Source organism: Caretta caretta, chromosome 10, assembly GCF_965140235.1.
Source record: "Caretta caretta isolate rCarCar2 chromosome 10, rCarCar1.hap1, whole genome shotgun sequence".
NCBI classification, from domain to species: domain Eukaryota; kingdom Metazoa; phylum Chordata; order Testudines; family Cheloniidae; genus Caretta; species Caretta caretta.
Genome location: NC_134215.1, coordinates 11,670,498 through 11,813,898, shown reverse-complemented (window position 1 = coordinate 11,813,898; position 143,401 = coordinate 11,670,498). Strand labels below are relative to the sequence as shown.

Genomic DNA, 143,401 nt, shown 5'->3' with positions numbered 1-143,401 from the left:
TCCCTTTCAACTACAGCCCCTCTCTTTTACCCAGCAGATACAAGACCTTGTGCACTTGGGCTACTGGTATTAAGACTGCAATTATGCACCATAAAGAAAAATACCTTGGCCCGGGGGGCTAGTTGGCAAGTCATGAACTCATCTCCCACACCTTGTACCAACTCCCTCAGCTTGTTCTGCACATCCTAGAAAAGCAAAAGAAACCACCAACCAACCAATTAAACCCATCTGGCAATTCACACAGTGACAATGAATGGCAAATTCAATCCTGTTAAAACCTGGGCCTCCTCATGCAATAAAGCAACAATCCACAGTTGATGGTTGCTTTTATTACACATGGAAAGGGGCCACCTTTTCATAACATTTAACCCTTCCACCTTGAGGGAAAAAAATCAACCCCTCATGCGAATGAGGCATGGAAAAAAGTGATTCCACATACTGAGTCCATTTGTAGGCCCTGACCCATCTCTCTCTATGAATTTCCAACTCCTGTATCACCCTCTTCTCCTAAAATTTAAACACATATAAATGTTAACCCTCCACTTTAAATGCTGCATTCGTCTGAGGAGAAAGTTCTTCCTGTGCTAAAAGTCTGCATTAGGAGACTGAGAAGTCCTAGAACAATGTTTCTTAGCACTCCCTTGGTCAAATACCTTTCTGGGGAGTATCAGAGATAAGGAGTGGTGTGACATATATTGCCACAGGAAAAAGAATTATTTTTAAGGTATCGTGCCTACAGCATTGCAGAGATAACACATCCCACTGTCCAGTAGCAGAGTTACCTAGTGTGGACGATATGCTCCACTAGCCCCTGGTAGCCAGGATCACAATTGTGAGGATGACAAATGTGCAGGCAACAGGCAGCTCTAAACTCGGTAACTGTTTCCCAGTGCAAACACGTGGCATCACCAACAAGTACTCACCGAGCCACTAAAGGAGAGAAAGAGCTTCAGGAGCACGTCTTCCGAGAAAGGGGGATGTCGAGCCACCAGATTAATGAAACGCTTCAGAGCCCGCCGCCTAGACTCTATGAATTCTCGGTCAGCTACAGGAGGGAACACTACATTAGTGTTAATGCATCAGGCATTGCAACTGGCTCAGAACGAGGGTAAGGCAGCATCATGTCCCACTGCTCCCTTGCATTTACATCTGCAGCAAAACCCAAGAACAGTACTATCGGTGCCTTCCATCAGCTCCATGCAACAGATCTGCTGGGTTCACTGGTCTAGCCATTACTTATCAGAACACTGCAAACCCCCACACCCTCAAATGGTCTGTTACAGCTTGTCTTAAGTTCTGCAAACCCTTCTGCACCTATTTACCTCAACAGGACTACTCAGGTGAGTCAAGTTAAGCAGTGTGAACTTGCAGGATTGGACCCTTAGATTGCAAGCTCCTATGTCTACACTAGCATTTTTGTCAGTCAGGGGTGTGAAAAAAAAACACACTCCTGACCAACGTAAGTTTTGCCAACAGACGCGCCGATGCGGACAGCGCTATGTCGGTGAGAGTGTGTCGCTCACCGACATAGCTACCGCCGTTCGTTGGGGGTAGTTTAATTATGCTGACAAGAGAGCTCTCTCCCCTTGGGATAGAGTGACGACACGGGAGACCTGACAGCAGCGCAGCTCCAGCCACTGTAAGGTCTATAGTGTAGACGTAGCCGGAGTTTCTCTTCCTTTATGTTTATGCTGCATCTGGCACAATGGGACTCTTATCCTGTGTGGAGCATCTGGGAACTACTGCAATACAGATAATTTTTAAAAGCACCAGCTACAAATTCTGGTCCAACTACAAAGTGAATCACCTCATATCTTTAATAGATGACATGCAAAGCAAAATTAACATTTGTACCCTTTTTTGCTCCTTTATGTTGTGGAAAGGTGGCTTCAAAATATTTTCCCCAGAAGTTCCCTTGCCCCATACATTGTTTGGGCTGGGATTTGTTTGTTTGTTTTGGTTTGGTGTGTTGTGTTTTGTTGTTCATTTGTTTTTTGTTTTGTTAAAACTGGTTTTCTTCTTTTCTGTGGAAGACTTTGCTGAGACCTTTGGAGGACGTGGGAGGCAATTCACAATAAACTAAACCCTAAAGGTACAGCTCTCCTAGGTCCTAATTGTCAGGCTACAAGAAGTTCAGCAACTCATCCTCCTGGAAATGGGAGGGGTTCAGATTTCAGACTACTGTCATGTCCTTATGCAAGTAATTCAAACATCACGCTAAAGTCTTCCAGGAAGAAGTGAAGTCCAGAGCTGATAGTTGTAAAGTTGAACAAAAAAAAACAAAAAAGGGTAGCAGCTCTTTTTTTTTTTTTTTAAGGGAGAAGAAAGGATTGCAAAGAAAATGATGCAGCCTTCTAAGTACACAAATAGCTTAGTGACCCCCGACACAGCTTATTAGAATGGTCTCTGGCAACATTTTCACATCGTAAAGGGACAGTGAAGGGCATCACAGCCTTTTGCTTCCTCGTTCACCTTTAACTTGAGTTTGTTGGCCACCAGCGGTCCCATAATGATCCTTACCCACAAAGTGATTTTCAGTTGCTCAAGTCACAAGTCCACTCAGACTCCCTAAAATCTTGTGCTCTGCAATTCTGCTTCCCTGTTTTATTAATCTAACTAGACATAGCCACCCACTGATAGCATGCAGTGAAACAGCAATTGCCAGGAAAACTTTGAACAGTAGTTCTGTTTCTTGTAAGGTTTTCTAGGTCATCAGTACTTACTACCATGCATGGAAAGACAAACTCAAGTCCAAGTGCATGGAAGGGAAGGAGAGAATGGTGAAACTCTGATCCATTCCAATTGCTACACACTCGTCATCTAGTGGCTACTGCCACCCCCTTTCTTTATGGCTCATACACAACCCTGGACAGAACTAGCAACAAGGAGATTTTTTTTTTTAAAAGGAAAAATTAAGATGGGGAAAAAAATCAGAAGGCAAATAACTTCCTAAATGTGAGATCTGTTGGACTACAGAATAGTCTCCCATGGGAAGCCAACATTTGGATAATTTAGAAACAAACAGAATAAAGGAGTGGAAGATATACAGTAGAGAATAATCCAGTACTAATATGGGGCTGGAAAAAGATAACCTAATAGATGTTTTGCCTCTCTAACTTCTATGATATCTGTACTCACTGGTAAATCCTCTTAAATAAAATGATCAGCAGTGAAATAGTGTTGACATTCAATATTGTTGCCATTAGTTATTGTTCGGTTTAAGCGTCAACTCTCCACTAATATTAACAGGAGCAGGTCACTCTTCTCACAGGTATTGTTTCAGGCTGTAGGTCTTCAAATTCTCACAGACTGCACTGCATTAGATCATATTCAAGAATTACCTTTGAAACCTCAAGAGTTATATTTAAAAAAAAAAAAAACCCACATCCCTGACATCTTACATTCTGCAGAAATTGACAACACTACCAGAGTAGCTCCAGAATCATCATTCTGGCCTGTTCTGGTTCACTTTAAACCCTGCGCCAGAACCTTTCACTAATTTCTGATTCTTCTTTTTCTATGGCATAATGTGGACTCCTTAAATTAAATGAATAATTTATTGTGAAATGTTAAGCTTGGCAATATGGGCAGAAGACAAGACAGTGAAAGGCTTGTTCTTTAGCAGATAAAGCAGAAACAAAACAGAACTGTATAAAAGACTTATGTAATGTATTAAATAATAAAGATAAAACTTAAAAACGTGTCAAGATTTCAGACTAGAGAAAGATGTATCCAAAGTAGCTTTGATGTGTAGTCAAGCTTGGAGTATTTCACTATCCACAAGTACATTGTAACCATTAGAATATGGAGGAAATGACAGTCTGATTCCAAACCCATCATTCATCTTTTTAGTTTCTATTTTGACTCTACATAACTAGACACTCTGGTTTTAAAGAGGAAGAAGAAGAAAAAAGCTACTCCTGAGATAGGTGATTTTTGTCAGAGAAGAACAAGGATCTCTCTGATAGGAAGTTACCTTTTATATACGGACAGTTACTTAATTCATGTGACCAATATTGGTCCAGAAAGGTTTCCGGGGGAGATGACACAGCCTACAGAAGCGATTTACTTAGAGTCTCCATGCTTGTAAATAAAGGCCATAAGCTTGAACAAAGAAAACTTGGAGTAAGACACGCTCTCACTGAGGGGTGTGAACATTTTTTATACACTCATTTCTCCTGGAGCATTTAAACCTTTTCATATGCAAATGATTTCCCCCACTTTCCATCTCTATGGTTCTCCCGCCACCGAAGAGAGAAGGGGTGTCTAAAGCACCTTTCATACTCAGAGCACTTCACAAAGCGATGTGCTACAGCACATACTGCAATGATACAGTAGCCATTCTGCACTCGCCAATGTGCGTCAGCACCATCGACATTATAACCTACTTTACTGGGAAAGAAATAGCTGAAACTCTTCCCTATTCTAGGTCTATCCCTCACTCTAGGGCTAGCCTTACTCTTTTCATGAATGCCATCGGATTTTCAACTTACACCTGGAGAGTCGCCAGTGGAACTTTACATTCATGTCTTATCTGAAAATGACTTCCAGCAATGCAGTGCAGTGCCTCCCCACGGTATGCACTACACTGTCAGCGCTGCTTTTTGAACCAGAGAACAACAAATGCTATGGATTCTTCGAGACATGTGCATTCTTGACTGTATTCTCATGAGCACATGCATACCAAAGCCCATCCAGTCACTAGGAAGACCCAGGTTTACCTCCCAGCATTCTCTTTGGAGGAAGTGCCGGCACCATACGGTATGGGAACTTCTGAAGCAGCATCTCATGGAATACCACAAAGTCATTGTATCGCCTGTACACAGAGCACTTGAAGCGCTGCAATAGAGAGAGAAACCTCACAACACTCAGACAGGACAATAACAGCATTTCAGTAATTTCCTTGCAGCCAGGAGGAGTTAAAGCCACATGTGGGACTTGAAGAGAGTGGCTGGTACATTTCTTGGATTTGCAGACCACTTGCTTTAAGCGAACAGTAAAAAATAAAGTCACACAGAACCCTCCAGCCACCTCTCAATTATGCACTTGGATAGCTTAATATAAATTGGATAGCTTGCTGGTGGGTTAGGTCCCTTTGGGAACAAGAGTTTCAGCAAAGAGCACATTTCAAATTCCATACACGCAAAACATGGGGCAAAGACATTTTATAAAGGAAAGGGGAAATGTTTTCTGTGGGTTACTGGAAGGAGGTGGTAGATGTCCCTAAACTTGCTGTCAGTCCACATAATTTCTCCACAAAAAGACATAAAGGAACAATACAATTTTCAATGAGCACCCTATCATCATTAAGGAGCATTTCAATGCTGGTGTTCCTGGTAACATCCACCAAACAAGGTCTAATGCCATGGGAAGCAAAACAGCTTTGAGCAAACGTAGTTCTCAACCCTCTAAAACCCAGCTGTTTGACCTTTTTAGTGAGTCATGCAGCAGAATGAGGAGAAAGTAGGAACTGTTGTGGGATTCCTAAAACAGCGTTAAAGTTTCTTATAACCTTAGTTTCAAGATTTTTGCATTTCTGATGTCAGGTTGCAGGAATGAACAGTGAGAACACCCAGGTTTTGGAGATTAATTTGGGTCCAAAATGAGTGATGTAGCACACAAAGAGAGACACTCAAAAGGCACGTTGGCAAGTCATTTAAAAACCACATTTGGCTGATGGAATAGCATGTTGAAAAGACTAAATGTCATCACATCCATCCACGTCACATGTGCATCGTACACTGCTAGTTCTTATTGCAGAGCTGTGCCATTTCAGAAATAACCCAACGAGATTAATAACTGGAGCACAATGGATACAGCTCTTAGGGCTCTCATGTCTGCTCGGCAATCAGCAGTCTGATTTGCTCTTGCAGATTTAAGCTGGTGCCCAAGGCATAGCTACTGCCTCTTTATGAAGAATCTCATTACACAGAAAGAGAACTGTCGGAAGAACGATGGCTCAGGGAATTGGTAATGGGATAAGAAGTCTCTCAAACCTGTGATCCGAAGGTGACTCTAGCTGAGGACAGTAGTGACTGAAAACTGCTACAACACTGTAAGACAGTTGCTTCTTTGGTGACCTGTGTGGAGTGAGCTGGTGCTCTTGGGCCAGTTCTTATGGGACAGATAGCCTCATCAGAAAAAGAAAAAAAAAACCCATCACAGAAGACACTAGTGAGCAGTCTCACAAAGGGGACAAAAATTGAATGGGACATAGAAACTGAACTCCCCTCCTGCTCCAAAGGTGGTCCCTACAGTCAGGATTGGGGAAGTGAACTGGGAGAGGTATGGGAGAACCTGCATTGCTGCTGGCTGTGCCATATGTGCATTCATATACAGTCTAGTCTTCAAGTGAGTTTGGTCGTTACGCTCTAGTCCTCAGAGGGTGTCCATTCACCTTACAAAACGACAACAGTACTTGTCAGTCCCTGCTTTGGAGAGGCCCAGTATCAGAAAAGCAGAGGTTAGGATTAAGCTGCAGTGGCAAAACTGTAAAAGATACCTCCATGAATGCCCGACTCAAACCAGCATCACCAATACATTGAACAGATTAAAAAAAAAAATGATCTGGCTTTTGAATCCAGGTTAAACCATTGCATGGAAACTCCTGAGGAAACACACATTCTCCCACAGACACCGGTGTTCTCCCGCATTACCTTGCTGGAAACTTCATATTCCACATGTTTCAGAAAGAGGCCCTTCTTCTCAGGTATAAGCTCCACCTGCACTGTGTCCTTGCTCAACAGCTCTTGTAGGGTGTGGGAGAGCAGCAGTGGGTTTCTCTGGGGCGTCTGCATTAGCAGCTGTTCCGGATCCTTTGGCTCAATTACTGGAGGCTTTGCCAAGTCTAAAAGAAAGAAGAGAAAATTGCCATTTTTGAAAGAAAAACTGAGTGAAAGAAGAAGCCTGTTCCTCTGCTACGTCCTCTCACAGCACCTCAACACAAGTCAGAAGAGCAACCAAGCCACTCCTTCCACAAGAGGCTCTGCCCATTTAACTACCTCCCCTACTCCTAGCATACTCGGTACCTCCCTCTGCACAACGCCCTGAGCATCACCTATTATACCTAGTCATGAAGCCAGCTCCGCGTCTCTGTTACAGGCCAGATTTGTTCTGTGAATCAGCTAGGAGGCCTGCATTTCCTGTCTGTGCAGCTCCCACCACAACAGAATCTGCCAAGCTAAGTGAATACCTAGCTCAGCACTCTTGGATCCTGTCTAGAACAAATTGTGAAAGGAAAGAAACTGTTATTTTACACTGCGGAGTAGGAATTAAAATATTACTTTCATATGTCACTAGAAAGAAAGGAGGCACTTCACTTGACAGAACGTAATTATTCTCTATGATAGTATAGTGGGGTATGTGGAAATTAATTAGTCCCATTAATAGCTTTAGCACCTCCGTGCACTGAAGCTCCAGACAAGAGGCTTCTTGAATAGGGCAGCCAACTGGGCAAATTTTTACTCAGAGCAAGCTCTGGATAATATTCCAACTTCCCGCACCAAGGGTCATGCGTCCTAGGTGGTGCAGCTTCTTACAGTGAAATCAAGCACCCAGCTGTGCAGCTTAGACAGACAGGTTCCCCAATAATTCTAAGTAATACATTATCAGTGAACTAAGAATGGCTCTGAAATACAGACCACCTCCCTTGGGAACAACCTAATACAGAAAGGGGATATTAATCTGGGGTACTCCCTTACTAAACAACATATTGCAGCTCAGCTAAACAGCTTGACTTTACTGTATAATTACACATACTGTGCAACAGGTAAATTCATATAAATGCTTCCCGGGTCACGGGAAATAGAGATTCCTTTCCTGTTTCCAATCCCACTGTAAAGGGAAGCTATAACCATGCTATCCTTCCAAGCAGACAGGACCTGGACCACCTGGCTGAACTGGCTAAACGTTTGTGAGCAGAAAAGATCTGGCTGCTTTAGGATCAATAGACATTAACATCCTCCAGTGACTTAACAGAGGGGCTTTGAACAATAGCTCAACAGAAGGTAACTGTATAACACCAGGGTATGGAAAAGGAAATTAATTCACAGAAGGCAGAATCAAAGGCTCCTTATCTTAATTTGAAAGCCCTGTCTTTATGATAAGGTTTTACATTCTGTTTGCTAAAAGAAAAGGAGTACTTGTGGCACCTTAGCGACTAACCAATTTATTTGAGCATGAGCTTTCGTGAGCTACAGCTCACTTCATCGGATGCATGCCGTGGAAACTGCAGCAGACTTTATTTATACACAGAGAATATGAAAAAATACCTCCTCCCACCCCACTGTCCTGCTGGTAATAGCTTATCTAAAGTGATCATCAGGTGGGCCATTTCCAGCACAAATCCAGGTTTTCTCACCCTCCACCCCCCCACACAAATTCACTCTCCTGCTGGTGATAGCCCATCCAAAGTGACAACTCTTTACAGAATGTGCATGATAATAAAGTTGGGCCATTTCCTGCACAAATCCAGGTTCTCTCACATCCCCCCCACCCCCATACACACACAAACTCACTCTCCTGCTGGTAATAGCTCATCAAAACTGACCACTCTCCAAGTTTAAATCCAAGTTAAACGAGAACATCTGGGGGGGGGGGGTAGGAAAAAACAAGAGGAAATAGGCTACCTTGCATAATGACTTAGCCACTCCCAGTCTCTATTTAAGCCTAAATTAATAGTATCCAATTTGCAAATGAATTCCAATTCAGCAGTTTCTCGCTGGAGTCTGGATTTGAAGTTTTTTTGTTTTAAGATAGCGACCTTCATGTCTGTGATTGCGTGACCAGAGAGATTGAAGTGTTCTCCGACTGGTTTATGAATGTTATAATTCTTGACATCTGATTTGTGTCCATTTATTCTTTTACGTTTGCTCTGTTTGCTGTAAGCCCAGATAAAGCAGAAAACTAGTCCATCTGCAATTCCACCAACACACTGCTTCAAGACATAGAGATCAGGCAGTTTGTTCAGTTTTCCTCAGATATTGGACTTTTTTAAATAAAGCAAATCAAATCCAGGACAAGTGACCATACCCCACAAGTCTAGTTAGTCTTCAGATTCCTGCTAATGTGACTCAAAGAAGCGAGCCTTGAAACCTCAGCATTGCTCAGGATAACAAATCACCTGGCAACTGCCTATATAATAGCGTCTAGAAGATTTACGTGCCAGAACTTGGAAGAAATCAGTGCAATCTGATTGAATGTTAATAGTGTTTACTCATGGATGACATTGCAACATATCTGTTCTTCCAGCCAAGAGACAGATGCTACAAAGGCTTCTACTGGACTAGGAAAGGGGGAAGGAGAGGTAGAAGACAGTGAGGTCAGGACAAAGGTATTGAGGTAAAAGGCAGGTTCTCTAATGCAGTAGAAGAATCCTCCCCCATTTCATCTTTGATAGGGCAGCACTTTGATAAGTAAATCTTTTATCAAAGGCAGTACCACTTCAGCTTGGCAATGATATTAAATGCCTTCAGTCAACAGTACCCAACAGACACAAATCAACCCACAGAATTAATTCACAGTCCTACAACCAGAAAAGCACCTGAAAGAGATGATTTCTCCTTTCCTAATCCAACACCAAGAGGAATTTTAAGCCTATAATTTTTTAAACAAAAGCAGACCAGGCTTTAGATATTTGCTATATCTACTATTGTTTTACAGGAAGTAAAACTATAACTTGTCAATTTTCTGTATTTCAGAGTTAAATAGCATAACAGTCGTTCTGAAAATCAGAATTTCATGTTCTTCCATTTTTTACTGGATACTTTAACAAATATTTATTGTGCTGCAGTTTGGGATCCATTTTCATTCTGTTTTGATTTTTTTTTTTAATGTAAAGAATCAAAGACCTGAAATAAAATGTTACCTTAGTTCTTTCCTTGGTTCAGTAGTTAGGTTTCTAATAAAGTGAGTGACATCAGGATTGTTGTATAGTGTAAAATTTTATCCAAGGCATAAAGATAGGGAAGAATACATTTGGCCTAAAGTATTCTGAGTGGGAAAGGTATTAAGAAATTCCCAGAGTCCTCTCTGTTCCCTGTCAGGACTTTAAAGGACCCAATAATGAAAGTCCAAGAAAACTATTGTACTAAAATTCTGCATGAAATTTATTGTACTTATTAGGACTGATAACTGCTTTTAAGGAGAATAAACTCTGTTCAAACTGACAATATACAGCTTTTTAAATTAAGGATTTTTGGTGACAATATAAATCACTAAAGCACAAAACAGATCTAGACTGTTCTCAGTGGTAGCTGATGACAGAACAAGGACTAATGGTCTCAAGTTGCAGTGGGGTAGGTTTAGGTTGGATATTAGGAAAAACTTTTTCACTAGGAGGGTGGTGAAACACTGGAATGCGTTACCTAGGAAGGTGGTAGAATCTCCTTCCTTCAAAGTTTTTAAGGTCAGGCTTGACAAAGCCCTGGCTGGGATGATTTAGTTGGAGATTGGTCCTGCTTTGAGCAGGGGGTTGGACGAGATGACCTCCTGAGGTCCCTTCCAACCCTAATATTCTATGATTCTATGATTTTAAATTACTTGGTTGACTCCTTAGGAGGTGTACAATTTGGGGCCACAGCTTCTTTCACAGAGATGCTGTCTCATCAAGGAGACTAATCACTAGTTAGATCAGCTTCAGAAGCTCTTCCCCACCTTGTAACCCTCTATTTCCTCTCCTTCCACACCCCACAGGCCCTCTGAGCCATCCAAGCTTTTCTCCTAACCGCTCTTCAGCACCTTCACCCACTTCTGACTTCAGGCCTTCTTCCATGCTGCCTCAGACATCTGGAGCAGCCTTCTGAAGCACACCAAACTCACCACCAGGCTTCTGACTATCCACCTATTCCCATGAAGCATTCTAGCAATTGTGACCTTACTGGGATAGTTGAGTTTGCTCTCTTGATTTGTACCCTCTCAAGCATTTAGCTTGGAAACTCCTCGGGACAGGGACTGGTTTTCTATTTGGCACAGTTCTCCCAGTGCAGTGTACACAGACAGCACGATCTACATGATAAATACCCCAGTGCTTGTTCCAAATTACAGATTAAAGAAGCCTGGCGCAAGGGCATGCTTTCAAGTAACTGTCTCCAGATGCAGAATATACCCCAGGACAAGGGCTGAAATGTTAAGTGAATTCTCCATCTCTTGATGGAGACTGGATGCCTTTCTGGAAGATATTCTTTAGCCAAACACAAGCGAATACATGGATAACTGGGTGAAATTTAGTGGCCTGTGATACACAGGGAGATGAGACTAGATGATCTAATGGTCCTTTCTGGCCATAAAAATCTGTGAATCTATAAAAACATGCAATTAAACATCCCATTGTAGAGAGGGCTTATCTTATCCCTGCTCCATACCTAAACCCAATTCGCTGAGAGTACCCTTTTCCACCTTCAGGTTATTTAATAACTTATTTCATGTGTAGACTCAAGGCTATCTGAGCACCTCACACAGAACTCCATGCTTCTCTGTGCTGTCATGTGAGTAACTCACTTCAGAGGAAGAATGACAGGAAAACAATCTTCTAAACAGAGACTGGTTAAAATGTGACCAACCCATTTCCTGAGAGGACAGGGTCAACCAACACTAATGTAGAACCCCCTCCTCCATATGCCAGTATTCACTCCCCATCATCCAGCTTGCTGACATATAAAATAAAGTAAAAATTCCACAATAAGACACTTGCACTCCTCCAAACCAGAGGTTCAGCAAGAAATGGCAATCCTTAGAAACAGACAGGAGGGGAAAGATGGGCATTCAAAATTTGAGAAAAAGAACCTGTAGGAGGAATCCTGAATCCTCCAACATTTAGCTGTAACCCTCAGAACACTGGCATAAATCCACCCAAATTAATGTTCAGAGCAACCCTATGAAAAGTATTCAGCCTCCAAAGGGTTAATAATGTGAATGGCCCTTAAGATTCCTCATGGGGTTTAGAGCTTACACTGCACAATAGGGGGAAAAAATGCAGAATGAAACCCCACCTTGAGGATCTCTGCAAGACATGTGTTGCCCATCATAATTTTAGGCAATTTTAGGCATTTTACTCCTAAACCTTGCATTACTCTTCCTGTCTTCATCTATTATCAAGCACCCCCTTATTCTCCTAGTCCCCTACCTAACACCCACTTCTTCAATAAATCCTTTCTCCTCATCAATAATCCCAGACCCAATCTCTCCTGAAATGTTTTGTAGCTTATTTAAATTGCAAGATTGTCTATGCATCCATGTCTATGCATGTGTAAATTATGATACCACACACATAAATGTGTATTAACTAGGGCTGTTGATTAATCACAGTTAACTCACACGATTAACTCAAAAAAAATTAATAATCATTAAAAAATTGTATCGCGATTAATCGCAGTGTTAATCGGACTGTTAAACAATAGCATACCAATTGAAATGTATTAAATATTTTGGATGTTTTTCTACATTTTCGTATATATTGTATTCTGTGTTGTAATTGAAATCAGTGTATATTATTTTTTATTACAAATATTTGCCCTGTAAAAACACTAAACAAAAGAAATAGTATTTTTCAGTGCACCTCATACAAGTACTGCACTGCGATCTCTGTCGTGAAAGTGCAAATTACAAATGTAGAATTTTTTGTTACATAACTGCACTCAAAAACAAAACAATGTAAAACTTCAGAGCCTACAATTCCAGTCAGTCCTACTTCTTGTTCAGCCAATCGCTAAGACAAACAAGTTTGTTTACATTTATAGGAAATAATGCTGCCCTCTTATTTACAATGTCACCAGAAAGTGAGAACAGGCATTTGGCATGGCACTTTTGTAGCCAGCACTGCAAGGTATTTATGTGCCAGATATGCTAAACATTCATATGCCCCTTCATGCTTCGGCCACCATTCCAGAAGACATGCTTCCATGCTGAGGACGCTTGTTAAAAAAAAATGTGTTAATTAAATTTGTGACTGAACTCCTTGGGGGAGAATTTTATGTCCCTCGCTCTGTTTTACCCACATTCTGCCATATATTTCATGTTATAGCAGTCTCGGATGATGACCCAGCACATGTTGTTCATTTTAAGAACACTTTCACTGCAGATTTCACAAAACGCAAAGAAGGTACCAACGTGAGATCTCTAAAGATAGCTACAGCACTGGACCCAAGGTTTAGGAATCTGAAGTGCCTTCCAAAAATCAGACAGGGGCGAGGTGTGGAGTGTGCTTTCAGAAGTCTTAAAAGAGCAACATTCCGATGAGGAAACTATAGAACCCGAACCACCAAAGAAGAAAATCAACCTTCTGCTGGTGGCAGCTGACTGAGATAATGAAAATGAACATGCGTCGGTCCGCTCTGCTTTGGATTGTTATCAAGCAGAACCCGTCATCAGCATGGACACATGTCCCCTGGAATGGTAGTTGAAGCATGAAGGGATATATGAACCTTTAGCGCATCTGGCACGTACATATCTTGTGACGCCGACTACAACAATGCCATGAGAACACCTGTTCTTACTTTCAGGTGACACTGTAAACAAGAAGCGGGCAGCATTATCTCCTGCAAATGTAAACAAACTTTTTGTCTGAGCAATTGACTGAACAAGAAGTAGGACTGAGTGGACTTGCAGGCTCTAAAATTTTACATTGTTTTATTTTTTAATGTAGTTATTTTTGTACATAATTCTACATTTGTAAGTTCAACTTTCATGATAAAGAGATTGCACTACAGTACTTGTATTAGGTGAACTGAAAAATACTATTTCTTTTGTTTTTTCTTTTGTTTTATTACAAATAATTTTAATAAAAAATATAAAGTGAGTATTGTACACTTTGTATTCTGTGTTGTAACTAAAATCAATATATTTGAAAATGTAGAAAACATCCAAAAATATTTAAATAAATGGTATTCTATTACTGTTTAACAGTGCGATTAATCGCTTGACAGCCCTAGTATTAACAATAAATTGTTCAAAAACATCAGCATGTGTAATACAACCTAGGTGACCAAGCAGGTTAAACTTGCACTTGTACTGGTTGTGTTCTCAGACCAGCAGTCAGAGAACACAAAAGGATAACTTCAGAACAGCTGCCAGTATTTTGGGAAAAACACTACCATGGAATTAATATTAACCCTACAGAACAACACACTCTAAAACTGCTCAACATTTTTCACTCTACTGTCAAAGAAACCAGTTTAAGAACAGACCCAAGATTCTTGGCCAGGACTAGTGGATAATGGTGTGAATTCATTGGTATGAGTAGCTGCATTCAGCCAACTGATAGAAGAAGTTAAATGCACCCCCTTGGAAATAATAAAATATTTAACCCTTCTTGTTATGTATGCCCTGTGTAGGGCTGTACAGCTACACCTGTGAAAACATTCCCTTTGATTTCAGCAGACCACCACATAGTAATGTTTACATATAGCACAGTATATATGCCAGAGACATCAGGTATGAAGTGCTCCATGAAAGCATAAGGGAGTGTTAGTAACAAACAGAAGGAATTTAGCTACCTTCTGCAATCCATCCCTTTACATAGAGAATAACGCAAAGGAAGCTGCTTTTTTTGCACTCTTATGTCAGCATACACAAATTTGGGTAAAAATAGTCACGGATACCATCCATCCCTTGCAGTAATGGCAGTTCATTGATAAATTCCCTGTGTGCATACACCTAGTCCAAGAAGACAGGAAGATTCCCAATTTGCACTCTCTATAATTGGTCATCTATAGGATCACAAGACCTGCAAGTCTTTATTGTGCAAATTCCACCTGCAAGTACAGGTCGCTTTGCTACACTATATCAATTTTGTATGCATGCGTGCATACACATTTACTTTAAAAAGAGGAAGGTTTGTCTAGTGCAGGGATTGGCAACCTTTGGCAAGTGGCCCATCAGGGAAATCTGCTGGTGGTCTGGGACGGTTTGTTTACCTGCAGCGTCTGCAGGTTCGGCCCATCACAGCTTCCACTGGCCGCGGTTTGCCGTTCCAGGCCAATGGGGGCTGCGGGAAGCAGCATGGGCCAAGGGATGTGCTGGCCGTCGCCTCCCACAGCCTCCATTGGCCTGGAACGGTGACCATGGCCAGTGGGAGCTGCAATCGGCCAAACCTGCAGACGCTGCAGGTAAACAAACCATCCCGGGCCACCAGCGGATTTCCCTGATGGGCCACTTGCCAAAGGTTGCCAATCCCTGGTCTAGTGGTTAAAGCACAGGACATAGAATCAAGGGGTAGGAGTTTTATTCCTGGGCAAATTCTGTCAAGTCAAACTCTCCAAACTTTGTTATCCCCATTTTACAGACGGGGAAAACTAACAACTCCCTACCTCACTAGGGTGTTTTGAGACTAAGTTAATTCATGGTTTTAAAGTGCTCAGGCATCCTCAAATGTAAGGTGCCATAGAAATATTTATTATGTTAGCAACAGCAGCTTTCCTATAAGAAGACAAAAAATGTTCTGGAAGCAACAAAGCTAACCCCTCAGGAAGGGAAGCTGAAATTTCCTCATCATTATCACAGGTCAAAGCCTCAGGGAGAAGAGGTGGCTTCACATCTCAAAAGAGGGAAGCCAGAGCTGTACATTTATGCATGGGGAGACCTCAGATTTCCCCTTGGCAAAAACAGATGTTTCACTCACACTTCTGAGCCAGGAGCATTGAAACAATAATATAAGTATCATTCATCAGCATGTCCCTTCCCCTTCCACAAAAGCCTCAGGAGTTACAGATTAAACCTATCATCTATTTACTATATCAGTTAACCCCTCTGTCTCCCCTCACCTCTTAATTCCCCCTTTCCTGTCCATACCAACCTTCCTTGAACATCTGGCTTGTCCCCCAACTGAAAATTCAATTTGTTTTCCCTCCCTCATCTTATGTTGAAAGGTCTTGCATAGTTTGAAATGTCAAAGAGAAAACACGTTTCAGAGTAGCAGCCGTGTTAGTCTGTATTCGCAAAAAGAAAAGGAGTACTTGTGGCACCTTAGAGACTAACCAATTTATTTGAGCATAAGCTTTTGTGCATCTGATGAAGCGAGCTGTAGCTCACAAAAGCTCATGCTCAAATAAATTGGTTAGTCTCTAAGGTGCCACAAGTACTTTCTTTTTTCTTAAAGAGAAAACAGTAACTCTAAAAGTGTGTTGCAAGGAAGCCCTTCCTTCCCCCATCAAGGGGCCTAGCATGCTTTTGATATTCAAGTGTTTGGATTCAGAGGAACAGCCGTGTTAGTCTGTATTCGCAAAAAGAAAAAGAGTACTTGTGGCACCTTAGAGACTAACCAATTTATTTGAGCATGAGCTTTCGTGAGCTACAGTGTTTGGAGTTTTTCTTGTTTTTACATCTCCTGTAAATTCATCTGATCTACCAGGACGAGACCCAGGAGAATCCAGTCCACTTTGTCCAGTAGAATTTTCTATTTACTATGCAGGTCTGTGTTCAACATGAAAGAGAAGGCATTCTTCTGACCAGGTTCAAAGTAAGCTATCCATTACGTTTCCCTTCAGCTGTAACTTCTGTTTGCTGAGGGCTTGTGAATTATACTGTCTTTGCTCCTCCCTTCTCTCCAACATACAGCTGCCTGCAACCTCCATCCCATGCCGACCTGCCACACACACCCAAAAAGGACACCTATTCAATTCCATAATAGATCATTACAAAGCATTTATGATGTGGGGACTAGCAAGATCTTGCTCTTCACTTTTCATTTCTCTCCAGCCCAAACATTCCTGGTGAAGATCTTTTAGTCTCAAGCCTGTGTCTTGGAGCTTCAGCACTTGCACGGGCTGCTCCAGCCTTCACTTCTGATTCTGTGAATCAGGCAGGGAGTTAATGGCACCACTCTAAACATTTGGGTACTGTGTTACCTGAAGACTGTTTAATAAAATAATGACACTTCACATTTCTACAGCACCTTTCAGTCACAGACTTCAAAATGCTTCACAAAGAAGGATAAGTATCATTCTCCCCATTTTACAGAAGGGAAACCTGCAGCTAAATTAAATCATTTGTCCAATGTCACACAGTGATTGTGTGAGAGAACAAGGAATTGATCCCAAGCCTCCTGAGCCCCAGCCTTGTGCCCTGTCCACTCAACTATGCTGCTTGTTCTCCAAGTGATTACGTGATTTTCCAAGTCTCGGTAATACAAGGAGTCCTTATACTGTACACAGAGCACATTCCATCCACAAGCAAGGCAGAAGATCATAGTCCCAATGTGCAGCTACAATAATAAAAATCATAATAATTAACTGAGATACAGCTACAAATTGGAGAAATAACAGGATTATAGGAAAGACTCCATTGAGGAATATTTCCATGGACTACAGAGAAAGCAAAGTCATGGCCAGTGCAGACTTGAGTCCTCAATTCAATATCAATAAACTGTTGCTCTTAAGGTATGGATGTGACAGAAGATAAAAAGCAAGCAAACAGTAACAAACAAAGCTTAGCCCTCTAAACTCAAAAGATAACCTGAGCTTAATGACTAGGCATGTAACTGCTGCCCAAAACACTTTCCTGTGTGAAGATGGTTTTCAGGAAGTCACCAGCCACCGCAGCCTTGCTAGAATCTCCCAGCAAGAAGAAACTGCATTAGGTACATTCCACGAGTAGTTCTAAAGTTAGAAACTGTCAAGCTTCTGCAGTCCCCACCGCCCCATTTACTCAGGCCTGGAGAACCCCATCCAAAGGGAACAACTATCCTGCTCTACTATCATTTCTTTCCTCCCTTGCACATGAAGCGGCTATCTAAGAAGAAAACTAGGGACAAAGTATTTTAACTATAGATTTATCATGCAGTAAAATAAGTGCATTGGCAAAAGACCAGTTTGGAGACAACACCAATTAAACCAATCTCTCACCCCAATTCCAAATATTATTGAAGAGTAGAATTCCCAGCCAGTGCGTTTACAAACCTTATTTTCAAAACTGAAAGCTTCAGGGGGAGGAAGTGGGGACTGCAAATTCCACTTGCCTGCAACCGGTACAATTCTCTCCTCTCTGGTGCACAAGGTCTGCACACACAGTTAAAGATTTACCACTAGAGAAAAATAAACATCTGGATTTAGCAGTGCACTTGGCTTTCAGGACTAGCCATAATAATCATCGGTTCCAAACAAGCTGCAATACAGGCATAAACAACCAAAAAATTAACTTACCAGTGCCAGCTATTTTCTGAGAGAGTGACTTGCACCAATAATAAAAAAGTTACTTTTTAACCTTTTATAACCAGATTCTGTTTAAAAGTACCTTTCATTCTAGGGACAAGGAAAGGCAAATAGATTGTCCACCTGTCCCTCTACAGAAAATCCATCAACAGCCTGTCTGAAGCCTCACTACTGTAGAGAAGAGAAGTCTTTGGCCTTCCTAGAGCAAACACAGCCAAACTGTGGTGGTTCACAGAAGAGGAGCTCAACCATCTCAAACTAAACAGGGACCATCAAACCCACACCACGATGCTAGAGATAAAAGTAATGGTTCAAGTTCTTCCAGTCTACCCTGCCTTCCACAGCCAAGGCTTCCTTCACTAAAACCCAATTCACTCCCACAGTTTACAATATTTGTCAGAGGAAGACAAATGAAGATGAGCAGGTCAGTCAGTTACAGAAGTACTAGACAGAAACAGCCTATGCCAAAACACCATCACTGTTTCATCATTATAAGCCTCCTAAAACAGCCAGATCAGAACTTTCCACAACAGACACGCCTAACCAAGCTTGTTCTCTGGCACTATAAAACACCATCTCACAAAGACACTTGTTCTAATCTCTTACATTGGTCCTTGGCAGCAACAGCCCAGATTTATTTTACAAACATGACCATGGGGGGGAGAAATGCAGTAACCCCATATCTGTAGGGTTAACAAAAGGACGCACATACCTGATGCTGGAAGCAATCCTACCAAACTTCTTATTTCTTTCATGCATAAAACCTACTTACTTTTTGTTAACTCTACCTTTGTGTGTTTTCAAGTGGACACAAAACACTACCCACAGAATAATAATTAGTGATCAGCTGTCTGAAGCTGCTCTAATTAACTGTATCCCTCTCTCCTCCCTCAAAGAGAAAACTGGCAGAGAAGTGTCCTTCTGCAATTGATATCTGATTAATATCCAATAGATCAGCTTTCAGGGGGCTGTACTCTGCCTTTCAGAGAGATGGAGATGATCATACAACTGTCCCTCCCATCTTTAATTACCAGGAGTCTAGTGAATTAAAAAACATATATTAAAAACAAGTGAATAAGACACATCAGAAGCTCCCTCCCGTTCTCATTACATAACTAACACTAGCAGAATGTGCTGCAAGTTTCACACAACGTCATGATCTTAAGAGCAGCTCCCAATGCTGAAGTTTTAAGAAAATGCAGCTGAATGTCTTTTTCAAGTTAGGATTTATTTTTGGCTTGCCTCAATTGGGAAAGGAGAAGTGGTCCACATCCTGGAGAGTCTGCCCAGACTGGCTATGACGACAGTACCTAGCAGACTGCATCATAAATTTCACCAAGTGTTTAAAGTGTCACTGAATCCACTTACATAGCCACAGTAAAACAAAACACACTAAAAAAAATTAATTTTAGCAGCTATGAAAGTGTCCAGCTATATAACTCCCAGTGAGAGTGTTTTACAGTTTGCTAGACTATTCGGTTTTTAGATTAAATTATGGAGAAGGGAACCATTAAAAATGTATCCACATCTTTAACAAATGCAAACAGTGCCCTGAATGTACTGTGGTCTTGTTCACGATTCATTCAGTATAAAAACCACTCGACTTTGCAATCCATTAGCCCTCTCTACCCTCCAGTGGTAACAGCTTCCCTTACAGGCAGGCCCCAACCTCAGCCACGATACATGAGTTCACTACCAGCTCTCTCCCTACACAAGGAGGCAAGCTAAGCACAAGATGAGAATGGACCCAACTCATGCCTGAGGTCAAAACCTTGGAAAGACTAGTCCAGTAAGCCAGGTCCTAACAGACCCCATGATCCACAGAGTCACTGGGCAAGTCAGTTTGCCTCTTTGTGGCTTGGTCATCGCCAAGATATGGGGAGGGCACATCAATACATCTCGTCCCTGGGAAATGGGACTGGCCAAGGCATCTCTGCAGACCAACACTGTGAGTGTGAAGTCTTCTTTGGAAATGGGTGGAGTGGGGCAGCCCTGGTACACGCCACCACATGGCCCCAGCCCAGCTGTCCAGAGGGGGGAGGCAGCTCTGACATGCCTCCTTCTCAGCATTTTTTCAGGGGTGAGGGCAAGGGAGAAGGCAGCCCTGACAAACACCTTCCCCTGCCTAACTTATTTGGGGAGGCCAAGAGGAGCAAGGAATCCCTGACACCCCCAGTTCAACTGAAAGAGAAAGAGACAGCCCTGAATCCTGCCACCTCCTATGTCCATCTCCCAGTTGGTGGAGAGAAGGAAGAGACAGCACCGACACCCCCGCCTCCTGCACCCAGCTCCCTTGGGTTGGGGGGGGGGGGAGACAGACCCCGACCCCCCCCGCCCGGCTTCCTTAGGTGGGGGAGGGGAGCAGATACAGCCCTGACACCCCCTCCTCCTGCGCCTGGCCCCTGGGGGGGGAGGGGGGAAGACACAGCCCTGACACCCCCTCCTCCTGCGCCCGGCCCCTGGGGGGGGGAGGGGGGAAGACACAGCCCTGACACCCCCTCCTCCTGCGCCCGGCCCCGGGGAGGGGGAGGGGGGAAGACCCAGCCCTGACACATACCCCCCCTCCTGCGCCCGGCCCCGGGGGGGGAGGGGAGAAGACACAGCCCTGACACCCCCTCCTCCTGCGCCCGGCCCCTGGGGGGGGGGGGAGACACAGCCCTGACACATACCCCCCCCTCCTGCGCCCGGCCCCGGGGGGGGAGGGGAGAAGACACAGCCCTGACACCCCCTCCTCCTGCGCCCGGCCCCGGGGGGGAGGGGGGAAGACACAGCCCTGACACCCCCTCCTGCGCCCGGCCCCTGGGGGGGGAGGGGGGAAGACACAGCCCTGACACATACCCCCCTCCTGCGCCCGGCCCCGTGGTTACAGGGGAGGAAGAGAGAGACCCTGACACCCCGCCCGGCGCCCGGCTCCCTTGGGTGGTGGGGGAGACGGGCCCCGACACCCCGCCCGGCGCCCTTGCGGGGGAGGACACCGCCCCAGCTCCCGAGGCGAAGCAGCCCTCGCAGCCCCCCTACCCCCCGTTCCGTACCGCTGGCGGCTCCGCCCGAGCCTGCGGGCACCTCCCCGTCCATCTCGCCAGCGGTCATGTGAGCCCGGGATCCCCGCCGCCGCCCTCCCCTTCCTGCTCCGCGCCCGCCCCTCAGAGGGCGGAGCCGGGGGCTGGAGAGTCCGACTCGCCTGGCCTGCCCGGGGCCGGGCTGAGGGGAGGCTCCCGGGCCTCGTAGGCTGAGACGTGAAGGGGCGCAGAGGGGGGAGGTGAGGGGCCCAGAGGGGGAGATGGGGACACCCGGTGGGGAGGAGACACTGGGAGGGGCGGGTGGGAACCCCATGCCGGGAGGGAGCGGGGCCACATGAAGTGGAGCAGAGAGGGGAAGAAAGAGCGAGGAAGCGAGCGGGGACATGAGGGAGGCGGCGGAGTCACTTTCATGTTGTCGTGTCCGCCTGAAAGACCAACGTCTTTCTGTCTCCACGACAGTCACTTAATCGGCTTCAGAGTAACAGCCCTGTTAGTCTGTATTCGCAAAAAGAACAGGAGGACTTGTGGCACCTTAGAGACTAACCAATTTATTTGAGCATGAGCTTTCGTGAGCTACAGCTCACTTCATCAGATGCATACCGTGAAAACTGCAGAAAACATTATATACACACAGAGACCATGAAACAATACCTCCTCCCACCCCACTGTCCTGCTGGTAATAGCTTATCTAAAGTGATCACTCTCCTTACAATGTGTATGATGATCAAGTTGGGCCATTTCCAAAACCTGGATTTCCTTTATGCATCATAAAGCATTCAAAAATAAGAAAGTTTGTCCTACAGATGTATTTTCTAAAGGTACATCAGATGAGGATTTCAGACATGCATAACTCACATCTTATTTTACCAACAGATCTTTCTCAATCTGGAACTATATGGCTGATTCTAATATAAATAAATAAGACATATTGCATAATGTTTTTTTTGAAACACAGCCAAGAAAGCAGAGGGAATGTAAAATTTAAATGTTTACGAATTGTGAATCTTCTCATTACAATACTACCAGCCTACAATACAATAATACTTTTCACTTTCAATTTACAAACCACTGTACATACATTCACTAATTAATCTTCATTTTACTTCGGCAAGATAGGTAATTAGTATCCCCATTATTACATAGGGAAACTAAGACACAGAAAGAAAAGGAGTACTTGTGGCACCTTAGAGACTAACCAATTTATTTGAGCATGAGCTTTCGTGAGCTCATGCTCAAATAAATTGGTTAGTCGCTAAGGTGCCACAAGTACTCCTTTTCTTTTTGCGAATACAGACTAACACGGCTGTTCCTATAAGACACAGAAAGTTACTTTACAAAGTGAGACTTGTAGACCTCGGTAATCATGAGCATGCCACTCTCCCTTGAATTTTTTTCATGCTGCTTCCCCACCCAAAAGATGTGAATGACCCAAAGATTCTCCTTTTCCTTCTCCTTCTTGCCCTAGCACTTCTTATGTTGTGCTCCCCCAACAGATTAGGAAACAGAGTAAAACTGACTATGCAATTAAAACAATACAGCACAGATACTCCATCTTCTTAGCAAACCAGTAGGACTATCATGAAGCTGATCAGCCCTTTTCTTGAGGACATCAGAACCGCTGGGTCATTTGTACTTTTTGTAGACAGGAAGAGAGGAGGGAGTGGTGAATGTTCAGCACTTCTAAAAATCAGGCCCTATGCTCTTTTCTGTGTAGATATATAATTTGTAAACAAAATGCACAGCAGAATCTACTTGTTCTCATTTAGCCATACGTCTTGGATTGGATTGTACTTATCTTCAAAAACTATTATTATGCCCCAATATGAATATGACATTTTTCACTTAGAATTGCTTTTGCACACTATAGGTGGAGTCGTGCAGAAAAATATTGTGGAAAAATGTAACCCAACTGCAGAAATGGTATTTGAATAGGGTTTTAAAGGTCTTCTTTAGCATAAGCCATTGACACTTCACTTTTACGATAAACACAATAAGAGGCAACATGGACTGGTGGATAGGACACCTCTAGGCACTAGTGTAATATAAATAATAAAAATTACTAGAGAGAGGGGAAAAAAATTGGGTCATTTGCACCATGGAGATGGCAGGGGCCAATGGGCTCAGTGCTGCAAACATAGTGGGTATTTACTTATGTTTTCCTGTAGAGAGTTTACAGGGTCAGCCTTAACTGTCAGTACTTAAAACCTTGGGCATTAGAAACTGCCCCACTGTAACATACCAGTCTACAGTCCAGACTAATGAGTAGCTGTGTCATCCCTGCTCTCTAACCTGGGTGCCCTTTACAATGCTTTGCTGCTTTAGCCCAGTCTGGACTGCTCACAAACAGCTTCCAGCCGGCAAGTTACTCCCAGCTATGTCTCTGTGTGTGCTGCAGATAGCCAGCCATACTTTGGCTCATACCAATCTTAGTTATGCTGCAGGGTGACCCCAACTCACTCTTAGTCTTAGATTTCCCCCTTTCCTCCCCCAGAAATGAATGTCCTGTACTGCCCAGCCCTCTCCTGGACAATTAAAGTTTGTATATAGTCTGTTATTGCCTTTATAGAAATAATATGCACATACTTGACGCTCCAAACAGAGTTTCCAAAACACTTTGGTTTAAACACACTGCATTAGATAAAACAAGTTTATTAAGTACAAAGATATAGGCTTTAAAGGACTACAAATAATGAGGAATAAAAGTCAGAAATGGTTAAAAAAATAAAGATAAAATGCAACTGGTGCCCAACTTAACAAACTATGGTAAATTCAAAGCAAAGTTTTCTGACCACATGTTCTCAACAGTCTTATTGACTAAACTTCTTAGGTCAGGACCCCTTCTGCAGTTCAATGGCTGCTTTCTTTGTCCGTTCTGGTGCAGTGAATCAATGGACAGAAAGAGAGAGGGAGGGTGCATGGGGTGTTTGTTCCTTCTTTTTGTAGTGTCAGTCCCCATCTTGGAAAACATTTCCGGCAGAGATTCAAGACACAGACAGTCTATGGAGAAGGATGTTTCCTGCTGCTTTTCCTCACCTTTTTGAGGTTTCTTTGTCTACCCTTCCTGATTGATCATGCTGTTTACTACTTAAATGCAAATTAAGCAGAGCACAAGTTCCTTTGTTTGAGACAGACCTGTTTGCCAGGTTTGGAACACATTAATAACATTATACAAGGAAATCTTATGACTTCACATACAGTGTTGCCACACATATTTTAATAGGACAATATGGACCAGCAAATTATGAGTTTTCAGATGATACCTCTCAAGACATACTTTATACCAGAGGTGGGCAAACTACGACCCGCGGGACCCTCCTGCCCAGCCCCTGAGCTCCTGGCCTGGGAGGCTTGCCCCCAGCCCCTCCCCTGCTGTTCCCCCTCCCCCGCAGCCTCAGCATGCCACGCCGTGTTGCGCTCTGGGTGGCCGGGCAGTGCAGTTGCAGAGCCACGGCCTGACCCGGTGCTCTGGGCAGCGCAGCTGTAGAGCCGCCAGCCACCGGTGCTCCAGGCAGCGTGGTAAGGGGGGAGCGAGGGGGTGGGTAGAGGGCAGGGGAGTTCAGGGGTGCGGTTAGAGGTCGGGGGATCAGGGTGGGGAACAGGGGCGGTGGATGGGGCAGGAGTCCCGGGGGGGCTGTCAGGGGACAGGGAACGGGGGGGTTGGATGAGGCAGGAGTCCCAGGGGAGCCCTCAGGGGGTGAGAAGCAGGGGGGTCAGATAGGAGGCGGGGGCCAGACCACACCTGGCTGTTTGGGGAGACCCCGCCTCCCCTAACTGGCCCTCCATACAATTTTGGAAACCCGATGTGGCCCTCAGACCAAAAAGTTTGCCCGCCCCTGCTTTATACCAAGATTAGTACAACAGTGTGTAGGGTGTGGACACAGGTACATTCTGTCACACTCACCCAATCCTGAAACTGCTGATTAAGGATGGAAAGAGTCACACTGAAAAAGCAGTGAAAAACAGTTGGCATACGGGCAGAGAAGCAGTTTCTATAGAAAGGGAAAGAAATAAAAGAGAAGAGAAGCTGAAAGTTATTGCAAATGAAGGGGGACTGTAGAGGCAAAGAGAGGGGAGAAAGGTCATGTGTTTAATCTGAGTGGTAACAAAAGGAAAACTGGTTAGTCTGAAGGTAGCTCTGCTCCATCCCCAGCACCTTCACTTAATGTTGCTGCAAACTAAGTCAAGATCCTGATATGCAAATCAACAATAATTTACTGAAAAAAATCTATTATTCTATTATTCTATCTATTAAAAAATAGCCCATTCTAAATTTCCTTCTTTAAGAGCTTCAGGTCCTAGATTCTCAAAGTTATTTAGATGCCTAAATACCATTGAGGATCAGGGCCCAGGGGAGAATATGTAACAGCCAGATAAATACAGTACACTAAGTTAGCTAGATTTGAGAGGAGTTAGAGTGACATCCTGTGACTAGTTTGCAAAATAACAAATCTGGATTTCCTGACTTTTCCCCCTCAAGTTTCTTCTCCTAAATGTCACTTTAAAATTGAGAAGATATTCACAATCAACTCTAAGACCCAAACATCCTGCCTTATATATGCCACTCTGAATACATCACACTGTGTCACAAACTCAAAATGGTACTTCACACTTTTTTCCTTTGGTCTTAGGCCTGAAGTGTTCCTACCAGAATTTACATGGCTTTCTAGCAGGTAATGTACCCCTAAATTACAGGTGGGCTTGCTCAGAAAATCATTTGCTGATCACCTCTGTAGGAAATGTGGTAATTAAAGGGGCAATACACCAACATTTAAAACCCAGTATTGTTACAAGTGATACTTAAGGAGCATGGAAAGAGCTTAGAGAAAAAATATTTTTCTCTAGTTTTCCAGTTTTATTTTATGACTTTGACTGCACTTTACATAGAATTATGTTCAGTGTTCCTCCTGAATAGTCATTTTGTCAGTGTCCTTGCTTGTGGTAGGGGAGGCAGAAATATTTTTAAAAGGGGGGAAAATGTGATTGATTATAAAATCACAAAAATTGGCCAAGCACCTGATGTAGTCACCTGAAATGACTTTTGTAATATTAACAAAATTACTAGATTTCAAGTTGATGGTGTCCTTCTCAATAAACAGTTTTGAGGCAGTGGCTATCTCTCATTGCATCAGCAAATGGTACCTTTCAGCCACTCCTTATCCAGGCACCAGTAACAGAGAAAACCTTTCTGTGTCCCATTTCTATTGCTTCTGATGAGGCAATGACTCGCCCCGTCCCAGTACTCAGGGCCATCCATCTAGAGCTTCACTGCACATGGGGTCCCATGTGAATGGCTCATCATCTCATGGCTTATTTAGGCTGTTGCCAGATTGCAGATGGTGCCCTAAAGCTTAATTGTTCTGTATGCCATACCCTAGCCCCTTTCAGGTGTGGCATTGCAATGAGGGCTCCCTGGAGGTGAGCAGCTCCGTACCCCTTTTCCCAGGATCCCTGCCCCCGACAGAAAACAGGGTTTCATCATAACCCTGGTTTCAGAACAGCAGCCGTGTTAGTCTGTATCTGCAAAAAAAAAAAAAAAAGGAGTACTTGTGGCACCTTAGAGACGAACAAATTTATTTGAGCATGAGCTTTCGTGAGCTACAGCTCACTTCATCAGATGCATGCAGTAGAAAATACAGTGGGGAGATTTTATATACACAGAAAGAAAAGGAGTACTTGTGACACCTTAGAGACTAACCAATTTATTTGAGCATGAGCTTTCTGAGCTACAGCTGTATGCATCCGATGAAGTGAGCTGTAGCTCACGAAAGCTCATGCTCAAATAAATTGGTTAGTCTCTAAGGTGCCACAAGTCCTCCTTTTCTTTTTGCGAATACAGACTAACACGGCTGTTACTCTGAAACCTGTCTATGTACACAGAGAACATGAAGCAATGGGTGTTACCATACACACTGTAAGGAGAGTGATCAGGAGTACACTAGAGTCACTTCAGGCTCATACTTTGCCTCTAGTGTCATGGCGGTCACACGTCCCTATTCCCAGCGCCTAGAACCTCCCTAGGAAGTGCTCTTCCAACCACGTGAAGGGGGGAGAGAGAGAGCGCTGATGTGGCGACCTTTGTTGGACCGTACCATCCTAAATGTGACCCCTTCTTACTGGGGGTTTAAATAGTCTCCTAAAATGTTTGCTGTGTCTTCTCGTAGTACCGCCCATGATCATGTGCTACCCTCCCTTCGATTGGCGTTGGTAGCGTCCACGCGTTGGCTATGTCCATTATACAACATTTGTAGGGGTACCAGGGATATATTATCCTATTATTATACCGTTTTATCATTTTACCCCCTTATCTTAAATACATTACAATAGCAGATACCCTGGGTGCATTTTATTTTTAATCTATACAGGGAGGTGTATTCGGTATCTCTCCCTTTTCCACCTTCCAAGATGGTTCAGTCAGGCCTCACCTAGTGCTGCTGACGAGGGCTGCCATGTTGGACTAAACCAAACTGGTGTATGAAGAAGGGAGAATTGGTTTTGAGGGGAGGTAGGGATTGAAGTCGCCATCGGCGCTGTAGGGAGCGGGATGGAGAAGAAGGCCAGGTGATTATAGAGCGTGTGGCGAGAGGAAGGTACTGGGTGAAAAATTACACCCCACCCTCCCCCCACACACTAGGAGTTGGTGTGTTCTGCTTCGCCATGCCCGCCGGGTCTCGCGCACATGGCCTAGCCGTCGGAGACTCCCCTCCCCCCCGCCTTTCCCCGGAGAGCCTGAGTGAGCGCGGCGGGCCCAGCAGCGACCCCCTCCCCATGCAGGAGACGGAGGAGAGCCAGGCGCCCGCGGCGGCCGGAGCCGAGGGGTCCGGGGACGAGCCCGAGCAGCCGGACGGGCCCCCCCAGCGGGAGGAAGCGTCTTCGCCGGCGCCGCCATCGCCCGGCTCCCAGGAGGAGCAGCCGGCGCCGCCATCGCCCACTTCGCAGGAGACGCCGCCCGCCGCTGAGGAGGCCGTCGCCCGCCCGGAGGAGCCGCCCAGCCCGCAGACCCCCGAGGAGAAGGCGGAGGCCGCGGCCGAGGAGCGGGAGGAAGCCGAGCCCGCGGAGGAGCCCGAGGACGACGTCTCCTTCAGCGACCCCGAGGACTTCGTGGACGACATCAGCGAGGAAGGTGCGGAGGCCGGGGCTGTGTGGCTGGGCCGCCGGGGGCCGAGGCCTGGTCAGGCCGGGCCTCCAGGCGCGGGGCGTGGCGGGGGGGCCTCCAGAGGCGGCCGGAGCGGCGCAGAACTGGACAGGCGGGAAGGGGCGAGCTGCGGGGCCCACGGGTCTGTGGAGCCGTCAGAGACCGGGGCCTTGGGTGCCCGCCTGGGCATCACGGTGGGTGGGGGCGTAGCGTCCGCCAACTAGGCCGTGCTGCGCTGGGCTCCGGATTCCCGTCCGCCCTGTCCCCGGCGCCGTGTGAGGGAGGCGGGCGGCCTGACGGGCATCTCTAGGCCCGGCTCGCTGAGAAGAGCCGGGCTGGGACCCCGCTGAAGCGGCTCCATAGGGGTCCTGCATCCTGGTCCCCCTGGTGACTAGCTGGTGAGCCGCCAGCGGTGCAGGGGAGGCTCGTGGCCTCAAGACCCCCCAGGCTCCCGCCCCCCTTGCCAGGCGGTGCCACCCCGCGGCGCTGCCGCTGGTCCGCTTGCACCGTGGGGAGGGAGAGCCGCTCGAGCTGAGGCTCTCGCAAGCCCCTGTGATCTGCTGCGCGCTGTGTAGCGTTCCTTGGCATTTGCACCAGGGGTCCCAGAGCAGGCGTCTCTTCCATCCCGCACATGCCAGCCACGCTGTTCGTGTGTGGTGTTTCTATTCCAGCAGCTTATTCAGAATCCTTTTCAGAATGGGGTCCTCACTCTGTTATGCATACAAATGCACAGTGGGGATAGAGTCTCTGCCATGAAGGGCTCATAATGTTAGCAGATGGCGTCTGTGCACGTGAGAGCAGTAGAGAGTCTCTTCTATATTAGTACTGCTGTATTCCAAGTACACTTAACTTAAACGTTAAGTTTGTTAAAAGCAGTGTTTTTATTATAATATAAAACCTATTAAACCAAACCTCTTAAGTACCTTTCATATTAATGTACCATAAAGTACTTGGTAAACTTAATTGCTTTTCATTCTTAAACCCACTAACATTTGAAAGCATTTGCATATTTGCCAGCCCAGGACAATGATGTAATTCACTTGATTGTTCCCAGATCTCATCCTTTAGTTATTTTGGATTATCTAGCATATGGATTTTCAAACCAGCCCGTCAAACACCTCTCCTCAAGGTCTATGGAGTGAAAAGTTTTGAGAATGGTAGGGAGGGGTCATTCCATCAGTGAGTGGATAGGATTGCTCTTATGTGATCTTCAGAATGCAATAGCTGAAGAGCATTTTATTTACTACTAGTGAATCCAAGATGTGTAGCTACATGGAAAATATAGTTGAATGCTATCATGTGTAATTATCTAGAGATGCATATAATTTGTTGTGTTGTGGTTGTGGGGTGGGGTGGTGAAACTACTCCAAAACCATTTCTTTACTATAGTGAGACCTTGATAAACCAGCTAAACTTGCACACAATGGAATCTTATAAGCAATGTTGTGCTGTACCTGTATTTACTGTATTGAAACAGACAGTAATTATAGGCTCTCGTAATGTCTAAGTGCGGTGTCAGAACTGAAAAGATCCTCTGATTTTAAAATTTGATTTGCATATAAATTAAGTAAGAATCAGTTATTTCTACTAGTAAACAATGCATGTACAGTGTGTATATTGCGGGGTAGTGAGATGTTACTTTACTACATTAGAACAGTTAAACTCTAAAACTGTACAAAAATTGCTTTAGGCTAAGAAACTTATTTGTATGTTTTTTTCTAAACTTGTGCAGTGGCTAAAGCAGACATGGTAAAAACTGCTTGGTCAGGTTTTTTCCCCCATCTTGGGAGAGGCCCTTTAGGTATCTCTACACTGCTGTTAGATACCCTTGGCTGGTCCTTGCCTGCTGACTTGGGCTAAGGAGCTTTTTAATTGGGATATAGACATTCCTGCTGGAGCCTGGGCTCTAGGATCCTGTGAGGTGGTTGAACAGCTCCTTAGCCCAAGCCATGTGAGCCTGAGTAAACTGCTGTGAGTTTTTTAAATTGTGGAGTATATAGATACCCTGTGCTGAGTTTGGAATGACTGTGTTAATTTTTATCTTCATTCCATTCCAGAACCAGGTAGGCTCTCCCTTTCCACTTCATTGTTAAGGGCTAAACTCTTTCTGGTGTTTAGGGAATGTCATATAAGTAACCTGGTTACAAGATTTTAATCTAATTCTTGCTGGTTCACCAGCTAGCCTGACTTTTCCATCTTTGCTCACTGCTGCTTCAACTGTTCTCTCTTTCTCTTGAGAATCTGTTTTTGAAGGAAAAAGGAAGTAATATGTCCATCTCAGTCATTGCACTAAGAATAATCTTGTGCTTGTGGAAAGCCATTGGAAAGATTAGCTTTTTTTTTTTCTGTAATATCTTTAGTTCCTGCCCTCTCCACTCTGATCCACTGACCCTTCACTGGTTTCAGAGGAACAGCCGTGTTAGTCTGTATTCGCAAAAAGAAAAGGAGTACTTGTGGCACCTTAGAGACTAACCAATTTATTTGAGCATGAGCTTTCGTGAGCTACAGCTCACTTCATCAGATGTATACCGTGGAAACTGCAGCAGACTTTATATACACACAGAGAATATGAAACAATACCTCCTCCCACCCCACTGTCCTGCTGGTAATAGCTTATCTAAAGTGATCAACAGGTGGGCCATTTCCAGTTAAGTTAATTTCTTTTACTTTGCAGTGGACCAAATCCTCTGCTATGTCAAGTATCATGCTTGCCCTAGTTTAAATCAGTTGGTAATGGTCCCCAAGGGACCATCTGCCTCTTGAAGATACCAGGAGCACAACACCCCTCCGTTCCGACATGATTGTCTGCACTATAAGGTAGAGTATACATGCTGGCTATACTAGCTCTGTGCACTCTGAGCTATTGCTAGCTAGGAGCAGCGTGAGGGGAGCAGGCTAAGGAACCTGGTCTGGTAGGTCTTTCCTTCAGTACAACCCTAATTCAATCCAGATAAAGCTGTGTTTGTGTATATAGTACAGCAGGGAGAATCTACAGAAAACAAGTTTAAATATGCATTACTCAGTCTGTCTAGATGTCTGGAAACTTGATTATGCAAAAGACTTTAAGACATTAAGAAATCTTAACTGTGACATTTCCTTATACCATCAGTGGTTCTGTCTGATCATAAACATGTCTTGCATTTCTTCTCAGTGGAGTTTCTCTTCTTTGGCCTTTGGTTTGTCACTACTTGTTGGAAATGCTTCCATTTCTATCTGTTATATATGAAAATCTTTTTAATTCTTGATATGGCAAGGAAAAATACTTTAAATAACATATTGGTGTTTGATTAAAATTTATCCTCTCTGGTTAGCTGACATGTCCCTGCAGAGATTTCAAAATTCCTTCTTTCACTCTGGGGCCTAAAGTGTCTATTGCATTTACAAACTAAACTACCAACACCTAAATCCCAGAGAAGAGTGATTACACTTCTATGTCTTTCATGTATTTTGCTGTCTTGGCTACTAGGAGAATGGTGTTGCAAACTCTGGATGTGCATCTTGAGAGCCCTGTATGCACTACAAAATTAATTTCTTTCTGACACCAGTCATCTACATCAGTTTGTCCCGAACCAGTGGCAAAGAGGTAATGAAAATCGGTTCACCTAGTTTACAACACCACTGCGGAAAATGTGATTTGCGAGTCAGTGCATGGTGGTCTTGATTTCACTCAATAGCAGTTAAATCAGTTTTGGCACCTGTTGCTGATCGCCATTGTCAGCGTTACAGCAGTCACTTTCTTAATGTAGATCCTACCTTAAAAGCAAGTAGTATTCAAACTGGTGATGATGGTGTTTAGGAGCCCTAGTCGTGGACCAAGACCCCACTGTACTATGCATTGCAGAAGCACAACAAAAAGATGGTCACTGCCCCAGACCTCTATGTGAGGAGAAATTAATTGCTAAACATGCTTCTGTGTCAGCTGTGGGCTATCAGCAGAATAAGACCACATAAATAACTTACTGGGACAAGATGGAGCAAAATTTAAAGATCCTAAGGGCCTACCATGTAGTGACTTGAAAAGAGACTTGTGCCTTACTGTTTCTCTTCCTCTTCTTATTAGCATTGTGAACAGTGATATGTTCCCTTACATCAGGGGTGGGCAAACTATGGCCTGCAAGCCAGATCCGGCCTGTCGGAGCTTCGGATCTGGCCTGTGGGATTGCCACCCCCGTGGCGCCGCTGGCCACGCACCGCTCCTAGAAGCGGCCAGCACCTCGTCGCTGTGGCCCTTGGAAGAGAGGCGGAGGGCTCCATGCTCTGCTCTTGTCTGCAGGCATCCCCCACCCCCCGCTCCCATTGGCCGGGAACAAGGAACTGCAGCCAATGGGAGCTTTGAGGGAGGTACCCACAGGTGAGGGCAGTGTTGTCCGTTTCCCTTCTCCCCTCCCCCCCCTCCCCCCCCCATATGGTGCTGGCTGCTTCCTGGAGTGGCTTGGGGGCAGGGAGGCTGCCGTAGCCCAGCAGCACTGGGCTGGAGCCTGCACCCCAAACCCCCCACCGCATCCCTCCTACACCCCAACACCCTGCCGAGTCCCCTGCCACACCCCTCCCTGCACCCCAACCTCCTGTCCTGAGCCCCCTCATACACCCTGTACTCCTCCTGCACCCCAGCTCCTTGCCCTGAGCCCCTTCCTGCACACACACCCTCCCATACCCTGCACGCCCTCCTGCACTCCTGCCCCAGCCCTATATTCATGGCCCTGCATGCAATTTCCCCACCCAGATGTGGCCCTCGGGCCAAAAAGTTTGCCCACCCCGTCCTACATGCTGCCCCAGAAATTCATTCAGTCATAGGATTAAGATCTGGGAAATTTGCTATACAGTGCCGAGTGTGATGCCATCACCCGTGGTCACTCTAACTGACACAGTGCACAGCCTACTAAAGACTGTTGTCTCTGGGGTGGCACTACAGGCAATGCCAGGTAGGGTCAGCGTGTGCAGCCCTTCTCATGTCATTCAAAACTGGAGAGCGCGCAGTGTGCAGGGATGCTTTTGTTCATCCCAGTGACATGGCTGAAAAGCATGTAATGCCACTTTTGGATATAATGAGTGACTGAAGAAAGGCCAGGGCTTTGTGAGATTGTGACACTTTGCAGAAAGTCAAACCACTTTTTACTCACGATTTGGTACTGACAGCCTGTATAGAATGCCTCTAGCGGCTCTAAGTCTGCCTGTAGCAGGGTCCAGGTTTCTGACACGTATAGCAATATGGGTAGTACTCACATTTGAGAGATCCTGAAATTTGTTAAATGTATGGTCTGTCATTTTTAAATAGGTACTATCAACTTGATTGGAGTTGGTTTCAACAATTATTTAGAAATAGTTTTAATGTAGTTCACCTATGCTGTGATTCCTTCTGGCAGATTTTACGGTCATGTTTTATGGTTTTACTGTCATATTTGTATTTTGAATGTGTTGGCATTTTAAAAACAGAGGAAAGAAACAAACAGGAGAAACTGACTATTCAGCAGAAACAGTGACCTAGACTATGCATACTGCTGTCAAGTGTGCAAAGACAACAAAATGGAAGGGGGGAGGTGCGGTTGCTTTCTAACCTTTCCTCACTTATCCTACTTGTTACTTGTATAGTAGATCGTTTTTTTTAAAAAAAGGTTTTTTTTTTTTTTAAGGTTAACTATTTTAATGTTGTCTAATCTTCCCAGGTTCCACTGGAGGACCTCTGCAGAGTCTCAGGGTGGTTTTGTGACCTCTGTCTAATACCTGAATTGAAGGGGACATATGCGTCCAACCTTTTAACAAATGCATTCTTTATCCCAAATTAGTTTTGTTTTGTTTTTTAATTCAGCTGGAAATGAATTGCATTAATCTCTTATCTTCCACTGGTAGCTGTAATTGGGGCAACCCTGCGTTAACAAGGAATCAACTACATAATTTTTGTTCTGTTGGCTCTTATGATGTCCTCGTTTTTCTGGCTTTCAAATAGCCTAGTTTTTCATTTAAGACACTACCTGGATTTTTGATTGAGGGGAGAGGGAGAGACTGAAAAAACTGTGGGAAGGAAAAGGTATAAATTGGTTGGTAAAGGTAATAGTTTTGATGTAGCATACTTAAACTTCTTTAAGGGATTGATGTGTTCAAAAAAGAACTAGATAAATTCATGGAGGATAGCTCCATCAATGGCTGTTAGTCAGGGTGGGCAGGGATGAAAAACCATTCTCTGAAGTGTCCCTAGCCTCTCTTTGCCAGAAGCTGGGAATGGGTAACTGGATGGATCACTTGATCATTACAGGATACTGGGCTGGATGGACCATTGGTCTGACCCAGTATGGTTGTTTTTATGTTTTTGATACCAAGTGACATTTTGATTTTATTTATCAATGACATGGAAGAAAACATAAAATCATCACTGATGAAGTGTGCAGAAGACACCCAAGTTGGGGAGTGGTAAATAGTGAAGAGGACAGTGCTCTGAATCTGGTGACATCTGGATCGCTTGATAGACCGGGTGAAAGCAAACAATATGCATTTTAATACAGCTAAATGTAAATGGTGTACACCTAGGATCAAAGAATATAGGCCATACTTACAGGATGGGGGACTCTGTCCTGGGAAGAAATGACTCTGAAAAGGATTTGAGGTCCATGGGGCATAATCAACTGAACATGAGCTCCCAATGTGACACTTAGGCCAGAGGGAATTCTATGCCAACAAAATAAAATTTCTGTGCACAATATTTTAAAATTCTACAGATTTTGTCAATACATAAATGTGGAGTCTCTAGCATGGCAGTGGGGGAGCACAAGCCACTGGCTGCATGGAAGTGGGAGATGAACCTGCTGCACCTGACCCTAACGCAGCACAAGGGCCGAGCCTACCCCTCTACTCTAGGTGCACCACATGTGGGCCGGCAGGCTCAGCCCACCGGGATCCAGGTGTGGGGTGAGGGCAGTTCAGTATGGGATCTGGACACCAGCTCATTTGGGGGGGGGGGGGTTCAGGTGGTTGGGACTCATCGGGGGTGGGGGTCTATGTGTGGGAGGAGGGGGCTTGACTGGGGGGGGTTCAGGTGCTGGTAGGGTGGGGATTCAGATATAGCTGCTTGGGACTCAGTGGGGTGGGAGTCCAGATGCGGGAGGTTCATCAGGGTGGTCCAGGTACAGGGGGTGTGGGTGTTCGATGGGCCTGCTTAACAGGGGATCCTCAGCAGCTGCTGCCAAGAGGACGCTGCGTGCTGGGCTCCCACTTTCCCCATCCCCTTCTCTTCCATGTCCCATCCTCCTTCCCCCATTTTCCCCGCCCCCCACCCTTGTCCTGCCCCACTGCAGGCACTCACTTTTGTACAGAAAACAGGATGGCTCCCAGCACACAGAAGGGGAGCATGGACCCAGGAGGTGGCATCCAGCTGCAGAGTTAGCAGAGCTGTGCCACACACTCCTTCAGCTAGGCAGCTCTGCGCTCACAGAAATGGCCGGAGCAGTGGCACATGACCCCGCATGATATCTTTCTTCTCTCTCCCCCTTGCCATGCCTTGCCTCTATTTGGGGGGGCAATTTCCCCCCCAAAAAACTATGCACCCGGGCATCCCTAGACTTGCCCCCAACCCCATATGGCTTTCCTTTCACTTCCCCACAGAACGTGATGGGGAAGCAAGAAATTCTGCGGAGGGACATGAATTCTGCACATGTGCAGTAGTGCAGAATTCCTCCAGGACTGCACTGTGGTCAAAAAGAGTTAATGTGATCCTCAAGTAGGACTAGAGGGGTTATTTTATCTCTGTATTTGGCACTGGTGTGACTGCTTCAGGAATACTGTCTGGTTCAGGTGCCCACAGTTCAAGAAGGGTGTTGATAAATTGGTGAGCATTCTGAGAAAAGCCACAAAAATGATTAATGAATGAGGAAATATGCCTTTTAGTGATAAATTAAATAGATTCAAAGAACTCAGTCTAACAAAGGGAAGGTTAGGGGGTTACTTGGTTGGTCTATAAGTAGCTGCATGTGGAACAAATATTTAATAATGGGCTCTTCAATCTAACAGAAAAAGAAAGATATAATATAATCCAGTGGTGTAAATTGAAGCTAGACAGATTCAGATTGAAAACAGTGTATACATTTTTGACAGAGAGGGTACTTTACCATTGGAACAATTTACCAATCACTGGCGAATTTTGAATCCAGATTGGATGTTTTTCGAAAAGATATGCTCTAGGAATTATTTTGGGGGTAGTTCTGTGTCCTGTATTATACAGGAGGTCAGACTAGATGATCACAATGATCCCTTCTGGCCTTGGAATCTGAGTTTATAGACCGCTTGCATCATAAAGAAGCAAAAAAACAAAGCAAAAACCACTTTGCATTTATCTACCCTTCATTTATAATAATACTGTGGTGCTAACACATTTCGCCAAAATCTGTATAGTAACTGTCAATCCTGTGTAATCTTGGTAATGTTTTATGCATAAAACCAAACAGTTTGGAACAAACTATATAGCAGGCTTAACAGACAACGTAATTGTATATTCACTAAATTAAAAATAACACAAGGTCTAATTTTCTGTTTTCTGGTTGGTTGAAATTGAGTAAGCATTTATTGATGCCAGATATTTCCCAACACTGTCCTCTTTTCTTTCCCAGTTTCAGCCTCTGGGTAAAGAATTCAAAAATTCTGATCACGTCAGTTACTAGACAGCTGGCAAAAACTGGTGGTTAAAGCTTTAAGCACTTCCAACACCTTGTCATGTTTTCTGGTATTTAGGTGTTTTCATGATGCTTATTAAATCTTCCTGATTTCTGAATGCTGTCTACACAGTCTGACTCTCCAGACTGCATCTTTAAATTGCAGTTCAGAAGTGAAATGACACCTATCTCTCTTCTGTATTAGCTATATTTTTTAGTAGTGTTTTTGCAATGATTCATCTTTTTTGCAAAAAGAAAAGGAGTACTTGTGGCACCTTAGAGACTAACCAATTTATTTGAGCATGAGCTTTCGTGAGCTACAGCTCACTTCATCAGATGCATACCGTGGAAGTCTGCTGCAGTTTCCACGGTATGCATCTGATGAAGTGAGCTGTAGCTCACGAAAGCTCATGCTCAAATAAATTGGTTAGTCTCTAAGGTGCCACAAGTACTCCTTTTCTTTTTGCAAATACAGACTAACACGGCTGTTCCTCTGAAACCTGTCATCTTTTTTGGAAATTACAGGCATAAATTGATTGAATTCAGATAATTATTTGAGTATCTGAAGGAACCAGGATTGTCAGAATTATTTCTGCTCTGTTGTTGTCTCCAGATCTTTTTCCTGCCCCTATTTAGCCTTTTTGTCAGTAGACTTTGTTCCACTCAGTCAGATAGCATAACTAGAAGCCTTGGTAAAACTGAAGGAGATATTTTTTCAGTCTTATAGTATAACAAGGTAATGGGATGCACTGGTTATAAATCTTGGGCTTTGCTACATAAAGCAGATATAAAGTGGCACTTAGTCCTTGTTTCTATGTCATTTTGATTAATGGATCTGATGTCAGTGCATGTCTTAGTACTGGGGGATTTGTTTGGGGGGATTAGTTTGGAGTCTGTCAATTTCTCATCTTGGGCAGTGGCGGTGGGGGGTGGGGCTGTTACTAGACACTACCCAGAAATCTGACCTGTATTCTATGAAATGGAAAAACTACATGAATGCAATGTTGTTGTTGAGGTTCTGTGACTTATGTGCATGTGAAAGTTATGGTTCCCAGAGCAATTGTACCTTGGATACATTGCACATACATAATGTTTATGCCTTAATATAAGTGTGTGAAAACGGAGGATTAGAATAGAAGTTCAGTTACAGCTTGAACTACCACTGTCTTCCTAGTGAGAACTAAATTTGTTGTGTCCATGCCATGATTCTGTAGGAACTATACTTCTGAATTTCCTGAGTTCTGTATATGTAAAACCTCAACCATAATATTAGAGTAAGACTATTTTGGTTTTAACTTCCTTTTCCAAATAGAAACTTGAAACACAGGCTCACTGTACCACCCTACCAGCTAAACTTTTTCTCAGGCAATGTAAAGGGTGTTGTAGGAGATGGGCTAGGAGGGTTTGCAGGATACGGATGACCTGTCAGAATGTCAAGTGGGTTGAGAAGATACGTTCAGTTGCCTCGTGCTTAAAATGGCTTAACAAATTTTCCCCACTTCCATATAGGGTGACCAGGTGTCAGGTTTTCGACTGGAACACCCAGTTGAAAAGGGACCCTGGCAGCTCTGGTCAGCACCACTGACCGGGGCATTAAAAGTCCAGTCGGCGGTGTTGTGGGGCTAAGGCAGGCTAGTCCCTACCTGTCCTGGCACTGGGCTGCGCCCCAGAAGCAACCGCTCCTAGGCGGTGGGGGGGCTACGGGGATCTGCAGTCTGGCCAGTGGAAGCTGGGGTGTGGAGTGCCTCCTCCCCCCGCCTAGGCGCTGGACCTGCTGGTCACCTTCTGCGGTACAGTGCAGATGGCGCCAGGGCAGGCAAGCAGCCTGCCTTAGTCCCAGTACGCCGCTGACCAGGAGCTGCCTGAGGTAAGCCCATGTCCCAACCCCATGCCCCAGCCCTGTCCCCCCCCCAAACCCAGAGCTCCCTTCTGCATCCCAAACCCCTCATCCCTGGCCCCACCCCAGAGCCCTCACCCCCTTCTTCACCCCAAACCCCTGCCTCAACCCGCAGCTCCGTCCTGCACTCCGAATCCCTCAGCCCCACTCCCCAGCCTGGAGCCCCCTTCTGCACCCCAAGCCCCTCATCCCCAGCTCCAGTCCAGAGCCTGAGCCCAGAGCCCAACCTCCTCCAGAACTCCAAATCCCTCGGCCCCAGCCTGGAACCTCCTCAGGCACCCCAAACCCCTCATGCCCGGCCCCACTTCAGAGCCCTTACCCCCTCCAGCACCCCACCCTGTTGCCCCAACCCAGTGAAACTTAGTGAGAGTGGGGGAGAGCAAGCATTGAGGGAGGGGCAGTGTAGTGAGTGTGGGTGGGGCCTCAGGAAGGGCAGGGCTAAGGTGTTTGGTTTTGTGCGATTAGAAAGTTGGCAACCTTACTTCCATAGGCAACTTGTACCTGTCAATAATGGGGGGATAATTTAATGGTTGGGGTGGTCACGTGACCACCCCACATGTCACCTCTGTTGCCCACCCGTCTGCCCTTTACATGCTCCTCTCCTCGCTGTCCTCTCCCTGCTTTGCCCTTTTTCCCCCTACCAGCCCCTGGCGGGAATGTTTGGCACACCTGCAGCCTGCCTGGCAGGTTTCTTTGTCCCCCACTGCCTCTGACTGGGCCAGTGCCCAGGAGCTGCCCAAGAGGAGTCGAACCCTGCATGTACCAAAGCCGCCTGGAGCACCAGCACAGGGGAGCCTCTCTACCCCTCAGATAAGTGCTGAAGTAGGGAGGGTAAGCAATTTCCAGCCCAACCTGCAGTGGGGGGGGAGGGATGAGCTCTGCAAAGACATGGGCCAGTTCTTCCCTTTCCACACCCTCTCCCCCCCCCCCCCCCCCCCAAGCAGTTCCCATCCCTTCCTGTCACCACAGTGCTGAAAGGCTGCTGCTGGCCACGTTCTGTTGTGAACCCTCCTTGGCAGAAATCTGGGGAGAGGGAGGGATATGGACATACGATCTCTTGCCTCCAATGCATCATCTTCAAAGTTCTAATTAAAGGCTTAGAATGATCATGACTTCCCAACTATAATTACAGTGATGCTACAACATACAGGGCTTCCAATGGAGAATCATGCTAAGGCTTTTTTGATGTGGGAGGAAAGGTGATGTCAAAATTCTTTCTTGATGTCCGCATTTAGTTCAGTGTGGGTTTGTAGGTAACTGTTGTAGTGCTCTGATTCATAAGCAGTTTGGGGGACTTTTAGGACAAGATTTAACTCCTCTAGTTGTAGGCTGCTGAGGTTTCAAATGTCTTTAAATATAAAGTGTTGAGATCTTTCCTAGAGAAACAGACAATGGAAGGTGGTCTGTCATGTCAAGCTAGCATCTGTGATCTTCAGAAAATTGTGCCCTATATTAAGCATGTCCTAGTAGATTACACCTCTGTTAAAATGGTGTGGGAGGGAAGGGGGAACATTTTGGCCTCCTTTTAGTAAACTCAGTCAAGCTCAGTGTTCCATACAGCTTTCAGTTACTCCTGAACTTTTTAAAGGTGTTTGAGAAGGGTGTAGGTAAATAGCTATTGAATTCTCATCTCTTTCCTCCCTTCCCCATTCACTCCAGAGATTGGTGCTGAGTTTTTCTCCCTCTTTCTTTTTGCAGAATTACTTGGTGATGTGCTAAAAGACCAGCCACAGGAGGCAGATGGAATCGATTCAGTAATTCTAGTGGATAATGTTCCCCAAGTTGGACCAGACCGTCTTGAGAAACTGAAGAATGTTATTCACAAAATCTTTTCCAAGTTTGGGAAAATTACCAATGAATTTTACCCAGAAGCAGATGGGAAGACAAAGGGGTGAGTAATGAGAACTCCTGCTGGAAATGGGATTCAAACATTGCTGAGGTTAATCCTTTGAATGCTAATAGAATTTTAGCCCACAAATGTCTGACCCTGACATAACAGAATAGGATGATGTCCATAGAGGCACTTTGGCATGCTATCTCAGTGATATAGACACAAGATCCTCAGGCAACTGAAGGGCTTAACTGTTTCCTAGACTATAGCCGTACAGGAGAATAAATGTAGCCATGTTGAACAAATGGGTAACAAACGTCTTGGTCTTGGGGGGAAGGTATTTACAGATTTTGGGTGCTGGCATTTTCTCCTGATTATCACTGTCCCAGTTTTCAGCTGAATGAGATTGTTAAGGTGGTTGGAGAGTAGCATATTTCTCCTTGGGGTTTGGAGACCCAATATGGCAGATCCGAGAATGTAGAGACCAAGTAATCAGTTGTCAAATTATTCAGTATATGCTTCCTGGAGTTGTAGCACTGGAATAATTCCTGTGGGCTGGAGGGCCTTCAGCTCAGTCAGGATAAACTTTACAAAACAAATCCAGGTACCTTGAAAATCATTTTCTGTGGGACATTATTAGGTCCTAGGTCCAATGTACCATGAATTCTGGCTTCTGCTAAGTTACAGACTGGACTCCACTTGGAGAGGAAGAGTTTGATTATAATTTGGTTTAAGTGGAGAGCAAAATTCCCTGTAAACTGCGTGGCTGCACAGCAGACCGTCAAGGGCCGTGCAGCCACAGGGGCCTGGACTGGAGAGGAGAGAGACGTAGGAGGTGTGCATGGCCAGGGAGAGGCACCTCTCCCCTGGCCCTGTGGCAGCCTGCACCCCAAACTCCTCATTCCCGGTCCCACCCTGGAGCCCGCACCCCCAGCTGGAGCCTGCACCCCAACCCTCTGCCCTAGCCCTGAGCCCCCTCCCGCACTCTGAACCCCTCGGCACTATCTCCACCACACATCACCTCTGTATTGGTGCACATGACAAAATTAATTCCGCACATGGATATAAAAAAGTAGAGGGAACATTGGTGGAGTAGTAGTTGTGTTTTGAGGGCCCAGAACTTACGAATGAAAAGCTTTATGTAGCACGCTGAATTTGCTTGCTTCTCAAACATGTCCTTCCTTTCTGTTGGGAAGAGCTGCTTACCCATCCACCTGATGGTAGCACTTATTGCAATTCTGCTGTGTGTGAATTTGCCTTCATAATCTGTTCCACCCAGTTTCAAGAAGGCAGGGAAAAATGTGTTCCAAGTCATGTATGTATGATTAAGAAAAATACTTACATGAGCAAAGTGGAGATTAATTGCCTTCTCCTCTATGGATTCAGTGGTAGAAATTGCAACTTCTTCAATCTTGCCTTCTGGATTGAGTACCAGCTTTTCAGTTATTTCACCCACTGTATGGCTAATGCTGACTACAGGCAAGTTGCTACTGAGTAATCACATTTATCTCATTTAACTAAGGTATATTTTCCTGGAGTACATGTCCCCAGCACATGCACTGGATGCTGTGAAAAATGCAGATGGATACAAGTTGGACAAGCAGCACACTTTCAGAGTCAACCTTTTCACGGATTTTGACAAGTGAGTGTAGCCATCATGTTCTCTCTTTTTTTATTCCTAAAGACCATGTTGTAGCCTACTTCTGATCAAAGGTATCTGCAATATGTTTAACTGATCAAATCACTCTTCTAGATACATGACAATCAGTGAAGAATGGGACATCCCAGAGAAACAGCCATTTAAAGACTTGGTATGTTTGGTTTGTTTTGTTTGTAAGATGAAAGGGGTATGTTATATGAAGCTTTGAATAAAAATATTCCATATTCTAAAACTCCTTATTGCTGTGGCATTCATACAAAAAATACAGAACAAAGCTATGTTGCTTTCATAGTGACCGCTACTACTGTTTAGGAATTGTTATCTTCCCCCTCATGGAGAGCTGCAGCTCATCCAAAGAACTTGCCATAGTTCTTGGGCAAAGAGGGAGATGAGGTCCTGATATTTCAAATTGCTAATGTATTTTTCCAAAGTTTAAGCCAAAATAGCTAAAGAATTAAATTTCTGAAATCTGTAGTTAAATAACTTGTGGCTTGTAATTATCTTTGGTTTTTTATCATGTGTTCATAAAGTAGAATTTTCATCCTGGAGCATGAATATGGTATTTTTAGGAATTTGCTTCCTTAACTCCTGACTTCTTCTTTTAGGGGAATCTTCGCTACTGGTTGGAGGACCCAGACTGTAGGGATCAATACAGTGTGATCTTTGAGTCAGGAGACCGCACTTGCATCTATTGGAATGATGCAAAGGAACCAGTCGCAATTGAAGAAAGACCAGTGAGTGTCCCTGAAAGAACAGCTGCATATTCTAAATACAGTATGGTCATTAAGGCTCTAAAAAAGTGGTGAACTCGGGAAACTGGGGCAATAGTGAGATGACAGTCTTGTTCAATTTTTGTGTGCTGGGATGTGGTGGGGCAGAATAAAGTTGTAACATTCACTTTCTTTGATGAAAACAACTTCTCCATTTCCTACTGTTCAGAGTACATTTTTTTTATTTGTTTTTAACTTTCTAAAGGAGATAATGTCATTCATTTAGAGGCAGGGTTGCTTGTGTTTTGGAAAGGAAATAAAGTTGAATGTGAACTGAGATGGTCTATTGGCTCTGCTACCTTGCTGTGATTTAAATTAACCTCCCCATCTGTAAATTAGGGATAATAACCAGACTAAGATGTTTCGATCAAAAGACCTAGAAGTGCAAAATCAGAGTTTGAGAGATCTCTGCTCATCAGTGGTGAGCGGGAGATTACTGCTGTCAAGTGCATGCTACTCCCTAGCTCCTCTTTATTGTGTCTCTGCTGAGAGAAGGAGCACTGAAGATTTGTGGTAGGCTGAGTGCTGGAGGCAGTCCATCACCAGCAGCTCACATATCTGCTCTAGAGCCCAGGGAAGGAGACCTCAACAAGATTTTTCTGATGACAAGGAGCTCCTCTGTTATGATTAGGAGAAGGCAAGGAGTACGGAGAAATTGATTTGGTGAACAGCCTTCCAAATCAGCAGATGCTTATTAACCAAGGTTCATATAGAAGATGCCCTTTTCCCTCACCCTAGGTGAGGTTCAGGAGCTATATTTTGTTAGGAAGATTAGAACACACACTTCCCAGTAGTCCGAGAACAAGTGGCATGCTGAGCTTCTGGACACTGCTGAAGGCTTCCCACTACCATCCACCTCTGGCTCACTAGTTTTATTCGTCTGGTTAGTGAGTGTTTAAAGCTTGGAAGTTTCATTCAAAGGCATTTTCCAGGAAACATTCAGACTAAGGAAATAAGAACTGCACTCCAATCATGTTTAAGCTTGTGTAAATGTGGCTGCTGGATTACTTGTGGAACGGGGGGCGGTATGTGTGCGAAGCTACACACCACACATACTGAGAGCCGTCTTAATGTAATTCATCTCTGATGTATGCTGTATACTTTGCTTGCAGCGGTGGACAGAAACCTATGTACGCTGGTCCCCAAAAGGTACTTACCTGGCTACATTCCATCAGAGAGGCATTGCTCTGTGGGGAGGAGAGAAGTTCAAACAGATTCAGAGGTTCAGTCACCAGGGGGTACAGCTTATCGACTTCTCACCTTGTGAAAGGTATGGTATAAAAGCAGTTTGAGATCATGTCTTGGGGAATAGAAAACACAGCATGTTTATTCTGCCTTATCTACTTTTAGGTATCATGGGTTTTCAGTCTTAATTTCTCTGCTCTTTGGAATTGCCTTTTTTTCATTAAATATTTTTAGAATGTTTGTGTGTATCCATAATTCTGTTTGACATGACTTTCTACTTTTTAAATTGGAAAAGGTATTTAAAGAACACAATCCAGAGTAATGAACTAAAGTATTTAATAATCTTCCAGTTTACTTCAATTTATCAGGTATGAGCACCTTAATGCACACACAGACGGTATCTTTGAACTCAGTCTGTGATGCCTGTGAGTTGAGTTCTGGTCTTTCAGCAGAATGATCAGTTTATCAGCATCTTCAGAGGTTGTAATTTTCAGATGAATTAATTCTTTATGCTTTTTGTTTTATGGTGGTATCTGTGGAGATTGTCAGGCAAATGGTGAAGCTTTCATTAAACCTATTTTTATCTCTTGTGAAGCTTAAGCTTCTGTTTTTGTGTTTATGAATGGAAAGCCTGACTTAAAAGTATTTTGGTTTTAGATTTTTATTGTAGTTGAGGTTTGCTTGGGCTCTTAATAGGAAAACATGTTCCTGTCCTGAAAGCTCCCATCTGGTAAATTCTTGTCTCTAGGCCATCATGTTTTATACTATGTACTTCATTAGTCGTCATACATTGATGATGATGATTCCCCTTTACAACACCCAGGTGTGGTGGGTTTCTTGCTTGGATTGGGTGGCTTTTTGGCCAGAGGAATCCAGAGGCAATACCATAGTTTGGATGCCCAACACCACATCTGACACATCTAGGTACTGGAAAGAGTGCTGTGTCCTGCCTGGGAACACTGATGTAATCAGACAGTCTATCTAAATGCTGATAAAGCTTCATCCCCCCTCTAACTGTTGAAAGAGAAGGGACTCTGTCCCCCTAGAACATCCACAGTTACACTGTGGTACTGCTCCACATCTCCATAGTAACTGCTGGTTCATGAGGTGGGTGAATAAGGCTCTCCACTACTCTACTCCTAGAGAGCTCTCCCTCTATTAAAAAGGGGCATATGGGTGGCTATCTAATACTCAAGCCATCTCTCAACTCCTTCACTAGTTTGTGTAGGGGTGGACTGGAGAAAAGAGTTTATACTCTGCCCGTTCCCCAATTCTGTCTGTCCTCTTTCAGTGCATGCCTCTTGAACTTTGCTTAGCTGGTTCTTCTCACAATTAGATGAAAGCATATTTGTGCTGAAATGATAATTACACCATATGAAAAGTGAAGCTAGTCATTTTCCCTCTCCCCTTTTTGTAGGTATTTAGTGACCTTCAGCCCTTTAATGGACACACAAGATGACCCTCAGGCCATAATCATCTGGGATACCCTAACTGGACAGAAGAAGCGAGGGTTCCACTGTGAAAGCTCAGCCCATTGGCCCATTTTTAAGTAGGTTGGGTAACAGTAGTAGAGGACAGATCACACTAAATGACTGGCCTCTTCTTACTAGTGAGGTAACATGGTAGATCTGATGCTTCGTCGTCTTCTTATTTGTTCAGGTGGAGTCATGATGGTAAATTTTTTGCCCGAATGACATCAGACACCCTCAGCATCTATGAAACACCTGTAAGTGCTTTTTTACATATAACTTGCTTTATAATGTCAGCTGTACCTGAAGTGCTGCTTTTTTTTATTTTGAAGCAAGTTACTGCTAAAATTTGATTTTTTTAAAAAAAATCTGACTCTCCAGTAAATATTTATTAAAGGGTGAGAAACCCACCCTCTCTTGTTTTGCTCTTTCCTTGGGCTCCCAACATCCCCACTGTTCAGGATTTTGGTTGTTTTTTTTTCTTCTTAATTTTCCACTGGGGTAGTAAAGGTTGGAAGGAGCAGATAAGGAGAGCAACTTAATTTTTTAATGGAGCATAGAAAATATAGCCTTACAGTATCACATTTGTTTAATACTTTTGTCAGCAGATCACTACCAGAAAACCCCCCCTAAATCCATTCATGTAACACTGTTGCTTACAACCTGCTTTATTTTCCAGTATGCCTCATCATCCTAATGCATATTTTTAATTTGTAGGGTTATGGGGACTAGAATTAGGATGCAAGAATTAGGATTATGGGGATGCATGGCAAGTGTTTTTTGTACTATGTATCCAGGTAGTGATGAAATGGGGACATTTCCCTACCTCCTTAAGGGTGTTAATTTAAATAACCTACCTATGTAAGTATTTCTAACTTGCAAATTTATGATTTTTCTTTTTTGTAGTCTATGGGTTTGCTGGACAAGAAAAGTTTGAAAATCAATGGGATAAAGTGAGTTTATTCTCTTGTGGAGAGTTCTGCTCTTTTGTTTTGTTCTTGAGATATTATTGTGTGTTAAGATTCTAGTATTGTGGAGTTCAAGGCCAGAAGAGACCATTAGATCATGACCTATGTATTACAAGCCATTGCATTTCACCTAGTTATCCCTGTATTGAGGCCAACAACTTGGGTCTGACTAAAGCATATCTCACAGAAAGGCATGTTGTCTTGACTTGAAGACCTCAAAAGAAAGATAATCCACTTCCCTCGATGGTTTGTTCCAGGGGTAATCACCCTCACTGTTAAAATAAACCATATATGTGTACTTTATTTCTCATTTAAATTTTTTTACTTTAGCTTCTGGTTATTTGGTTCTTGTTAGTCCTCTCTCCACTAGATTAAAGAGCCTATTGGTACCCAGTATTTTTTCCCCATGAAGATACTTATACAGTGTAATCAACTTGCCTCTTAAAGACAAGCAGACTGAGCTCTTTCAGTCTTTCTCACTATAAGATGTAGTTCTGGGTGGAGAGTGTTTAAATGCTGTTTCCCAGAACATCCCCTTTTCTTAGCTCATGGATCAGCCTTTCAGCCTGATATCTATATGCACCGAAAACTTTGCATTTGTGTAGTGATTACACAATGAAGAATTAGTATCTAGTCCAGAACCATCTGCTTCTTATATTGGTGGTCAGCAGTGAGTTATTAGGCATCTTCCTCAGCAAAAGACAGGTTATGTCAGTGTTAGGTGGCTGTCAGTCAAGTGGAATAATGTTAACTCTTCAACTCTTACGCTTTTGGTGCAGTAATAGAATTAATACTTAGAATTTCAATATGATAGCAAGTTTCTTTTCAATGTTTATACTTTCCTTGCTGATGATCCTGGTCTGCAGCTGTGGAGAAACTACCTATAAGGGAAGAAGTAAAGACATCTGTTTTTGACTACTTCTCTCTTTCCATGCATTGGTGACAATTTTGTGAACTTTGCAATGATGCCTGAAATATATAAAAGCTTGATGATCTGAGGATCTAACATGATGTTTCTGTTGCATAAACCAAAATGCATTTAACTCCAAGTTAAGGTTATTACATCAATAAAGGGATATCTTGTCTGTTATTTGGCCTTCCATAGTCTTAAATAAGAGTGCACTATACTTTACCAGCTGGCACTGAGGTAGCTAGGCTCATTCTATAATTCTATATGACTCTCATCATGATTCCTAAAGAAACAACTAACTTTTTCACCTTTCCAGGGTTCCAAAAGGCTTCTTAGAGAATGGGGATCTCTCTGAAGTAGATTTCTAGCTTCCTTGTTAAGGAAGCTAAGTGTGACAGATTGTAGGAGAGAAGTGTACTTTTAACATAGTTTAATGGGTTGTCTTTTTGTAACTCATTTTATCAACCTATCTCCCAAATCACTTGGGATTCTGCAGTATGAGATGCGGTACTCTTTCTGCCTTTCCTAGATGTAAGTGTATTGTTTCTGCATCACTACTTGTCCACCTGTGAATGGCAAATCAAACCTGGGTTTTCTGCGGGGTCACCAAGCAGGTCCTGGTAAATTTATTTTTAGTCATTCTCATTGCACTTGAATTTAGAGTTAGAATTCCTGCTTGTAGCCTAGCTTTAGTATCAAGCTACCTGGAAACTGACTGATTCACCATAATGTACCAAATGTAATGCAGAATGCTGTTCTTTATGTTGCTTGCAACATATCTTTAACTGATTACTAAATTGGACTTTTTTTATGACATCTTGCCTCCTTCGTAGGGATTTCTCATGGTCTCCAGGGGGTAACATAATTGCGTTTTGGGTGCCTGAAGATAAAGATATCCCAGCAAGGGTGACACTGATGCAGCTCCCCTCCAGACAAGAAATCCGTGTGCGGAACCTGTTCAATGTGGTGGATTGCAAGCTGCATTGGCAAAAGAATGGAGATTATCTGTGTGTGAAGGTAGACAGGACTCCTAAAGGTACACAGGTATGTGCTTCCTAGGTGTGTTCATAAAACTGGTTCTGTCTCTGCTTTGCTTTGGTTTTTGCATTTCAATATGGATTGATAAAAATGTGTGAATCAATTACTTGGTGTCAAAACCCTCTCATTTTTTCAGTTAGGTTTTTAAGGGCTATGTGTAAGGTCCTATGGGCGCTTAATGGGCATTGGACTTGACATCACTATCCATCGGGGTTCTGCAAGATCAATGAAAGTATGTCTGTCTTATTTTTGAAGCACCTGGGGACAGACCCCCCTTCTTTCAGCATTTGTTGCATTCGTTTCAGCTGGTTTTGGTCCCACAGATGTGTGGGACCTACCATATGTTTCAGTCCTCTTGAAATAGTCTCAACTTCTGTACCGTAGAAAGCCTGTTTTTGTTAACTCATAACTTGCTGAAGAAATTCCTGTTTTAATAAAGGTCTTTAGAAATGATTCATGATCTTTCTGTGTTATCTTCCATCCTCTAGGAAAATAAGCCCCAAAATGTCTAGATTTATCCTCTTGAAGTACTAAACTAGGCCAGTTGCATAGTCATCCTCAGAGTCCTGTATTAAAATGAATTATACGAGATACTTGACCTATGTTGACTTTCACAGGGTGTGGTGACCAACTTTGAGATCTTCCGAATGAGAGAGAAGCAGGTCCCTGTGGATGTGGTAGAAATGAAAGGTAAATCCTAGAGACAAATGTGCTAGCTATTTTTCTGACGTTGTGTATTTATACATACAGTATTCATCAGTGAATAAACTGACAAAATATTGTAGTGTAAAATGTTACAACTAATGGGTTTTAACAGATGAAGGACAACTGGATGGCAAACTTGTCTCTCTGTCTTGGCCCAGCTATTTCTGAACCTAAAAAAATTGCCTGGCAAACTGTTTTCTGCTTCAGTTGCTGTACTTTGACAACAAAGGAGAAGCTTCCCTAGTGGGAGACTGATGACTTAGTTAGAGCTTTACCCTTCTGTCTGAGCATATTCTGTACCAGGCTGGAAAAAAGCTGGAGTAGGTGATTGTGAACACCCCATAAGTATTATCCTCTGCATTTGTCTGGTTGGCTCACTAGAAGCAAAGCAGCAGTAGAAATCTTAATACCAAATTGCTCATCATAATGAATGTTCTCTTTCATATCCAGGATTTCTTCAGTCCTGTATACAGTAACTGCTTGGAATTGAAGTTGTGTAGAGAATGACTGACTTAACTCAAGAATTTTGTCCCTTTGTTCAATGTTGGCTTTTGACACTTCTTTACATCTGTTGCAGAAAGTATCATAGCCTTTGCCTGGGAACCAAATGGAAGCAAGTTTGCTGTATTGCATGGAGAGCCTCCCCGAATTTCTATCTCCTTTTACCATGTCAAAAACAATGGGAAAATAGAGCTCATCAGTAAGTAGCGTTGACAGCAGGAGTACAGGTGAAGGAATCTAGGCATTAAGCACTTTATGTGGTGGTAGCAACCTGTTTACCCTGTAGACTTCTTACAGTTGCTTTTTCATAGACCGTTTGATACTTCTGGGCCCTGACAGAGGGCATGGGAGAGAACATGTCTTGAGCATGCTGCGCTCCAGCTGTCTTGGGCTGGGAGAACAGCCGTGAGAGCAGGGGTATCAATTTATTCTGTAGTGAGGGCCAAATTACCATTTTATTCAGAGTCTGGGGGTTGAAAATGAAAGGTCCACTGGTAAAATATTAATCTTGCGGCCTGTGCCCCTTTTGCTGGCAAAGTTAAATACCACCTTTCTGTGACAGAGCAAAAAAAGCATTTTTGAAACTTTCTTTCCTCTCTCCATTAATTCACCTTCTCTACACTTCCTCCCCAGTATTTTAAGGATTTCCGCCCTTTCTCAACTTGGACATTCTCTCCTTCTCCACGCCCTCCATTTTGGTTTGTGGGCCTTATACTGATTTAACTTAAATCCGCAAAGAATCAGCTTAAACTAAATTGTGAAAAAGCACTCTTATGCCAAAAGAAGTATCCACATAAGGGGTTGCACCAATTTAACTACATCCGTTTCTAAACAATTTTAGTTAAATTGGTACAACTTGTGTGCTAAGGCTTTGAGGATTCTTGATTCTCTCTGCCTGCAAATGCACCTTTTTGAATGTTTGATCATCCCATTGTTTTCAGTTTAATCAGTGAGAGCAGATCCATGTTGGGTTTCATTCTTCCGATTAAAATACAACTATAGTAGACATGTTGCTTGTTAATTGCAGAGCTCAGCGGTGCCTTTTTGAGGACTCTGTTGAGTGCCTGTCAATGTGATTGCTACCATTGGGTGGAGACTTCCATCCTTTCTATGTTGGCATAAATACAAATTTTGTTTCCTTTCAGAAATGTTTGACAAGCAGCAGGCAAATACGATATTCTGGAGTCCGCAAGGGCAGTTTTTAGTATTGGCTGGCTTGAGAAGGTGGGTATCGCTACTTGGCATTCTGAGAGAGCTCATTTTAAGTCAATGTAATGCTCTCAAAGAGCTAAAAAAAGATAGTCTTCACACTACTGTATAAAGACTATCTGTAAGACAAATAGCCAAAATCTTAACCATCTGTCAGGTAGAAAACCTGCTTGTATTAAGAGGATTATCTTTGTTTGGAAAAATCTAATTTTGACATACAGTAATCTGCCAGTTAGCCTTTCCAGGGTCTACATGGATTTTAATTTGTTTGCAAGTGATTGAATTTTTCTTGAAGATAAATTTACCTGGTTGTAACTTCTACGTATTTTCTTGCCCTCTTCTGCCTGAAATTTAATTTCCTGAAGTAGCTGGCCTCCTTACAGCAAAGGTAGTTAGTGCAGTAGATAAAATAACACCTCTTGTTCTGTGGCTAGCAGAAAATCCAATTTTATTTAGTCTATAAAAACAATTAATGAGATGCCTGTGTTTATATTGGCTACCTCTTCTGCCATCATATCAGATGAGGAATGAGGTTATTCTAATCTCGCCCACCATATTGTTCTCTTGGCTAAGTTTAGAATTCACGTCAGCTGTTTACTTCCTTAGTCTAAATAGAAAGATGTATTTATTCAGGGAGCCCCTCAGATTTCTCCCCCAGGCAGCAATACAAATGACTTATTCTATAAGAATTTTTACAATCTCAGATAAAATCATAACGGGGCTTTTTCTGATTTAAATATAACTTGGAGGCCCTGTCAATTTTGGTAAATCTGTCATAGCATTTTAAAAATCATCTTGAATTTCATGGTTACAGAAATTTAAATCTTACATATTCATGACTTTTGACAAATAATAGCATTTATTTAAAACATGTAAAGCCCTTAGGTCAGCATTTCTCAAACTGGGGATTTCACCCAGAATGGGGTGGCAAAGATGGGGGGAGAGGGGGTGGTCACAGTATTGCCACCCTTCTGTGCTGCCTTCACAGGCAACCGTGGAGAAATAAGGGTGGCAATACCATATGCCACCATCACTTCTGCGCTGCTGCTGGGGGCAGCACTGCCTGCAGCCCTGGGCTCACGGCCAGCCGCTGCCACTCTTCGGCCACCGTGCTCTGAAGGCAGGACAGAAGTAAGGGTGGCAATACCGTGACACCCCCTCCCCCCACACACACACACTAGTCAGATTTCACATTCTGTGAGGGTGTGTGTTTTGTTTTTTTACAGCCATGAATTTGTAAGGGGCCTAAGTGTAACTGATGCTGAAGGGAGCAGTCACTTTTTCCTCAAGTCTGTCTTTCTATCATATAAGATCTCAAAAAGTTAGGGATTGCATTCAGGTCATGGCTTCTTACGGTAAAGATGTCTTGTATGTCCTTATAAATGCCCTGTACATACCATTTTTCCTTTCATTAACCATACTAATGTTAGTGTAACTTTCTTAGACTATTCTCTTAGCCAGTTATTTAAAATCCTTGAATGTATAAACGGGACTCTCTGGTAGGAGTAAGGAGGTTTTATTACCTCTGTATTTGGCACTGGTGTGACTGATACTGGAATACAGTGTCCAGTTATGATATCCACAGTTCAAAAAGGATGTTGAAAAACTGGAGAGAGTTGAGAGAGTAGCCATGAGATCGGTTAGAAAATTTGCCTTCTAGGCATACAGCAGTTCTCAAAAAAGCTGGTTTTAGAGTTTAATGTACCCACCTTACATACACCCGCATCATATGTCATTTCAAAGCTTATGCTATGTATGTTTAGCTGAGATATGATATGGAGGTGTCAAGTGGTGCTGTAAGCCTTAGGCAGGGCGAAACAGTGGATCCCAAAGTGAGTGTCCACTTCTGCACAGTTCCAGAAACATTGCAACACGATTGTGACTACAGCTTTTAATGTTCGTTGAATTTAACACCTTAATGTAGTGTTTATTGGTCAGTTACCAAATGAAAATGTGTTGAGACGTTCATTGGATTTGCATTGGTACTATTTTTTTCTCCAGAAATGATGAAGCTTTTTAGCATGTGGCAAAAATGGTGAATATCAATGTTTTGCAATATACTAACGTGAAATGTTCTCAGTCACATATTCTTAATTGTCAAAATATCTCTCACGTGATTATAATAGTTTTCTATCTTTTCAGTTGAAATTTGCTGACCAAATCAATCTCTCACTGAGACACTGCATCAGCAACAGTAGATTGCATGCCCACAGTTTGTGCTGCATAGTGGGTAGATAGAAATGTATCTGAATTCATAATGTAATGCTTCTCCATCTGTAAGCTTTTGTGTGTACGGTATAGCATTGTCTGCCTGGTAGAAGATTTTAATTTGTAACTGCCTGTCCATGCAGTATTAACCTTTTGAAATAGTATAGAAACTAGCTTTTTAATTCAGTGACACTTAATGCACATATCAGTGTCAGAGATGACAGTATACAGCTTCATATTATGAATATGCAAAGCTGTGAGAGAAGTGATTTAGCAAAAAAAAAAATAGTGAAGACAAAGTCCTTGCCTCTGTATTGGAGATGGGTTACAGCTCTTACCAACAATATGACAAACCCTTTTGACCCTGAATCACATCTGGAGGTGCTTTTCAACATATCTACTGAACTGCATGTAACATCAGATATAAGAGTCTCTACTTAAAACAGCAGATGTTGCTGAAGAACAAATTGAAAGATTTGTGAGAGGTGCACTTGATTATGATGGGAGACACCGCTTCAGCCCAGTCAAGAAATCTGGCACTGAGACATTTACTGGCATGGCCAAGACCACCAAATTGAAATCTGGCAAAGGAGGGACCATCAGAGCAGCTATTAGTCCAAAAATTGTTTTCCACAGTGTACGTAAAAGATGCAGTGGCGGTCATACAAATGATGTCTGGAGACAAATTTCACTCATTCAGTGAGTTGGCTGCTGAGCACTTGAGGCAGGTCCTAAAAGGATTTGACAAAGCTAGTTCCATAGTCTGTCTTTGACAGATATAACTGTAACTGTGAAAAGTGCAGGAAGATCGCACTGGGCAGGTTCCGAAGTGGGATGCAAGAAATACCAAGTAATTGGATGTCCTGTGCTTCCATATGGAGAGATTCTAAAGTTGGTGTCCAAAAAGCAGTCGCTTGTAAAATTCCTCTGTGAATATATGGTTCAAAGTGCACCAGTGTAGGAGCACCCAGCGTACAAACATACCACCTTGCTGGAGGCTTTTCCAGTGGTGAAGTAGTAAAATACATCACCAGTAGAGGTGTTGAAAGAAGTTCAGACTAGCACAGTACGCGAGAGGAAGCAGAGACAAAGATGCTTCTGAATGCTGTATGTACCAGTATGGCTTTTGGGTCTCTGGATGTCAAAAGAACCATATTAATTAAGTCACTGATGCAGATGTTTTGGTCCTTTGCTGTTCATTACTTTCCAAAAATGGAACATGCAGATAAGATATGGATTGAAACTGGCACCATTATCAGCACCACTGACAAGCGTCACTTCATACCGGTGCATACAATTTGATGCACTCCCTCCTGACTTCTGCAACATATTTCCTATTTCCTGTCCATGCATTAATAGGATGTGACTGTCATCCCTAGTTCCGATTATTTCTGCAATCGGAATTTAATGTTGTAGAAACACAGGGAACTTACTCCCAGTTTGGCGAGATCTCTGAAGCGGTGACTGACAAGTGACAATTTCTGCAGCAAGGAATCTGGTAGCAGTGCTGTATTACAAGACAGAGAAAAGGAGACCCACAGAGACCTGAACTGCATGTATTTCAGTGTAGCCTTCAAAAAGGGCAAGTCACTGGCCAAACTCCCATTATGTAAGGACGGTTTTGAAGAGCATGTCAGCAGAGCATCTTGGCAAACAAAGATTTGGATGTCTTTGTGCAAAGGTAAACCAAATATTGGACCACCATTGCAACGTGGATGGAAAAATATGGATGAACTACTTCCATATTCTTCAAGGGCCCAATGGCATCTAAGCTTCTACAAGACCTTATTTGTGCCATTACTAGTAAAGGGCCACTGCAAAATCAGCTGTCTGTAGTCAGAACAATCTTCACTGCACAGAACTGTGAAGACTGGTAATCCATGTGCTCTCAACACTTCGTGCTGGGCAAGATAATAATGTTGACTAGAAATGTCACCAACACTGTTACATTTCAATGACACCTGTACAAATTGATTATTTTGTTGTGATGCTGTATACTGTTGCCTGTGATGCTGTGAGGCCTCAAAAAAATCCAATGTTATGCCTTGAAATAATACATAGGGTCATAACACACACTTTTTTCAAAGTGGTCATTTCAACATGTTGATGGTGTCATTGTTTATCCCGGTTTTTATGGTAATGGCACCACTTGAGAGTTCTCATACCTCATCTTAAAGTAGACATCATAAGCTTTCAAGTGATGCTCACATGTGTAGAGAGGGTACACTAAGTCGACCATATCGGTGGTGTCTGCCACTCAGCTATGATAGTGATAGACTTAGGGAGTGCAGTCTATTTAGCTTAACAAAGAAAAGGTGATGGGGTGACTTCATTAGTCTATAAGTACCTACATAGGGAACAAATATTTAACAATGGGATCTTCAGACTAACAGGTTTAACACAATCCAGTGTAAAGTTTTTTAACAGTGAAAGTAATTAACCATTGGAACAGTTTGTGGTGGATTCTCCATCTCTGACCATTTTTTAAATCAAGATTTAAGATTTTTCTAAAATATATGCTCTAGGAATTATTTTGGGGAAGTTCTATGGCCTGTATTATACAGGAGATCAGACTGGATGATCATAATGGCCTTCTGGCTTTGGAATGTATGAAAAGCAATGTGGTTATTCTGTGTATTACTGGGCTTTACACATGTTAATGGTAAAGCCCTGCTTCTCATTTAGAAATCTGTTTTATTTTTGACTGTCTTTGCTACAGAAATAACCACATTTACACCATGCTTGTGAGATTTTGGCTGTACCCCAAGTGCATTCATAATGTGGTTTCTTTATGACTTTGAAGGGGAAAAAAACATGTTAAGGAACTTTAAGCCTAGAAGGATACAAGGGTTAAAACTATTCCCCATTGTTCACAAAAATATAAAGAAACAGGTGTGATTTTAAAAACCCTTGGGCGAATCCATTTAAACACCAGCAATGGAAAAAATGTTAATATTGATGGGATTTTGTGGGGTGAGTTCATAAAGAATGTCACCTCCTAATATAGATTCCTCTTCCCACCCCACCTTTAAAAAGGTCAGAGGGAAGTGTCAGCGGGCCTGGATCACATTTCCATCTTGTTCCTCATTGTTTGCCTTTGCAGCATGAATGGTGCCTTAACATTTGTTGATACATCAGACTGCACCGTGATGAATATTGCTGAACACTATACAGCCTCGGATGTAGAGTGGGATCCTACAGGCCGATATGTTGTGACATCTGTGTCCTGGTGGAGCCACAAGGTACTAAAGTTTCTGCTGTGATGTCTCCCTGCATATTTAAGAGGGTCAATCTGGCTTTTCCTATGTTAACTACAAAATAAAGATATGTAGCGTTACTTGTATCTGTCAGTGGGTAATAGCTCCTGGTGTAATTCTTGCATGCCTATTTCACATACCAACTCATTGCTTTCCTGTGTCAATGAACTACTTCCTTATTATTCCAATCAGTGTACTGTATCTTTTTGATATGCAAGTATAAGGTTTTTAGTCTTTCGGATTAGTTCAGGAGCTTTCTTACTGCAGTTCAGATATCTTGGAAGGGCTGGTGGATACCTCTGCTTTGGATACTTCATAGGTGCTTCATTTTTGAAGTAGTATAACTTTTTTTTTTTCTTTTTTGAGGAACATTACTTCAACTTAAAGTTAAAATAAGAGGGAAAAAAACAAAAACCCACCCCCACCCCAAGCAGAGTGTTCACCCTAAAAAGATAGAAGTTCCAAAGACTGAGTCCCACTAGGGACTTTCCTGTTGCTGTTGATTTTTCCATGGAATGCATTCAGATATATGACAATGGGGTAGAGCAGTATAAAACCCTTAGACATGAGTGAGATTTCTCACTTGCTGTTTTCCAGGTGGACAATGCCTACTGGCTGTGGACCTTCCAGGGTCGTCTCCTCCAGAAAAACAATAAAGACCGGTTCTGCCAGCTACTGTGGAGACCCCGACCTCCAACCTTGCTCAGCCAGGATCAGATAAAGGTATTGTATCTCAGTTTAACTCTTCTGGTGTGGGCATTGGTGTAGAGAATTCAAGAGTGGTCTAGTCACAAAGGGTGTGGCTTAAACTGGGGAATGGAAGACAACTCTACAGCAGTTTGCCTTACCACTAAGCAGAGACAATGTGAGAGCTGTTCACAAATTCACTGGGGGAATCTGTATGTTGAAATGGTTCTGTGTACGTTAACACTACTCAATTTGAGTAGTCACTATTCCTATCACAAACTTATTTTTTGGTGTGTGTGGGGAGGCGGGAATGTTCTGAGGAAACTAGAAGGAAAGGTAATAGGAGCAGAGAGAACTGTTGAAAACTTGGATAAGGAGCAGACTTTGGCTATCCGAACTCCAGTGGTTGCTCAGGTACAGAAAAACTGAAGGTATCTATAGACCTAAGCAAGGAAGAGAAACTATAAATGACAGACGAGAGGGGATTTTTTTTATAGACATAAGCAAACTTGCAAAAATGCTGAGTATGCCTGGGCATATCTGAAGTTGCACCCTCTTATACATTAAGGTGGTCTCTAGTACTGGTTGACATAAGTTCTCTGTTGCAGCAAATTAAGAAGGACCTGAAGAGGTACTCCAAGATTTTTGAACAGAAGGATCGTCTAAGCCAAACGAAAGCCTCAAAGGTAAGAAGCTTCTGAGATCCAGTGAATCAATGAAAAGCAGCTGATGCACTTGTAACTCATATTAATCTTGTGTCTTTGTCTAATTTCACTGACTGGGCCATATACTTTTGGGTCTGCTGCTGCCTCCAAGCTAATCGATGTTGTCCCTTATCTTGAGTAGGAGAAGCCATTGTGTTTTATGTCCAGGTTTCCCAGATTGTCCCCACGTGATCCAGCCAGGAACATCATGAACTCAAGCACAAGCATATGTGCTTGTGGTAGGGAGGTGATAGAATCTCCTTCCTTAGAGGTTTTTAAGGTCAGGCTTGACAAAGCCCTGGCTGGGATGATTTAACTGGGAATTGGTCCTGCTTCGAGCAGGGGGTTGGACTAGATGACCTTCTGGGGTCCCTTCCAACCCTTATATTCTATGATTCTATGTGTAGGGAAGGCAGTAAGGCAGAATTTGCTGGTTCTTCACTTGAAGAAACTGAGGCATGGTGTTACTGATATATGTTGGAGGAGGAATCAGGAAGAGTTTCTGTTAAATAAAGATACTTGAATAATCTTGGCTGGCACTTGTGGGTTCCTGGTGACTGCCTGTTAGCCAGTTTTAGTATAAAAATTTCACAGAAACCATAAACCCATCTTGCCATGTTGGAGAAAGGTGTCTTAAACACCGATGATTATCTGTCAGAAGCTGCATTCATAAGCAGAAAACCCCTAGATCGCTTCCAAATGCATCCCACAAGGACACACTTTTTTGATGGGCTTATTAACCTCTTGTTTTGCTTCTGTAGGAGCTCGTAGAAAGAAGACGTACAATGATGGAGGAGTTCAAGAAATACCGCAAGATGGCACAAGAATTATATTTGGAACAGAAGAATGAGCGTCTAGAGCTGCGAGGAGGTAAACCAGCCACTGGCAGCATTGTAAAGATGTGGCTTTATCAGTTAAATTTTTTTTAAAGCACCAAATAAACATCACTCAGGCTATAGAAGCAGTCTTTGGTAGTGGATCAGTGTTTGGGAGTTGAAGACCACCTCTATGTGATGGGTTGGGGTCCCTTTTAACAATTATTCCCCCTCCTGCCAAAAATAATCCCTCGACCCATGCCCTAGCAGGTTTGCTCACTCCTCAGCTATTTTTTCCGTCTGCTATCTTGAGGTGGTGAGTAGTGAGAAGGCTACTGTTGTTGCCCATTGTGGTCAGTACTGATGGCTTTGCCTGTAACATGCTGGAGGCCAGTGATTATGTTAAAATACCTTTTATTTTAAAGGTGCTTCTCTGCTGTGTATTTTCCTTTTTAGCAAATGCATTAGGCATTTTTGCCTCCTTGGTGGAAGTATTCAGGACTAATGCCTCTTCTTTTCTTCCAGGCGTGGACACAGATGAGCTGGACAGCAATGTAGATGACTGGGAAGAGGAGACTGTTGAGTTTTTTATCAATGAAGAAATTATTACCATTGCAGAACCAGAGTAGTCCAATAAAACTGTGGTAAGACAGATTGCCTTTCAATTGAGAAATATCTTTCCTATCAGCTGTTGCAGCGTACCTCCAACCTGCGTAAAAGCACTTTCTGGGAAAGCTTAAGGCTTATAGAGTGCAAAAATGAATGTTTCTATTCCTTTGACGAGGCTTTTGTACTTTGCTCTCAGTTGAAAGGTTCTGAATGGCCAATTGTAGTGCCAGTGGCCAGAAATGATAAAGGCTTTCTTTCTTCAAAGTGAATGGTTAGGTCAGCTCATAAATCTACGGGCACTTTCCAGTGTGATCCTTTCAAAGACTGAGAATCTGAGCCAATTCTTAAACATGATGCATTACAGGCACCTGATGAAAGTGCCTATGCAGTATGACAAATGTTTATAATTATGCTAGTGGAGAGGTAAATTTTGTGTTCTGGTTATTGGAAGGACTAGAACCTTGAATTGGTGTAAACAATGTTCTGATGCACTATGTAAGAAGGTTTAATTACAGAACAAATTTGTTGCATACACTTAAGTCAGGTATTACTCTTGAATAGACCAAAAGTCCTCATGCACTCTGCTACCTCTTCCTAAAAATGCCACTGAGATTTCAACATTTAACAAACATTTGTATTTAGTGTTACTGAAAGCACTTATTCATTATAAGTGTTTATTTGAAGCCTGTTTTAATCCAGAAGGCTGCTTATCTTGCTGCATACTCCAACATATCCCCCAAATATTGGCAATAGGTATTGCAGATCTAGTGGAGCTTTCCTCCTTGGACACTTGCCAGACTGTTGTGAAGGAGATCCAAACCCTGAACCCCACTGTAGGCCTCTGGAGTCTGAACAGAGCACCGTGTCTGGCTTGGTGTGTCTAGGCACACTTTTAGGATGCAGTTCCTCTTTTAGCACCCCCTCCTGAGAGCCGAGCCTAGCCTCTGGGACCAGTGCTGACTGCTCAGGCTCCCTTGTAGCTTAAACACATCTCTCCCAGAATTCCAGTCATAGTGGATGCTCTAGTTTTGAGTTAACTCTTCAGGGGAACATGAGGTGTAGCACACAACACACAGACTTTGCATGCGATTTTAAAGACACCATGGCTTTTTACTTCAGCAAGAAAGCACTGATCACTTAAAGGATAACACCCTGAACGCACACAACACACAGACTCTAGAACACGCTTACCTTGAGGGACAATCTGTGTTCAGAATTTCTTCCTGCCGCATCTGGCTTCTGCAGCAGCTTCCCTCAGTTTGAGCTGGTGAAAATGGCTGAAGATCCCAAGTATAGCAGCTCCTGCCCTCTAACTTTCTAGTCTCCTCTGTCAAGTTGCCTCTGATCAGCCTCCTCAGGTGATTACAGACCCCTGCAGGTAACTTTGTTACCAGGCAACATCTCCCCTGACAGTTCTCCTGGGTAGGAGCCAGGCTTTTGTCTCAAGATGCTGTTTTTTCAATAGAGGATCATCAAGACTGTTAGCCCTATGCCATAACATCTTGGAATTTCAGTCCAACATGGAGGTAATAGAAAGATGGCAGAGAAATGAAAGGGCAACCCGTTCAGAATGACGTTTATGGCTTGATAAATAAAGTTGCATAGAATTCATACTCTGAGTTCCTAAATCGTACAGACACATTCCCCAAATCATCACAAGAGGATAGCCCTAGTTACTGGATCTGAGAAATGTGTACTTAGAAGGCTTAAATCATTTTTGTGTTGAAGAGGAAATATTGTTCAGTGGTTAGGACACTAGCCCAGGACTCAAGGGATCTGGATTCAATTTCCTGTACCATCTCAGACTTCTCTGTGACCATGGACAAGTCACTTAACTATGTAGTGACTGGAGTTAAGGCAGCAGCAGCCCCATCAGTGTTAGGGCTGAATACTAAAACCCCCTCACCCATCCAAAAATGCACAAATGTCACTTACATTCTCTAAATATGTTTTTAGTTCCAGTGGCCAGGGATGTCCTCTTGCCAATATTTGGGGGATGTGGAAGAGTGGAGGTAAGAAAGGGGGAGAAGCAGTCTTCTGGATTAAATAGGCTTCAGCTAATGAGTTACTTGGGAAGCACAACAGCAAAGGGTGAGTGAAGTGTAGTTGTAGAACTGCCTTTCCCTTGCTAGCAGCTGTGAGTTCGGAGTTTGTTTTGTGTGAGGCACAGTACTGACTTTGACTTTTCCTTTTTTTCCTTCTTTGCAGCACCGCCATATCTTGTACTGAAAAGGGGTTCATTTATTTTCAGAAAGCCTACACCATCTTCGGAATTTTTAATCCATATTCTCTCACTCTGGACGGTGAATGCACCAGGTTCTCTCCATTCTGACATATTGTAGTGCCTTTAAACCTCACTGTCAGCAGTGGGGATATTTGAAAGGCACTGCTTTTAAATTTTTATTCATTTGGGAGGCGTTGTCTTTCTTTTTAAATCCACCACCAGTATTTGCTGTCTGACTCCTGTGCATTGCTTACCAGTTGGCAATTTTGAACTGTTGCCAGTAGGTGAGCATTATCCGTGCACCTTCCAAAGTCTTGCATGCTCACAATGCTTCTCTTTGCAGAGGACTCTTTTTATGTCCCAGGTGCATGGACAGGTGTTTGTTTTGTATGGGGAAAGATCAGCAGGAAAACCATTTTTCATATGATGTATGTTAGTGTGCTGAAGCAGCACTACAGTGGGCTGTACCCTCCTCCATTCAGATTGTGACAGAATTCAACAGGTTGAACGTGGAAATAAAAGCAGACCTATACTAAAAACAGGCCGTCCGTGTGTTCTGTAGAAAACTTCCCTTGAATGACCAGAGTTGATCATTATCTGAATATTAATCTGTCAGGGTTCAGAATTTGCAGCTTCATTTGCATCCCAGTTCCTTCATGGCTGCACTGATTTTTACATGGCGTATTAGGTGGCAGACCAGCTTACATGTTTTTAATAATTATGGTGCAATGTTTTGAAGATCAGTGGATGAATTTCTGAGACCTACTTACAAGGTGTAGCTATTGGCAGCAGCAGGATTATGGGAGATTTCCTGGGTTTTATTTGCAAGCTTTGGTTGAAAATCTATTCAGAGGAACACACTCTTCATGTGTGCTTTTTGGATATACCAAGAAGCCTATATTCTGATGTCTGGAGCCCCATACCTTGTGGTGAAGAAAGTACAGAGTATTTAACTTCTGGTTCAACTCCTCTTGAACAAACTTCCATGCAGCAGCAGCAAAACCAAAAAACCTTAAGAATCTAGTTCTCAGCAGATAAGAGCTCTTAAATGAGCATATTTTATGGTGAAAATACAAGTCGATACTGTTTCTCGTATCATCAGCTTTTTCATCCTTCAGAAAAATTAATATTTATCATGGATGATGTAAGCAGAATTCCAAATACCCACACTGAATGTAGATAATTAAAATTTTCTAGATAATCCATAATCAAGTAATTATCCCTTAATCTTATTTTTTTAATCTTTCAGAAGTGATTCTGCAAGGTTATAACATGTTGAAGGAATACTGTAATTTATTAAAACTACTTCCCTTATTTAAAATCACTTCAGTAGTGAAAAACTGTCTTGTGGAAGTCCAAAGATCAGTTGCTAATAAGATTTTGTTCATGGTTGGCATACAGGATTTATTATGGGACTGAAGTAATTCATGTAGTGGGGGTGATCTGCTCCTCTACCCATCAACAGTCCCAGAACTCAGCTTGTGAAGTGCATTAATGTGAAATGTCAAACTGTCTGCCATTTTGACAGATAGATAAGTGTTAGTCAGTTATATGTTCTGACTATTTCTGAAGAGGGAAATATTCTCCCATAACATGTTGTTGTGATCTGAATTTCTGTTTAATCGTTGGGGTATGGAGAATAAGTTTTAGTCTTGTCCAGTATGCCTTGTAGTTTTTCAGTGACGCATCTATCTTTTGGGATAGGATACTCTATACCAGTAGCTTTCAAACTTTTTTTCTGGTGACCCAGTTGAAGAAAATTGTTGATGCCTGCAGAGTGTTGGGGTACAGGGGTGAGGGTTGTGGGGTGGGGCTGGGAATGAGGGCTTCAGGTTGGGGTCAGGGCTCTGGGCTGGGGCTGAGAGGCTTGGGGTGCGGGCTTACCTCAGGCGGCTCCTGGTCAGCAGCGCAGTGGGGGTGCTAAGGCAGGCTTCCTGCCTGTCCTGGCACCGTGGACCGCGCATGTGCCCTGGAAGCGGCCAGCAGCAGGTCCGGCTCCTAGGCAGGTGGGAACCAGTGCTTGGGGCAGGGGCAGCACGCGGAGCCCTTTAGTCCCCCCACCTAGGAGCCAGACCTGCTGCTGGCTGCTTCTGGGGCACAGTGCGGTGTCAGAACAGGTAGGAACTAGCCTGCCTTAGCCAGGCAGCACCGCTGACAGGATTTTTAATGGCCCGGTCGGCAGTGCTGACCAGAGCCACTTTGATCCAGTCCCTTCTATTCCGCAACCCACAATTTGAAAACCACTACTCTATACTTTTTTTTGGCAATAAAGAATAGTGAAACTACTAGAGACAGAGATCTGCTGGACACGTGTGTTTTGGATAAAGTAACTTAAAGCATCATGATCCTGGTCATGCTTTAGTGGGCTCCTTCAGGATGAAAGAGATTTATCTCTCCAGGTCACCATTGAGCAAGGAGTATTTTTAAAATATTTATTTATGACGTAGTAAAGTCTGTTACTTATGCTTATGTTTTATGAGGCACTTTTGGAAGTCCAATTTCAACAACAATTTTTTTTAACTTCAGTATTGACTACTGACACTGGTGACTCATGCTGTTGCTCTAGATGAGTTTCTTTTTTTGTAGCACTTACTCTAAGAGTTTTTACAAACTGTGTAGTATAATAATCTCTCTGCCTGCCCCTGAAGTGCAGTTGTTCAACAATGTGGTAGAGCACCCTGACTCAAAACTTGACTACAGGAAAATTTCTAAGCATTTTACCTGGAACAGGGCTGCAAACACTTTTTTTGTGGGGAAAAAGTCCATAGAATCTTTTAATCATTAAAGAGAGAGGCTACAACCACTTGCAATGTTTCTACCTAGAGGGAGACTTATCTACATCCCTGAGGTTCCTGCTTCTCCTTCAAGAGTGTCCTGGTCCAGTGTGCTTAGTGTGTGGTAAATCCCTACTATTGTCCATCTGATAGCAGGATGGGAGACTTTTTTTTTTATTTAAAAAAAAAAAAAGGAAAACCAGACCAAGACCTTTATTGCTATCTCCCATTGTCTAGTAATTGCTCTGTCCTGTTTTGTGTTTTAAGGTGTGTTTGCCTCAACCACTCCCTGTAATTTTTCTGACTTCCGAATAACCTCTAATGCCATCACTGTTAAAATAAGCCAAACAGCCCAGGGCCTGTTATATTAAAAATTGGTCAAGTTCTTTGTTTAAATATAACAATTTTAAAAATCTTTTAAAAAATAAAATGCTTTTCTCTTGAAGTGTTTTTCTTTCATTGGCCATGAATGGAAGTAGATGGACCAAGTTGTTTCTTTATTTGTGCGCTAGCCTCCGTGGTTGTCTTAAGGCTCGCCCTAGGCTTGAGTCCTCTAATTTCTAAACTAAAGCTCTAGTGTTTTGTCCAGTTATGTCTTGCTTGGTATAATTTTCTATGCTAATAAACCCCAATAATTAAAATAGAACACACACTCCTTGTTTTCCACTTTGCAGCAAACTATAGAGAGGGAAATCCGAGCGCTGCCAGGCCTACCCACCTCACATGCCAACGTTAAGCATTCTATACAGGACTATGAAAAAGGACAAATATTTCACTAGGGCTGCACCGCAAACATTTATCGTTGCTACACCTGAGAGGTTGGTGCTTAAGGTGTCCTTGGGAAAACAGGCATCTTCAACCATGCTGGTGGTGACGCCTGCTGAAGGAGACACATACAGCTAACGCTGGGTTTATTTTTCCCTGCACCGAATAATTTCCAGGGGCCAGCAGGGCTCCTGGTGTTCCGGCTCCCGAATGTTGTTCTTCCCCGCCTGCAAAGGAGCTGGAGGGGCCCGGGCAGCAGCGGAGCCTGAGGCTGGGTTTAACTGCGCTAAAAGCAGGCAGCGCTGGAGCTGCAGGCGCTGAGCAGGCAAGCCCAGCCCTGAGGTGCTTTCACCTGCAGGCAGAGGGCGTGTGGGCTGCACCCATGAGCTGAGCATCTTTGGGCCGGTTCCGTGGCCGGCCTCAGCATGGGATGGCACTAACGGGGCGTGCGGGAGTCGTGCCCAAACCCTGCATCCTCTACCGCCCGGGGCAGGGCAGCGAGCGCTTCTGTCCTGCCCGGTGGCTCCCTGAGGCTGGTGCAGCCCGGAGCTGCTGGCGGCTGCCTGGAGCTGCTGGCGGCTGCCTTGTGCTGCTACAACCGCCCGCTGATGTCACCTGCCGCCGGGGGATCGCAGGTTGCCCCGGGCTGCGGCAGCGAACCGCTCTCCCTGCAGCCCGCTGGCGGGGGCAGCCCTTTCCGGGCGGGGCACAGGCACGCAGGAGGCCTGGCTCCAAGCCCCAGCTCGGCCATGAAGGATCTGAGCGTGGAGCAGCAGCTCACAGTGAGTCCGGCTGACTCAGGCTCCTTTGGGCACATGTGCCCTTCCCATCTACTGGGCAATCCCCTGCTGCGCCCGCAGACCCCTTCTGCGAGCCCCGTGCAGCTCCGCTGCAGAACTTACTCCAGCCTGGGGGCCTGTAAACAAATCCTCGGAGGGCTGAAAGCACTGGGCTGGACAAAGAAAACACCCTGCAGGAGACAGACCTGTGGATAGGAAACGCTAGCAGGTTTGCCCCTTGTTTTCTTCTGGAAATCCTGGGATAAGACTTTTCCAAGGCAACTGAGCATCTGAGCTTTTCCATCTGAATTGAAATTGTGTGTTAATACATGCTGAGTAGAAAGTAGGTAGGTTGCACTCATCAGAGTCCCAAGATTTTGGCATTTCTGTGTGGATCATGGGAATTTGCTGTTTTTTCAGTAATGATTGTGCACAGAGACAATTCTTTAATTAATCCTGCTCCCAAGTTTCCTGTGGTGTTTTTTTTATATATATAGATATATAATTTACAAAAATCTCTCTCACTCCTCAGACTTATTTTTGCCATGACCTTGTGTCAGAAACATGATTGCATCTGCAGAAATCTCTGCTTTGAGCTCTAAACCACATAGTAACTATTGCACGTCACAGGAATCTCTTCTGTAATAATGTGTAATAGCATATAAAATATTTTGAGTTCCCTTATAGTGCCAGTAAGTCCTTACTACGGAGTCTGATCCTTTGCCACATGCTTTCTTGTCTTCCGTCAGTGGCTACAAATAATTTTTTTAATGTTACCTGCTTTGGGATGTGAGCAGTTACAGACATGCAAGAGAGGCTTGTCAGTCTTACACCATTGCCTGCTCTGCATGAGGAGGAACTGCTATAGATTGGGACTGAGGCACTTTTGAAAATGTTACCCTGAGCTGTCCCTTGGGTAGGGTGAATCGGGATGACTGGCCTTGGCCCTGCACTTCGATAAAATTGGGACTGTCCTGATATTTAGCCCTTTGTCCTGCGTCCCGCCCGATGTATGATTGGGATGCCATTTGTCCCGTTATTCAGGTGAGGTGGGGGGTGAGGAGGCAAACGAGGCGGCTGGTGGGAGGGGGTTGAGGGGGCAGGTGGATGGTGAGGAGGAGAGCGGTGGGCGGGCAAATGGGGCACGCCGGACAGACGGTGAGGAGACTAGCGGGGAGGCAAGTGGCGGGCAGGTGGGTGAGGAGGTGAGTGGGAGTGGGGTGAGGAGACGGGTGGGCGGACGGCGAGGAGAAAAGCAGCGGCATACAGAGGGGGGCATGCTGGACGGATGGTGAGGAGACTAGTGGGGAGGCGAGCAGCGGGCGGACAAGGAGGAATGTGTGTGTGAAGAGGAGAGTGCTGGCTTGGTGGACAGCGAGGAGACTACTAGGAAGGCTGATTTGTCCTGGGCCCCGCGCGCCCCTAGGGACGCCCCTCCCTGCTCAGTCCCATGAGACTTAATCTCCAAAGTCACATAGGAGCTTCTAAAATTTCACCCAAAGTCTTTTAGACTTGATGATAAAGGAACAATCTATTCCAGGTCCTCTATGAATATTAAAGATCCCACAGAGTTAGGGTGCAACTCCCTATATCCTGTTAATACTCATCTGAAAGTCAGCCTTACTTTCTTATTGCTAGAGTTTAAAGTGTTGTACCAGGTGATACTGGATGGTACCTGGAACTGCCTCTTGACTAGACTAAATCGACACTTGACTAGACTTGTTATTGTGGAAATAGATTTGGTTTTTGTATAAACTCTTTGTATGTGACTACTGGGGCCTTATAGCAAGACTGTTTTGAAAATTGGTCACTCTTCAGATATGACACATTAGCCAAGTACTTTATATAGTGTTTCGCTAGCATTAACTAATGTTAAATGCTACTGTTAGATAGTATTATTCCATTATACTGATGGGAAATGTACACGTAGCTGTTAAGGCCAACACTTTTAAGTGACCACTGAAGTTGCGTGTCCACCTTGGGATAACAAGACTGGTTCAGACATGCTGAGTACTCACAATGCCAGGTGAAATCACTGGGAACTACTAGTACTCAGCATCTCTGAAATCAGTCCCCAAGTGGGCCAGGTTGGCTGCCCAAAAACTGAGGAATTAGGGGCCACATTTGAAAATGTTGGATTAATTGGGCCAGAGGTTCCACAGTGAGTTAGTGGAAGAGCTGGGCTGAACCCATGTAGTATAGAAGAGAACCTAGTTTCTGTTTTGCATACACATGCCTGATCCACTACTACGCCATGTTGCCTCTCTATTTATTACTTTAGGTGTAAATTCGAAAACTCCAGCGCAGTGAACTACAGTCAAAGGTGCGCTATCAGGAGTCATTTGTGTTCTAATTAAAAGGATTCCTGTCCTTTTTATATATTTTTAATTTCCATATTTATAATATTGTCTACATTTGAAAATGTAGTTACATGATTGATGTTGACTGAAATATTTATGTCTAGAAGAACATGCTTGTAACTGGCACTTCATAATGGTTCCAGTCCTGCAATGAACTCCAGACTTTGGTGGAATCCCATTGACTCCAGTGGGGTTCTGCACAGGTTAGGGGTCAATCTACACTTAACTCATCCTAGGATTAGGGTCATAGTGATTGTTACACAGGGATAAGCAACTGGGTATTGTGTTCTTCTGGCAGTAAACTTGGTACAATAAATGTATTTTGTGCAGTACAGTTTAAGAGCTGATGTAAAGAGCTGCCCATAGGAAGCCATTTGCAGTCCACAACAACAAATTTATTAGACTTACAAAATCTCGGAACCATGCTACATATTATTGGACACGATCTTTTGCTACCTTATCTATGAACTATTTACATATACACAGCTCTAGAGCTCTTTCATAATATATTCTACACAGTGTTTTATGGGCATGTGCACAGTGCAGTGTGTGGGACAACATAGCCATAGATTGCTATGGAGTTATGTATTGTTTATGGGTAACTAATTAACAGTTTACTACAGACCCAAGCTGCCGAGTTCAGATCTAGAATATTTCCAAAGTTCAGGGGTGCTTAGATCTGAGATTTTGATTTGGCCCCATCTCTCAACATTACACTAAGCAAAACATGATGTAATCTTAAACCTTTGTTAAATGTTTGCTGTGTCACAGATATAGTGTCAATTGCATGTTGGGTAGCATTTTCTCCAGCTGTTTGAAAATAAAATATCTCTCCTAAGTGTGTCTTCTTTGTTTTATTAATTTTTCTTCTCCCTGAGCTTTGGATAGTTAAAATGAGTGTGGCTGCAGCTGTTTGTATGGCAGCATCATGATGTTAGCAGCAGTATTCTAGGAAAAGGATTTATAAGTCTGTTGCTCATTGTAGCTCCAGATGGGGATGCTAAAGAGCAAAAACCGTTGTGATTTTGTAGGTCCTGCAAAATGGCTAATTTCACCCATATGGTAGTGAAATTCAACAAATAAGAGATTTGTGCGCTTCTCTTTGGTTTCTTCAGCTCATGTTTGTTTTAGTTTTAGCCCTTTTAAATATATAAAGTGGTGGTAATTTTTTTTATGATGTTCAAATTCTAAGGCCAAAATATACAAATCTGGGTGCTCACGCAACTTAAATTCCCTTACCCTGACACCACGAAGTAAATAACCTATCATTGTAATCAGTGTTTTGGGGACACAATAGAAACACAATGTGTCTCAGCTCTGCAGCATCCAGAAACACTCCCAAATCTGTGAATGGCGATGGTGTTGGTGGGCAGAGAAGTAAGCAAAACAGAATGGTCTTGGGTTTTGTTACTTTAGAAACAGAGCGGGTAGTAGGGAATTAGCACTTATTGAAAGAAAAAGTGAAAATTATTGGGGAATTAAACATTTTAAGCTTCTGTGGTGGTTTAAAAAATCCTGGAGAATAAAAAGATCAATATAAAGTTATTCCAAGTAGGTGATCATCTCACTTGAACAGAGAGAATGACTCAGTGATGGATCAGTCTGAGCTGGCTGGGGGAGTATTTATAACCAGCGCAATTCCTGTGTCTGTGTGCAGGTGGCTCTTCGGATTCGTCCAATCAATGAAGCTGAGCTGGAGGAAAATGCTGCTATCATTGGGTGGGTGACCAGGTGAGGTTGGAGCAGAGCAGCATGGGTGAGTTTACAGCTGAGCTGGTAGCTAGTGGCTTCCTGGAAGGAGAACCCAGGTGCTTAAGTGTTGGTGCCTCTGTCATGATGAAGAACAAACACAGTGACTCACTTGAACATGGAAAGGGTTATGGGGAGTTAAAAGTTCTGCAAACCTGGGCAGTGGCTGTTAGGACAGCTACAAAATTTGCAGACCCCTGAGAAGTCCCCAGATTCCCAGGGCTGGGAGCTAGGAGGAAGGTAGGAGACTGAACTGCTTTCATGACATTTGTTTGGGGGGAAGGAAGGGAAAAAGAGGGGATTACCCTCGAGAGTGCTCCTACAGGAGTTGGTTCATTCTCAACCTGTGGGAGCTGCCTGCAGGGCTAGGTTCATGAAACTGCTCAGGAACTAAACCCTGGAGAATTCACCAGGGCTGCTTGAAAGACATTATGTCCAAAGACAAAACTGTGAATTTTGGAAACTTTACAAACATAGGAATTACCAGATTGGTTCAGACCCAAGATCAATCTAGTCCAGTATCCTGTTTCCAACAATGGTCAATACCAGCACTTTCAGAGGAAGACTCAAGAAAGCTCGCATTAGGCAGATGTGGGATAATTTCCCTCCTGCATCAGGTCTCCAGATCCCTAGTAGTTAGAGATTGGTTTAAGACAGGCGTTCTCAAACTTCATTGTACCACAACACCCTTCTGATAACAAAAATTATTATGCAACCGCAGCCAGGGGAACTGAATTGAAGCCTGAGCTTGCCCAGGCCCCGCCACCCCAGGTGGGGGACAAAGCTGAAGCTTGAGCCCCACTGTCCTGGGCGGGGGGCCTGTAGCCTGAGCCCCGCCAACCAAGGCAGTGTGGGGCTCAAGCTTCGATCCCAGGACCCAGCAAGTCTAATGCCACTCGTGGCGACCCCATTAAAACGGGATTGTGACCCATTTTGGAGCCCCAACCCACAGTTCGGGAACTGCTGCTTTTAAACCGAATGCTTCATGGTTTATATTCCTTCTAAAATTTATGTTAACATGATCTGTTGTAACACTGGATGTTCTTGATATCCATAGAAATGTTCAATCTCTTTCTGAATCTCGTTAAATTCTTTGTCTCAACAACATCCTGTGGCAATGAGTTCCACAGTTTCAGCCCATATTGTGTGGGAAAAAAAATGTCCTTTGATCAGTTTTGAATTTGCCATCTTTTAATTTAATGGAATGTCCCATTGTTTGTGTGTTATGAGAAGAGAGAAAAGAAGCTCCCCATCTACCTTCTCTAGGTTATTCATTATTATATAGACTTTCGTCATGTCCCCTTGTATTCATCATCACTTTTCTAAGGAAAACAATCCCATTCTTTTCAATCTCTCTTCATATGAAATTTTCTTCAGGTCCCTAATCAGTTTCATCAGCTTTTGCTGAAACCCCTCTAATTCTGCAATAGCCTCGCAGAGATGGGGTGACCAGTACTGCACACAGTATTCCAGATGAGCAGACCTTAGATCTGTGTCATGTGGGAACAATGAACTGCTGTGAAACATGCAGGCTGTCTTTTACATCATAAAGAAGCGAAAAGGGAACAAATCTATTTTTCCCTGTACAAGTTCTTACAAGCATGGTTTCCATTTACTGAGTTATTTGTGGAACATCATTCTTTAAAGGCCATCAAGCTGGCTTGATAACCAACTTTATTTTTGTATAGCTTATTTAGAGATCACCTCACCAGCCCTGAGCTCTATTTTCCTCCAGTGGACAGGGAAGGATTCAGATATTGCATTGGTTTAAGGATCATTTTTACCCTGGAGAATCTCTCTCTCTTAGCCATGAAAATTACTGTAACAAATGAAGTGAACATGGGTTCTTTGGCAGTTGAATATCCTTGGTGGTTTCTTAGATAACGTTACTATTCTAATCTCAAGTATAGTTTACTTGGAGCCATTTCCACCCATTCACTGATGCCTAAAACAAAATTGACAGTCTTATGCTTCAGCAGTTCAGTCCACCAGTGAATGGTTTATAATTTTGTGTATGTTTGCACAATGCCTGTCAATCAAACAAGGCATTAACCCTAGATGAATGACACTAACTTTTGTTTTTGCTATCTAATTAAAAATAAACTTTTTAAAGTGAGGTGGAATATGAGATCCCATTCATGCACTGATCCCGATACCACATGAAATCAGTTGCAGGATTAGGGCCTAAAAGTATTACAGCCCACATTTCCAAAGAAAATGCCTAATGTAAATTCTCTGTGCCCAGGTGCGTGGGTGGAATCCAATGTTAAATCACACAGACAGACACTCATGCATTTACCCACTTTGCATGTGCAACTACAGATTGTGGACACAAATCAGGAGGGTCTTTTGGGTATTTGCCCCCTAGATATTTACTATTTTCAATTCTTTTTTGTCTGCATAGCTCAGAAAAAATTGCTTTTCTCCAGCAAGTGAAATTGTGCAAGTAATTAGCCTGGGATGTTTACTGGATACTTTTGGAATTTTAGGCACAGGGAGGGGAATGGAAAACCCCGCCAAGCTCTTGAAGTGCCCAGACCAGCTACTGGGGATTTGCCCTACATCTTTCTTATCTAGTTACTAGTTAGACTGCAACACCTGTCTATGACTGCAACACCCGTCCTCCCATCTCCCCAGGACTTATTTGAACATTCCAAACCTGTTAGCCGCTTCACACAGACACTTTGGGGAAGATCCACAGCTGGTATAAATAGTCATGGCTCTGTTGGAGGCAATGGAGCTATGACCTTCATTCCTTTTAGAACAACCTGCCAGACAAGGTTCCCTAAGGGCTCCCCCTGCATGTGGAATGATACCTCTGTCTGACGTCCAGCATGGACAAGATTCAGTCCGCAGCTTTAAAATAAAAATGTCGCTGCATTAAATTCCAATAACTTACAGTCCCGTGGGGAGAGAAATAGGAGAATGGGAGCTTTATACCATTGGGAAGGGGAAATTCCAGCTTTCCAGTAGGTTACAGCCCCTTCTAGCCCTCGAAGGGCCTGAGGTTCTGGACTTTAGAACAGTGATATTTATGTAAAGCAAATCTATATTAGGTCATTTTTTGAAGATTTTACATTTATGAATTTTAATTTTTCTCTCCCTCGGAACCCGGCACAGCCAATTCCTGCTAAGGTGCCTGGCTTTACAGGTAGAGGGATACAAAAAAGAGTTCCAATGCATTTTTATAAAGAATTTTCCCTTAACATATTTAACATATAGCTAATGATGTGTCATGTTGTATTTGGCAACTACGCTATGGTGTGATATGAAGACTTTATCAGCACTTGTTCGGGATGGTCTGTGTTACACACATGGTCTCGGTTCTTGTGAGTAATGCAGTCATCTCAGATGAGTGGCGACATACCCTTTATACTTCCCTGCAGAGTATTCCCTTATATCAGCGGTTCTCAAACTTTAGCAACTCAAGGACCCCTATTTTGATTTAAAATTTTTGCGGCCCCCCAGCTCAGCCCCAGGGCCCGCCCCCACTCCACTCCTTCCCTCAAGCCCCCTCTCCTGCCTCTCCTCTTCCATCCTCTTTCCCCCTGCTCCCCCGAGTGCGTCACTCCTCCCCCTCCCTCCCAGCGCCTCCTGCACGCCCCTGAACATGTTCCCCAGCATGCAGGAGGCACTGGGAGGGAGAGGGAGGAGTTGATCAGAAGGGCCGGCGGTTCCCCTGGTGTTACTCTTGCGGACCCCCAGGGGTCTGTGGACACCAGTTTGAGAAACGCTGCCTTATATGATATTATAATTAGTATATTTATGAAAATATATTGTGTGTATGTGTGAGAGAGAGAATGCAGTGTGCGTGTCCTCATCTATTCTCTCTGTCGTATGTGACTTCCATATCTGTGGTTATATTCTAATAAAGTATCTTTTGTAAAAAGTGTCGGTGGTGGACTGAGGACTGTAGTAGAACTGAACGTTGCCACTTCTCGTGTGTTCTGAATGCTAAGAAATAAAGCAGAGTCACACTGCAACCTACCAGCAAGAGTATTTGTGTTTTTATCTAACTTTTCTGTGTGTATGCTGAAAACATAACAGTCTGCTGGAGCATGGATGGCACTAGCGAGGACGTGATCACAAATAGTATTTTCATCTTTGTTCCACTGATGCAAAGACTCTAGCTGAAACGTTCCCAATTCAAAATCTAAGAAAATAATCAAACTTTATTTTTGGACCCTGACACACCGCACGCATCTTTAGATACTTCAGCAAGATGTTAGCCGTTTTGATGATTTGGCAAAATTATTTTGTTCTGTGGAGCCAGAAATGATTTTGGAGCCCACAGAATTTGTAAAGAGAAAATGAAATGTGCTGAGTGAACCGTAGAGAACGAGAGAGGAATGTTGTGGTAAGTTTAGACATGGGGTACTTGTGTTAGGTCAGGCATAACAATATTTTCCAGCTAAGACCTACGCTCTTTCTGACTGATTAGGAGGAGGTGTACGTGTCCACGACCAAAAACTTGGTAGAAGGAGTCATTTCTGGATACAACACAACCATTTTTGCATATGGCCCAACAGGTAACATAAATATTATACCACAGAGGGAGCAATAGCGGCATGGACTGGATTTGGAGCCGGGATAGGGCAGCGATAAGTATAGGGACTTGATCTGAATTAACAAGGCCAATTAGTTGATCACGTTAGAACAGAGCAATAAAAATACCATTCTGGCTGCGAGATGTGAATCTTTATTTTAAAAGTTAAAGGGACAGCAGAGCTGTAGTAACTTTGAAAATAGATTTAACATTGGAGAGAAATCTTTCCTTTTAAAAAAGGGGGGGGGGAGAAGGAGGGCTTCTCTATGCAAAGCTGAGTCTGTGTGATGATCACACAGGAGGGCAGATCCGGCTGCTGATAAACTGCCGTGCATTACATTAGAAGATAATTTTTCTCTGGAAGTTGATCTGTGCTGCTCTTCCCTGTATCTTTCACAGGGGCAGGGAAAACCTACACTGTGCTAGGGACAGACTGTGATCCTGGGATCTACATCCGCACCCTAAATGACCTCTTTAAAGCCATTGAGGCAACCAGTGACAACATGGATTACACCGTCTCCATGTCGTACCTAGAGGTGAGGTGTCTTTGTTTTGTCATCTGGACCAATTCTGTGTAGAAGATGCTTTAAAAGAATAGCTTAGAGACACTCCTGCTGGGAGAAGCTATAAATCTAGGAGCCGGGGCTCCTGCATTCATTCCCCTATGGTGACTCCTACCTTGGGTCTAGAATTCTTGTTTCTTTTTTTTAATTATTATTATTCTAATGCATAACACGCTGGCTAAATGTGACATTTCTCCCTAGAGAGCTTGGCTCACGTAGAGGATAAGAACCTACTACTTTTACCGGCTAATAATTATGCCTCTGGTTTAAGTGGTAAAAGCCTGCGCTGGTGCTGATAATCCCAGGCTCATTCCCGACTGGCGACTCACGGTGGGGGCAGTGACAAATGCATTGCACTCACCCTGTGTATAAATTTAAGATACATAAAGGAGTTGATAAATGGCTTTTTGCCTCATACCACTTTTGCTTTACACTTTTGTTACAGGGAGTATATCTGCTATTATTTCTGTGACAGCTCTCACTGGTAACAGGCATTTGAGTGGTTTCTTCAGTCATCCATTCATGTTATCTCTGTTATCTCCTGTGTCAGCCATGCACTGGAGTGGGGCTCAGCCTCTCCTCTCCTCTCCAGGGAAATACAAAAAGTACAAAGCCAATGTAATGCACAATATATTTTAATCCTTATTATTGACCTAAGGACAAAGGAGTGCAAACACATAAACGTCCTTTGCCTTTCTCTTCCTCCTTCAGATTTATAACAAAGTGATCCGTGACCTCCTGAATCCATCCACTGGATTCCTAGACCTCAGAGAGGATGCTAGGGGTAGCATCCAGATAGCAGGAATTACTGAAGTCTCCACTACAAATGCACAGGAGGTAAATCTGAAAGAAATTCCAGAGGGAGGGAGATGTTCAGTGCACTAGAATAATGATATTTTAAGAGGCTCTTGCATCTAAATATTGGCATAGCCTTCCTTGGTGTAAGACATCTCACATAACAGGATCCTATGGGAACTTACTTAATGAAGTGAGTTGCTCAGAAAGGACTAATCAGGCAGGCACAAGAATAGTAGAAACCAGGATGAAATCTGTAGCTAAGCAGTGAAGATCAGCTATATGGGTCAGTAATAGGCTACAGGTATGTTTACACAGCAAAGAAAAACCCATGTCTGGCCCATGCCAGCCGACTCGGGCTGCAGAGCTCGGGCTCTGGGGCTGTTCCATTGCTGTGTAGACTTCTGAGCTCTGGGACTCTCTCACCTCGCAGGGCCCTTCCTGAGCATGGAAGTCTACATGGGAATAAAACAGCCCCAACAGCCCAAGCCCCACAAGCCTGAGTCAGCTAGCACGGGCCAGTCGTGGGTGTTTCGTTTCTGTGTAGACATACCCTAAGTGACTGCCAGTTTTGTGAAAGGATAGGAATGCCAGGACCTGTGTTCACAAGCCCTGTTAAACAAAATTATTTGTAGGTAGAGAGGAGATAACTGAAACGTGTTTTTGTAATTCACTGATATGTACTGTGAGGTAAGTTATGCTAGGACTTTAACCTGACCTTTGATCTGCAGTTTTTCTAAGGTTATATAATGTTACCAGGGTAGGGAGCATCATGTTATTGTATTCTATTATGTCATGCAGTGTTGTTTTGTGTTCAACGTGAGATAACATGCCAAGGCACCATGCATCCCAGGAGAACGTACCTCAGCCCATTGTAAAGCCTCCTAAAGTGAAACCCCAATAATTATACAATTCTTTGTCAATGAGCCAGGTCATGGTCCCAGTGAGGTCAAAGGCAAAACTCCCATCAACTTCAGTGAGACCCGAACTTGGTCTAATGCCAGCAGACACGCGGGATGGTTTATTTTGTTTACTTACTCATTGTAACCCCTCTCGGGTACTGTCGTTGAAGGAGAGAGTTGTACTATCACCTGAGCGGGTCTTTAAACTTCTGCATATTTTTCTGCATTGTTTAGATCACGCCGCTGTTAACAAAAGGAAACAAAGAACGCACTCAGGAGCCTACCGCTGCCAGCAAGTCATCTTCCCGCTCACGTGCAGTCCTCCAGGTCACAGTGAAACAGAAGTGTCGGGCGAAGAATATTAAAGAGGCCGTGCGAGTGGGGAAGCTTTTCACGGTTGACTTGGCTGGTTTTGAGAGAGCACCCCAGGTACAACTTGTGGTTCTTCAGCCTTAGTTCTTTGGCATGTCATGAAATGAGTAGATATGAAAAAGCTCACACTGTGTGTGCGTGCGTGCGTGTGTATTTTACTTTCCTGGAAAACGTGACTGCATGAGTATTTGACATTTTAAAACCATTGTGACTACAACATTTCAATTCAGGTGATGTGGGCCATGTATCTTTTTTAGTGCAGGAATTAACAAAATGCATTTAAACTTTGTCCTTTGTGTGGTGTTGACGTGTAGGCCCGTACAAAGACAGCTATGAATATTTTTTTCATAGACTGCATAGAGGAAATACAGATAGGAAATGCAGGAGATCAGAGCCAGAATGTTTCATCTGAGTGCATGACTCAATGCAAAATGTGAGAATTTGAAAATGATACCTAAAAACAGTGGCAGCTATTTAGAAAGAGGAGGAATGGTAGATTGGTGTCATTGATGAAGAGAGTATGGATAAGTAGGTAGCTGGAAGGACAAAAAGGGATGGAAGCCAGAATAAATAGAACCTACGTGGAACACTGGATTGCAGGAAGGAAGAGAAGATAGAAAAGAGGACAGAAGACAATGAATTATTGGAAGGATAGACATGTTGAATACTGCATAGAAGACAGAAAGGATGGATGTGCAAGACTGGTATGCAGTCTGTCTGAAAGACGGATGGACTCTTAGGCAAAGGGCTCAGAATGGTAGATGGACATCAAAAGGAAAGTGAAAATGTATTGATTAAATATGGAACTGGGTGAGAAAGAGGTGGATGAGCAGGCAGGAGAATTGAAGGCTTTGATCGCCACTTCTTGATACTGTTCATTACCATTGATGGGGATAAGTGATATTTAGATGGATGGAAGGAGATACTGAAGGAGAGGTGGCCAGATCTTTGGTTAGAGCAAAGCACTGACACTTTGCAGTACTAAAGGCCACCATCACAATTTGCCAAGAGCCCAAGGACTGCACTAAACATGTATGTAAATGTACATGAAATTTTAAAATAGAAAACAACTAGACATATAACAAGCTGTGCAATTGGCAGGATGTACAAAACACACTACACACCATGGCATTTGCCTGTAATTTCCTGAAAGATGAATATAAATCTGTTGCTATTTGAATTAATCAGCAGTAAAAATCTACAAACGGTTAGCTTTGTCCTCACCCTGAAAATGTGTGATGAGGCTGGTGATGGTCCTTGGCTTAAGGCTCCAGGGACTAAATGCAGCATCCAGGTCATGGCTTGGACTCCTCTTGGTTGAAGGGAAAGTTTACAAATCAGTGGGAGGGTCAATGACAAGAAGGGTGGGATAAGCAGATGGCTGGATGCCATCAAGGCACTATATTTGGTTGGACTCAGGAGACCTGGGTTCTATTCTTGGCTCACCCACCTGCCTGCTGGTGACCTTGGACAAGTCACTTCACCTCTCTGTGCCTTAGTTTTCCCATCTGTAAAATGGGTAGCATGATGTTGACCTCTTTTGTGAAGCGCTTTGAGATCTACTGATGACAAATGCTATACAAGTTAGGCATTATTATTATATATCAACAGAGATAGACAGAAATGATTGGCAGCTGAGGAGACCAGTATTGGACTGAATGGATGGAAAGATGTTTCCACAGAAAGATGTTAGATCTTCTATGTTTGCAACCCCAATTGCAGAAAACAAGTCATGGGAGGGTGATTTTTAGTTTACTGCAAAACATCTAATGGAGGCCGTGGGCCAGATTCAGTTCTGTTGTGAGATTTCAATGGACTCTGTACCCACTTATGTCAGAGCTGACTGGTCCTGGTTTCCACGTAGATTTGTGAGTGAAGCTGATGCTTTGAAATGCAGATCCTGATGTTAATGCTGCATGGGTGAATTCATTCCCACAGTACAACTCTGTCTTTCTGAAGTGACTTCTCTCCCTCTCCAAGCAGACTCAGAACTGAGGCAAGAGAATGAAGGAGGGAGCCCATATCAACCGCTCGTTGCTAGCTCTGGGGAACTGCATCAGTGCCTTGAGTGAGAAGGGAGGAAGTCGGGCCCAGTATGTCAATTTTCGAGACAGCAAACTCACACGCTTCTTGAAGGTACTGTTTGCAACTGGTTAGGAAGGTAATCGGTTGCTGGCTTGTATTGGTGCACAAGTCAGGTGGCACTTGAGAGCTGATCCTCATGTCCTGGCCCCTTTATCCTTCTTAAGTTTAGGAAATCAGTCCAGGATCTTGTGTGGGATTTCAGATCCACCCAGTAATTTATTGTGACCACATTACCACAAAAAGAAGGGGTCAAGGTTTGGAAGTCCCGGACTGTGCTAGTGTGCTGTTACTGGTGACTGTGAACTTCAAAGGTGACTTGAGTAACCATGGCCATTTGGTGTATTTGTTTATGGATCCTAGGGTGCTTTCACTGCTTTGGGCATGAATCTCAGCCCAGGTACTTGGTGTTGATCCTACTGCTACAGCTGGTTGAAAAATATATTTAAACACACACACAATATTGAAAAAAAACAAAAAACATTTAAAATAATGTGAAACACTTCTGGTATTTTGATGGAAACAGATTTTCCAGCAAACATTCCCAGTTAGTCAAAAAAGCTGTTTGCTGAAAATGTTTTGACCAGCTTTTCCTATAGCCCTTAGTCGATATCCTCCACTGGAATCTAAATGAGCATTTTAATTAGTGTTTCTTTAAGGTCTGTATGTTTTCACTTAGTGTGTCTTTCCTGTTTCTTCCAAACACGCCTGGCCTCTGTTCTTTTAAAGCTAAACAGTGGAAATGTTGCATTCCTTTAGGACTCATTAGGGGGGAACAGCAGGACAGTTATGATTGCCCACATCAGTCCTGCCAGCATCTACTTTGAAGAATCTCGAACAACCTTGATCTATGCTTATCGAGCAAAAAACATCAAGACCAGGGTAAGCAAGCAGGCAATCCAAGAGCTCAATTGTGTAGACTAAAAGCATGCCATGGGGAGAGGAAGGTATGCTGGGGGGGAAAGGAGGATACAGCGCATGACGGGAGAGAGAGGGCAAGTGGTTTACACAGCATCCATGTTGGAAGGCTTGATGGGAGAGAGAACAAAGGCCGCCTGGTTGAAGGTGAAGAACACAGAAGAAAGCAGTGGGGAGAAGGCCTAACAATAAGGCAGGGAGTTAGTAACATGGCGAAAGGATGGGGAAGCAGGTGTAATGGAAAGGGAGAGGATAACGTACAGTGTACGGGTTGTGATGGAAGTAAGACAGCAATGCGTATGGCAAGAAGCAGTGGGTAGATACCATACTGGCTGAGAGGACAGCAGAAAGAAGTGGGTAGAGGGCAATGAGCAAGCAGAAAGGAGTGAATGGAGACAGAGAAAATGGAAGGCTGATGGGTGTGGCAGAGGGAAAGGCCTGCGGGGTGAAGGTAGATTGACACTGATATACAAACAAGTATTCCAGAGATTGAGGGTTCCTGAATCCCTTTCAGTGATCTAGGGCTCCTCTCCTAGGAAGGGATGTTTTATTTTACAGCCCTTGTGCTACGAAGTGACAGAGCAGGCTGTGGGATTAATGACCATGTGTGTTCTCACCACCAGATAAAACGAAACCTGCTGAATGTCTCCTATCACACTGCACAGTACACCAGCATCATTTCACAGCTACGCAGGGAGATCGCGGGTCTGAAGGCAAAGACTGAAAATCAGGAAAAGGAGAAGAGTGCAATCGGCTCAGACCTCGGACGTACAAGGTAGAGCTGGGGGTAGATGCTGGTCATGTCAAGGTTCCATTTCTGTCTATTGTGCCTCTTTGTAATCATCTTGTTTATTGGAGTGATTATCGTACGCCCTCCATACTGTCCCTTTCATGTGTCCTTTAAAGGCATTCCTGTAGACGGGCTCTAGCTTTTCCAGCTGCTGATCATATATTTGTAGCAAATCATTTTTTTTATACAGTTATGATAGTATGGGTTCATCAAACTCTCCCCTCTAGTCTCCCTTTATCACATCTGAGTTGTCTGTCTCCTTTACAGAGGCTTTTTCAAGTCTTTTCCCTTGTCCCATCTTTACAGGTACAGAGCTGACACATGGTGCTTTTAAAAAGGTGGAAGAGGCAGCAATGTCTAGTGGTCAGAGCAGAGCACTAGGAGTCAGGAAACCTGGATTCCATTCCAATCTTTACTACTGACTTGCTGTGTGACTCTGGGCAGACACTTAGCCTCTCTGTGTGTCAATTTCCTCCACTGGAAAATGAGGTTTATTTGCTTTTGAAAAGGGCTTTGAGATCCTGTGATGACAATCAATATATAAGGGCAAATGATATCATGTAATTATTATTATTTTGCTGCCCATGCATCTCCAGGCTCTGATACTGTGTCAGGCCAGAAAGCTTTGTTTCAGTTCCTGGTGTACTTTGTTTCCAGAATAACTTTTCAATTGATCTCACCATGGGACATGTTCCTTCCAATAACAGAAAATAGTAAAGGTGTCTGATAGACAAGCCCCCTCACCCCAAAGGCTAGTAGATCTCAGCCACAAATACCCTGGCCCAATTTTCAGAGAAAACAGCTCCCAGGTAACAAGGAAGGGGAAAGCAATGCAACAGATTCTGATTTTCCTTCCCTGAGAGTTAGGTAAGTGCCCCTGCAATGCAGGCTTCTTCTCACCACTCCCTTCCAAGCAGCACCGATGAAAACTATTTTGGGGCTAACTGGTCATGATACAATATAGCACTTAAGTACATGTTGAAAGTTAATAGTCCCATTGTCTTCAAAGTACTACACTACCACTGACCCAACAGATTGCTGAATAACAGAGGTTTGTATCAGGCATGTCTCATAACACATGGAATGGGTGATAGCCCCCAAAGGAATCTCTTCTGGGCCTCACCGGTCCCAAGGGATTGCTCTGAGATGCTGGCAGATTGGAAACAGAAGAGCTGTTGTTTTCTCCCACCGGAGGCGTACAGCTGGCAAGAGATGAACAAATTACGGGAGCAGCTAATCGGGGCTTTCAAGGAGCAAACAGAGATGCGCCGCAGCCTCATGGAGCTGGAGAACACCAACACTGAGCTACACATTGATACCTCCAGGCATTTGCTAACGATTACTGAGTGAGTACGACCACTGCATAGCTAGGCACTTACTGATGAGCACAAAGTTAATTAATGTGTGGCTCCCTGCCGTCACGATGAGAAACCCTAATGTAACATAACTGCAGCTCCCTGCCAAAGGCACTTAGGGTGTGTCTACATAGCAATCAGGAGGGGTGACTACAGCAGGTGCAGGCATACCTGAGCTAGCTTTGATTGATCTAGCTTGCTAAAAATAGCAGTGCACTGTTGGCGATACAAGTTAGCCGCCTGAGTACAGTCCTGCCTGGGACCCTGAGGACGTAGTCAGGCAGGCAGCCTGTGCCCCCACCGATGCCACCACAGCTACATTGCTATTTTTAGTGAGCTAGCTCAATCAAAGCTAGCTCAGGGATGTCTGCATGTGCTGCAATCCTGCCTCCCAATTGCAGTGTAGATGTAGCCTACGTTTTCAGTAAGAAATAGTGATGCAGATTTGTTTTTTTGGTTCATGCCACACACCAGTCTCATACATATGCATACAGAACAGCTCACATAACTGTCCCTTTGGCAATTGGTCTAGCAGTTAGAGTAAGTCTATGCACAAGATTGAACCAACAAGGAGAGAGCAACCTTCGAGCCTGATTATGCACAGACATGAGCATCTCTAGCAAAGTGCCCTCAATTCCTACTGCGGCACTGGGTTGTTACAGATGGAGCCCGTAAACAATGTCTCCTATCCAGCAAGAAGTCAGTTGTTCCCTGCATATCCTGCATGTATTCATTCCCCAGGGAGGGGAAGGGGTTCTGCAGGGCAAGAACTTGATGGCTATCACTCTTTCAGGGCTCTGCAGGGGAAGAGACTCCTTTAAAAATATCTAAATCTGTATCTGAGTTTGTTTGGAAATGAGACTTTTCTAAAAGGTAGAAAGGGATAAAACATCCATGGTAGTTCAACATGGTCTTGAGGCAGGAGAGTCGCAGACCGCTGGGCAGAATAACCTAATAGGGGCATAGTGATTTAATTGGGTGCTGCACTATGATAGGAAGAGGATTCTGCCATCTGGACACAAGCACTGGATCCCTCCTAGTGCTTCTGATGGGAGTGAGATAGCATGGTTGAGGTCAGGTTTCAACACGCTGCAGTTATCAGTTACAACATCAATACTGTATGTAGAAACTTAAGGTGGTGTCTTTCCTGAGGGACTGGATCTCCAGCATGGGAAGCTCTGTGGCTTTTAGCCCCCATTGCGAAATGTAAGCCAGGAGTTAGACTAGCTCTTCATTCATAGAGGCTGCATGTGGTCAAAAGTGTCATTGATACAAAGTAATACTACCTTGAGCAGGTGGGTCTGCCAGTTTTCTCCAGCATAAAGTTTAGAGCCACAGCTGAGAGTGCAAATGGTAGATTTCTCCCCCTTCCCCCCCCCCCCCTTCCCCCGCCTCTACACACAGCAGAAAAAAGCCTGTGTTCGATCACTCCCCTGGCCTTGAATTTTCATTGAAATCTATGTTAACTCGTGATGGCAAACCTGGATTGTTGGCCTTAACATCTGCAACTCTGAGGTATCACGCCCATGCTTCTGCAGGGGTACACTTTCCCATTGTAAATAGAGCTAAACCAGTCCTTGCTATTGGACAAACTATGAGTTGTGGTAAGTTCTGAGTACGGTGCTTATTTGTTATCGGTCAGTCTGTTCAACACCTCTGTAAATTTTTATAGGACAGTTTTTCTGAAGCTTACCTGAATTTTAATCTCCGTTCGATGACGTATGTCCAGTAAATATCTCCATACAGCTGCTGCTACAGCAGCTTGTAGTGATGGCAGAGGCAGTGCGCCCTTGCGGTTTAAACATCTCACTGGAGACTCTCTTTATATCCACCCTAGAAATTAGGATGTTGTTTGCAGGCTGCTCTACGTTATGTTCTTGACCACGGTGCTGTCATCATTAGTGTAGTTTGTTCAGCTGTTGCCATACAAGAAGAAATGGGGAAAGCACCAGAAGACTGGGCAAATATGCCATTGGATCACTGGCTAACTAGCGTTTGACTGACTGTTGCTGGGCCCTTGGTGGTTAATGGTTTTCACTCATGTATTTTTGCTGGCAGCTGGGAACGAGAGAAGACTCAACATGCTCGGAAGCGTTATAACAAGCTGGTGAATGGAAAGGAAGATGAAAACATGGAGGAGGCAGACAGAGAAGTAGAGGGGGGCAGGTTCCCTGGAACCTCATGAAGTCACTGTAGCAAGAGAGGAGATCAATGTGCTGTTGGCAGAGCTACGAAAAACAGCAACCTTAAAGGTGAGAGCAAGCATAAAGCACTTACCTGACCTCTCCATAGCCTGGTCCCATGCCCCAGCTGGAGTACCAGGGTGGCTATGATGTCAACAGCGTAGTGGGGCATCGCATGGAGGCAGAGCAAGCGCTTTAGATACTAGAGGACCTGAAAGAGGAAATAGAAAATGCACATGAGCGGTCAGCTCTGTGCAGAGGTCCCCTCGTACGCTTTGGCCACTCAGCAGATAACCCTAGTTCCGAAGGACATTGGGAGCCCTGTCTGCAGGTTGAAGCTGAGAGGTTGAGAATATGGTGTCAGCATACAGGCCGCTCTATAACACAGGCTTGTGTGACACTGCTGCACTTACTATGGTAAAACCAAGGGGAAGAGATTGTACCTGTATTTCCCTCTGGGATGCAGAGGGATATTTGTTATGAGTCATTGAGGAGAGTGGTTTTGGGCAATTACCACACCAGTATTTAAGATGGTCATGCAGAGATGTTTACAGCAACTTAGATATGGGTAACATGGATAGTGAGTGGATGTAGGGGCTAGGAATTCCTGAGCTCTAATCCTGGTTTTGTCACTGATTTCTTCTTACTTGGGCAAGTCACAAACTCTATCTCTTTTTCCCCACCTTTAAAATGAGGATAATCATGTTTCTGTACCTCCTTCTGAGGGGTGCTAGGTGGATTCCTTAGCCGGTGTTTGTATGGTACTCCAGTAATTCTTTACACTTAGACAGCATTTCACATTGGTAAATTCTTCAGGCCGGGGGCTGTCTCCTCCTGTGTGTTTGGACACTACCTAGCCACATTGTGAGCAATACCAGAATGTGGATGGTCTTCTTCATCATTGCTAAACAAAATGTGCACATGTCCCATTTCCAGGAAGAGTGAAGTATAATCTCTTGCTGCAAATAGCTGGAACGGATCAGATACCAGAGCTATATCTTGAGCATTTAATAAATAAAAGTTAGCAAACCTCAGTGCAGACCCACGGTGCACGCAAACCCTTATCTTCCTTTTCAGTCAGAGCTGGAGCAGCGCTTAGCCAATGCCAAGAAAAAAGCCTCCCAGATGGAGAAGCTGTTACCCAAACAAATCACCAGTGAGGACCAGCGAGAGGTGCTGAGGCTTCTCTGCAAGGCTCATAAGCTGGAGGTGGGGAACACGGAGTTGCAGGCAAATGCCTTGTACAAGGAGAATCTGCTATGCCAGAAGGATTTTGTCATCCAGCAGCAGCATGGGCTGTTCTGCGAGGAAATCATTCAGCAGCAGCAAATGCTGATCAAAGGTAAAATGCCAGCACCACTCCTGCTCTGGAGTGAGAGCAGCTGATGACAAATGGGCAACATTAGAAATAATTCCATCTAGAGGTCTTCCTGCTTATGGGCCAAATTCTGCACTGTCCTCCCTTGGCTTTAACGTAAGCTGTGGGTGCTCAGCACCTTTGAAAAATCAGGCCAGCTGCTCCTTCTCCTGTGATCCCTAACTTTCTCCCTTCCCATCCCCACTCCAGGCCATGACATCCCTGTCCCAGAGATGCTGGGGATGCTGTATCAACTGCACTGCCGTGAGCTAGAAGAGGGGACCCTGACCCACCTGCTCCTGCTTCACTCTGTGATGACCAGCACGCTGAGGGTAAGGCAGAGCTGAAACCAGCTCAGCTAATTCTATTCAGTGTCAGGCTTAAGTACTTTTCTGGATTGGAGCCTCGATACCACATTGCATGCTGATTTGGGGGGGATGGTAGGTCAGTCACCATTCAGCAGATGGTCCTCTTCAGCCCACCTCCTGAGGAATGGCTAGTGTTCAGGTGTGACTTAGTGGAGATACTCTTGCTATTTAAAGGAGTACTTGTGGCACCTTAGAGACTAACCAATTTATTTGAGCATGAGCTTTCGTGAGCTACAGCTCACGTCATCGGATCTGATGAAGTGAGCTGTAGCTCACGAAAGCTCATGCTCAAATAAATTGGTTAGTCTCTAAGGTGCCACAAGTACTCCTTTTCTTTTTGCGAATACAGACTAACACGGCTGTTAGTCTGAAACCTGTCATCTTGCTATTTAGTGGATCTACATCTTGTTTGTCTCAGACCTTAAGGCCTACGGCTTCTGGAGGTTGAGAGGAACCAAGAGACAGCTGGAAGGGGCAGGGTATTCCCCTCAGTCCCTATCATGTTGGGTTTGAGGGATATGTATGCCCCTCACTGACAGCTATGACTCAGAAGATTCTGTGGCCAGGCACTCAGTTCCTACAGCGGAGCTCTGTGGAGACAGTACAGTTGGAGAGCCAGAATTACTGTGGGTAAACCTGCTTCCCCTGACAACCAAAGGTGTCCATCACCTCTAACGGCATCCTGGTGGCCTAAACCACAGCCAGCATTCGAACCCTAGGAACTCGTGGTCAGAAGGAAAGGGGAATACGTTGCCAGTCTCTGCTCATTTTGCAGATTTTGTGAGTATTTCTTGTGATAGTGATATTTTACTGGCAGCTTCTTAATGTCTTGTAATAACAGGTGGGACTCCCCAGTGGCAGCTCCTCACATTTATTATGACTCGTCTCCAATAAACCTGACACAGAATTGGTTTTCACTCTGAATAATAAACTTGCTGTCAGTCACGTTGATATACAGGAACCAAAATTATTCCAGACACTCTCTTTAATGTTATTGGGTGATGGCAGGTTGCGGCTTTGAATCCTGGAGAAGGAAACCACACATGCTTCATCAGCCAGCTTCCCTGCATTTGATTAGGAGGCTTGCTCTGTTGCAAAGGCTCCAAGAGTAACTGGGCATGTGTAGGAAGCTGTGCTGTGCTGTGGGTTGGTGCCTTTTGAGCCAAACAAAGCCCGTTAGGTTTATGGGCTGAAGGGTTTACAGACACAGATGAAGTGAGGAAATCCTCTTACATGCCCCTTGCTTTCAGATTTTTCTCTTTGCTCCTTCTTCAGTGCCAGGCCAAAGCTACGTCTCAAACTGAAAACAAAATACTTGTTGTAATGAGGGACTCAAGAGAGAGGGCAGGTGGCTATTGCATTAGGAGATCTGTGTGTAAAGAAGCTGACTGAGTGAAGAGGGGTTTGTACTGAAAAAAAATCTACGTTGTGTCTGCCTACAGTCCCACCAACCTCCCTTTTTTCTGTGGCCCCAGGGTGGCTGTGCTCTGAATATAGCTCGGCAGCTGGACCTAAACAAAGAGGCCAGAAAAGGGCTATCTGGCAACAGGAAGGGTCTTCCTTGTGGAGCAAAGTTTGAGCTTCCGTCCATTGTCTTGGAGTCAGACAGGTGAATGCATTTCCATCCGTTCTGTCCACGTGCCCATCATCAGCCCCATTCTCCTGGGCCTTGCAGCTTAGCAGTTAATTACAGAGTGCGACCTATGCTGCTATGGCTAGAGGTCTGTTGACCCTGTCATTTTATACTATGTAACTTGCCCATTGTCTTTTCTGAGTTGGATTGTGCATGGCTGGTGTAGAGACTGCGGTTATATTTTCAATGTGGCCGAAGCACCAACTATCTGCTGTTATCGGTGGAGATATACTGTGCGGAGATCAAACCAATGACAGAATAAAACAGGAGTGAGAGGCAACTTGACAGACAGTACAAACAGCCAGCTGCTTGCATTGAGCTTTTAATGGGGGCTGGGCAGGGGAGAGGAAAAGGGAAACCAAGATGTTGTAGTAACATACTTACTAAGGTGAACATTGCCCAGTGATGCAGAGCCCAGCAAAGTCTCTCCAACGTGAGTCCTAAGCCAGACTTGGTTCCTAGGGGACAGATCCCCAAATGAGTGACCATGATAGAGGAACCCCCAGAAAAGGGAGCCAATAGGAAAGAAGTCCCTGTTGTATTATGCAATTGCTAGGTAGCTCTGTGTTTTAGTAGGAATTTTCTCCAGGGAGTGGGTGGGGTGAGGGGGACTTTGGTTGTAAACCAATCAGTGTGAAAGTGTTTAACCAATGTATATTAATGAAGCTCTTTTAAGTGGGTTCAGGGTCCCCTCAATGTTTCCCTGAGTTCTGAAATTCTCTTTCCACCCTGGATCTTCCCTCCCCACCCCTGCTTTTAAATCAGTCCTGGTTTCCCATACATTTTGGAGAAGTTAATCCAAACAGGTGTCTCCAAACACTCCAGAAGGGCTGACTGGCTTTCCCCTCTCCCTCTAACGGGCCAAGTGCCTGGCTCTTATACATGTAGTTCAATCTATTCACGCCTCCATGTGTGTGTTTTTCACAGTGACAGCTACAGATCATCCAAAATAACACCTACTAGGAAGCTGGGGAATCCAGATACTCATCTCAGCCCTACTTTCTTTTGCTTGCCAAGAACCCCACTGCACCAGGTCAGTACTGGCAGGCACCGGGTTCAAGGTCTACCGCCACAGTGAGCACTTTCCTCTGGCAAGAGCAGGGTGCATGCAGCAGTTGGACCCATTGTGGCTGCAAGTCGTATTATGCAGTGAGGAGTCCGAGACTAGTTTTCTAGATGAGGAAGATAAATATCCGTGTGTAATACATTCCGTTCCCAGAGGAATAAGGTATAGGCTGGGATCCAAGTGCCATGGGTTCTACTCCCACCTCCATGATCGACATAGGCAAATCACCTGATCTCTACAGGCCCCAGTTGTCTGTCTGTACAACAAGGATAGTAGTAATCCCTGCAGCACAGGTGGGAAGGATAAATGAATGTTCATGAGATGCTCAGGTACTCTTGTGATGAGTCATATAAACACCTTGATAGATATAACATAAATTATGGGACAAGGAAGTGATATGACAGATACCTTTAGATCAATAGCCAGTTCCCCTAGACCAATGTATTTTCTACTCAGTGCATCCAAGGCACAAAGTAATATTTGTACGCATGTCTATCTGGAGGGAAGAAGATGATGAAGTGACTCTTGCCTGGGTGTCAAGCTTCTCTGACATTTGTTTCAGAGGAACAGCCGTGTTAGTCTGTATTCGCAAAAAGAAAAGGAGTACTTGTGGCACCTTAGAGACTAACCAATTTATTTGAGCATGAGCTTTCGTGAGCTACAGCTCACTTCATCAGATGTATACCGTGGAAACTGCAGCAATCTTTATATACACACAGAGAATATGAAACAATACCTCCTCCCACCCCACTGTCCTGCTGGTAATAGCTTATCTAAAGTGATCAACAGGTGGGCCATTTCCAGCACAAATCCAGGTTTTCTCACCCTTCACCCCCCACACAAATTCACTCTCCTGCTGGTGCTAGCCCATCCAAAGTGACAACTCTTTACATAATCAAGTCGGGCTATTTCCTGCATAGATCCAGGTTTTCTCACATCCCCCCCACCCCCATACACACACAAACTCACTCTCCTGCTGGTAATAGCTCATCTAAACTGACCACTCTCCAAGTTTAAATCCAAGTTAAACCAGAACATCTGGGGTGGGGGGGTAGGAAAAAACAAGAGGAAACAGGCTACCTTGCATAATGACTTAGCCACTCCCAGTCTCTATTTAAGCCTAAATTAATAGTATCCAATTTGCAAATGAATTCCAATTCAGCAGTTTCTCGCTGGAGTCTGGATTTGAAGTTTTTTTGTTTTAAGATAGCGACCTTCATGTCTGTGATTGCGTGACCAGAGAGATTGAAGTGTTCTCCGACTGGTTTATGAATGTTATAATTCTTGACATCTGATTTGTGTCCATTTATTCTTTTACGTAGAGACTGTCCAGTTTGACCAATGTACATGGCAGAGGGGCATTGCTGGCACATGATGGCATATATCACATTGGTGGATGTGCAGGTGAACGAGCCTCTGATAGTGTGGCTGATGTTATTAGGCCCTGTGATGGTGTCCCCTGAATAGATATGTGGGCACAATTGGCAACGGGCTTTGTTGCAAGGTTTGTGTGCAACATTTGTGTTGATGTTGCAATACTCAGACCAGGAATGTCGCTTGTTTCCCACAAAAGCTGAAGCTGGATGGAGTCTGGTATTTTCTGGTGCCATATCATGTAATGAGGCCTTTGTAAAATTCTTTTAAGAATCTAATCACATATGATTCCTTTGGGGCTAATATGTGGACACTATGGGAGAGATTATGACATGGCCTATGCCTGAGTACAGGACCAAGAGGCAGTTACTCTTGGTTCTTATCCCAAGGCTGACTCCTTTTGTAACCTTGGGTATTTCCCTTACTCTCTCTACCTCAGTTTCCCATCTGCAAAAATGGATATACTAACATCTACCAACTTCTCTGGAGTGTGGTAGTGATTGATTGATGTTTCCAACATGGTTGGAAGATGAAAAACACCTTAAGTGTTAAGTAAAAAGCAAATCATAGCGAGGGAGCGAGGGAACCTGTTTTGGTGTAATGAGGCCCATGGTCAGAGAATAAAGCCTCCTGAATTGGGAGGTTTAAGTCAACAGAATCCTTGATGGTGTCTTTCAGCTCTGGAAAGCAAAGCATCGGACTCCCTCAAGCCACAATATGGACAATGTTTCTGAGGACCAGCTGCCCCGAGCTAAACTCTTCCAGGCGTTGAAGATCATGAGCAACTTATCCCATGCCACTCCTGCTGCCACAAAGGTCAAATTCCCCATCAGTCACCATACAGGTAGGACCCAAGGTTTCCTATGTAAAAGGATAAATGGACACAAATCAGATATTAGGAATGGCAATATACAAAAACCTGTAGGAGAACACTTCAGTCTCCCTGGACACGCAATAGCATATGAAAGGCAGCCCATCCTGCAGAAAAAAAACTTCAGGACCAGACTTCAAAGAGAAACTGCTGAGCTTCAGTTCATTTGCAAATCTGACCCCATCAGCTCAGGATTAAACACAGACTGACTGGCTCGCCAACGACAAAAGCAGTTTCTCCTCCCTTGGTGTTCACACCTCAGCTGCTAGAAGGGGGCCTCCTCCTCCCTGATTGAATTAACCTCCTTATCCAGAGCCTGATTCTTGCTTGCATATTTATACCTGCCTCTGGAAATTTCCACTACATGCCTCCGACGAAGTGGGTATTCACCCACGAAAGCTTATGCTCCAATACGTCTGTTAGTCTATAAGGTGCCACAGGACTCTTTGCTGCTTTTACAGATCCAGACTAACACGACTACCCCTCTGATACAAGGTTCCTGATGTGACTCCATATCCGTATGGCTGCAACATGTGGATTAGTCTTTGAGAAACAAGCCGCAGCAGAGGTTTATGCCGAAAATGAACTTATCTAGGGAGCCTTATACTTATGCACAAAAGCTGTGTTTCAGGTAGACTTGATGGCTCCTGATGAGTAATAGGATTTCAGAAGCGTTTCCTCTGGAAGTCGCTGGCTCAAATCTGTCCCCATACTGCAGTGACCAAAAGTTATCATCTCACTTCTGTTCAGCGTCATATATGAAACAAGTTATTGGTTTCTGACCAGTGCCCAGCAGACAGGTGTCCACAACTGGAACCAGCTGACCTCCATTTTGGCATCCTCAGCAGAGGCCAAAGACTAAATGAGCCTGTGGTATAAGCACCTCACAGCCTGAGGGCTAGCCAGTCCAGGTCAGGCTTGAGGCACATTGTGCTCAAATGCTACACCTGGTCTGTGGCTGAACACAGAGGACTTCAGGGTGGGATTTTCAAAGCTGGTTAGGGGAACTAGATGCCCAATTCCCATTAAATTTTAACTGGAATCTGGCATTCATATCCCTGTGGAGACTTTGAAAGTCTCAATCCCCATCCTGCTCCCTTCCACCACTTCTAAATTCTTTCCTTTTTAAGTTTGTTTCCCACTGTTAACATTTCATTTGCAGCCCTTCCATTTATTTCAGCTGGTCCGTTAGTGAATCCTATACTGAATTGTCATTGCTTGCTGCGTAAGTTGTGTTCCTTTCCCACTATTTCTAGTACAGGTCTCTGTCTTTCTCTCTCAGGCTATCAAGAAGAAAATCCATTACAAGTGCTGGAGATAGGCAACACTCCCCCAAGCACCGTTCAGCAGAGCAATGCAGGTCAGACCAGAGGCCAGGTCCTACAAAAGCGAGTCAAAGGTCAGTATGGAAAACATCAATATTCCGCTATTAAATATTTCCTTATGACGCTTGCTCTGTAGTAGGCCTATCTGAATGTGTTATAGATGCCCCACAAACTGCTGGCTTGGAAAAGCAATCCTGTGGGTATGTCTCTTACAGCCACATTTTCAAGCCACACACTTCAGCAGACAACTCGCAATATTCCAAACATCTAAGTTACATTCCTCCTCCCCTTTGGCCAAAACTAACTCCTTTGTGGGGAGAGAACATTTTCAGATGTGTTCACAATCCCCGTCTGATCCATGTAGGAAGCACTGCTGTAATATGAACTAGCGGTATGAGAATATGCTCCTGCTATTTAATGCATTGCACTAAGATTCTCTCAAATGTTTAAGGAAGTGAATGAAAAAGGTGGCTTTCCATCTGGACCCAAAACAAACTGTATCTCTTTCCACCTCTGACCAATGCTGAGAGTGCCTCGTGCCAATCAGGGAGGTTCAAGGCTTAGTGCTTCCTTTACTCTGGGACACTGAGGCAAGACACTTCTCCTGTAATATGATGATAAAAACATCTCAATCTTCCTTCGCACGTAGGGCCCGTAGATGGTGCCAGCAACCAGCCGAAGAAGCAACCCATCACAAGCTTCAGGAACCTGCCAAGATCAAAATAAAATCACCAGTGAGAGCAAGATTCCATCTGTTCCCGAGGGACAGGGACTATAGGGGTTCTAAAAAGCAGGGAGGGTTTTTCTTAAGATGCATTTTAGGCAGTATGCTCTGAGGCTGGGAAGCAGAAGGGGTGGTGTGCACACTGCTTGGTGCTTTCCCCCACAGCCTCCCTACAGTTTTGTTCTGCACTGTGCTGCAGCTGTTAGTTTCCTTTAAGATGAACTGTGGCTTCTTTTGTTAATAACATGCAAAAGAAAAGGAAACCCCTTTTGTCCATCAGCATTCTTAGTCCCAGGAGACAGCAGTATGGAGTCTACCATCTGGTACTCTGCACGAGGCGCATCCTCTCTTTACCTGTGGAAACCTCCCACACGTGGCGGGGGGGGGGGGGCTATTATCAAAAGCAATTGCAGACTCTTTTGAAGTATCCCCTGCCCCCTTCTCTGAGGTTTATACACATTGCCTTGGAGCTGGAAAAGGTGAAGCCTATCTGGAATGCTGCTCAGCAGAGCAGATGTTTGGAAGTGGGAGCAGCCAGCGGCATTCTAAGCACTTGGCCACGTGCAGAGCATTTCAGATCTGACGGGAGTTTGAAAAAGAGTTTTGGTGGCTGGCAGAGACTTTGTTATGAGCTGGGTTGGAGGTGAACAAAGGCAATGTGTTTTTCTCCTTATAAACCAAACCCCTCTTTCCTGCAGTTCTCCCCCTGGTTTCTTGGAGGGACATGCATTTTGTAAATCAATACTAGACTTACCATTTTCCTTTCTTGGCCCTGTTATTTTCTTCACGTTGCAAATAAAGTGGCACAGGGCAGCCATTCCATTGAATAAATGTGGCCTTTATTCCCCAAATATGAATATCTTCTCTCCACACCCGCTTTGCCACCTGCTGGGTATTCAGTGCAAGCATGTAAGGAACTGTCATCTTTAGGGCTTCGTTCAGTTTCAAAGGGGAGGTAAGTTATGAAGGGTCTTTGTGCGGCTAAAGCACAAATGGAGTCAGGATGCTTAGATGCTGTCCCTGGTTCTGCCACTAATTTACTATGCAACCTTAGGCATGTCACTTAACCATTCTGGGCCTCTGTTTCCACATCTGTCAACTAGGGATGATGATAATCCACTACTTCACCTTGGAGTGGGAGGCTTGATTTGAGATCCTTGAATGGAATGCAATACAAGTGCAAAGTATGTAAAATGAAGAATTATTCACTGTTTCAGTATAATGTAATAAGGTCTGATGGACACTCCTCTTTGAATTCTCTGTTAAACAGCAGAAAGCCTGATACGTCGCATTGTAGACAAGAGGGGCCAGGAGAACTTGCAAAGAAATAAAAAGCACACCTAGATAAAATAAACACAGACCATGTGAAAATAAACCCATTCCAGCAGGCCTTGAGCCAGTCTTGTATTTACAGGACACCATGTGAACTAGGTGGGAGCAAGAAACTGAGTGCGATGGATTATCATGAATGTTCCAAATGTGTACATCTCTGCTAAATACCTTTGGGCTGCTTCACTCTGAAAAGTCACAGTGTTCAGAAGCTAGATCCTATTTCCCTCAGACTGCTACTTTGAATCCTGACACTAAGGCACTGGTTTGTGGACATAACTCAGACTGGAGGTTGCACATTTGGAAACAAATGGAAGCTGATGCTAATTTTCCAGGAACACCACACAGTTGAAGATGAATCGGAGCCATTGTATGCAACGCCACCTTTAAATGTTTTTTAATAATTTTCCTACATTTAAAATCTGCAAGTTAAAAAAATATGACTGTAGCGATTTGAGAAAGACCTCAGACGCTTGGAGTCAGTAACTCTGTGTTGCTGCTCTGGACTCCGAAGAGTCGGTCCCCAGTCTCTTGAAGCTGAGTGTATCATAGGAGAGAGAGGGCACTAATGTTCAGAACTCAGATGAATGACATTGCCTCTGACCTGGAATGACGGGCTCTCCTGTTCTTAAAAAGAAAAGGAGTACTGGTGGCACCTTAGAGACTAACCAATTTATTTGAGCATGAGCTTTCGTGAGCTACAGCTCACTTCATCAGATGTATGTTCTTGCCTTTTACGTGTGAGGAAAGAGACAAGAATTTAAACTCCTCTGGGCCTTTTGTATGATACATTCTAGGTGTGTTTAAATTAGGGGAGCCCAAACTTTTGTTCACATGATTGACAACTTGCTGGAAGCCCCAGGGCTGCACCTAATTTGCACAAATGGGATTGCTTGTAGCTGCCTTCATCTTCACAAGAAGTGCAGCACAGCGGAGAGACCTTCCTCAGAGCAGGTCACTTCTAAGTGGTCTCTCTCCCCCAAAGCACCAGCCTGCAACAGCAACAGGCCTCCCTGCACAAACTGGTCTTGCTGTCAGTTCACCACTAGGCACTCACCATTCCATGATCCACACAAAACTAAATCCTTGCAGAAAATAAACTAGCCTAAATTATTTTTTCTCCTTCAAGATGGTTACAAAATCAGTAACCAATTCAACAATGAGGTTAATATAACTACTAAAAAGTTTTCCTACTACCAGTAACTGGTTGGAATACAGTTTTACAGTGCAGTGGGTTTCCCATAAATCTTTTAAGAGAGCTAAGATTCTTTTTGTAATTGTTATACCCATATTCGTCTATCTTTGTCTGCTTGAGAGGAAAATATGAGCAATTCTTGGCTTCCCATTTCCCACAGATTATTTTGAGTACCTGTTGCTATTGGCACCTGAGCCACAAGCAACAGATCATATTAATGGAAACTGCCTTATAATCTGATGCCAACTACAATCCCTCAGTCTCTGGCCTGGTTTACAGAGGGGAAGCTGTATAGCATTTTTGTTGGCTTGCCATTGCTGCTTGACTGACAGCACTTCAATTCAGATGCTACATACAAACTCTCCTGCTGACTTGAGTCCAGTGCAGAGGGGGAAGTTTTGTTTGCTCTTAGGATGCACATCAATATTTGAGAGAGAGCCACCCACAGGGATAAACAATTTAGTTCCATTAGGAAATATTTGCACCCTGAACGAGACATGGAAAAATCCCAGAGAAGGGAGCAGAACTGTCCCACTAGGCAATGCAGGGGAGAGGGACTGGGCAGAGTTGCTTTAAGGCGGTGTGAATAGATCACTCAGTGAATGAGACTGAACAGAGAGGTCCTTCAGCCTGGATGGATGAACTCCAAATACTCTGGGCCTTTCTGCCTGGATCCATACTCTGCATTTATATCATGCCTTTCACATGAGCCTCAAAGTGCTTTACAGAGGCTGGTATCGCCCAGATCTTACAAAGAGGGAAAGCGAGGCATGGAAGTTAAGCAGCTCGACCCCGGCTGAACAGCAGGACAGTGGCGGAGTGGAGAACAGAAGCCAGTTCTCCCTCTCCCCCACCATCGTTAGAGCGGGTTGAATCCCCCTGGGCCCGTGCAAGGAGCGCCCTGCGAGTGAGAGAAGGGGGCGCAGCCGCTGTCGCAATTTCCATCCGACTGCAGCATTTGAACCCAGCTGGGCCCAGCGAGTCACTTCCACGTGCGATGCCCGGGAAGAGTTCGCCCCGGCGCCGGGCCCTGACTTTAAACCCCGCTCCCCGGCCCAGTCTGCACCCGCTGCCGGGCTGGGGGCGCCCTGAGGGGCCGGGGCCGGGGCGGGCGGCGGCGGCCAAGGCTCCGCTCCAGCCCCGCGGTGCAAAGGCTCCAGCGAGCGCGGGACCGAGTCGCGGCCGGGGCAGGGACCGGCCCGCGGCTGGACCGAGCGGCGCCTGCGCTGCGGCCCCGCTGTCCGGACCCCCCGGCCGGCTTCTCGCGAGAGGCGGTGGCTCAGGGGGAGGAGTCGGGGCTGCAGCCGCGGCTGGAGGCTCCGCTAGCCGAGCGGCTCCGGGCGGAGGTGAGAGCGGGACTCGGGGCGGTGGCTCTGGCCGGGCGCGGGGACGGAGCCGTGATCCCCCACCCAGGGTGCGAGGGGTCTGCAGTGCCCCCCTCCCCTCTGGCCACAGCTGGCCAGCGGTGCGGGGTTCCCCCCTCCGTCCCCGGGGTGCAGTGCCCCCCTCCACTCCCCTCTCCTCCGGCCACAGCTGGCCAGCGGTGCGGGGTTCCCCCCTCCGTCCCCGGGGTGCAGTGCCCCCCTCCCCTCCTCTCCGGCCACAGCTGGCCAGCGGTGCGGGGTTCTCCCCTCTCCTCCGGCCACAGCTGGCCAGCGGTGCGGGGTTCCCCCCTCCCCTCCCCTCCGGCCACAGCTGGCCAGCGGTGCGGGGTTCCCCCCTCCCCTCCCCTCCGGCCACAGCTGGCCAGCGGTGCGGGGTTCCCCCCTCCCCTCCCCTCCGGCCACAGCTGGCCAGCGGTGCGGGGTTCCCCCCTCCCCTCCTCTCCGGCCACAGCTGGCCAGCGGTGCGGGGTTCCCCCCTCCCCTCCTCTCCGGCCACAGCTGGCCAGCGGTGCGGGGTTCCCCCCTCCGTCCCCGGGGTGCAGTGCCCCCCTCCCCTCCGGCCACAGCTGGCCAGCGGTGCGGGGTTCCCCCCTCCCCTCCTCTCCGGCCACAGCTGGCCAGCGGTGCGGGGTTCCCCCCTCCCCTCCTCTCCGGCCACAGCTGGCCAGCGGTGCGGGGTTCCCCCCTCCCCTCCTCTCCGGCCACAGCTGGCCAGCGGTGCGGGGTTCCCCCCTCCCCTCCTCTCCGGCCACAGCTGGCCAGCGGTGCGGGGTTCCCCCCTCCCCTCCTCTCCGGCCACAGCTGGCCAGCGGTGCGGGGTTCCCCCCTCCCCTCCTCTCCGGCCACAGCTGGCCAGCGGTGCGGGGTTCCCCCCTCCCCTCCTCTCCGGCCACAGCTGGCCAGCGGTGCGGGGTTCCCCCCTCCCCTCCTCTCCGGCCACAGCTGGCCAGCGGTGCGGGGTTCCCCCCTCCCCTCCTCTCCGGCCACAGCTGGCCAGCGGTGCGGGGTTCCCCCCTCCCCTCCTCTCCGGCCACAGCTGGCCAGCGGTGCGGGGTTCCCCCCTCCCCTCCTCTCCGGCCACAGCTGGCCAGCGGTGCGGGGTTCCCCCTTCCGTCCCCGGGGTGCAGTGCCCCCTTTCCCTCTTGGCACAGCTGGCCAGCGGTGTGGGATTCCCCCTTCCATCCCTGGGGTGTAATGCCCCTCTCCCCTCCGGGCACAGCTGGCCAGCGGTGCGGGGTTCCCCCTTCTTTCCCCGGGGTGTAATGCCCCTCTCCCCTCCTGGCACAGCTGGGCAGCGGTGCAGGGTTCCCCTTCCATCCCCCAGGGTGCAACGGCCCCTCCTCTCCTGGCACAGCTGGCCAGCGGTGTGGGGTTCATCCCTTCCCCCGATGGTACAGGCCGACAGCAGCGCACCTGGCCCTCCCCTCCAGGCACAGCTGGACATCGGTGCTGCTGATCTCAGGTTTATTTCTATGCATTTAATGCTAGGTCGGTTTTGTTAATGCGAATACTTATGGGGAAGCTCAGACGTACCAGTTCAGTTGCTCCTCCTGCTGCCCAGCTTCCTGTCTCTGATCTTGGTGGCCCATGTATGTGCAGAGGGATGGCTGTACGGGGGTGACTTGTGTCTGAAGCCACACTCCGGGCAGAAAGCCAAGTGCTGTGGGTGAGGCTTTCCAAGGGCGCTGCGTTGTCTGTGGTGGCCCTGGGAAAGCACAGAACGGGCTAGGAATGCTGCTGGCCATTTGAGACAATGCTTGTGAATGTGCGCACGGTTCCGGGGGGCTCTGGGCAGCATCTCAGCCTGGGTCCAGCCAGGACTCCTGGTATTACCTGACAGAGAGTCCGGAGGGTCCTGGAAGCAGCTGGCTCTCAGGAATGGAGACCATGGGGTAGGGTCTCTGTTGCTCTCAGTCAGACCCAGATGTTGGAACTTGGTGGCATTAAAGCCACGTTTACACTTGTGACCGGATGTTGCTTGATACAGATATGAATGTGAGGTGGGTGATTGCCCCTTGATGTAGTCCAGCTGTTCTTCGTCACTTTGGACCTGCTATATTCCCCCACCCCCTTGTGTGTATTCATCCGTTTGTTTTTTTATCTTCTTTGGTTAGATCTGAACAGAAATCAGTGGAAGCTAGAAATAGAAGCGAGATTGCAGAATAATAGAGGGGAGGAGTGGAAATGCCTATGTGGAGACTGGGTGTTATGCTTTCTCCTTGATGGGAAAGGCCCTAGTCTTCTGATGTGGGAAGCCATGGCCCTGATTCTAGCCCAATCTCATCTTTGGGCTTGATTTGCCACTCATTAGACTGCTGTAAATCAAGTGACCCAGCTGAAGTTGGTGACGTTACTCTGGTTCAAAACTGGTGTGGAGAGACTCTGTATTTATACTGCAACCATCAAAGGGTTAGCTCAGTGCCTCACTACCCTATATCTGGCTGATAAAATGAGACATTTGCAAGTTCTGGCTACAGTTGGGACAAAAGATCTGTAATATTAGGTCTTTAAGTAACTGCATGGATTTAGCATGGAAATTCAGAAGGGAGGAGCAGAAATCTGACAAAAGATCATCTGTATCAACTGCTGTTTGTAGTAGGTCATGTGTCTTCTTTTCATACATCTAGGCCCTGGATGATGAGACCTTTATGAAGCCCATCCCTTCACCAGTGGATCAGCAGCAGGTATGCTATGCCTAAAAGGGCTGGTAAATCCTTTTGAAGTTGTAATGCTCTTCTGTGGCTAACTCCTAGAGCAGAGGTTCTCAAACTGTGGTCTATGGATCACCAGTGGTCCACAAGCTCCATTCAGTAGGTCTGCGGATAGTTCCCTCTAAGGTGTGTGTCTGGAGGGCCGCACACGAGAGAATGAAGGGTCACCCACCTAACTAATGGAGCCTCGCAGGCATGACTCCTCTAATTAGGTGCCTGGACCCTGGAGAAGACGCACATGTAAGGTGAGGTGGTGGTCTTGGGGGGAATAAGAGGTAGATGGGAAGGGGCAGAGGGGTGAGAAGAAGGGGTGGGGGGAATTTGGGATGTGCAGGGCTGGGGTGGCCAGAGAAAGAGGTGACTTTCCCCAGCTCCAGGGCTGCGGCTGCTGGGGAGAGACGGCCCTCCTTCCCAGCCCCAGCTCTGTGGCGGGAGAGAGACCCCCACCTCCTTCCCAGCCCCAACTCGGAGGCTGCTGTGGCAGGGTAGAGAGGACACATCCATCACATTAGAAAGGTAAGACTACTGATATTAAAATATGAGTTGTGTGCTTTTATTTGTAGAACAAAAAAAGTTTATTATTGAGGGTTTTTTTATACAGTGCTTTTATCCAACATGCTTTACAATAGATAGCTAACGTTACAAACAACATTTGGAAAGATCATTAAGTGGTCCGCCGAGACCCTCAGCAATTTTCAAGTGGTTCGCCGGAAAAAAAAAGTTTGAGAACCACGGTCCTAGAGGATCCTTGAGTGATGCAGTCATCTTCCTCCATAGTCCTAGCCCTGGCAGGCTGGGACGTGTTGGGACTCTGTACTTTCAAGTGCAGCTGAGTAACATGTTTGTTTCAGGTTTCAATACATTGTGTAATGGGTTTTGTAACTCAGATGTGTGTTTCCTGTATTAGCCCAAGTCATTTCCATGGCTTTGGAAACTGACAGTCCCGAATTGGTCTTCACGGGTTTGTGGTGTGGTGAATGGATGAGGAAGTCCCTTCTCTGGTGTTTTTATGCTTTTCTTTTTCTCTCTGACTCTTAGGGTTATAATTTTAAAATAGCCCATTTGACATTTTAAAAAGCTTTCACTCTTGAGCTGGGACAGGGTATTAAATAGCCTGAGGTCTGTGCCCCCTCTTCTGGGCGCTAAAGACCAGAGAACAGCAGACTTTGATCAGATACTACAGAAAGAAAACTGGTAAATTACCATTTTACTGGGAAATCTTTGTTTGATAAACATGTGGGCTGCTGCAAGCTAGTGTTGGCCATCAGAACTTGCCCTTTGCTGACGCACTCAACTTCTAAGCTATAAAGCAATTTATTAATTGCACTGAAACCCAACAGGCAAAATTTCAGCACGGAGTAAAATGTCACAGCTGTAAATTATAAATACTAAAGTTATAAACACTTGAAAATTGGCCTTGCAAAAGGGGTTTCTAGTGTAAACTCAGACAGTATGAACCGCAGTGTTCTGATACATCAACCTTTGCTCTCTGGACCATCTATGTAACAGAAACATCCCAGATTCTTGTTGGCTAGGGCTATGGGAACTGAGACTTGCTCAGACTCCACAGTATTTGAAAGGCCCAGAATTGATGGGTGAGTATTGGGCCTTGCAGCAAATGTAATGTACAAATAAAACCTGTTGTATTCTGGGAACCCCTTGTAGAACAAGGCCTAGAAATGTTTATGGTTCTTGAGTTAACACTTCCGAGTAAATAATTAGAGAAGGGGCGGCTGGTACTGCTAAACCCATATGGCATTGGACTTTGTGATAGTGAGGTGGGGAAAAAAGCTTGAATGAATATGAAGGAAAATGGGTTTAACTTCAGTTGGTTATTGAAGTGCAGCTTTAAGATCCTGTCTAATGCACTGATGTAGCTACACTGATGATGCTATGCTGGTGCAACCCCTCCATGTATATATCCCACACTGGGCTAAGATGCAATAGCAAAAAAAATTACTATACCACCCCAGGATGGGGGACCAAAGCCTGAGCCCATCCGGTCCCGGGGAGGGGCCAAAGCTCCACTACCCCGGGGATGGGGAAAAGCCAAAGCCCAAGGGCTTCAGCCCCAGAGAGGGGGCCTGTAACCTCAGCCCCGCTGTCCAAGGCTGAAGCCTTCTGGCTTCAGCCCCAAACAGTGGCACTCGGGCTTTGGCCCCTGGCCCCAGCAAGTCTAAGCCAGCCCTGGCGACCCCATTAAAACAGGGTCACGACCCACTTTGAGATCCTGACCCACAGTTTGAGAACTGCTGCACTAGCGTAAGCCCGATTTGTGTCTGCACTAGGGGTTTGTATCGGTGTGACATACTGACACTGATGTAGTTACACTGACGCAAATTTACCTTGTCTAGACAAGCCATTAGATTTTTGCAGCGTGGGGGTGAAGCAGTTTATTTTGGATGTTGCAGAATGAGCAAAAATCTTTCTTGGTTTTGGCTAAGTCAGCACAGTCCTGGTCTGACTCTGATGTCAGAATCTGCTGAGTTTCCCCTTTTAGAGAAAGCAGATCACTGGAGCTGAGTTGGTCTCAAGCGTTTTACACCATATAGTGAAATAAAAACCTGAAATGCGCTTGACTAAACATATCCCACTCGAGGTTTGGTGATCTATGGCTCAGGGGGCTGGATGGCTCAGGTGACGGACAGTAGAGTTCCCTGGCAGTCACGGGGGAAAGATGTGGTAAGTCATGGCAAAAAATGCAATCGACAGTTTTTCTAAAGTCTCATGTCCTGTTATATTGTGCAAAACCCCTCTCCCCCCAAAAAATGTTAAAGGACCAGGAACAGAAGAAAATGGGTCATAGCAACAGCTCTTAAGCCCCATTGCTGAAGGCCTGGTCTGCATCTTCAGCTTCTCTGGAGCGGAAAGTGTTGCACGAAGTCCTAGGAGTGGGGAAGAGGGAGTCATGGAATCCATTGCAATAATAACCACTGGAGTCAGTGGACTCTGACCCCTATGATAAACACCCCAGCTCTATGCCAGAGTTTAGAAGCCACTGTCTCTGGTGGTTTCTGTGACTGTTGTTACCTGAGACAAATTGCCAGGCTTACTAATGAGAGGGAAAGCCAGTCACGGGTTCCAGTCTGGGCCAGGTCAGTAGTAGCTAAGTTATTACGATCCAATGGCAATTACCTGGCCTGTATGAATTGAGTTTGGTGCTCAACCCAGTTCCCACTTGGCAGGCATCCGCATCACAAATACCACCACCTTAATTGGCATTGAAGGGCATTCTTGCTGGCATTCTCAGCTTTGAGACCCAGGGCTGCGTGGGCCATATAGTGTGAACTCCCTACTCACCTGTAGAGGTTTTCTCTTCAGGTTATGGCTCAGGCACCTGTCTCAGACCTTTGTTCTCTCTGTGTATATATAGAGACCTTTAGTCTCCAATGTTTTCAGCCTGGCTTCTTTTCTTAGTACTAAAATCACACTGACATTGAAAAAGAGAAAATAATTGACAGAATAATTTTTTTTTCTCCATTAGTTGGCTTAGTTTAACTAAGTCCCATTATGGGTCTCTGATAGAAATCCCATCAGTGAATATGGCACTGACCGAGTTAACAGGAGAGGATTTTGTTTTATCCTCCGCTGATCATAGCTATATATCTTGGAAACTCAGTCTGTGCTCTGGTAGATGTGTGCTGTAACCCGGAAAGCAGGCTTGAGCCCCGGGAGTGGGCTGGGTAAAGCTGCGTGAGTTCAGTGGCTTTCAAAATGAACATCCTTCCAATGATCCAGAGGGCCGTGAGTGTTTGTTATAACACTAAACTCTGCATTTTGGTAAGGCAAACACTTTTGTTACTTGAAAGAGGGCGTCCTGGGGTGGGAGACTTCACAGCAGTGCTGCCAGGCTGCTATAGCTGCACCGTGTTATGGAGGGTGATTGGTGTTGAGTTTGCAAGTGAATGATTCTCTTTGAAACATTTCGGAGTAGCAGCCGTGTTAGTCTGTATTCGCAAAAAGAAAAGGAGGACTAGTGGCATCTTAGAGACTAACCAATTTATTTGAGCATAAGCTTTTGTGAGCTATAGCTCACTTCATCGGATGCATCCGATGAAGGGAGCTGTAGCTCACGAAAGCTTATGCTCAAATAACTTTGTTAGTCTCTAAGGTGCCACAAGTACTCCTTTTCTCTCTTTGAAACATTATTATTATTTAATTGCATCCCAGTAGCATCTAATGCCTCCAGCCAGGGTTGGGGGAACCCACTATTCTGGGCACTGTACATACCAGAATAGAAAACAGTCCCTGCTGCAAAGAATTCACAATCTTACCAACAAGACAGGCCGACAGATACAGCAAACAACAAAAAAACAATGTGCCAAGCAGCAGCATTCCAAATCTTCCATTAATGGGCTGAGGCTGCGAGCCTAAGTATCGACATATAAACACGCACACATACACGTAGTGGTGTTGGAACAATTTGTATGGGGGTGCTGAGAGCCATTGAACCAAACTGTAAATCCTGTATATGATGGAAACCTCTTCAAGTCGGGGGTGCTGCCTTGCGCCCAGCACCCCTAGTTCCAGCAGCCCTGCATACACACACACACTACAGTTTACCCCTCCTTTAGCTCCCTTTGCATCTTCCTAAGCAACTCTTAGATCCAGTCAGTCCCTGTCTTAACTGACCTTGCCTAGAGAATTATTGCTGAGTAATACCTGCCTTCTTACTCTTCGGAATGGAATGTATTCTATCCGCAGCTCTTCCAGCCCCTGCTGACGAACAGAACAAGAGACTGAATCCAAGATCCATATCTCAATGCTTGGTGCTGCAGTGCAAAGCGATAATTAGATCACCAGCCACTCCTGGTCTTTGCCTCTTTCATACCTGATCAGTGCAAGCAAATGCATTGAAAAAAAATCCCTAAATTGTGCATTTTAAGTGTTTTTGGATAAACTGAGCTAAAACACTGATTCATAGCTATTAAGGTCAGAAGGGACCATTATGATCATCTAGTCCGACCTCCTGCACAAAGCAGGCCACAGAATTTCACCCACCCACTCCTGCCAAAAACCTCTTGCCTATGTCTGAGCTATTGAAGTCCTCAAATCGTGGTTTAAAGACTTGAAGGAGCAGAGAATCCTCCAGCAAGTGACCCGTGCCCCATGCTACAGAGGAAGGCGAAAAACCTCCAGGGCCTCTTCCAATCTGCCTTGGAGGAAAATTCCTTCCCGACCCCAAATATGGCGATCCGTTAAACCCTGAGCATATGGGCAAGACTCACCAGCCAGATAGTACAGAAAATTCTTACCTGGGTAACTCAGATCCCACCCCATCTAACATCCCATCACAGGCCATTAGGCCTATTTACCATGAATATTTAATTATCAAAACCATATTATCCCATCATACCATCTCCTCCATAAACTTACCGAGTTTAATCTTAAAGCCAGATAGATCTTTTGCCCCCACTGCTTCCGTTGGAAGGCTATTCCAAAACTTCACTCTGATGGTTAGAAACCTTCGTCTAATTTCAAGTCTAAACTTCCTGGTGGCCGGTTTATATCCATTTGTTCTTGTGTCCAGCTTGGTATTGAGCTTAAATAATTCCTCTCCCTCGCCGGTATTTATCCCTCTGATATATTTATAGAGAGCAATCATATCTCCCCTCAACCTTCTTTTAGTTAGGCTAAACAAGCCAAGCTCCTTGAGTCTCCTTTCAAAAAGACACGTTTTCCATTCTTCGGATCATCCTAGTAGCCCTTCTCTGTACCTAAACAAACTAGGGATATGCAACCTAGATGGAGTGACTATAAGGTGGGTGCAAAACCAGTTGGAAAACCGTGCCCAGAGAGTAGTTATCAGTGGTTCACAGTCATGCTGGAAGGGCATAGCGAGTGGGGTCCTGCAGGGATCAGTTCTGGGTCCGGTTCTGTTCAATATCTTCATCAAAGGTTTAGATAATGGCATAGAGAGTACACTTATAAAGTTTGTGGACGATACTAACCTGTGAGGGGTTGCAAGTGCTTTGGGGTATAGGATTATAATTCAGAATGATCTGGACAAACTTCAGAAATGGTCTGAAGTATATCGGATGAAATTCAATAAGGACAAATGCAAAGTACTCCATTTAGGAAGGAACAATCAGTTGCACGCATTCAAAATGAGAAATTACTACCTAGGAAGGAGTACTGCGGAAAGGGATCTGGGAGTTATATTGGATCACAAGCTAAATATGAGTCAACAGTGCAACTCTGTTGCAAAAAAAAAAGTGAACATCATTCTAGGATGTATTAGCAGAAGTGTTGTAAACAAGACATGAGAAGTAATTCTTCTGCTCTACTCTGCACTGATTAGGCCTCATCAGGAGTATTGTGTCCAGATCTGGGCACCACATTTCAGGAAGGATGTGGACAAATTGGAGAGAGTCCTTAGAAGAGCGACAAAAATTATTAAAGGTCTAGAAAACATGACCTGTGAGGGAAGATTGAAAAAATTGAGTTTGTTTAGTTTGGAAAAGAGAAGACTGAGAGGGGACATAACGGTTTTCAAGTATGTAAAAGGTTGTTACAAGGAGGAGGAAGAAAAATTGCTTTTCTTAACCTCTGAGGATAGGACAAGAAGCAATAGGCTTAAATTGCAGCAAGGGCGGTTTAGGTTGGACATTAGGAAAAACTTCCTAACTGTCAGGGTGGTTAAGCACTGGAATAAATTGCCTAGGGAGGTTCTGGAGTCTTCATCATTGGAGATTTTTAAGAGCAGGTTAGACAAACACCTGTCAGGGATAGGCTAAATAATACTTAATCCTGCCATGAGTGCAGGGGACTGGACTAGATGATCTCTTGAGGTCTCTTCCAGTTCTCAGAGGAACAGCCGTGTTAGTCTGTATTCGCAAAAAGAAAAGGAGTACTTGTGGCACCTTAGAGACTAACCAATTTATTTGAGCATGAGCTTTCGTGAGCTACAGCTCACTTCATCAGATGTATACCGTTCTATGATGCTTTGGCTCGCACCTAGGAAAGAGGGAAGTATGCTCGTCTCCAGGGCACACGTACCCAGAGCTGTCATACTGGACCTTGTTGTGTAGTTTTCCCTCTGCGCCATTTTTGTTTAGTTTACAAACCGGGGAGGGGTTTGATTGCTGTTTTCTGTTTATCATGATTCCATCTGGATGGAGAGCAGTGTCTCAAAACAGATGCTGACCCCATGCTACCTTTGCATGCCAACAATCCCACGGCCTCGCTCTCGTCTTGTTTAGATTCTTCCCTTCCCTGCAAGTTTCCCATAAGAGAAAATTCACTACCGATGGTGTCAGAGTTTGTCTCTCCCATCCCAGTCTCCGTGCTTGCCCATTGGGTGGGGTGCGGAACATGAGGTTCCATGAAGAACCCCCCTAGCCATGAATCCCAATCCGCTTCAGGTGTTGTATTTTAAATCAAATGAACTGTTGCCAAGCTCTGCTCGGATTTGGCTGATGCTCTTTATTTTTAATTTTTCTCCCTTTACAACGTGGAAATGTTGCTGCCCTGAGAGGCCGTGTGCGTGTGAACTGGCTGGCAAACGGCCTCAGCATTTTGGGAGGAAAGAAACCCAGTGCTGGTTTTGAAAAGGCTCCTTTCAGAGCTACTTAATGGGCACAAATGGTTTTGTTTTCATAACTGATGTGGATATGGTTTGTTTTGAGGCCGTTAAACAGAATGAGGATGTCAGCAGAAAGGGCTGTTTTTGTGTTTTAGGGAGTTTTTAACTGGTGCTTTTCTGTGTTGATAGCCTCAGTGCTCTTCAGAAGTGAGATTGTGTAGTTAACACCTTTTTATTCACCTTCCTAAGTGACATCTCATCAGAGAGAGAGGTTTTAAAAAAGAAAAATGATTCTTTCTCTCAAAATACTGGGAACCTTCTAACCTCTCTAATGCATTGCATTTCCCTGGCCCCTGCCTGCCATCCAATGATCTCAAAGGGCCTTATAAAGAATAATGAACTAAACAGCCTAATTACCCCGGTCATAATATTCACCTACATTGTACCTATTTTACAGGTGGGAAACTGAGACAGGGAGGCCAAGACCAACATTTTCAAAAGTGGTCACTTATTGTGGGTAGGTCAGTTTTTGGGAGCCCAACAAGAGGCCGGTTTCCCCAAGCGCTGAGCACCCTACAGCGCCTATTGGAAGTCAGTGGGAGCTGTGAGTGCTCAAGGTGTGTTGAGTTGAGCCTCTAAAATCAGAGGCCACTTTTGAAAATTTGGCAGCAAGTGACTGGCCCAAGTTCCCATAGGGAGCTGAGAACAGAATCTGGATCTCCTGACTCCTGGCCTTTTGTTTTAACTGCAAGACCATTTTTCCCTGGGCTGCTGAACCAGGCAAGCTGCATTGCTACCCTGCTTGCTGCAAACATGACTCTGCTCAGTTTATCTTCCCATTTGTTCTCTTTGCACATATGCATGTAGCACTATTGATATCAGTGCAAGGGGCGCATCACATGGATTTTGCAGGAAGTTAACTTGTGCAAACATGCTCACAGTGTTACAGCTACTTGCAAGCTCTTTGAGGCAGGGATCATCTATTTTGTTCAGTGTTTGTGCAGCACCTCGCACAGGGGGCTTCTTGTCCGTGACTAGGGCTCCTAGGTACTACAGCAATTCAAAGAATAATACTAATTGCTTGGGGTTTATCAATTGTCCTTTCATGTCACCAACTTAGACTCAGCTCAGTTGTTTGAACTGTTGTCCTGCCCTCACTAGTTTGAGTTGACCTTCATGAAAGGAGCACTGTCTAAGATGGGTCTGAGGTCCTTTAAGGAGCAGACAGAGTGGCTGAATAGTCTTGATATACTGCAAGAGGGCAAGGAGAGGGCTTATTTGCAGTTGATTGGGGTGAAGATCAGGAGTGATGACCTTTGAACGACACTAATCCCCAAAACCTCGGTTTTGTTGACCGAAAATAAATAGAATTTTAGGGAGAGGGGGAAACCATGAAAGCTAAAAGTAAATAAATACACTGGTTTCAGTGCAAACAGTTTGGATTTTGTGAGAGCTGAATGCTGCAGAATTCGGCTCCTGCATCACAACTAAGACGTGAAATTGACAATAAACAGAGTTGGCCAGTTTCCCTGTCCATGCTGAGCGAGGTGCAAAAAGGCAACTCAGTGTCTCTCTCCCCTCTTGTGTATTCTTATTGATTGTTTGTATTACAGTAGCAACTAGAGGCCCCAAGTGAGTTGTGGCCCATTTGTGCTAGGCACTGTACAAACCCATTGTAAGAGAGAGCTCCTGCTGTACTGATTCTATAGTCAAAACAGACAAAGTCGATGGGAGGGGGAACAGAGGCCCAGGGAGGTGAAGTGACTTGTCTGGGTCACACAGCGGATCAGTGGCAGAGCTAGGAATAGACCATGGAGAACCTGAGTCCCAGTCCAATGTCCTGTCCACTGGGCCATGCTGCTCTGACATGCTGTCTGTTCCTTGCTCCCTCCTACCTTCTGTCAAGACACTGGAGAGGCTTTGCTTGTGGGGCAGTCCTGAGCTCTCAAGCTTTTTCCCCGCTGCTGGTCTGACTATGGGAAGAGCTAAATTGGGGAGGAGCTGAGGCCGCTGCATTCAGCTTGCTTGGCTCCCCAGCCCTCACCTTGCATGTATCCCCTGATTAGGAAAAATGCATCCGTGCTTGGGAGTGGGGTGTACAGCTGTTTCCCTTCCACAAACCTCCCTCTGGGATCATGTGTGCAGCTAGTGAAGGGAAGTTAGGAAATCTGCATTCTGTTCCATACTCTGACACAATCTATGTTGACAGATATTGGGCGAGTATTTTAACCTCTGTGCTTCAATTTCTCTATCTGTAACTGGGATAGGACCGCCTGCCAAGTGGTTTGCAAGGCTTAGCTAATATGGCTTGGATGGAAGGTGCTCTAGAAATGCAAAATATGTTGGGCCAGACAAGAGGCCCCCCTGCTCAACACATTCCAGAAAAGCAGGACAGGTTTCTCTTGGCTGGAGAAAAGTAGATTTGCAGGAGTAACCCTGAAGCTGCATGATCGCAGTAATCAAACAGCCACAGTAAAACCCTAAAGAATGTTAAATATGATTTTTATCAGGGCCAGGCCCCTTTATAAATTAGAAGCAAGTTTGGATTAAATCATAGGAAAAACTCCTTGTGGCAAAAGCAAATAGACAAGGGAATAACTGCCAAGAGAGGTCATTGAGTTATCATCCGTGGAATACATTCAAACAGAGATTAGATAAAGCATAGCATTGGGCCAACTCGCAGTCTGTGGAGGAAGGTGAATTTTGACCTCTGATGTCCCCAGCAGTGACACCCTTCGTGCCCATTTGGCTGATAGAACCTCTATTTTCAACACAGTATTGTGGCTTTAGGGGCATCTGAATGAAGGAAGTGAGACCACGTTATGGGATTGCTAACGTCAAGTATTCAAAAACCATGAGGCAGGCCCCTGACATGAATAATATTGGTTTAAAAAATGAGTTTAAAAAAATAAATTCTGGCTACTTTTTTACTTTCTTTCTGATTTTTGAGATTTCATGTTCATGTTTTCAAGCTTCTCTCATGAGGGCTGAAATCTTATTTTTATTTTTTTTGTAATGAAAGTGGAGATTCTCAAGTAATCACATGACTCTAGGAGCTGGAGCCCTTAAGAAAAACGCCAGCTATTACAACACTCACGATAAAATTACAGGAGATAATAACTGACTTTGAATCCAACAATCCTCTAAAGTAGCCAGAGCCCTCGCTTAGCAGGGCCAGTCCGCTCTAACCTGGCTGCATGCAGCACCATGCCTAAGAAACTGATTACTTTCACTTTCTAATCCCCAACCACCTGCAACCCAGTAAGTGGGGTAGGAGCAACTGGTTATGCTATCAACTGGTGCTGGGCACAGCAAGGAGAAAGGCCTGCATTTAACCCCATGAGGGCCAGTGGTCTGCGTGTAGTTGGGTGGGAACAGGATGTTTCATACAGCTCCTGTCACACAAAACCTTAGGGTCAGGAGTACGTATGGCCACATGGAAGCTGTTACCCTACAGGGTCACTCTACATCAGAGAGACTGACTAACTTTGTTTTTTGTACCCTTCCAGGCTCCTTGTCAGCAGCACAATGTGGTGTCCCAAGCAGCACTGTGTGAGGCTGAGGTGAACTCAGGAGAAAAAGACCACCCCGGCAACAGCTAGGATGACCAAAGCACGGCTGTTCCGCCTCTCGGTGGTGCTGGGTTCCGTGTTCATGATTCTGCTGATCATTGTGTACTGGGACAACGTGGGGACAGCTCATTTCTACCTGCACACGTCCTTCTCCAGGCCTCATGTCCCGGACACTCCGCCCACCGCTGCTCAGGATGAAGAACGCGAAGGCTTGTTGGACATGGATGAGTTTTTAGAGAAGCTTCTGAGTTCTGGCCTGAGGCAGAATGGTCCCTTGAACAGAAAGACGGAGCAGGCCCCACTGCAGGGCTCCAGCAGGCCTGACTTGGGCAACCTGGAGGAGAACGTGAGAGGCTATGACTGGTCCACCCGCATGGCCAGAGTGAGCCTGGACCAGGAGAAGCTGCAGGCTGAGCGGCGGAGGGCACTGCGGGAGTTCTGTGCCAATTCCAGTTTCACCTTCCCCGCTAAGGAGCGTTCCTTTGACGACATCCCCAACTACGAGCTGAACCACCTGATCGTGGACGACCGCCACGGCATCATCTACTGCTATGTCCCCAAAGTGGCCTGCACCAACTGGAAGCGGGTGATGATCGTGCTGAGTGAGAGCCTGCTGGATCAGGGGGTCCCCTACCGGGACCCCCTGGATATTCCCCGAGAGCACGTCCACAACTCCAGCACCCACCTGACTTTCAACAAGTTCTGGCGCCGCTACGGGAAGTTCTCCCGCCACCTCATGAAGATCAAGCTGAAGAAATACACCAAGTTCCTCTTCGTACGTGACCCCTTCGTGCGGCTCATCTCTGCCTTCCGCAGCAAGTTCGAGCTGGAGAATGAGGAGTTCTACCGGCGCTTTGCCATACCCATGTTGAAGCTCTACTCCAACCACACCAACCTCCCCACATCTGTTAGCGAGGCCTTCAAGGCGGGCCTCAAAGTCTCCTTCCCTGACTTCATCCAGTACTTACTGGACCCCCGGACAGAGAAGATGGCCCCTTTCAATGAGCACTGGAGACAGGTTTACCGCTTGTGTCACCCGTGCCAGATAGACTATGACTTTGTCGGGAAGCTGGAGACCCTCAACGAAGATGCAGCTCATCTGCTGCAGCTTCTCAAGGTGGACAGGCTCCTCCACTTCCCCCCCAGCTACCGGAACAGGACTGCCAGCAGCTGGGAGGAGGACTGGTTTGCCAAAATTCCTCTGGCCTGGAGGCAGCAGCTCTACAAACTTTACGAGGCTGATTTTGTACTCTTTGGCTACCCCAAGCCAGAAAATCTTCTTAAAGACTAAAAACAATTGGAAATTGGAGGAGCGGGGAGGGGGATTACCAAAAATATTTAAAACTTCACAGTATCCTCCTCTTAACCTCCCAACCCAGGAAGATAAAATTCAGTATATTTTTTCTACTCATCCCCTTCCAAATTTGCAAGAATCCAGGATACTCCAGCCAGCTGTAAATCACCAGAATACCCCCCTCTCCCTTTGTGATCAGACGACTTCATCGTTCGGCTCTGTCGTTCCGTCACTTTTTATTAATACTTTTTAAAAATTAATATATTTAAAATATTTAATACAAATTGTGTCTTGTGGGGAAGGAAGAGGTGGAGTAAAAAACAAAGCCCCTGCCCCCGTGTGTGGTCTCAGTGCTTTGTGTGTGCCGGAGGCCCGCTTCCAGGAGTGCCTGGGGTTTACAAGCCACTCGAGGCTAAACTCGGAGCTGGCGTGTGCAGGCACCGCCCCGTTGATCTTAGGGCACTTATCCTTGCTTACGCCAGGTCTGAATTTGGCCCCCAGTAGGTTAGACCCAGCATGACGTTGCACAGCTGGAGTACGAGCAATGACAGGATGGTGCATGGGGACCTGAGCAGGTGACTGGTGAATTGGCAAAGGCAGGTCAGGCAAAGAGAGCAGGTCCGAGAGAGGGGGTGGGACACTTGGTGCCCAAGTGTTAAAGGCCCTGTCTTGTTTCAGGAAGAAATTCTCCCTGGGCCTGGACAGAGGGCCAATTGGAGTCCTAATGGGAGTGTATAGGCAGCAGCGGGCATTTCACCCGTAGGAAATCCGGATCACTTATAAAACCTTTTTTCCTCAGTGGTAGCGTGGTGGTCCAGTCAACCTGCATGCATGGTATGGCTTCGTTAACAGCATCCTGTTCTGTGGTACCCGCGTAGGAGTGGGCTGTTATCTCAGATCAGCCTTTATCAGTGCTCTGAGGCTGAACTCCTCTCTTTCATGTGCTGGTTTCTACCTGTCCACGTGTTTGTGTGCTCAGCTTGCTCCTGGATGAAGCAGTCTGCAGATATCAGCAACTGGGTTTCAAATAAACAAAAAGCAGCTCAAGAGAGAACAGCCATCTGGGAGCATCAATCCATCTAAGTCTGGGTGTTTCTTTTTAGGGCCAGGCCGCTTGACCCTATCACTGGCCTCGAATTCAACACAGGCAATCTCTAGACGTGTGACACATTCACAGCCCCAAACTAATTAAGAGAACATGGCTGTGGTGCGTGGCTGGGATACTTACTGCCAGATGGCTGTTAAAGCAAAGCAAAGAGGTGTGCTGCCGTTGCTCGTGACATGATGTCCCAGTCCCCTGACTCTCTGTTCACACCAAATGATTGATGTAGGTTTAATCATCTGCTTTGATGGACACCGCTGCAGGAAGTGATGGTTGCTTCCCATGCCAGAGATGTGTGGGCTGTTCCCAAAGGAAATGTATGCTTTTAGAAATATTCCAGTCTCTGGCTGAATCTTGCTTTCATCGCTCTCACTAAATAAGGACTGGCCAGCCAGCACTCTGGATAGGCTGGTGAACATTTTATGGGCTACAGTGTTTAAGCCTTTCACAGGCCTTTAGGTGATATTGGTAACTTACCTGTTGCTCAGCTCCTCAGATGCTACCACCGTGCATGGCCTCATGATCTTACCTTATTTCTTAACTTTATTCATTTTCCTTCCAGGGGTGTCCACAGGCATGGATCTCTCCTTCCGTCTCCTCTGGCTCTCTCCAGTCCTCCATACATGTTCTTGTCTCCTGTTGCTGCCTCCCAGATGTTCTGCTCTTGTCTGCCCTCCCCTCCTTTCTGCTAGATATGCTCCTGGCTCCAGTTCTTGATAAATACTCAGCCACTGCAGTAAACTTGTCACCTGCAAGTGAAAGGTTAAAACCTCGTGGACAGACTAGAAATGGAGGGTCTGATTCTGATCCTGTCTGGTGTAGTTACACCAGCGGGAGACTAGAATCAGGTCCTCGGCGTGTTTTTCAGCCCTCTATTGCACTGGAGTGTTTGAGAGTGAACCGAAAAGGAAGGGAAGCGACTATTTCCAAGCTTTTTAAAAAAAACAAATAAATGAAGGCTGACTTCATCACTTGTTAATTTTTTCAATCGCCCGCAAATTGCTGTGAAGTTGAAAGATGCTCAAGAGCCTCATCTCGTTTAATGAGTAGTAATGAGGGTCTCTTGATGATTCCCAGCTCCTTAATTTCTGGAGGGTGGGGTGGCTAGCGTTGGTCATAGCCAACCCTGCTTTTTAAAAATACATTTTGGATGTTTTCATCCATCTTCTGGGCAATTACATTTTTTCCCTGGTGAATTTAATCGGTGTTAAATATTTGTGGATATGAGAGGTCGGTAATGTAATGCAGACTTAATGCCAAACATACCATAAAAAAAACAGGTTTCAGAGTAACAGCCGTGTTAATCTGTATTCGCAAAAAGAAAACGAGTACTTGTGGCACCTTAGAGACTAACCAATTTATTTGAGCATGAGCTTTCGTGAGCTACAGCTCACTTCATCGGATGCATGCTGTGGAAAGTATGCATCCGATGAAGCGAGCTGTAGCTCACGAAAGCTTATGCTCAAATAAATTGGTTAGTCTCTAAGGTGCCACAAGTACTCCTTTTCTTTTTATAAAAAAAAACAATGAGGAGTCCTTGTGGCACCTTAGAGACTAACAAATGTATTTGGTCATAAGCTTCCGTAGGCTAGAACCCACTTCATCGGATGCATGGACTGAAAATACAGGAGGAGGTATAAATACATGAAAGGATGCGGGGTTGCTTTACCAAGTGTGAGGTCAGTCTAACGAGTTAAATCCATTAACAGCAGAATACCAAGGGAGGAGAAATAACTTTTGAAGTGGTAAGCGAGTGGCCCATTACAGACAGTTGACAAGAAGGTGTGAGTAACAGTAGGGAGAAATTAGTATTGGGGAAATTAAGTTTAGGTTTTGTAATGACCCAACCACTCCCAGTCTCTATTCAGGCCTAATTTGATGGTATCCAGTTTGCAAATTAATTCCAATTCTGCAGCTTCATGTTGGAGTCTGTTTTTGAAGTTTTTTTGTTGAAGAATTGCCACTTTTAGGTCTGTTATTGAGTGACCAGAGAGATTGAAGTGTTCTCCTACTGGTTTTTGAATGTTATGATTCCTGATGTCAGATTTGTGTCCATTTATTCTTTTGCATAGAGACTGTCTGGTTTGGCTAATATACATGGCAGAAGGGCATTGCTGGCACATGATGGCATATATCACATTGGTAGATGTGCAGGTGAACGAGCCTCTGATGGCGTGGCTGATGTGATTAGGCCTTATGATGGTGTCCCCTGAATAGGTATGTGGACACAGTTGGCAACGGGCTTTGTTGCAACGATAGGTTCCTGGGTTAGTGTTTTTGTTGTGTGGTGTGTAGTTGCTGGTGAGTATTTGCTTCAGGTTGGGGGCTGTCTGTAAGCGAGGACTGGCCTGTCTCCCAAGGTCTGTGAGAGTGAGGGATCGTCCTTCAGGATAGATTGTAGATTCTTGATGATGCGTTGGAGAGGTTTTAGTTGGGGGCTGAAGGTGACGGCTAGTGGCGTTCTGTTACTTTCTTTGTTGGGCCTGTCTTGTAGTAGGTGACTTCTGGGTACTCTTCTGGCTCTGTCAATCTGTTACTTCACTTCACCAGGTGGTTATTGCAGTTTTAAGAACGCTTGGTAGAGATTCTGAAGGTGTTTGTCTCTGTCTGAGAGTTTGGAGCAAATGCGGTTGTATCGTAGAGCTTGGCTGTAGACAATGGATCGTGTGCTGTGATCTGGGTGAAAGCTGGAGGCATCTAGGTAAGTATAGTGGTCAGTAGGTTTCCAGTATAGGGTGGTGTTTATGTGACCATCCCTTAGCACATGTGCTGTACGCATTTCCTCCTACTTCCCCCACACAGTAGCATGTGGGCAAAGGTCCACTGGGGTCTCAGTTAAGATCACCAGAGGCACGTTGCTTGATACAGACCGAGTAGAAATGGGTTGATAGGCGGTTGCTGTTGAGACTGTTTTCGTTAGTGCGGTGTCATGTTCGATGGCAGTGGGCTGGTTTTGCAATTGGCAGGGAGCTCCTGAAACAGTTGCAAACCCCACATTGCTGATGTTCAGCGAAACTTGAATGGAAAACTACTCCACCCTCTCAGAGCCAAGTGGTATTTCACCAGAGCCTCTGTGGCCCATTCTGGAGGCACAGCTGGCCAGGGGAGATTATCCTTGGTGCTGAGTCATCCCCATGCTGCCTCTCCACCCCTCCCTGGGGGGGGGGGGGCGGGGAGGATGCCAGGGGAGTCTCCATAGTGTGGAGCGCTAAGGAGATTCTGTGCTGCTCCAAGTTATGGAGCAACGCTTGGAATGCTACTGCAAATGAGAGCAGCGTGTGGCTCTCCAGTTTATGCAGGGGGGGCCTCATCAGCAGCCCAGAATCAGGAAGACACAAGGGTGGCATGGAGACCCCTTTGCCTCGTTACCCCTGGGCTGTTTATTTTCTGCTGTGACTGCTGGAGAAAGAATTCCCGCTCCATAAGTCTAGGATGTGGCTATAGTTAATTCCATTCTACTGCGTGAAAACTCCTTGTAGTCGGAATAACCAAGTAGCAGGATGACTGTCACAGTTGGGACTGAGGGGGGTGTCTACACTTGGCGCAGGAAGTGTGATTCCCATCTCTCATAGACATAGATTCATAGCTATTAAGGTCAGAAGGGACCATTATGATCATCTAGTCTGACCTCCTGCACAACGCAGGCCACAGAATCTCACCCACCCACTCCTGCAGTAAACCTCTCACCTATGTCTGAGCTATTGAGGTCCTTAAACCATAGTTTAAAGACTTCAAGGAGCAGAGAATCCTCCAGCAAGAGACCTGTGCCCCATGCTACAGAGGAAGGCGAAAATCCTCCAGGGCCTCTTCCAATCTGCCCTGGAGGAAAATTCCTTCCCGACCCCAAATATGGCGATCAGCTGAACCCTGAGCATATGGGTAAGATTCACCAGCCAGATACCCGGGAAAGAATTCTCTGTAGTAACTCAGATCCCACCCCATCTAACATCCCATCACAGGCCATTGGGCCTATTTACCATGCTAATGCGGTCTTGGGATGCATCAGGCGAGGTATTTCCAGTCGAGATCAGGAGGTTTTAGTACTGTTATACAAGGGACAGGTGAGACCTCACCTGGAGTACTGTGTGCAGTTCTGGTCTCCCATGTTTAAGAAGGATGAATTCAAACTGGAACTGGAACAGGTACAGAGAAGGGCTACTAGGATGATCCGAGGAATCGAAAACCTGTCTTATGAAAGGAGACTCAAGGAGCTTGGCTTGTTTAGCCTAACCAAAAGAAGGCTGAGGGGAGATAGGATTGCTCTCTATAAATATATCCGAGGGATAAATACCGGAGAGGGAGAGGAATTATTTAAGCTCAGTACCAATGTGGACACAAGAACAAATGGATATAAACTGGCCACTGGGAAGTTTAGACTTGAAATTAGACGAAGGTTTCTAACCATCAGAGGAGTGAAGTTTTGGAATAGCCTTCCAAGGGGCAAAAGACCTATCTGGCTTTAAGATTAAACTCGATAAGTTTATGGAGGAGACGATATGATGGGAGACATGCTAGACCTCGAGCTAGCGCGCTCAAAACAGGAGTATAGTTGTGGTAGGGTGGGGAGCAGTGGCACAGCTAGCCTTGCTGAGAATGTACTCATGGGGTTCAGGCACAGCTAGCCTGTGCCACCGTGGCCACACGACTCTTCTTAGCACGCTAGCTCAATGTGAGCTAGCGTGATTATATCTGGTGAGCTGGGAATCACCCCCCAGCTTGTAGTGTAGACATAGCCACAGGCCTGTGAGGTGCTGAGCACTGTCGGCACCACTGGTACCAATGGGAGCTTAGGGTGCTCAGGACCTTACAGGGTAGAGCAATAAAGCTTGAAATTTGACCTTCCATAAAATGGCCTCCACTTTAATAACATCTGTTCATTGCTGCTGTTTTGCCTCTCCCCCTCGGCTGCTGGTTAAATTTGTGGTTAAAAAGCCAGAGATTATACGGACAGTGCCAAGAACCTTGGGGTGACAGACCCAGAGCCGAGATATGGGCCCTCCTGCTTTGTGAGTGTGGATGTGGGTTTAACCTTGGGGTGACAGTCCTTCGTGGACTGTTCTGATGATGTAAACTGGGGGGGCGGGTACAACCAGGCATGTTAATGTCAGCTCCATTAGAAACCCAAGGAAGCAATGCCGGGCAAATGGAAAAGGACTGATTGGTAGGGGAAGAAATCTTTTTGAGTACCTGCGAAAGCTCATGCTCAAATAAATTGGTTAGTCTCTAAGGTGCCACAAGTCCTCCTTTTCTTTTTGTACTGATACTGTAACCCACAGAGGGACTACAGCCTTGGCCCACTGCAATGCCTGAGATAGATAAGTAATGAGACAGTACTAATTTCCTGGGGGATATTGGGTGCCTCCAAGCCACCCCATTCAAATGTCTGAGTAAAGCTGGCTTTGTCAGATGCCCTCAGTGTCTAAAGTAAGGTTTGTCCATGCTTGATCACCTGCCCTAAGCTGCGCTGCATTTCTAACCGGACTGAGCATGTGAGTAGATGCATGAACATACAGGGATTTTGTAAGGAGCAGTCTGACTGAAGAATTCCAAGACCTGTGTAACTGAGACCATACATGGTGTCACTTTAGCGTCTCAGCTGATGTGTTCCATGCAACCGTTTTGTAAGCACAATTGCACGCTCTGTGATGTACCGTGCCCTGCTGAAGCGTAATGGACGTAGTCTGATCCTGCAGTCCTTACCCACCTAGTACTCCCATTGAAAACATCGGAAGGTCTAGGTGAGGATGGCAGAGCTAGACCCACGTTTTTAAAGTTACAGAGGCATTTGCCTCACATGGGCTGTGTCCGTATAACTCCTGACTATACTATGACCCGCTAAGGGCTTAATGTGTGTTTTATGTCTGTATCTCAGTTGGCAGCTGCTTTAACCATTTCAGATTGCCCTGCTGTTTAGTTAGGGGGAGGAGGGCAGAGTAGCCATCCTGATAGCAAAGGACAAACGTGGGGTAGATCTGCCAACAAACATGAGACTGCGGAACACAAGGTTGTGACAAGTGCCTTTGAATTCCTAATGGTGAGGTTCAGAATGAGCATCCACAAGGGGTGAATGCCAGTACTGAAGGGATGGGGAAGAATGTGGGGAGGGAGGAAGGGGGAGTTTCTTCCAGCCTAAGCAGAACCTTTTCCGCCGTTAGCAGAGACGTCTCGTGTCCCGTCGGTATCTCATGCTGCTGAGGTACAAGATGATGGTGAGGTGCTTGAGTGCAGTGACTGGAAAGTGATCATGTGACTAGCCTAAAAGGCTTGTCCACATTATTTTCCCTAGGAAACTCTCCACTGAGGATAAAAACGAATGGAGAGTCCTGGGTGGGTGAGGACAGGGGAGGATCATGTGTATCTGACAGACCAAAGGGTGAGCGGCGCACTTTTAATTTAACCACAAAGAGAATTAAGTCAATGTGTAGATGAAGGATGCAGTTCCCATGATGGGGGCGCAAGGTTTGTCATCAGAACAGCTTGATGGGATTGGGCACAGTCAGAAGAGGGATTTCTTTGTGGGAGACCATGTTGGGAGCTACAGCTAAGTTGGTGGGTTTGTAAAGAGATGCTGCAGTCTGATAGCAGATAATTGGAAGGGGAAGGCATGGTTCAGGACAGTGGATGTGGCCTGCAGAACCTCTCGGCTTTGGGTCACAGTGGGGGCTAGTACGGCAGGGATAGAAAGCCAGTGCCAGGTGATGGCTGTGATGGCCCATGCAGAATAAACGTGCCACTCTCAGTCCTGTTTCCCATGGAGAGTTATCCACAGCTTCGCTTTCCCCTGAGTGTGGGTCCCTGAATGGGTACATCTCCCACGTCGTCTTTCAGTGACACTTGGCTGCTTGAACAAGGCTCCGATCATTCCAGCTTGCGCTTTGAGTCCCTGCTCTAGAATGGGTAGTGCAGCCCCTCCCCATCCTGTCAGAGTGAGAAGCCTGAAGCTAATTAAACTACCAAAGAAAACACAGCTCTGCCTTGAACTAAGGATGAAGTGTTCAAGGGAGTTTTATTTGGGAAAACTGCTGTTACCAGATGTTACTAGTAACATAAAGCCTTACAGGGCAATAAGAGCCTGCCAGAGTCTGGGCCAGCCCTGTGCATGCATCTGCAAAGATAATGCTGGGTTTTGAAGCTGGCCTTCAAGGATGAAAGGGTTAGGAGGGTGTCTTCCAGCCCAGGCACCTGTGAAGTGTGAGGAAGAATCTGTTATCTCAGTGGGTAGGAAATTTGTGCACAGAGCTGCCCTCAGCTCCCACTCCACCATGTCTGTACCAGACGGCCATTGTCACTATAGTGTCAATACAAAGATGTTGTTAGAAATTGGGGGTCTAATTCTTCATTACACTAAGGCCCTTTTACGCTCTTCTGGCAGCATGTAGGAGCCTCAGAGTGAGTGGAAACTACCTCCTGTGCAGGGAGCGGTACCGGGTTGGCCTGAAGGCTCCCTGCCTTCTGCCCCCAGTACAGGGCTGGCTCAGAGTACACTGCACTATGGCTAGTCCGTGTTTCCCAGGAGCAGTGGGAAGCAAAGCGTAAATTAAAGCTCCAAATATGGGAATGCAACTGTGGTTTAAAGCTGTGTTAACCCCCCACCTTCTGCCTCCCATCCCTGCAGGATGTAGCTGAGAATTGGGCCCCTTGTCATCTTTATCTTTGTAGGAGCTGAAGGCCCCCCAGCCCCCATACCTACTCAGTGTTGGTTCCTTCCTGACAAGTACAAACTTCCCAAGTGCTCCGTCAGCGTACCTTCAAGCAGCTTAGGTGAGGTACCTCCTTTGTTACAATGCTTGTTATAATGACCTGATGTCACACCAGCTCTGCAGCCTCTGCTTAAGGATCTGCTCACACTAGATTTACTCTGGAAACCCTTCAAAGGGCAAAGGGAAGTGCCAGTTCTAACAGGACCCTTTGGTTAATCCTTTCGCGAGGAGAAGGGGGCTCTTTTCTGCTTCGTCTTTGCTTTTGCAGCAGGTTCCTTTCCTTATTCTGTGATGTAGTAAATGTAAGTGGGACATGCACAGCAGCAGGATCATGCAAGTATCAAGACTGGTGTGTGATTTTTTTGCTGTGACGGAAATGTTAGATCTGGTGCCCTGGCCTTTAAAAAGCCACAAGAGAGAGAATTCTCCACGTGGAAAGCCATTCTGGTTGCGTGGGAGAGAATTCCACTGAGGCTCTCACGAGATTCTGGCAGAGTCAGGTCTCCTTTGAAAACATGGCATTTCCATTAGCAATGGAGTTGAATGTTTCCATCCTAAATAAAACCTACATAGTTTAAAACTCAGCAGCACTATGAAGGCCTGGCTCCCCAATGCCCAGAGAACACAGTTCTCCCCAATGCAGATACCGCTAAACTCAAAGGAGCATGGGATCAGTGCTGTCTGCCCAAGGTGATGCCCTGCCACTAAGGCCTATGAGTGTGCCAAAGACCCAGGAGGAGGGTGCCAACACAGTCGGCAGAGGAGAAACTGGCTTTGTGCGGCTGGCCTTTTCCACAGGATAAATCCTGTTTTCCGTTGCCTCAGCGTCACGATTCATTCTCTTGTGAATAACAGTCCTGGTGGGGAGCAGTGAGTGGTGTGTGGGACAGGTTGGTGTGCTGAGGCTGTGGAATTCCCTCGGGAAAGCTGCTGTAGCAATTACCAGAGAATGGCAGTCTTTCTGGCGGCTTGTTTGGGCCGTGCAGTCAGCCTGAGGAGAGAACCGCACCCCTGCTACAGAATTCTGCAGGATGGATCCAAAAAGCCTAGAGAAAGGAGGTTGCTATTCAGATCTCTGGGTTTCATAGAGTAATTTCTGTCGAACCCTGTTGGTTTCATCTCTGTGTAAGAGTCTAATAGAATTTCATGGGGAGGGTGGATATGTGACTGGGTAGTCAAGAGCTCTACTGTTCCCCCATCCAACTCTGGTCCTGTTCATTCCAGTGTGTACAGGCTCTCACCAGCCATCTGCCTTGTTGATGCATAGGGGGAGCTTTGCGTCTGAGAGCAGGGAGCTGAACCCCGGCTTAGTGGGCAGAGTGCGACAGCAATATTTCAGTGCTCTGCTGGTGCAAACACAGCTGTGTACAGGCCCAGAAAGTCCTAATGTGGACATCTGGTTTGCTGAGCAGTAGGTCCCAAGGGGTACGTGTACACTGCATCTGGGAACAAGCCTCCCACCCTGGGTTCATGGGCTCACGCTAGTGTGTTAGAAACTGCCGTGTAGACGTTCCGGCTCCAGCTGGAACTCCGGCTTGTGGGGCTGGGCTTCAGCGCCAGAGCCAGCATGTCGAAGCGCTGTCTACCCAGCTCTTTTTAGCACACTAGCGTGAGCCTGTGGACCCAGGCTGGGAAGCTCATTCCCAGGTGCAGTGTAGACACACTCTTCCTGCCTCACTGATGGTCACTGTGAAATCCTCACAGCGCTGAGTCCTAAATGCCCCCTGTGCCCCATCATCCAGGTGTTGTCGTGCCCCTGGCCCGAGTTCTTGAGCTCTGTGGGAATTTGAGAGCTTGGCACCCCGCTGGACAGAGCTGTCTGAGAAGGACAAGGGATTAGCAGTGAAAGCACAGGACAGGGACTTAGAAGGGCTTGTTCATATGCCCAGCTCTGCTGTTCCCGTGCTGTATGCCCTTGAGCAAGGCACTCAACCGTGCGGTGCTGTTTCCCCATCTATAAAAAGGGGCAAGTTAATGCCTGCCTCATGGGGGGTTGTAGGATGGGATTCATTAGTCTATAGAGCTCTTTGCCTGGAAGGTGAGGTAGCAGTGTGGGGTTTATATATTATTCCGCCCCCTTCTTTTTGTTGGGATAGTGAAACATGGTTGGTCTGATGTAAAGTGGACCACCACCACTCAGGTCAGACTTGCTTTACCAAAAAGCGAGCTTGGAAGGCTGTTCACATGAGAGTCTAACATACTGGCTCTCGGATACAGAAGGGCCTGCCCCACAAAGATCTCAAGGGCTCGTACTGTCCCACGGAGAAGAGTCAGACTGGGAAATGTGTGTGGGTCAGAGTTTTATTTAGCACTCCACATCTGGGATGGCTTCCAAGCTACCCCAGATGTTTAAATAGCACAGATGAGTTTCCAAGCTCCATCATGGTAACCAGTCCCTCTCCCAGCCTTTGGGAAAGGCAGGGAAATGCTGCATAGCTCTGCCTGTTCCCCAGTGCTGCAGGGTAAGGCAGAGGGACTAAGCCTGCTACAGACATTACTCATCACTTTAAGGGGCCATTGCTTTTCGTCTTTAACATTTCCATATTTTATTACAGACCCTTGTCACTAAAATAATCAGATCTAGGCAGAATCCTGGTGCCAAAACGTGTCGGCATCTAATGTCTTTTCACCACAAGTCAGACTTAAATGTTTGCAAGAAAAAGTGGTCGCAGTTCAGTGTCTTGACTTGTCCTTTTACTTGCCACGCAGAGAGAGAACGCAACAGCTTCGGAGAGCTGCAAAGACGCTCCAGTGTCCGTGTTTATTTCCCCGGGTGGCAGGAATTCAAAATGGATGGAAGAAAAGGAGGTTGGAAAACAGTCTTGTTTTGTTTGGATCCTGGACAGTTCTCTGTGGAAAAATGGGAGGGGCTCTGGGGATAGAGAAGAGCCAATAAAACCAATGTGTCAAAAGCCGGCCAGCGGCCAACAGAGCATTCAGCAGCGAGTGGAGCAGGGCTGGGGTTGTGGGTTTGCAAAGTATAAAAGGCAGGAGGGTGGGGAGGAGGAAAATCAAGAGGGCTGTTAAAAATGGGGTTACAGCTCGATGATAAACACTTACCCAGCGCTGCAGTGAGGCAGCTTGCGTGGCTGTAAGGCTTAGTGAGGATGCTACCTAGGCCAACAGCAGAGCTTCTCCTATCAGTGTCCCTGAGAGGTGGTAGCTATGATGGTGGGAGATGCCCTCCCATAGACATAGCGCTGTCTACACTCAGGGTTAGGTTGATATAACAGTGTTGTTTAGGAGTGTGGATTTTCCACACCCCTGAGGATCGTCGTTTTACCGACATAAGTGTAGACCAGACCTTAGATGAGCAAGAGGGAATTTCAAGAAAGCACATGGAATCATGAATAGCATCAAGGCTTGTACTTTTTAAGAGCAGGGAGCCAAGGGCAGACGATAAGGAAATAGCATAGATATTAAATAATTAATTTGACCGGGGTTGGAGTTTGTCGAAACATACTGCACAAAAGCTGAGGAATTGGTGCTGGGATCACAGGGGCAGCCAGCCGTTGACATGGTGATTGCTTTAGCAGAGGTGGCTGGATTTCCAGACTTTGGAAGTGAAGAGCAGTTCTGCAAAACGCAATTTACTCTGCCAGCCGTTGAGGGCGTTTCTCACCCACGTTTGAATCGGAAGGTTTGAATCAGAAGCCTAGGTTCTCCAGCCCGACCTGCAATAAGCTCAGTGTTTGTGGCACTGGTCTGCTGGTCTAGGAATTGCTGTGAGGTCCTAGGCCAATTCTGAAACTTCTCTGCAAGTTCCAAATCCAAGCAGGGGCTGGGCTTGAAGGGCTGAGCCTGTTGTTTAATCCAGTACCTTCGATAGGAATGAAAATGGCACAGAGAAATATTAAAAGAAAAAATCAGGCCGCCTTCTAGTGAGCTGTGTGCTCCCCAGACGCTTTCTTAAAAGTAGCTTACTTTAAGGTGGTTCAGCACAGTGGTTGATCAGAGCAAGGGCACTGGAAAGCTGGGGTTGGTTGTATGCTGTGCCACTGACCTGCTGCGTAACCTTGGGTATGTCACACAATCTTTCTGTCTGGTCTGTTTTTCTTTGGGGTAGGCTGATCTCTAGTGTAAACCTCAAACATCTGTAGCCTGGAACAAACGTTTTGGAAGTGCCTGACTAACTTTTACAAAGGCTTTAGCTCCCTTGAGTTAATTAGCACTCAGTTAACTCAAAGGGTGTAAAAAGAAAAGGAGTACTTGTGGCACCTTAGAGACTAACCAATTTATTTGAGCATGAGCTTTCGTGAGCTACAGCTCACTTCATCAGATGTTTACCGTGGAAACTGCAGCAGACTTTATATACACACAGAGAAGTTACCTACTACAGGACAGGCCTAACAAAGAAAATAACAGAACGCCACTAGCGGTCACCTTCAGCCCCCAACTAAAACCCCTCCAACGCATTATTAAGGATCTACAACCTATCCTAAAGGATGACCCAACACTCTCACAAGTCTTGGGAGACAGGCCAGTCCTTGCCTACAGACAGCCCCGCAACCTGAAGCAAATACTCACCAACAACCACATACCACACAACAGAACCACTAACCCAGGAACTTATCCTTACAACAAAGCCCGTTGCCAATTGTGCCCACATATCTATTCAGGGGACACCATCACAGGGCCTAATAACATCAGCCACGCTATCAGAGGCTCGTTCACCTGCACATCCACCAATGTGATATATGCCATCATGTGCCAGCAATGCCCCTCTGCCATGTACATTGGTCAAACTGGACAGTCTCTACGTAAAAGAATAAATGGACACAAATCAGATGTCAAGAATTATAACATTCATAAACCAGTCGGAGAGCACTTCAATCTCTCTGGTCACGCAATCACAGACATGAAGGTCGCTATCTTAAAACAAAAAAACTTCAAATCCAGACTCCAGCGAGAAACTGCTGAATTGGAATTCATTTGCAAATTGGATACTATTAATTTAGGCTTAAATAGAGACTGGGAGTGGCTAAGTCATTATGCAAGGTAGCCTGTTTCCTCTTGTTTTTTCCTACCCCCCCCCCCAGATGTTCTGGTTTAACTTGGATTTAAACTTGGAGAGTGGTCAGTTTAGATGAGCTATTACCAGCAGGAGAGTGAGTTTGTGTGTGTATGGGGGTGGGGGGGATGTGAGAAAACCTTGATCTATGCAGGAAATAGCCCGACTTGATTATGTAAAGAGTTGTCACTTTGGATGGGCTAGCACCAGCAGGAGAGTGAATTTGTGTGGGGGGGTGGAGGGTGAGAAAACCTGGATTTGTGCTGGAAATGGCCCACCTGTTGATCACTTTAGATAAGCTATTACCAGCAGGACTGTGGGGTGGGAGGAGGTATTGTTTCATATTCTCTGTGTGTATATAAAGTCTGCTGCAGTTTCCACGGTAAACATCTGATGAAGTGAGCTGTAGCTCACGAAAGCTCATGCTTAAATAAATTGGTTAGTCTCTAAGGTGCCACAAGTACTCCTTTTCTTTTTGCGAATACAGACTAACACGGCTGTTCCTCTGAAACCTGTCAAAGGGTGTAGGCATCACCTATGTGTTTGTACCGTGCCTACCACAATGGGACCTCCATCTTGATAATACATAATACAAATAACAGATCCAGGTTTGTGTTCCCCAGGGATATCCCAGATTACGGTTTCCTACGTAAACATTGACCGGTTTAATTAATCCTAGACCAGTGTGCCTTGCTTTTTCACTAGCATAATGCTCTTTGTTGTGGTTTGAGATTCACCATCTTTATATGTATTTTTGCCTGGTGCCCGGGCGCACGTGCGCGCACACACAGGGTAACAGAGTGCTCGGATCCCACAGTAACAAGCATGTCAGAAATGGCTGACCAGATACAGTGGAACTTGGAAAAGGGTGAAATTCATGCCTGTGCAAAAGGCAAACACAATTTAGGCCTGTGAATCACACAACAAAGTGCCTAGGTCATATGCAAGCCTTGGTTTTGCTTCTGTGCAGGAGTGAATTTCACCTGGACTTCAAAGCCATTCACTCCCTCACCCAAAATAACTTCACTGTAAGCAGAGGGGCGTCAGATCTAGGGTTGCCATTAGTATATTGCAATGCACTGACAAATGAGGACTTCCGTTCTACTTCTCTACTAAGGGAGTTTCACTTTCTCCGTGTCCTCTCCAAATGAGTCCCCTTGTATATAAAAATACTCACGTCCTGGAAATGTTCAGATTCTGTAACCGTAAGCTGCAGGCTGTTATTGCAATGGGCGTGGGAGAATCAGAGCTGTATTTATAAGGGGTGTGGACATTTCTCCAGCTGTGGCCTCACCGCCTGGCTGTGTTTTTCCTGATTGAAACAGAGCCAGTGTTAGCAGCCAAATATTAAACCAAACACGTCCATAGGTGGCTGCAGAGCCCACGATAAGGTTTTTCTTTCAGGGACTTAGGTATTGCTGCGAGTCCTAGTTTTATAGAGATTGTAGCCAGTCCGTGCCTCAGAATGCTGAAGCTGAAATCATACTGGAGTCAGACCTCAGTCTCTCCTCTTCTCCATAAGACTCCCAAAGACACGGCTTTCTCTTCTTGCACCCTTTTTTTGGACTCTCCCAACTTCATGCAAGTTGTAATAGCCGTCACTGTCGCGTGCAGCTGGACAAAGAATACATTATACAGTGGGCCAATATCATCCCTGGTGTTACTCCACTGATACCTCCAGATCAGAGTGTCGCTCTCTCCTCGGTAGTCATTTTACACTGTCTGCACATTTAGGCTCTCCCTCTGCTGTAGAAACTACAGTCATAGGGGCCTAGGTTGTTACACAGTAAAACACCTTGCAGCATTAATGAGATGGAACCCGGCCAGGTTGCTGATCCATACTGCAGCCTTGCACTCAGCAGGGATGCATCATGGATTAGACATGTATCTTAGCATACAGTTTAGGCCTCTCCATATCGCACCACCTAACCATTGCTGACCACTTTGAACTGCGTTCCCTCCAGCGCAGCAGTTTCTAGTGTAGACAGGACTTCAGTATCTGAAAGAGTGAATTTATATGAAGATGAGGCGGAACTTCAGTCCTCAGCAAGTGTGAATATGAATTCCATCAGTTCCTAAATGGTGTCCCAGTTTCTATTTATTACATAGGGGTTTGTTTTTTTCCCTCTTGGGGAAGGGCCATTAAGTTTGCCTACAATTCTGAACTTTCAGAAAGTTTGCCTTTTTTTATATACAGGGTTTTAGTTCAGCTTATAGCAATATAGCCCAGCTGCAAAGTTTGCCTCTGAGCTGGGATGTTCATCTCCAATTTTTTTCAGCTGTAGATGCTGAAAGTGTTGGCGTCTCTCTACAAGAGATATATTTAAAGACTTAAGACTTCTGGAAGGACAGGGACTGGGAGGGAATTTCCATTTGGCAACAGAGCAGTTGCCAAATGTAATTTCTCTATTGATCCAGTTTGGTTAAAATAGTGTTGATTGTCTGATGTTGTTGTCCTCTGCCTGGAGGAACAAATGGACATTCGCTTGTTTTTTAAGCACTGAGTGTCACAGCTGTAGGCAAATGCACCTTTATTTCCCCTCAGAGGCCCAACATCAGAAGATCGGATACTAGGCTAGATGAACCATTCGTCTGACAAAGTATGGCCCGTCTTATGTCCTTAAGGGCACCACTAGCTTTCGGCTTCCCGCTTCCCAGCCATCACCTCTTTTGGGTGGAGGCCTGTGTCTCTCTCCCTTCTGACCCGGGTATTTCCAGGCTGAACAGGTCCCTGCCATCACTGTGTAATTCCCAGCAAAAGACAGTCTGCCTAAGCGGGCCTGTTTCGCTTGTTCCCTCAGAGAGGGTACATAGGATAATTGCCCCAGTTATAAGTTACCGCACAGCTCTTTCCAAGCAATCCTATTTTATTCTTAAGGTAAAAGTGCTACAGAGAAAACATATGAAAAACAATAAAAGAATCTACATGCGAATAAGCTTACTAGAGATCACCCTCTCCAGCAAGGGCTTTGGCAGGAGCAGCCCTTCAAAATGTCCCCCCTCCCCACAGGGATTTCCCCTGTGGTTTCAAGTTCATCACACTTTTTGCTCAAAATGAGAACACAGTCTTAAGGGGCCTTCGTAGGCCAAAGTCCTTCCAACCCTTCCCTAAGGATTGGGGCCCTCTGTGGACCAGAGGGCCTGGCTGCATAAGAACAAAAGCCCTGCGTCAATTCCCCGCCAGGATCTTTATCCCAACATCCTTTCTTTGTTTGCTAGTCTCTAGAGAATCCAGTCTGAACCTTTGAAGAGATGTTGAATAGGTAATCAGCCAGACAATGGGCCCACTCCCCAGGGCGAAGCTTCAAAGAGCTGATCAGTGGAGAAAGTTCATTAGCATAACCCCCCCCCCACCCTGCTTCCCAGTGAAGTAGCATACAGTCTTGCTATAGCACACAAACAATTGCATTTTTAATACAATGGACCCCAAAATACTTCAACTTAATTCAATGAGGTTTGTCCAGGATATTGCCGGTAAATTGCCATCCGTTGAAGTGAGCTGTAGCTCACAAAAGCTTATGCTCTAGTAAATTCGTTAGTCTCTAAGGTGACACAAGTACTCCCTTTCTTTTTACTGAGCTCCAGGTATTTCTTGCAGGGATTTCTTTTGACAAAGCTGGAATCGGTCTCTATCGTTACAATACTGACTGCTTGATGCTGCCCAGGATCTCATTTAGTGACTTGGCTTCTTTATTTCTCTCTCTCTGGGCTCAGTCCTAAGCCCACAAGCAGAGCCCTAGAAAAGGGGGGAACCCAGAGAGTTTTGGATTGGGGGCAGCCTTTCTGACACTCAAAATAAACTTCTGCAGCTCACTGGTACAGCCCCAGCAGTTTGACTGCATTGTGCTGAGGTCAGAGCTGGCAGCATTGTCCTCCTAAGCCTTTTTTTAGACGTATCCACAAAGATTAACCCTCAGGCTGAATTTTTTCTTGGATAGGCTAAACCCATAGGAAGTATTTTCCCCAGGAAGATCAGCAACAGTCAGTTTGGGGTGGGGGAGGGAGTATGGAGAGGAAAATGGGGGCTTCATTCATACTTTAAACAAATATTTGGCTGCTTTTTTGCAGCTAGGACACTTACGATTTCAGTGCAAAATGAAGAGACCCTGCACCTCCCATAACTCAAGAACCAGGGTCTTCACACAACACAAGAACCAGGGGTTACCCAGTGAAATTACTGGGCAGCAGGTTTTAAATAAACAGGACAATCTTCTTCACACAACGCACAGTCAACCTGTGGAACTTGTTGCCAGGGGATGTTGTAAAGGCCAGAACTATAACTGGGTTCAAAAAATAATTAAGTTCACAGAGGATAGATCCATCTATGGCTATTAGCCAAGATGGTCAGGGACACATCCCCATGCTAAGGGTACCACTAAACCTTTGACTGCCAGAAGCTGGTACTGGCCAACAGGGGATGGATCACTCCAAATTGCCCTGTTCTGTTCATTCCCTCTGAAGCACCTGGAACTGACCACTGTTGGGAGACAGGACACTGGGCTAGATGGACCTTTGGTCTGACCAAGTGTGGCCATTCTTATGTTCTTAAGCATGTCTCAGTGATTAAAACATGGCTAGTAAAATCTGTATCCTGACTTCAGTGCTCCTAGCTCGGGGTGACTGTAGGCAAATCAGCTTCTTGTAGGGTCAGGCTTGCAGTGCATTCGTTTCGGTTGCTCGTCATTCACTCCTGTTGTTTTAAATGCAAGAAACTGTTTTGATGCAAACGATTGGTGTGGAATTTTTACACACACAGCTGTTATGGTTCCCCTGGTAACTGTAACTCCATTACACCAACTTGTATTCCTTACTATATATAACTAGAAAACGCCAGGCCAGGGGCCTGAATAGAGTTGCGGCGGGTAACTTTGACTTTTCCGTGTGTAACCTTTCACCCACAAAGTCACCGTGAGGTGATTCTTTTTAATTATTTTTTTTCAGCAGCACAAAGAACAAAAAAGCAGGAACCTTCACTTTACCCTTGGCTAAGAATTGAGAACAAGTCAGCACATGTGGGTTTTACTAGGTGAGTCCGCAGAGTTCAGCCTTGGGATGAGAGCCCCCTAGCAACTTTAACTCAGTCATCTGTAATGGTTGCTTTGAGAGAGACAGATAAGGAGGCAGTCTTCCTAACGGTAACATAGTTTCCTTATCACCATGAAGCAGATCTTATCAGGAACGTTGCAAGTAGCCCCTCTGAAATATACAGACGTATATTGTCTGTTATCCTCTGCTCTTGTTCGGCTGGCAATATGGAAAATGCTAGCAATCAATGGATTAACTGGCAGCCTGTTGGCTTTTAAAGGTTCTGTTCCCCTGAATAACATTTCTCATCCTCTTCTGGGAGATGTTCCCTGTAAATACAGAGAAATCTTGTAACATGCTAAGTAAAAAAAAAAAATGAAGTGAGAGGAAACTTGAGTCATCTTCCTGTGCAGTTTAACTGGCAGTTTATGACTAATAAACCCCACATTGGTATTAGTGTATTGGAATCACACTCATCTTCCTTTTCTGAGAAGAAAAAGAATTACGAAGGTGGCTGTTTTTCAGCAGCCAAGACACATGATTAAGGAAGTAAAAGCCTGGGGTTCTGTTCCTAGCTCTGCCATTGGCTCATGTGCTGATCTTCAGCAAAGTAACTTAACCTCTTGTTGCTTCCGTCTCCTCAGCTGTAAAGACCGTTGGAGATCTCAAATGAAAAGTGCCTCATTGCAATGTGAATTCAGATATGAAGTTGACAGGTCTCTTGGAAACACCAATGAGCACAATCTCTCCAGGATACAAGAGGCAGAAAGACTGGAATAGATTAATGCCGTGTACCCTGGTACCACTTACTATTATGTTTGAGCTGGTGAAGTTGGGAGTGAGGGTGAGAATGTGGGGCTGTGTTGGAGAGAGAAGTAGGAGAAAAGTTATATAAAGACGTGATAAATTCACAGTAGCCCTAATGGTGTCAAGAGGGAGAATAGAAGGGGGGTTATATAAACCCCAGGAGCATGAAATAATTTCATGGCAGCTCTTAGTAGGCAGTGTTCCTCTCCTGTGTTTCATTTACCCAGTGAAAATAATATATCATGACTTCAGGGGAAAGTTTGGGCTGAGCAAGGACAGCAGAATCCAGCCCAATGATACTGTGCACTTTCAAAGTGCTGTGCAAACCTGAATTGTGAAAATGTTCCAAGTCTCTCTCTTTTCCTTTAAAACGCTCACGTTAACCTGCAGGGCTGGCTGACTGCTTCCAGTAGTATACTCTAGGAAGACACCCAGTATCTCTTGCTTCACCAGGCACAAATGCACACCCCTCTGCTCTTGAAAACTCACCTGAGTTGTGGTCCAGCTCTTCAGAGACAGAATGACAGAAGCAGCTGCCCATCCCCACACACTGCGAGAGGAAACTGTCCTTCAAGCAGGAATCATTTAGGGAAAGTTCTATGGCCTGTGTTAAGCGGGAGGTCAGACAAGATGATCACAGTGGTCCTTTTCTGGCCTCTGAATTTATGAGCATTCTGTGTACCACCATCCATCACAGCATCTCCTCGTGGCAAACAAGCTAGACCCAAAGCACTGAATCGGGCAGAGTTACTGCAGGAAATGTGCCCAGAGGAAAGTTCTGCATCTTTGCTCTCCACCATCAATGATGTGGACCAGCAGAGGGCAGAATTGTCTCAGAAACCGATGAAGTGAGCTGTAGCTCACGAAAGCTTATGCTCAAATAAATTGGTTAGTCTCTAAGGTGCCACAAGTACTCCTTTTCTTTTTGCGGATACAGACTAACACGGCTGTTACTCTGAAACCTGTCAGAAACCAAGCAAGCCAGAGCCGCCCCCACTCCCCTTACGATTTCCTCTAGTCTGCCTGTTGGCTGTCACTTGCCTGTGCCTGTCTGATTGTTCTCTGCTGAGCTCCCTGTTCTGTCTGAGCTATGTCTTTGTGTATTTCTCTGAATTGACATTTAGCCGTAAGCAAGATGGTCTGTCGAGGACGTTGTTCGGTTGTAATGTGTAGTGCATCTCAGTCCCCTAGGCAGGTGCCTGTACCTCTTAGTGTGCACGTGTGCGTGCATTTAGGGTCTTCTCATAGGGTTGCCAACTTTGGTTGGACAAATTCCTGGAGAGTTCATCACATGACATAATCTTTAATTCCTGGAGACTCCTGGCCAATCCTGGAGTGCTGGCAATCCTATCTTCTCAGCACCCATCTTCTTGGATCTGATTCACCTTCTCTGAATATTCAAGCAAGAGAGTTTACACGCATGCACTCCATGCATCTGATGAAGTGGGTTATAGCCCACGAAAGCTTATGCCCAAATAAATTTGTTAGTTTCTAAGGTGCCAAAAGGACTCCTCGTTGTTTTTGCTGATACAGACTAATATGGCTACTCCTCTGTAAGATTTCAGCAAGTGGCACATAGGGTTGCAATACCAGTCAAGTTTGGCCTGACTGCTCCTCCGTCCAGCTGGAGGCGCGCCCGGGCCAAATGGTGTTGGAACCTGGTGCACAGGGAGTCTGTTCCTGTACGTCAAGAACTCTATGTCTGAAGGTACCAGCTCATGCAGTGTGTGGGTAAGAGAGAGGGGAGACTCTATGGCCAAGGTAGACCTGGGGTGCATATGGAGGGGAATTAGTGGGGACTGCAAGGGGGTCCCTGCTGGGAGTGCGGGGACTGGAATTTGCCCCCTCTAAGAAATATCTGAATTGGCACCACCGCTTCCTGTGTTGTGAGTTTTTGTGCCTCAATCCCTGAGCTTTGCAGGACTCAACCAAAACATAAAAGAAGAAGTAAAAGAATGCAGCTGTGTCCAATGCCAAGTGCGGCCTTTATAGTATCTGCCCTTGCCAACTCAAGGGGCTTCTTTGCCTTAGGGCCAGTTAGAAATCCACCATTGCAAACTCCTTCACTTAAGTGCCCTTCTTGGTTCCCCTTGTGACAAAGAACCAACTCCTATGAGTAGTCCTGTTACCTGCTACATGCATCAGTTTTCAGTTCTCTGCTTGGGGATGTGAGAGTTGGTACTTGCCCGTGAAGAAGCAGTAAGCCTATTGTCCTGCGGGATGATGGTTATCAGATTCCACTGATCCTTGTGAAGCCAAAGATTCTTCCCCAGGAATGACTCGGGGCCAGATTACACCCAGACACAATGGATGTTATTTATCATTTGGATTAGAATTTGGAGAGGTACATTTCTCTTTAGACAGGTGCTCTGGCAAGGGTTCTATTAACATACAAATGTCCAGCGATGGACAAAGTCCCTACACCAGAGCTTGAATTTTAAGGGGGGAGGGGGAGGGGGGGCTAAAGCCCTTGTAGGAGGTTGCAAGGATTCTCCCTCCTAACAGTTGTTTGTAATAGTATGGGTGACTTTGTGCATGTCATTAGAAAAGCAAAAGGATGGAGCTTTTCAAAGCCACCCAGAGAACCGGGGCACCCAGCTCCCACTAATTATATTGGAAATTGGGACTCCAAAGCCCTCCAAGAGTACAGGTCTCTCTTCACCTCTGCAAGAGTTTCATCCAAGATAGCCAATAAGGTTTCAGTAATGGGCAGGGGTGCCTCTCCCACTCCAAACACCATGTTGAATTGGTCTCCTGAAAATGCTCCTGCTATACAGATCTACTTTCCCTATGTCTGCACTGCAGATCTTTCCAGGTGAAGATGGCTTTGCCTGTCCTGCAGGCTATACAGCCCTGTGTGTGGTTGGAGGAGTGCAAAGTGCCCGCTGGCATAGATCTCGCACTCAGGAGTGGCAGTAGTATGGCTGGAAAATTACAGCTCATTTCCTTGTTTGTAGTGCAGCCAGGAGATGTGGAGTAACCAAACCTCTGTGCCTGTCTCTGGTTTCCTGGGGGGGAGCTGCTGTCTCTGAGTGATGGCTTCACAAGGTTTGGGTGTAGAACAAGAAGCAGGCTGAGTTGGGGGCGGGGGGATATTCAAAATGATTCTTGACTTTCACCTTCCTGTATGGTCAATTGACTGTGCAGCCGAGATAATCTGGGAGCTGGGGAGAGGAGGTATGAGAGCTTCCTCCCCATGCATGTGTTGGGTTGGGAGTTCCAGGCAGGGCTGTATTGGCCAACTCGGCTCCTTGTGAAATTATTCGCTTCCTCCCCCCACAGCTGGCACAGGGGGAGGTTTGGCTCTAAGGGACATTGGCTTTGTTTTCCCTTAACTTAACTTCCCTGGTAGCAGTCTGGCCTGGAGGAATGAGTGCAGAGCCTGAGCTGTGGTCCTGGCTCTGCCACGGACTCACTCAGCCACATGACCTCTCTGAGCCTCAGTATGCCCACATGTGAAATGGGTAGCACTGCCCCCTGTAATCGTCTCAGGAAGGGTTGAATGGCTTTCAGTCACGCAGCATGGATTGGGGAGTAAGCAATTCCAGAATCTCCTGCATCCCTGACAGACCTGTGAGGATACTTTGCCCCTAATTTCACGCTATTCTCAAGTCTACTATCCTTGAGGACACGCATGTGAGCCACCATCCTTCCAGACCAATCCCCCTCCCCACTTGCCCCTTGCACTAGTGTCACTTGTTATTACAGCTGGCCAGCAGCAGGGCAGCCCCGTGGCCCACGGTTACCTCCATGGATACTAGTGTATTCTGGTGAATAGAGTAGGTGGCAATGGGGGTCAGGAGACCTTGCCATTGTCCTCACTGCCACTGACCTTGGGCAAGGTCCTTACCTTGCTTGTGCCTCAGTTTCCACATCTGTAAAATGGCGATAAAGTGCTCTGCGATGTCCAATAAAGGGGCTCTATAAGTGCAAAGAATCCTTATTAGGTGGACACGCTTGGGGAATGTGGCACACTCAGGGTTAAAGAAAACTGCCTGCAGGATGAAATTTCCATTGGTTTGTTCCAGTTCTCTCCGGCCAGGCTATGAGGGGAAATGCTTTATGTGATGTTTTATGGCCAAGGGAGGGAGTGCTTTTGTCAGGGAAGGGAAGCCAGGAATGATTGAGGACCTATTAAAAGCTGAAACTGCCAGATCCACCAATCACACTGAGGGGCTGATTCCAGCGGAATAAGAAAACAGCAAACTCAGGGAGGGGAAAAACAGTGGCAAAGAGCTGAGCAGATGCGGGTGCTTCACTTCTTTCAATTTGGGTAACAGGCCTACCCCTACCCCAGCAGCAGCTATGGACTCCATTCCTGGCAAAGGCAGCCTGTGTTAAACGAGCCCACACCCTGTCAGCACCTTCTTTTCCCTAAAGACCAGGCCCCATGGACTTCAAAATGGGCCAAATTTCTATTGACTTCAATGGGGCCTGGATTTGCCCCAGGAGTGCAAGTATGTGAAAGGTTGGAGGATGGAGGGAATTGTTTCAGGTGCTCCAAAGGGACTATAGTGACAGGGTGCTATGCACAGACCTAGGGCGGACGAGCCGATAGGTACTCCGTGGTGTTTTATGCAGCCCGTTGCAGAAGCAATGTGAAATTCCTGATTGAGCGCCTGGGGCAGTTGGTCAGGTTCAGAACTTCCAGCCAGATTTGGGTTAACATAGTGTATAAGGAAAGCTGAATGGTGACAGTGAATTACTGTCCCTTCCCTGCTAGGGCCTTGGGGTTACTCTGTGTTACTGCCAACCATTGTATAAGGACCATGGCTTAATTTTGCTAAGGAAACCTGAATGAAGGTCATGGTGTCTTCTTGTACATTATCAGTGAGGTTAAGGCTGGAGCCCTGACATCTCTCTTCCTTGACGCAGGGCTAAAGTATCCGAGTTGCGGCTGCTAATCTTTGGGTCACTGCAGTGAAGATGGAACTTCTAGGAGATCGGTGACATTCCAAGTGCATACATCACACAGTTGCCAAAATGTCCTCGTAACACAAAATCAAAACACACTCTGCATTGGCAGAATTATGGACGCCCCTGGGCCATGTGCACACACCGAAGATGCACTTAAATCGACACAAAACCATTGTGGGGGGACAGAAAGCTGGGTTTCAAATCGATTCTATCGGGTGAGCTTGTGCCTGTCAATTTGTCAGCAGAACTAAGTGAAACAGCTGTGCGCTAGATTTAAATCAAATTAAAAATGTCCACACTGGAGTTTGCACTGGTTTAACTAAACATGTTTCAAATTGCACCTTTTAGTTGCACCTCCCCAAGCCCATCACCACCGCCCTCCTCACTCAAACAGAACAACACATCTCCATGCCCGGGACCCCCAGCAGCACGAAACCATCTGCCCAACACTTCTATGATTTTCACCCCTGTCCCCAGCGTAATGCAACCACCCTGTCACATTCCCACTAAACCCAAGATGCAGTACCAATCCATGCGCCTTCTGACTCATCTCAGACGGGCACATGCAGGAAGACTTGACCTCTAATGGACTGATCTAAGGCCTGTTGAAATCAATGGGAGTCTTTCCACTGGCTTCAGTGGGTTTAAGATTAAGCCCCTCCTGAGCATCACACCATCACTACTCAATCATTGTCATCCCATATCCACTTCCAGTGCTACCAACTGCTTATTTTCGGGATGAATCAATCCTTTTGAGTGTACGTGTGTGAACGACGCATGTGGATATGCGGCTGCCTTTATATTATTATTAGTGTGTGGTCATAGACCAGGACTCCGTTGTGTTAGGTGCTGTACAAAAGGATGGTCACTGTCCCAAAGAGCTTGTGTGTATATAATTGGGTGGGGCAGGCTGAGTTTTGTGATTGTGTACGTTATGTCTTTTGTGTGTGTGTGTGTAGCTCTAAGGCTTTGTCTACACTAGCACTTTTGTCGGTAAAATTTTTATCAGCCAGGGGTGTGAAAAAAACCACCCCTCTGACGGACATAAGTTTCACCGACAAAAGAGCTGGTGTGGACAGCACTCTCCTGCCAACATAGCTAACTCCGTGCATTGGGGGTGGTTTAATTATGCCCACAGGAGAGCTCTCCCCCGCTGGCAAAGAGCGGCTACAGGGGAGACCTTGTAGCAGTTTAGCTGTGCTGCAGTAAGATCTGTAGGGCAGACATAGCCTAAATCTGTGATTGTGCTTTTGCTTGATGGAGTGAATGCCTGTGTGTTTGAGGGGCAAAGATGTCTTAGGCTATGTCTACACTACGCACCTTTTAGCACAGACGTGGCACAGACGTGCCACTAAAAGGTGCACAGTGTAGCCACTCTTTGTCGGCAGGAGAGAGCATCCCCACCGACAAAAAAATGCCACGCCCAACGAGCAGCGTTAGCATTGGCGGCAGAAGAGCCTCCTGCCGACAAAGTGCTGTTCACTCCTGTGCTTTTCGTCAGTAAAACTTTTGTCTGGGGGTGTGTGTGTTTTTTTCACACCCTGAATGACAAATGTTTTACCGACGAAAGTCCAATGTAGACAAAGCTTACGTGTAGATGAGTGTGTGAGTCCAAGTGCATTGTTCACGGGTCACTATGAGCCTGTGTTTGTCTCTGTGGATGTATGAAGGCCATTGACAACAAAGGTGGTTAAAGGACTTAGCAGAAAACTGGAAACAGCTGAACTACGAGAAAGGAATGACCTTTCCAGCTGGGGTCACTGGTTGCTTTTGGAGGTGCAGCTGTGGCAGATTTTGTGTGTGTCTATTTCCCAGTCTGCCTGGGGTGTTTTGTTGGTACACACGGAGCACAGTATGTAATCATCTTGTCACACTATGTAATTCTGTTATTTCAGGTTTCAGAGTAGCAGCCGTGTTAGTCTGTATTCGCAAAAAGAAAAGGAGGACTTGTGGCACCTTAGAGACGAACCAATTTATTTGAGCATAAGCTTTCGTGAGCTACAGCTCACTTCATCGGATGCATACTGTGGAAAATACAGAAGATGTTTTTATATACACAAACCATGAAAAAATGGGTGTTTATCACTACAAAAGGTTTTGTCTCCCCCCCCACCCTACTCTCCTGCTGGTAATAGCTTATCTAGCCTTACAATGTGTATGATAATCAAGGTGGGCCATTTCCAGCACAAATCCAGGTTTTCTCCCCACCCCCCAACAAACTCACTCTCCTGTTGGTAATAGCTTATCTAAAGTGATCACTCTCCTTACAATGTGTATGATAATCAAGGTGGGCCATTTCCAGCACAAATCCAGGGTTTAACAAGAACGTCTGAGGAACAGTGGGGCGGGGGGGCGGGAGAAAGGAATAAACAAGGGGAAATAGGTTACTTTTTATAATGACTCAACCATTCCCAGTCTCTATTCAAGCCTAAATTAATTGTATCCAATGTGAAAATTAATTCCAATTGGATACAATTAATTTAGGCTTGAATAGAGCCTGGGAATGGTTGAGTCATTATAAAAAGTAACCTATTTCCCCTTGTTTATTCCTCTCTCCCCCCTTGTTCCTCAGACGTTCTTGTTAAACCCTGGATTTGTGCTGGAAATGGCCCACCTTGATTATCACACACATTGTAAGGAGAATGATCACTTTAGACAAGCTATTACCAGCAGGAGAGTGGGGTGGGGGGAGAGAAAACCTTTTGTAGTGATAAACACCCATTTTTTCATGGTTTGTGTGTATAAAAACATCTTCTGTATTTTCCACAGCACGCATCCGATGAAGTGAGCTGTAGCTCACGAAAGCTTATGCTCAAATAAATTGGTTAGTCTCTAAGGTGCCACAAGTACTCCTTTTCTTTCTGTTATTTCAGACAGTTGATCCCAGGACCCATGCTCTCTAGCTTGAATCCTTTCTCTCTCCATCATGAGGTGTTGTTCACCAAAAGTGAATGTCAGGGTAAGAGGGGTGGGGATTTTTTTGTTCTCATGAAAGGTGAGGCTTGAAGCATTCCTTAAGCGATTTCCTCTTGGTATTCACAGGATATGTGCCACACTCGCTCCCTAATCACGTTCCTGCTCCAAGCTCACTGTAAAGGTGGGAGGCCGAACCCACTCATAATCTCAGTCTGTCATCAGAGGCTGAACACTGGGAGTCTGATTCTGCTGTCACTTACGCTGCCATAAGTTTGCAGTAATGCCACTGAAGCCAATGGAGAGACATGGGGGTTAGAGCTGTGAAAGGAGAGGAGAATCACACCCAGAGAGTTGGCCTGCCTGAAAGCGACCTTCTGGGCAAGATTCCTTGTGAGTTTTACAGCAACCCCGTTACCCCAATGGTAAATGAGAGTGGGGGATGTAGCTCTATGGGACAGAGGAGAATAGGAGCTAAATAGTGCCCCCCTGTGTAACAGGGCAATTAGGAGCTCTGGTCCTCAGCCCACTCCTGGCTAGGACTGAAGCCTACTTTACAAAAAGAAAAGGAGGACTTGTGGCACCTTAGAGACTAACAAATTTATTTGAGCATAAGCTTTCGTGAGCTACAAAAAAATGTGTTAGTCTCTAAGGTGCCACAAGTCCTCCTTTTCTTTTGGCGGATACAGACTAACACGGCTGCTACTCTGAAGCCTACTTTAGTGACTCTTTTCCAAGTTGTCTGAGAGGTTTATTTCATGGCCCTGCTGGAGCACAGTATGCCCTGCCTCATCCCCAGCCTAAGGAGAACAACCCCAGCTCCTGCGACTACCAGGTGGACGTGTTCATAATCTCAGTCCCAGAAGCCTCTTCAATGTCCTTCAACCCACCCTGCGCAGGACAACCCAAGCTACTCCACGTTCTTGGTCTGGGGCCTCCTTTCCCACTGGCTGGAGGAGAGCATCCCCTAGTAGGTGCCGTGGAGACATGCCATTCTAGACTCTTCAGGAACCATTGCTTCTGGTACTGACGGAGAGCATGGTGTATGTCTTTTATTCCAAGATCGCTTCGGCTTGGTTTAAATTACTAACATGATCTCAAATACTGGGAGGGGAGAGAGAGATGTCACATACGTCTATGAACAGGTGATGGTGACTGTTCACTATCCGTAGTTATGACGGGTAGAGTCTCCACACAACCTGCTATCCAGTGCGTCTGGCGTCCAAGAGAGAAATTCCCTGGATGGTTGCTATCTGTCTCCGATACTGACTGCTTGTATGAAGACCATGATCAAGGCTTTCTCCAAGACCTCAGAGGTGGGGGAGAGGGAACTGGGAGTCATTGCACAAGAGATTCCTCACCCCCAGACTGCCAGAAGCAGGCTGCGGTGCTCCATGAAAAAAGGAGGTGATGTTCTTAGATCTGCTTGTCCCCACTGTTTTTCCAACCTCAAATAACCTCCGTGAGTTACAATCATTCAGGAAAGAAAGCTTGTCCTGCACAGAGCTGCTGCAGTACTGTTCTCTCACGCTCATCACATGGATTAAATGTAGCCAGCCTCTGCCAGGATCCCAAATTCCATAGCACGGGGATGCAGCCGTGAGAGCACGACACAGACAGAAGGAAGGGGAGTGCAATCAGGGATCTGTAGCAGGCACGGAGGTGGTCAGAGGTAGCAGAAAGCAGCTCTTTGCTGTCCAGCCTCAATCTTGTACCTGCAGTTTATGGCCCAATGTTGAGTCTGCAGTCGGTACCAACAGGTTAGGTCAAAGTAACTCATTTGCAGGAGCAATCAAGTACTAAGGCAGGTAGGAAAGGGGCTGGTTTGGGAGCGGCAGAAGCCTAAGGGGTATGTCCTGCCCTCTGATGGGTTTGCAAGAAAGTGTTTTATCCCTGGCTATTGGAATCCAGCCTGAAGATCCCTTTCCTGCCATTAGAGATGTCCGGCTTGAGTTCAGGCTCATTAAGAGAGCAGCAGGAGGATGGCTGTGAGCCTGCCTGGCCAGTCACTGAGACCCAAACCAATTCAAATGCTTCCTGTCTCATTCCTGCATTTGACAGCCAGCTCTGCCCCAATCTCCTCCCTCCTTACATCTGAGCAGGTGAAAATAAAACCTGGGAGCAGAGACTGAAAAGACCAGTGCCCGTATCGGAGCAAGAGAGCTTCTCCCCTCCAGACTCCAGCACCCCCACGGCTTTCGGGTAAGGAGAAGCATAGCACTGGCGTAGTAAGTGGTAACAAAATGCTTCCACAGCCACCTTATTACTAGTCAGGGTGGCCAAGATGACAGAGCGAAGGACAGACCTAAGTGTTTGACTAGCTACTCTAGGAAAATGGACCCATGTCTGACAACAGGTGTTAACCAGGATTCCAGTGCTCCCTCAACTGGAGTAGAAAATGGTTTAGTTGCTAATGCAGAATCGGCCAAAGCATTTGAAGGACCCATTACAGTGGGTTTGAAAATCCTGCTTTGAAACAGGAATAGATTAAAGCACACTGGGGAACAGTGTACGGCAGCAGGGTCCACCCAGACACTTAGAGCATGGCAAGCAAGTGCGGGGTAGATTACCCCCCAGCTTGCCGCAAACAAAGTGTTCATGTAGACAAGCCCTAAGGTAAATTTTGCATCAGTTTGAGAAAATAAGCTACTAGGGATAATGTATTCAAAAGAGCCTAAGCCCTATTTTCAAAAGAGACTTAGGGCAAAATTTTCAAAAGCACATAGGCCCAGATTTGTAAAGATATTTAGGCATTGTGGCTCTCAGTACTGCAACACCTAAGTCTCATTTTAAAAGGATTTTGGGCTCCATTGACTGTGAATTGGATTTAGGCTCCTAAATGTCTCCAACCCTCTTGAAAATGATATTTAGGCTTCTAAATCAGTTAGGAATTTCAATGCTGAGCACAGAAATGCCTAAACACCTTTACAAATCTGGGCGTTAGCAGCTAATTGAAAGTCAATTCTTCTTTGGCTCCTATGTACCTAAGTCACTTTTGAAAATGGGACTTATACTTCTAAAAAGTTGCTCAGATGCTTTTGAAAATTTTACCTTCAGGACCCTAAGTCCCACTGATGTTCAGTGAGACTTAGGTTTTTTAGGCTCCAGATTTTCAAAGGTATTTGGGTGTCTGAATAGCAGTCAGGTGCCTAGCAGGATTTTCAAAGAAACATCTGAGCTGGTTAGGCACTATTGAAAATCCCACTGGGTGTCTGCTTCTTCCCCTGTCTATATACCTTTGAAAATCTGACCCCTGAAGTGCTTACGACACTGAAAATGGGACTTAGGCTCCTAAGTGACTTTGGCACTTTTGAAAATTTTACCGTATCAGAGTGAGAGGCCAGCCCTGAACTTCAGTATAGAATTTTTAAAAAGCTAATCCCATTTAATGGGTGAAAGACAGTTTTAGATGTTTTAAAGACCTTATGGGTTTGATTTCATTGGCTCACTTGGTAGGGACATATAAGAAAGGAAGACCAAAGAATTCCGAAATGTGTGTACCAAGGAATGCCACTACATGGCCCATGATCATGTAGCCATCAAAAGTTGTGATAATAGGAGAAGATTGCCAGTGATGAACAGAAACTTAATATACAATCAGACCATCTTAAGCTCCTTGCCAGAGATCACTACAGGTGGTTCTTGATTTGCAAGGAGGTCATGTCCCTCTCGGATTTGCCAAAAAGGTG

The 143,401-nt window shown here is 45.3% G+C and overlaps 4 protein-coding genes and 1 long non-coding RNA gene across 9 annotated transcripts in view; 4 read left to right on the top strand and 1 right to left on the bottom strand.

Moving 5' to 3' along the window:
* The window catches only part of SNX8 (sorting nexin 8), a 31,472-nt gene extending 10,219 nt beyond the window's left edge, over positions 1-21,253 (bottom strand). The window contains exons 1-6 of one of the 4 annotated variants that reach the window (XM_048868289.2): positions 21,173-21,242; positions 7,067-7,217; positions 6,657-6,847; positions 4,722-4,839; positions 924-1,060; positions 105-185 (exon numbers count right to left, since the gene is read on the bottom strand). In XM_048868289.2, the coding sequence (XP_048724246.1) occupies positions 105-185; positions 924-1,060; positions 4,722-4,839; positions 6,657-6,797 (477 nt within the window). In that variant the 5' untranslated portion in view covers positions 6,798-6,847; positions 7,067-7,217; positions 21,173-21,242. Of the gene's footprint in view, positions 1-104; positions 186-923; positions 1,061-4,721; positions 4,840-6,656; positions 6,848-7,066; positions 7,218-21,172 lie in introns of all 4 variants that reach the window. The other 3 variants (XM_048868286.2, XM_048868287.2, XM_048868288.2) reach the window with 3 other exon arrangements.
* Positions 21,254-27,638: 6,385 nt separating this feature from the next.
* On the top strand, positions 27,639-62,114 carry EIF3B (eukaryotic translation initiation factor 3 subunit B). The gene is made up of 19 exons (XM_048868185.2): positions 27,639-28,280; positions 40,524-40,716; positions 42,179-42,298; positions 42,410-42,467; positions 42,922-43,050; positions 44,199-44,356; positions 45,689-45,820; positions 45,931-45,997; positions 46,647-46,693; positions 48,452-48,662; positions 49,274-49,346; positions 49,939-50,061; positions 51,008-51,086; positions 56,383-56,521; positions 57,134-57,259; positions 57,832-57,909; positions 58,689-58,797; positions 59,268-59,386; positions 61,560-62,114. Exons 1-18 carry the CDS (start codon positions 27,815-27,817, stop codon positions 59,369-59,371), a joined length of 2,412 nt encoding a protein of 803 aa, XP_048724142.1. The 5' UTR covers positions 27,639-27,814; the 3' UTR covers positions 59,372-59,386; positions 61,560-62,114.
* On the top strand, positions 60,872-94,043 carry LOC125644350 (kinesin-like protein KIF19). Its single transcript, XM_075133313.1, is given in 20 exon segments — positions 60,872-60,877; positions 65,570-65,896; positions 69,911-69,976; positions 74,444-74,531; positions 74,948-75,084; positions 75,823-75,948; positions 77,043-77,237; positions 79,164-79,316; positions 80,022-80,144; positions 80,804-80,955; positions 82,143-82,316; positions 84,384-84,498; positions 84,500-84,577; positions 85,586-85,850; positions 86,076-86,197; positions 87,709-87,842; positions 88,794-88,899; positions 90,985-91,150; positions 92,460-92,576; positions 93,152-94,043. Coding segments are annotated over 20 exon segments (2,727 nt in total). The 3' UTR covers positions 93,229-94,043.
* A 2,954-nt stretch (positions 94,044-96,997) lies between these two features.
* On the top strand, positions 96,998-114,307 carry CHST12 (carbohydrate sulfotransferase 12). 2 transcript variants are annotated; one of them, XM_048868188.2, is made up of 3 exons: positions 96,998-97,096; positions 99,763-99,819; positions 110,881-114,307. In XM_048868188.2, exon 3 carries the CDS (start codon positions 110,975-110,977, stop codon positions 112,232-112,234), a length of 1,260 nt encoding a protein of 419 aa, XP_048724145.1. In that variant the 5' UTR covers positions 96,998-97,096; positions 99,763-99,819; positions 110,881-110,974; the 3' UTR covers positions 112,235-114,307. The 2 variants fall into 2 exon arrangements, with proteins under 2 accessions (XP_048724145.1, XP_048724146.1); XM_048868189.2 differs by lacking the exon at positions 96,998-97,096 and adding an exon at positions 98,192-98,597.
* A 5,163-nt stretch (positions 114,308-119,470) lies between these two features.
* LOC142073321 (uncharacterized) lies at positions 119,471-137,054 on the top strand. The gene is made up of 3 exons (XR_012670130.1): positions 119,471-121,100; positions 123,749-123,847; positions 136,758-137,054. It is a non-coding gene; the product is annotated as an uncharacterized LOC142073321 (long non-coding RNA).
* Positions 137,055-143,401: the final 6,347 nt, after the last annotated feature.

Bases quoted from the DNA above. Each gene is read 5' to 3' on its own strand.
- CHST12 (XM_048868188.2), top strand. From the start codon at position 110,975: ATGACCAAAGCACGGCTGTTCCGCCTCTCGGTGGTGCTGGGTTCCGTG.
- EIF3B (XM_048868185.2), top strand. From the start codon at position 27,815: ATGCCCGCCGGGTCTCGCGCACATGGCCTAGCCGTCGGAGACTCCCCT. The intron at 45,998-46,646 runs GTAAGTGCTTTT...TCTTTTTTGTAG, and splicing joins TCAGCATCTATGAAACACCT to TCTATGGGTTTGCTGGACAA. The intron at 57,260-57,831 runs GTATTGTATCTC...TCTCTGTTGCAG, and splicing joins TCAGCCAGGATCAGATAAAG to CAAATTAAGAAGGACCTGAA.